Consider the following 144179-nt stretch of genomic DNA (forward strand, 5'->3'; position numbering starts at 1 on the left):
GGGGCAAAGGAGCTCTCTGGGATCTCTTTTATAAGAACACAAATCCCATTCATGAGGGTTCCACATCCATGACCTAACATTACCCCGAAGACCCCATCTTCTAACACCATCACCTTGGGCATGAGGATTTCAACATATGAATCTGGTGGGGACAGAGATATTCAGAACATAGCATTGCTTAAACATCGTACTCTAACATAAAGCACATTAATGTGCATGCATCTGAGCAATATTTAGACAGAAGCCTCCAAGGCCTTTAAGAATGGGTCTGTTGATGGAATTCTGCATTCTCTTTTTTCCATAAACCATAGCCCTAAGACATCTAACATTTACACTTCAGGCATCTTCAAAGTAGAGCAAGAAAACGCAGCCCGAGTGCAGAATCCTTCTGGATTTTTATGCTCATTTTCCTAATACTTTAGAGGTCTTTCATCCACACATAATTGGACAGAATTTTTTTTTAACACTGACCTTTATGGTGTGTCTTCAAAGTATTCAACTCAGTTCGCATAGAAATAGAACTTTCTTTCCTGCATTTCACTTGTATTGAACTCATTATTATAATTACGTTATTTAGTTAAATATGATGAGAACTGATGAAACATGAGCATAAAAAAGAGAAGGTGGTTGTTCTGCTGAAAGCTCAGCTGAGTGCTTTGGAAATACCCCATACAAATGAGATCCTGCAAGATAACAAATATAACTGATGACTGTTCCCCGCAGCACAGGTGACAGGGCGTAAACACTGTGTCACCTCGACCGGGGAGTAACCTGCCGGCCTTGTCTTCCTCTGGCTACTGGCAGCAGGGAACGAGGAAAGGAGTCATTTACCAGGACAGGCAGGTAAGTGGAGGCCACACAGAGACAATTTTATATTTCTGAGCGCCCTCCCACAGTGTCCATGAGGGGTGGGGACCTGTCCATGTTCTAGCCCCTTCTCGTTCTCCCAAAAGGAAGGAAGGAACTAACTAGCAAGATCCTAGGACTCCGAACAGACTGTTTTTACTAGTGGGCAGGGTCGCTGTGCCAGAAAGGGACAGCTCATTGTCACAGCCCGTGGCTCTCTTCTCTCACGTCCAGTGGCTCTCAGCTCGTCTCGTGTCTCGTACCGGTGGCAGGAAGTTGTAAGAACATTCGCTGTGTGGGGATGGCAAGAGAGGAGGGTCCCGTAGACCACATGGCTGTGCAGGGGGCAGGCGTCAGTGTGTGAAGATCCTGGACTCTGGGCTGAGGCATTCAGACTTTATCCTACAGGCAAGGAGGAGTGGTTGAGGTTGAATCTGTGCTCCGGAAAACTCACTCGGGCAGTCCACAGAGAACGGATGCAGGGAGACCATGGAGGAGGCTGCTGCAGTCACCTGGGCACCAAGGTGGGGAGTGGGCGGGAACCCAGACCTCACAGTGGAGTAGACATGAGGAGTGAGGAAGAAGGGGTCTCTGATGATGCTTAGCTTTGTGTCCTGGCCCCACACTGTGAGCCAGGGAAGACAGGAGTGCGAGCAGGCTGGGGGCCAGGAAGCTGAAGTCCTTGGTGTTGGTCATTTGAGTTTGTGTCTCCAGAAGAATTCCAGGAGCCCAGAGACATTCAGACCAACTGAGGGGATGGCATCTTGGAAACGGAGCTGCTCTTGCTGTTTGAATCAGGTGAAGAGCACCCTCTGCCCCGAGGATGTCTGATGGTTCTCGCTCGAATCAATAATTGGCAGCCGAACAGGTCAGGTGGAAAAACCCAGGGCTTTGAGATCATCCCGATCTGGGCAGAAATTCCTAACTCTGCTGGGATGCATTCTGTGTGGCTCTGGATGTGTGGTTTAATGTCTAAGAGCCTCTGTTTCTTTACCTGTGAAGTGGAAATACATAAAAACACGTTCTCCGTGCACTATACTGAGAATCGAACGAGACAGGGGAGGGAAGCGGGAAGGTAGCGCCTGACACATAGTAGGTGCTCAGTAAATGACGCGGACTAGCACTAGCCAGGGTATCGGATGTGTAATTTATACAATACCAGCTAGTATTTTATTAATCCTACAGAAACCAAAGACTTATAATTCTAGAGTGGAAGGTCTCGTGACTCCAGGGGATTTGAGAGACAGATATTTCTTAATCTCACTTCAACAAGAATTTCCTGGGCTCTCCTGGGTGCTCAGGCCTGTGATAAGTGCTGGGAATTTAGGAGGCGCTTCCAGAGTTTGCCATGCTTCTCCCCCTCCTCCACCCCAAGCAGACAGTCACGATCACCAAGCGGGGGGGTGGGTCCCCCAATTGCATAGGAGCTCTGAAGAGCTGACTTAAACAGACATTCCATGCTGGGCACTGGGCACATAGAGAAAAGTTGCGCCAACCCTGTGCCCTGGGGACCTAGAGCCCAGTGCTGGGCATCAGTGAGTCTTGAATGAGCTTTTTCTCCAGGAACCAGTGTCCACCCCCGCCCCAGGCTCCCTGCCCAAGCCCAAGGCTGCCAGCCCATCTGTGTCCTTGAGAACATGCTGGGCTCCTGACCCAGGCAGCAGCTGGTCCACTACCCACTGCCCCCAACCCGGCACCTGTCCAACTGCGAGGCAGGGAGGACAGAGAGAATCTGAGAGCTGGGAAGGAATGTGGCCCTCATCCAGGGCAGGGAATGTGCAACTCACTGAACCTGGAACCAGAGCAAGGCTTGATTTTCCGTGAGCTTGGCCCTCTGCTACCTGTGCGGGTTGCTGCCACTTTTCACTCTGAACCTCAGTTTCCTGATCTGTACAAGAGCGATAACAAATGTCTACCTCAAGGGTTTATTGTAAGGATTGTGTAGGAGATACACGATTAGGACGCTTTTGATTGAAAATGACAGACATTCACTGAACACCAGCTTAAGGGGAAAAGAATAAGGGGGCATTTATTGGTTCGAGGTGTGACTGAGAATTTGTGAGTGGATCTAACTTCAGAAACCAGGGGCTCAAACATCATCAGAAATCTGCCCCCCTTCCCTCTCCCTCTCCCGCTGTCCCACTCTCTTCCGCTGTCCTCCAGAATTGCTTTATTTTCAGGTAAACCTTCCTTTGAAGCAGCCTTCGGCTTATATTCTACTTCAGCAGAAAGAGAGGGCTTCTTTACCAATGGTCTACCGATAAGACTGCCTGGAAATGGGCTTTGCTTGGCCCCCTTTAGGTTACACGTCCACTCCTCAGCCAATCACTGTGGTCAGGGAGATACCCTATTCCACTGGCCAAGTTGGACCACGCATCCATGTTTAGAATCCTGGATTCCAGTTTGGCTCACCCTCACCCAGATAACAAGGACTGATTGTGGAGAAAGAAGTATCCAAAGGAAAATTCAGATGCTATTACAGATAAAAAGGGGAATGGATACTGGGCATGTCAAAACAACATCCTAAGCATTATCAACACGCCTGTGATCACCGTCATCCTCACAGGCGAGGAATAATGCTATTACAGATAAAAAGGGGAATGGATACTGGGCATGTCAAAACAACATCCTAAGCATTATCAACACCGCTGTGATCACCGTCATCCTCACAGGCGAGGAATAAATCTCACCTGTGTGTTCCTGTGAGCCACTGCTCCCTGTGGGGACCCCTTCCACAGCCATTCTGTGCCTATAGGCGAGGACTCTTGGCACTCAGTTGGGGTCTCTGAGAGCCCGAGGCTCCCCTGCTTGCCTGCTCCCCGAAATTATCCAGCCCCTGCCTTCATCCTCTCTCTGCGTCCTGAGATGGACCTGCCCCGGTCATGGTCTCTGCTCTCACCCAGCATCAGACCCCCAGCCTTTACACTCTTCATCCTTTATAGCTAAGGCCTCCTGACCACCACTCTTTGGACCCAGCTCTGCTCCAATTCTGGACAAAATCAGGAAGTCTGAAAGAACTCCAGCCCTATTCTTTAAAACCCATCACGCAGAGTACCACACTTCTGCCCCTGACCTTAGGACCTGTTTTCATCTCTGGAATTTATCCTTGGCCCAATATCCTGAGTTCCTATCTGGCTATCTGCATTGGATGAGTATATCAGCAAACTTTTGGTTGCAAATAACAGAGAACCTCACTCAAATTGACTTTTAAAAACAAAAGAAATGTATTGGCTGATGGGCACAGAAAAAAAATCCAGAAGTAGTTCAGGCTTCAGGCAAAGCTAGATTTAGCAACTCAATGACATCTCCAAGGATCTGGTTTCTTCCCCCTGTTAACTCTGTCTTCTCAGTGTTGACCTCATCCCAAGGCTGTTTCCCTAGTGTTCCCAAGAGAGATCCAAGTAGCTCCCAGGCTATACGTTTCCACTTTTATAGCCAGCAGGAAAGAATAGCTCTTTGTCCCAGAATTCCTAGCATAATTCTAACAGATTAATTCTGATTGAACCAGCTTAAGTTTTGGAGTGGTCTATTATGTAGCAAAAGTAACTGGAACACCATGCAAATGGATGCAAAGGCACTTCAAAAGAGAATAATTTTGATATCAAGTATTAAGAGACACTCTTGGGGAAAATTTTTTAATCCATGAATATTTTTTCAAAAGAAGCCTCTTGATAAATGTATTGCAAAAGTCAAATGAAAAATAACAAATGTTGTAATGAGCTGTCCAATTTTACTGGGAAAAAAATACACTCTTAAGAAATTAAATACTTCATTCAATTCCTGTTTGTCCTTAAAATCAGTACATAGTTTCAATTATGACCCATGTTTTGTTAAATATAGGTTAATCATCAATTTTATTTCATTTTAAAACTCTTGACAAAGTCCAAATCAAAGTTACTAACTTGCATTTATGACAAAATTATAGTCCCTCCTTAAAGTGGTTCATACTGAGTGGGACTTTTTTCCTGATCCCCAATTAGTGTTAGGAAACTAAGATTCCCTTCTGTATGTCTGGACCATAACACGTCAATGTTGTATCCTTTGGCTGCTGGTCTTGCATTTTCCTTAGCACCAGAAGAAAGGAATGTTCCCCAACCTTGGAGAATCTCCTCCCACCCCATCCTGCCCCTCCTGCGGTAAATTCTCAGCTTCTCCTTGCACCCACTGAGAAAGGGCATCAAGGGTTACTGCCTCTTTCCACCGCCCCAGCAGGCCTAGACTACCTCGTTCTCCCTCCCACTGTGCTTTTCCAGGCTCTCCACCTCCTTGCTTTTCATCTTCATCTGCTTCCCTTTGCTGTCCTCAGCTCTCCTCTTCATTCCAGATGAATACTTGGATTTTCTCAGCCTCTTCCGGGAAATAACCCAGACCAATTCTATTCAGTCCCTGACACTAGCTCATGATGCTGGTGTTTCTGCCAGACTGGCCTCATTTGTCACCAAGAGAAAAAAGCAGCTGTTAACCATCCATTCTCAAAGAAAACTGAGATTGACAAACGTCACACTGCTTTGGGGCTGGGTCTTGGGGCAGGAAGCTTGGGGATGGGACTACACATCAGGAAATTTCAAATCCAACCTTTTCTTCATCGAACTTTGGGGCTCAGAAACCACTATATAGTGGTTAGAATTCCTTATGTCCAAAGTATCAGAACATCCAACTCAAACCAGTTGAAGCACTAAAGGGAATTTGTTACCTCATATAACTGCAAAGGGCAGAGGCAGGCCTAGCTTCAGGTAAGGTTTGCTCCAGACACTCATCTGATGCCACCAAGAATCCAATTTCATTCCATCCCTCCTCTCTGCCTACCTCTCCTCATTCTAAAGCTGGCTCCTCTCTTGGTCTCAGGACATCTGTCAGACTCTCCAAAGGTTACTGAAGTCCACTCACCAAGAGCTCAATACAAGTCTCGGCAATGAGTCGTTATCATTATATTAATTCAGTCTTATCAGAGGGGCCATGATCCTTCCCCCAATACTCTCTGCCCCCCCTGTCCTGGCCCCCAGCATATGTGCACACATTCCCTGAAAAGCAAAATATAAACATCTGTCCCACCCTTCAGACAATCCTGATATATTAGTGTGTTTTTTCAGCCTTTTAAAAAGTATCTATATGTTTATATCTGTATGTGCTAGATATGGAGAAAGATTGATTATATGTATATATGTTTATACATAAAAATGTCATAGGTAGTTTATACTTCTCTAATTGAAGTATGGTTGACACACAATGTTACATTAGTTTCAAGTGTATACATAGTTTACACTTGAAAAAATGTTGACCACACACACTCCCTTCGAACTTCTCTCCATGTGAATTAATACTCTTTTACAATATAATTTCTAATGGTAGCATCTAAGAACAACCTAAGGCTACATCAGCATTTCTTTCAGGCTTCCCAACTGCCAGTGATTTTTATTTGGAATTCCGAGCCAATGCTTCAGTCTGCTACTGTCAAAAAAAAAAGAAAAAAGAAAAACCTTTATAAAATTATTGTTAATTTAATCAGTTGTAATAATGACATTATGGTTTATTTAAAAGGAAGAAAAAGTCCTTATTGGTTAAGAAGTACTTACTGACAAGTCAAATGTGAAGATATTTGGGACTTGCTTTAAAATATTCCAGGAATAGGGGCGCCTGGGTGGCTCAGTCATTAAGCGTCTGCTTTTGGTTCGGCTCATGGTCCCAGGGTCCTGGGATCGAGCCCCACATCGGGCTCCCTGCTCCACGGGAAGCCTGCTTCTCCCTCTCCCACTCCCCCTGCTTGTGTTCCATCTCTCGCTGTGTCTCTCTCTGTCAAATAAATTAATAAGATCTTTAAAAAAAAAAACTTTATAAAATTATTGTTAATCAGTTGTAATAATGACATTATGGTTTATTTAAAAGGAAGAAAAAGTCCTTATTGGTTAAGATGTACCCACTGACAAGTCAAATGTGAAGATATTTGGGACTTGCTTTAAAATATTCCAGGAATAGGGCCGCCTGGGTGGCTCAGTCAATTAAGTGTCTGCCTTGGGCTCAGGTCATGATCCTGGGGTCCTGGGATCGAGCCCCTCATCAGGCTCTCTGCTCAGTGGGGAGCCTGCTTCTTCCTTTCCCTCTGCCCTTCCTCCCCACTTGTTTTCATGCTCTCTCTCTCTCTGTCTCTCTCTCAAATAAATAAATATTTTTAAAAATAAATAAAATAAAATAGGGGTGCCTGGGTGGCTCAGTCGGTTAAGCATCTGCCTTTGGCTCAGGTCATGATCCTGGGGTCCTGGGATCGAACCCCTCGTTGGGCTCCCTGCTCAGCGGAAAGCCTGCTTCTTCCGCTCCCTCTACCCCTCCCCCCTGCTTGTGCTCTCTCTCTCTCTCTCTGTCAAATAAATAAATAAAAATAAATAAAAAATCTTTAAAATAAAATAAAATACTCCAGGAATAAATAAAAGTGGGGAGCAGGGGGTGTGATTGCTGAACAAGAAAGACAAAAAAAAACTGAGTCTAGGGGTGGCACTTGGCTGGCTCAGTCGGTGAAGTGTGCAACTCCTGATCTCGGGGTTGTGAATTCAAGCCCCATGTCAGGTGTGGAGATTACTTAAAAATAAAATCTTAAAAAAAAACAAACAAACTGAGTCTAATTGGCCCTGATTAGCTGGCTTGGATTATGTCGTTGGCTGATCCTCATGCAATCTCTGTGACGGGAGAGATGAGAGACACTATCTGGTTCAAGCTAGTTGGGCTCACTCTTTGGGGTTGGAGTCGATGCCAACTAAGCCACATGGATGAGAAATGCAAGCTACTCTTAGGAAGGCAGACATGGTTGTTGGAAGGCTAAAAATTAACTCTAGACCACAAGTCCCACATCCTTCTTGGATGGAGGGCAAGTTAACGTACCTAACTGTCCCCAAACCGGCAATAACAATATATGTCTGCACACCTTTCCACAATTTGCCAAGTTCCTTTCCATCCATTACCTCCTTCAAGCCTCATATTTTCTCTGAAAGGTAAATACTAGTAACCCTGATGTCCAGATAAGCAAACTGAGAGTCAGGCCAAGAACACATAACTGGTCAGTGGCAGAGACGTGACTTGAACTCCTAAATTCTGTATTTCTTCATGATAATGCCACTGACTTCTTAGGAGATGAGTTTCTAGAAAACCACATTCAAAGCTGCCCCCAAATAGCAAAACATGGTCTGAGCCCCAGTTCTTGATCCCTTACCCAGTACACAAATAGGCCCACCAGGATAGCCTTTTTTATGATGTTCTTGGTTCTGGAAATCCTGAATTCTACCATCTGTAAGCCTAAGGGATGACATTGCCCACCCTCAGGCCCTGTGACAGCACTATTGTTTCCCATCGGGCAGAGTCCCGGGTTGTATCCAAGGCAGCTCCATGGGACTCGAAGTCCTTTCCTCTTGGACTCTCTTCATCCAATGTGTGTCAAATAACTACTAAAGCTCAAAGTCCTCGCCATAGCTGTCAAGCTCCCCTACCTGTTTCTCTGACCTCCCCTCCAACCATTCTCCCCTCACTCACTCCACTTCCTTCAAGTTTCTGCTTAAATATCACCTTATCGTGGGGTCTTTGCTAACCTTCAAAAAAAATATCAATGTCCCCAGCACTTGTCAGTTCCATCTCTGTTTCAACTGTTTCCATAATAATTATACAACAAATGTCTTACACATTTACATCTGTATTGTGTGTCTCCCTTTCCACGAGAAGGTGAGCACCTCAGTCTTATCTGGTTTTGTTCATTGATGAATTCTGAGAATCTGGTACTGTTCTTGGCACGTAGCAGGTGTTCAATAAATATTTGTGAAATAATGAATGCTAGCAACACAGCCAACTAGCCATACTCTCTTGCCTTTAGAGTTTTCCAGACATGGGTGACACCAGCCAAAGTGCCCTCCAATGTCAGAAGACTCAGATGAGGTTTCCCAGGGGAATGTCCTCAGAGTCCTTCTCATTCTTAAGGTGTTCCTCTCCCCCTGACCCTCCATGACCGTGGGAGGCTGGGGTGAAAACCAGAACACCAGTAACTTCAAAGAAACCCTTTCTCCTTCTCTTTAACTTCAACCTCTTAGGCCCTCAGGGCTGGTCAAGCTAACTTCAAAATTGATAAGTAAATCCTTCATGGGTGGAATGGAGCCTCACTTTACCTAAGGGTACTTGGCACCTCTACTTTCTTTCTGGCTTCTGTGGCCTTAGCCGACACCGAGATAGAAACAATCCATTGAACACCCTGCTGCACATATGTCATATCACTGAATGTTCGCGGTGCCCTGATGTGTTTATCTCTGTTGTGCAGGTAGGGAAACGAAGTCTCAGAGAATCCTTCTTCCCTGGCCTCTGAGGCTGGAGAAATGCTCACAAAGTACTTGTCTCTCGGGTGCCCCAGAGAGCTACGGGTATTGTTGTTCTCCGCCCCTGGATGCCACCCCCAGATAGTGAGTCAGGGTCTGGTCATCTGCTATTTGCTCTGTAGGACTCTGCTTCCCACCCAACTGTTAGAACATGCTCTACCCCCAACCAGCCAGCACCCACAGAAGCTGCTGACCCTGATCAGCTGGACCTCTGGTCCACTGCTGCGATAAGCAGCTTGGTGGGGAGATAAATGGATGTGATGATTAGCCTCAAATGAGGTCTAGGGATTATCCGTGGATTTTCTCTATCCTTGTGGCAGACACAATGAAGAGGGGAGGGGTTATGATTTCAGAACCCAGAGAAAGGAACCAAGCGTATTCATGAGCTGAATCGAATCGTACCAAATCTTAAGAATCAAATGGGTTCTGGTTTTGATCTATGTTCCATGACCTTGGACAAGTCACTTCACCTCTCTGAACCTGTTACCTCTCTCTGTACAAGAAATTAGAGACATGCTAAGAATGTTCTTCCACATCAGAAGAGGATCACTCTCCAAAGTTCTGGTTTGAAGGATCCTACATGCAGCCGCAAAGCTCTATGTCAATTTCCTCTAAGCACCTTATCTCCTATCGCATCTCCTCAGCAACATCTTGAAGGAGCAAACTGAATTGCCAGCTAAAACAACAACACTGATTCTAGCAGCCAACATTTGCCCAGCTTCTTCTATGCAAGCACTTCACTAGCATGTGACTATTTAATCCTCTCAAGAATCCTAAAAAATAGATTCTACTTCCTTCTCACTTTCCAGATGAGTAAATTGGGCCTCATGTGGCCTGCCCCATGTCACAAAGTTGGTGAGGGGTAAGACCTGGCCTAGAACCCAAGTTCTATTCCCCAAAGCCAATATTTAAATATCTCAATATACTAAAACACTCTGCTAAATGCCTCGATTGCACATACCATGATTTCTGTACACTGTTCTGCTAGAGGCTCGAACTGGCTTCATGAGAGTGATCTTTATGCATCTGATTGAACTACGTGGATGAGCACATACCGTACTTGCCTCCTGCATCCCTGTTTTTTCATCTGTAAACTGGGGATGATAACACTTCCCTTTGAATGGCTGTTTTAAGGATTGAATGAAATATCATAAAAGTTCAAGAACTATCAGTTTTCCTTCTTTTCCCCTCAAAAATTAATATAAATTGACTTGCTGATATAATGACAGCTGGGATTTTTAAGAACATCAATAAAAACAGGAAAATAAGTCGGGTATGAAATTGATAATGTTGGAATTGTCTACCTACCTATCCAGCATGTGACATAATGCTCCAACTCTGGAGACGCTGTGCGTGCTGACGCTGAGAGCCAGATGACGCAGAAAACAGGGTGGAGAGGCTCTCATTCTCACTGATTCACTTTCTTTTCCCAGCCCTGCGGTTTCAGAGAAAAACACAATCGACATAGTCCTTGCTTTCATGGAGATTACATTCTGGTGAGAGAAGCAGAGAATAACAAATAAATAAGATGTTTCGAAGAGCAGCAAGTCTTATCAAAACTAAAGCAAGGTAATCATCTAGAGTGTAACTTGGGAAGAGAAGGGGCTATTTTAGGGAATGTGGGCAGATCAGCCTTCTGTGAGAACACATTTGTACAAAAGCCCGAAAGCACAGAGCTGAGGCCTCTGGCTGGGAATGAGAAGTGCATACTTAAGGAATGAAAAGAAACTTTGTGGCTGGTGTGGAATGAGCAAAGGCTAAGTGGTGGAATAATACCATCCGATAGATAGGTGGGGCCAGACCAGGCAAAAGCCTTAAGGAAGTTTGAGTTTTATTCTGAGTTCAACAGGAAAGATGCCATGAGAGGTTTAGCAGACCAATAACTTGATCGGTTTTATACTTTGAAAAGTCACATTGGACCCAAACACATATGGGCACTTGGTATATAACAATGATAGCGTGCAGAACAATGCAGGGGGGGGAAATGGCTTTTTTTTTCATTAAATGGTGCTGTGTCAATAGAGTAGCCATATGGTCAAAAAATATTTAATCTTAACCCCTATTCCACACCATACACTAAAATCAATTCTTTGTGGATTGTATATCTAAATATAAAAGGTAAAACAATAAGGATTCTGAAAGATACCAAGAAGGATGTTTTCTTGAGCTTGAATGAACAAAAATCTCTTAAACAGAACACAAAAAGCACTAACTATAAAGGGAAAAAATGATAAATTGAACTATGATAAAATCAGCAACTTTTGTTCATCAAATGACACTAACAACAAAGGAAAAGGGCAAGCTACAGCCTGGGGGAAGATATTTACAATATATGTGCTTTCACGGCGCCTGGGTGTCTCGGTCGGCTGAGTGTCAGGTTTCCATTCAGGTCATAATCTCAGGGTCGTGGAATCGAGCCCCACACGTTGGGCTCCCCACTCAGCAAAGAGTCTGCTTGAGATTCTCTCCCTCTGCCCCTCCCCATGCTCACCCACCTGTGCACTCTCTCTCAAATAAATAAATAAATCTTTAAAATATATATATATTATATGTACATATTATATGTGTGTGTGTGTTTATATATATATATGTATGTATATGTATGTGTGTATGTGTATATATATATGGTGGTTTGTGGCCCAAGTGTCTGGGCAGATGTGGAACCACTGGTTCAGATGAGGAAGACCAGGAAAGGAAGCAGCAACAGTTAGATGCCTTCATATGTGACCTCATCTATTTCCCCCAGCAAACTTTTTTGGTAGCTATTTTTATCCCCATTTTACAGCAAAAGAAACTGAGGCTCTTAGAGATTAAATTAGTTATCCAGGCTTACACGGGTCGGGGAGGAACCAGAATGGGAAGATTTTATCCAGGAGGCAGCCAGGGATAGTGTTGGAACCCGCAGCCTCAAGTCAGGCAGCCAAGGTTTAAACCTGCATCTGTCAGCATGCAGCTTTGGGCAAGTCTCTTCTTGTCTTTATCTGTAAAGCAGGGATAAGAGTTATACCCTCTTCATAGGGTTAATATATGTCAAGAGATTTAAAGGAGCCTGATGCAAGTCAGCCGTCTCTAAGTTAGCCATATCAGGGTCCATGTGGACTTCCCAGAGGGGTGGAGAAACAGAAGGTGGATTTTAGTTCTTGAGCCAAGACTGAGTTTCATTAGCATGGTGATGGCCCCTAAAAACACTGAAACAAATGATGGCATATAATGTTATTGCTACATAATAGAGACCATCGGGACAAAAATCCAGGAGCCAAAAGACATAAAGTGCATACAAAGGAGGGAATCCTGGCTTGGCTGGGTGTTGGCCACGTGGGTGCCAAAATGTTTTTCTGTATGTTGGAGAGGAAAACTGTTGCAATTACTCAGAACCATCTTGGAGGGCTAAATTCCAGCTTCCCCAAGGTGCTCCAAGGTAGAGGGCCATAGGTGTTTACTTTCCAGAGTCAGGAGTCAAAGAATTCTGCACTCTTGGTTTAAGTGATGCTTCTCATCACTTCTCTCTTATTTCAATTATTGCAGCAGCCTCTAAACTAGACTCCTCCGATTTCTTCCCCAACAACAAATACTTCCTGAGCACCCACATTGTTCCAGGAGTCATTGCGAGGTGCTAGGGAACAATACCAACGAACCCACAGGTATGATGCCCTCATGGAGCTTTGGGTCCACATCACTCCAGAGTGATATTTCTGTGAGTAGAAAGCACCTTACACATTGTAAAGGACTGATCCAGTGTTGCTACTGTAGGATGATCAGGGTAATGATGGCAAGTGTTAAAGCAGAGCTCTTGCTTTTCAATGTGGCTCTCCACTGCCTTCAGGATAAAAGGCATAAGCCAAGTCCAACCTGGATTCCAGCCTCACTTCCCAGCCCCTATCCCTTCCATCAGCCTAACACTCCAACCACACCAAAACACTAGCAGTCCCTTTATTTCCACACCCCAAGGCCCTTGAATATTCCTCTGTCTAAAATACTCTTCACCTACTGTCTGCCTGGAAACTCCCACTTACTCCTTCAAGAGCCAATCCCAACCTCCTGTAACTCTGCCCCACAGGTAGGTTCATCCCTCCCTCGTCTCCTTTTGCAGCATTCTCTATATGGTTGTTTCTCAGTAGGCGTTAAGATATAACAGAACAGCCTGAGAATCAGCTTCAAATCTTGGGCCAACCCTGCTCACCAGTCATTGGGATTCAGCATATCTGGGGCGCATAATGGCTAAGAACCCAGGGCTCAGGTCAAACAAATTCAGGTTAAGCCCAAGCTTCGCTCTTTACAAGCCTCATGACCTTGGCCGGGTTACTTAACCTCCTTAAGGTTCTGTTAACTCCATAAATCGGGAATAGAAATAGGCAGGAATGATTCATTGCAACAAAGTACGTAAAACACTTAACACAGTAGCTGACACCTAGGAAATGCTGAACAAATTGTAATGGTTACTGAAAGAATTTTGGTTTATTCTGCCCCAGGCAGCCTATCCATTTCTTCCCCACCCCACCCATCTCCGGGTTTGAGAATCAAATTGTATTATGATCCATTGTTTATGTGCCTGTGTCTCTTACTAATGTGAAACCCTGGAGGGCAGGAGACATGTTTTAGTTCTAGGTGCCCCGCACATAGCACAGTTCTGGGAAGAGCATCACCATTGGCAAGCTGTGTAATCTTGGTCAAGTCCGTCTGCCTCTTGTGGCCTCAGAGATTTTCAATGTTGGGGAGAATAATGCTTACCTGAATAAGGCTGTTATGAGTACCAAATGAGATTATGGATGGGAAAGTGTTTTGTGTGTTGTGAGGTGAGTTGTCATTACCGTTATGCCATCCAGGGCGAGAAGGGGCTGTGATTTCACAGCCACGTGTCTGTGGCCCTCCATTTCCTCTTCTTTCTCATCCCATGGAACATCAGTGTGACCCTTTCTCCTCAAACATTCTCACTCACATTATACCAAACAGAAGATCCCACAATGACCTGCACAGTAGGTCCAGCCTTCCCAGGGAGAGAGAGACTACAGATGCCCTGGTATGAGGTAAGTTCCTGCGGCAAGCCGGACAGATGTGATCCCTGCCCCAGGAGAGTTGTAATGCTAGTTGAAGGAAAGCCGATGATAAACAAGTAAATCTATAAATAAAATCATTTCAGAGAGTAATAATTACTAAGAAAAATGAAGTAGAAAATGTTACAGAGTAATTGGGGGAGCGGACATTATACAGAGTGGCTAAAGGTCTTTTGAGGAGGTGACATTTGAGCACAAATTCAAAAGACAGGAAGGATTCAGCCATGTGAAGATCAAGGTTAAAAGGGCTCCAAGCAGAGAAACAGGAAAAAAAAAATAATGTTTAAAGCAACTTGGTACAAAATGGAGGTTACTGTAGGTGGAATTACTGAGTCAGGAGAGAGTTGGTGGTGATGAGGCAGGAGGGGTAGACAGGGAGGCCACCACGTGTGGCTTTACAGGCTGTGATTAAAAGAGAGACGGAGAGACAGAGAGATTGACAGAAATCAAATGAACAATCAAGGGAAAGGAAGTTACTTTGATCTCTGCTTCTCCTATGTGCATACAATTCCACATCTCTTGTGTGGGGGCGCCTGGGTGGCTCAGTCAGTTAAGCATCTGTCTGCCTTCGGCTCAGGTCATGATCCCGGCATCCCGGGATCGAGTCCCACATCGGGCTCCCGGCTCAGTGGGGAGCCTGCTTCTCCCTCTGCCCGCTGTTCTCCCTGCTTGTGCTCTCTCTCTCGCTCGCTCTCTCTGACAAATAAATAAATAAAAGCTTTAAAAAGAAACATCTCTTGTGTGTCAGTCCTCGTGTTAGGAGATGGAGATACAAAGAAAAATAAAATATGGAACCCGTTTTTAGGAGCCTGGTAACTGAGAATATAGATGCGTAAGTAACTATAATACAATATGAGAAGTCTCCTAGAGGGATGTAAACGCTGAAGGAGCTTAAGGAGGGAGTGATTGACTGTGCCTTAGGGATCAGGAAGTTCTCATTGAGAATGAGGACACTTGCAAATAAAGTGTAAATAGTAAGGGGAAAGAATGTTCCAGCCAAAGGGAGCAGCACATGCTAAGGCACTGGGGTGAACTTGCTCAGAATGAGTGGTTATCTGTTCCGATGGGAACACACCTGGAAAGGAGACCCTGGATCTTGCTGGTGAAGGACCTTCAGTGCCACACCAAAGAGTTTGCATTTTATTATGGATGCACTGTATATATAGAAGGTTTGGAAAGCTCTCTCTAGGACTGGAATGAGATATTAGAGGCACTCACCAGAGGTACTGCAACAGAGCAAGTACAAGACCTGCATGTGGTTGTTGGTCACGGAAATGGGGGGGTGGTGGCGGGGGGAGTAGACTTCCAAGGCAGGCTGCCCTTTGTCCTCTAAGTAACAGGACCCTGTGTTCTCAAACTTCAAGGCAGAACTGACTCTATGGGGAACTCCCCCCATGTCTCTTCTTGGTTTCACTGCTGGCGCCCTCTCTCGTCCCCGTCGCCAGCCCCCGCCTCCTATCTCAGGAAGCTTGGGTCTCCCTGGGAGCGGGTCTGCCCTTGGGGGAGGCCTCTCGGCTTTGTGCCCTGCAGCTTGGCTGACACTCGGGGCGGACCGAAGAGGGGCTGGGCGCCCCCCGCGTGCACATGTGCTAGCCCAGGCAGGAGGGAGCGCCTCAGCAGAGGAGTGCAGAAAGGGGGAAGGAGACGCGCGCCAGAATCTCGGTCCCGGGCGCCCTGGTCGGCCGCGGAGGAGCTGCAGCCTCCAACAGGTTCGTAGAACGCACGCTCGCTCTCTGTTGCTGAGCCGCCACCTCCTCGGCTGGAGCAGGTTCGCCGGAGAGACCCTAGCCATAGGCCCCGCGCCGCCGAGCTCCCTGAGGGTGGCTTCCTCCGGCCCTCCTTCCTTCTCCCGGTAGCTCTCAGCCGCCACCGGCTCTTCCGGGGAGAGGCGGAGGGCGCCACGGGCTCCTTCTCGCTTCAGCACCACCTCGGGGACAGCTCCCGCGCCCGGCCGGGTCCTCTCGCCGGGTCAGCACTGCACCGGCAGACGACGGCCATCCGCCGGCTCCTCTCCTCCTTGGGTCCGGGTTCAGTGCCACGGCCTCCGAGGACAGTCCCTCGTCCCCGCGGACTCCGCTCCCCGCGTCAACACCGCGGCGGCAGGCAGCTCTTGCCTGCTGCCTGCTTCCTGGCGAGCCGCGAACAAAGCCGATGGGCTGGGGCCTCCCGCGTTCCTCGCGGGTGGGTGGTTGCATCCATCGGGGATTTCGGCTTCCCCCAGAGCAGTGTCTGGGGCTAGCTGGGGAGGGGAGCCCAGTCACAATCGCGCGTCTCTGGCTTGGGTCTGCAGTTCGCCAAGGCCTGGCTGTGCAATGGCGGGTCCCAGCTGGAAGTCGGAAAGAGGGTGGAAGGGCGGACGGGCACAGAAGGGTCTGGAGTCCAGTGGGGCGGGCTGGGCCTAGGCTAGAAGGGAGGAGTGCTCTGCCCCCTCCTCCCTCCAGACCCCCACATCCACCCTAGCTCAGGACAACGGACTTCCTTCGGAGAGCCTAACACAGATGCCCGAGGCTGACAGCTGCAATCACTGACTCAGGCTGTCCCTGGAACATCCCTAGAAAGTGTGAGGCTGAGTTTCCGTGGGGGGAGGGGGCCGAGAAACTGCGGGGAAGTCTCAGGAACCCGGCAGATACTTGCTTTCCCCTCCCTCCTGACCAGGGTTCCGCCCCCACCTCCGGAGCGTTGCCCGAGAGGAAGGAAGGGGGAAGGGAGGGACCCGGGCAGCAGGTTGTGAACGCCGGCTTGGCTCGCGGAAGCGGCAATTAGTAAGAAAAGAGGTTGAAGGAGCTTGAGAAGCTGGGAGGTTCCCAAACTGGGAAGCCAGCTCCGCGGCAGAAAACCAAATGTGTAAGAGGAAAACCTTTCTCTGGGAGCTGAAGCTGGGAGGGCCCTTGCCTCACGTGACCCTCTCAATTACTGATAGTCTCTCCTGAGGAGTCGGCATAGGGGGCAGAGGTGATTTGCCCAAGGTCACTCAGCAATTTAGTAGCAGAAATGGGCCTAAAGCTCGGGGTCCCCCAAATCCTGGGCCTGTTGTGTAGCATTCACGGAGAAGTGTTTTAAAACCCCAGATGCAGGGAGAAGAGCAGAGTTGTTTCCATTCTGAGTCCAGATCTCAGCTCTGTCACTTACTAGCATGTGACCTTGGGACAGTGATGAGAAGACAGGTTAATAGTACCCACTTGTGGTGAGGATTTAATAAAATACCTATATAATGAGCTTAGGGCAGTGTCTGGCACATAATAAGTACTCAGAATATGAGCTATCCTTTCTGCTATTATTCCCTCTGCAAACATGCACTGAAGATCTCTTATGTGCACTGGCTGTGCACTGGGGAGACAGAGAAGTGTCCCGGGGAGGGCACAGGCCAGCAGAGGAAGCAGAAAAGAAATCAGTTGCAATATGATGTGATAAGTGCTGTAATCAAGGTGAGTACACAGGGCGAAGAGATCTCAGAGGCAGGAGTGATGAGCCCAGCCATGGGGATAGAAGGGGAAAGGTACCTCAAACACATGGAACTGTGTGGAAAGACCAAAAGGAGTGAGATCAGAGCCACCAGGGTGATGTCACTGTGCTGGAGGGTCCTCGAGATGGGGACTGTGAAATGAGAGTAGAGAGAAAAGCTGGAGCCAGTCTCCAAAGGGTCTTCTGTGATGAAATATTTCAAACCTATTTAAAAAAAAATAGAAAGAATAGTATAATAAACCCCCACGTACCCATCATCAAGCTTCAACAGTTGGCCAATTTTGTTTCATCTATACCCACACCCACTCTCATCACACTCACTCACACACACACACACACACACACAGATTTATTTTGAAGCAAACCCAAGACATCATATCATCTAGTGCAGAAGGATTTTAACATCAACAACAACACCCTGCCATTCAAATGTTCTTCTACCTTGGAAGTCTCTAACTCAAACTATGACTTTCCTTCGACAATCTGTTCTGAACATTCCTGTCCTTAGCAGAAAGTTTTGAGACAGGTTCATCCTATGGTCATGAGCCATGTGCATTATTAGAGAAACTATTTCAGAACAAATGGAGGGTACATCAGCTTCAGCAGATTTCACCAAGCCAGAATTGTTTATCTCCACTACCTACACTGTGGCCAGAGGCCAGTAACTATTTGCAAGGCTGATCCAAAGACAAATTGAGCTCCATCAAGAAAAAGACAAAAGTAAGAGCTTCCCTTTCAAACTAATCTGAACCATAAGCTTATGAGGACAGAAGGCTCGAAGTCATGAAATCCTTGACTTGGAAATCGTCAAACCCAGCAGCCTTTTTACAGATAAGGAAGACAAGGGTCAGACATAGAGAGGAATTTACCCATAGTTCCACAGTGCTGAGACCAGAGCCAAGACCTTTGAACTCATAATCAAGAGTTCTTGTCAGTTCACCATTCTGCCTGAAAGATTAGGTCTTAGAGTTTCTCAGCCCATAAACCTGGGATGCCATTTCCTTCCCAAGCTCAAAGTGCTGGAAGGAGGAGGGGGAAATGGGGCAAGAAATGTCCTTTCTGGTTCTCAAGAGGAAGAGGATGACTATATATAGCAGTTGGTCTGTGAGACACGTTGACACGTGTTCCTTCCGTATCCTCCTGAAGAAAGTCTATGACTGTGGTGCCTGTATTCTGGCTACCGTGTGCATCTCCTGCCTCGTGCCCTGGTTCTCATTGACAAATATCTGTGGTCAGACACCCAGACCTCATTTCTGCACGTTTTTGCCCACCCCGTTTGTCTCAACCAGATGCATGTGAAGCCTCGCTTTTTCCATTTGCCCCAAACTGGGCTGCACATCCCTCTCAGCTACAGACCGCCATTCCTCTGATGTACGAGTAGTGTTTGGCCCAGGTCCTGGCAGGACTCAGAGCTCTTGTGCCTTTCTAGAGCATGAAGTCTCCCCTGTTACTGATGAAATGCAATGACTGTGACAGGTATGTGTGCTCCCATCAGGCTCTAGGCACTTCACAAGTCAGCATTTTGCTTTTCAGGGGTGTCCCTGCCTGCAAAATGGGGAAGGCAGTATCTCATAAGTTTCCCTGAGTCTTAGGTGGACAAACTAAAGCACATGTAAGGAGTTCTAAGCATCCCTGGTGAAGAGAAGTCAGCAGAGAATGGTCAATAAAATTACCTCACTTCTGGGAGTATGACTACAGGTGAGACGTAGGAAGGTGATAAAGATAGTGAATTTCAACTTGTGAAATTATCCCAGCTTTTAGCCTCAGATGAGACCAATTCAAATATATTATAATACATATATTACATTATTAGATTAGATTTTATTATGATGATATAGATTTTCCCCACTATCTGAAAGTTCACTTTATGTCACATCACTTTTACAGAAGACCTACATTAGTAGGTCACTTCACTAACCAAAAGAAATTTGAAGAGGATTTCACTTTTACAAAATGGTAATTGCTTCTTTGCTTTGCACCATTTTGGTTTACAAAAGGTTTCATAAGAACGCTCTACTTTCAGATAGAAGGGGAAAGCTGTATTATATTATACTGTCTGGGCCTAGTTGAATTGCAATAGGTAGGATCAATTCCAAAGGGACCTTGATGAACATTTATTCTTCCTCCAACATTTACTCACTGAGTGGCTATTCGGCGTCAGGCATGGTTCCAGGTATGGAACAAGACACCTCAGATCCCTGCTCCCATGGGGCTTACAGACTTGCAGTAGACACAGTCATTAATAACAATTAAAAAGTAAATATGAAAACATTTAAGTAGACAGACAGACAGATAAGGAGTTTCTGTCTGAAATGGCGACATGAAACTCAGGCCCCAATAACAAGAAGTCAGTCAGGGGAGGATGTGGGGCCACACATTCCAGCCAAAGGAAATAGCTCAGGAAGAGGCCCCAAATGTGAGCCTGGTCTCTTTGGGGGACAGGCAGAAGGCCAATGTGGCTGGAGCAGGGAGCGAGGGGAAAAGTGGCAGCGGAGGAGAACGGAGAGGGGGCAGGTACCAGTCCCTCGTGCAGAGCCTTCTAAGCCATGGTCAAGATTTGGGATTTTATTCTAAATGCCAAATGTAAATCACTGGATGATTTTAAGCAGGAGAGTGATATAAACTGATTTTGCTTTAAAAAGATGCCTCTGGTTACTGCATGGAGAATGGATAATATGAACACGCTGGGCTGGGCACAGAGCAGGCAGAGAAGGTGACACACAGCTTCAGCCCTTGAGGTGTTCAGCATCCAGCAGAGGAGACAGGACACAAACCAGAATAGCAGAACCCTGTGGGAAGGGCTGCCGTGGGGAGGGATGTGCAAGGCATTAACACAGAGCTAAGAAGAACCCATTCAGCCTGGGAGGCATCAGGGAGGGCTTCATGGACGTGGGCAATGGCTGTTGGAGTGCACCTGGGAAAGGAGAGAGTAGAGCTGGTGCCAAGGACAGAGAAAGGTAATTTAGCAGCAGTGGACTGCACGAGCTGGGAGCCAGGCTGCCCGGGTTCGGATCCCAGCCACACCATTTAGTACTGTGTGGACGCACACAAGTTGCTTACTTTTCTGTGTCCCAGTGTCCTCATCTCGAAAATGGAGATGATGAGAATCACAAAACTTATTTCAAGGGAGTTCTGTGAGGATCAAGCAAGTTAAATGTTGTGAAGCATTTAGACAGTGCCTGGAAAGTACCTAGAAAGTGATGTATGAGTGTTGGTTAAATAAAAACGGAGCAAATGGGAGTGGGGGAGCAGAAGCCTGTGCTGGAAGAGGTCAAGTAGAGCCCAGCTCTGAGGGACCTTGAAGGCCAGGCCAGAGATGCCCATCTTTCTGTAAGCAACAGGGGGCTATCAAAGGCCTTTAAGCAGGGGGACCAGGGAGGAGAGTAAGCTAAACCCCAACAGCCTCGAGAGGGAAAGGAACCTACCCACAGTCATGCAGCCAGTTACGGGCGGGACACTGTCATCCGTTTCCCCTACTGGTCCAGTATTGTAGGAAGGTAAGGGCCGGATATATTTTGTTCTCCCATTGCATGCTCAGGGTGAGAAGGATGCCTAGGAAACTCTCAGTAAGTATTTGTGAAACACACTGCTAAATCAACAGCCAAATCACGCAGGGAGTGTCAGAAACTTTGAATCCTCAAGAAGGTCAGTGCGTTTCCGACAGCGGAGAAACTGCTCTCAGGAAAATCAACCAAACTCCTAGAGATGTTGACTTGGGGGCCTCAAGCCCTCTAAACCCCAGCTCCTCTTGTGACAGAAGACTCTGCCACCCACGCTGCCTCAGACACCCACTCAAGCTGCAACGAGCATCGCTGCATAGGTTCAGAAGTTAATCTTGGTGAAGTGCCTGGAAGATGAAAAACGTTCCCCAGACATCCAGCGGAGTAATTGCCAATGCGGAGAAAATGTATCTCTACATTTGCAAGAGGCAGGCCTTTGTATTCCACAAGAAAACAGCCATTAGATATCCTGTCTCTGACTCGTCAGGAAGCTGTGACAGCCTGGCGGGCAAGGAGGGTCTTGCAGTTCAAGCCGCAGATGGCAAGAGACTCAGAGGAACTCGGATCCAGCCATCCCATTCCTGAACAGCCGCTCCGGGCAGGGCGTGGGGCCGGGCGCTTCTCTGAACTGGAGAGAGCCCCAGCCCACGTATTTCCTGGCGTGACTTGAGGGAAGTCCCATCTTTCTCTGAGCTTCACGTTCAGCAGCTAAACAACGGGGATAATACCACTGGCCCCCAAACTGGGTCATTTTCCTTTTGATCCTGACCAGGTGGGGTTCAGGCTGCAATCCCATTTCGCAAATGTGGAAACTCAGGCTCACTGATGCCTCAACACTCACTGAACACCCACGGTGGGCCAATAACTGTTTGAGAGCTGGAAAGCCAATGAAGAGTAAGACAGACAAGATGAGGTCCATGCTCTCCCTGAGCTCACGTTCTAGTGGGGAGACAGAAAACAAGCAAGTAAACAATAAAATAATTTCACCAAGTTATGTAAGTGCTAGGAAGGAAATAAAAGAGGGGTGTGTCAAGGAGGCGGGGGTGGTTTGTGTAAGGCAGGTAGGGCTTGAAGAACCCGGCACTGAAGCTGACATCTGGACAGGGAGAAGCAGCTAGCCATGAGACAAGTGTCCGGGGAGAAAGTGCAAAGGTCCTGAGGTAGGAAGAAGCCTGACAAAGTTGCATGACAGGAGCTGAGGGAGGGAGGGAGGGAGGGAGGGAGGGGGGTGGTAGAGATAAGGACAGATGGGTTAACAGGAGCCAGAGCAGGCAGGGCCTTGAAGACTGGCTGAAGCAGAGGGGGGGCAATCGAAATTGTAGTGAAGTCCCTTTTTTCCCTCTCCTCACTGGTAAAGGGCCTGCTGGGGCAAAGCCCACATCAGAGTGATCACCCAGACCCCCGTCAGGCTCACAGTTCCTGCTGCCTTCGCTAGAGCAGGGCGGCCAAAAGGCAAGCCAAGTGATGGATCCCCCTGCTGGGAAATAAATGTATCGGCCGGCCAGCGGCTGGGTGGGCACCGTGGCACTTGGCAGGCAGCGTCAATGAGGCAGGAGGGGGCCAGAGAAGACATAGGGCTGGCGGGGACTGGGCTGAGGCAAGGGCCAGAGGCACCTGCCTCAGGTGCAAAATGTAAAGGGGTGCTAAAAAGCTCAGTCATCAAAATCAAGAACATTTTGTGCAATATTTTTTAAAAACAAAATTAGTGACCCCAAAACCCATGGTGAATGAAACATTAAAATTTTCAAATAAGGACAGGATTCCAAAAGAGCCAGGCTGGGGGTAGGACATACAGGGTGAGTCATACATGTGCAGGATCCCATACTGATCCTAAGATGTCCACTCAACGGCAGGGACACTTCCTGGGCCAGTGCCCTGTTCCCACTGGAAGCCAGCACCCAAAACTGGCCTGCTTGTGACAAACTGAAAGTAAGAAACAGGTCCTAGTAGGCGTCTCAGAGACCACTCTCTGCCTTGGCTGTGGAGACAGAAGCCCAAGCAGGGACCACACAGCCAGGAGGTAAGGCTTGGCACATAACCCCTGGACTGCATACTCCCAGGTGGACAGAAGTTCAAACTCACCCCTTGTATGCTGTGGGACCCTGAGTCAGGTACATTGCCTCTCAAGCCTCAGTTGCCCCCATCTGTGACCCCCAAGCTAAAAAGACTTAGTCCCCAGGATTCAAGAAGATAATACTTGAAATCCTTTAGCACTTGGCTACTCAAAGTGTGGTCCCCGGGCCATCAACATCAGCATCTCCTAGGAACGCATTAGAAATGCAGAATCTCAACTGCATCTCAGACCCACTACATCAGAATCTGCATTTTAATGAGACCCCCAAGGGATTGGCATGCAGGGAAAAGCCTGAGAAGCTGGTCAATTCTTGGCACTTTGAAGAGATGCTCAGTAAATGAGAGTGCTGCCCCTTTGCCCACCAAACTCTGAGTGAGGTCCTGACTTAGGGCAAGAGGAAAAACCCGAAATAGGGAGAAGAGATCTGAGGGGGCCACCCCATTACATTTTAAACGGTCAAGTTTTAAAGCCAGGGAATCTGGCTGAGCTCCTTCTATACAAAATCATATCGGCCCTCCTTTGTTCATCTGGAAAATGGGAATAATAATAGCAAATCCCTTACGTGGTTGTGGCGAAGACAAAATAACATGAGTAAAACCTCGGCACAATGCTTGGCACATAGTAAGTGTTCAATAAATGCTTGCTGTTGTTGCTGGTGGTGGGAGGGCCGGGGTGCGTTCAATAAATGGTTACTGAGCACAGCCCATGTGATGAAATAGATCACGCTTGCATAGCTTTTTGCCACTTATAAAGCACTTTCATTTACACCATCTCAACTGACTGTTCTCATAACCCCCTGGGTAAGATAGCATGAAATTCATTTTAAGGAGGGAAAAAACCTAGGCTCAGAGAGGTAGAATGATTTGGCCAAGCAAACCAGGATTTTTTTAAAGTAATTTATCTATTTGAGAGAGAGAGAGAAAATGCGAGTGGTGGGGGGAGGAGCAGAAGGAGATGGAGGGAGAGGGAGAGAAGCAGACTCCCCGTTGAGCACAGAGCCCCATGCAGGGCTTCATCTCATGACCCTGAAATCATGACCTGAGCAAAAACCAAGAGACGGAGGCTTAACTGACTGAGCCACCCAGGCGCCCTGCAAACTAGGATTTAAACCCCTAGAGTCTGACACTAAAATCTGTGCCAGCAACAGAGCATCCAACCAATAACCATAGGAAAAGGTCAAAAACGGAATAAGATAATATTAGACTCTAGAGATGGCGTTGTTCAACCTCCTTATTTTACGACAGGGAAAACTGAGGCCCAGGGAGGGGAAGAGACTTGTTCAAGGTCACTCAGACAGAGCGTCAGCCCTGGGGTCAGAACCCAGCTCACAAGGCTGCGAGTCCAGACTCCTGTCCTGAGTCCAGACCCACATCCTGCATCTGATTGGCCAGCCTCCACCTGATGAACCCAGGGCTGCGGGCTGTGGGTGGCCCAGGCTGGTTCCCTGAGCAGGTCTAGTGGACAGGAGGCATTCTAGCTAGGCATTCAAATGCACTTCCTTTCCAGCCCAATCAGGAAGAGCATGCAGAAGCTGGCGTTGCCAAGGTGAGGGCTGTGAGGTTGCTAGGACACAGTTTGGGAGCAGCCAGGTGGCAGAGGAGGGCTTCACTGGGGCCGGGGCTGGGGCAGAGACTAGGATCTGCCACAGAGATCTTCTTGGCTGGGGGAGGACCTCCAACTCCACACAGTGGCTCAGCCAATGGGAGAGAGTTGACTCTCATAGACCCTCCATCTCTATGCACCACCCAAGCTAGGAGGCAGAGTCCGATTCTCCCTCCACCCCAGACCTCATCAAGCACAAGTCCTCCTATCTAGCCTCCCATCCCCCCCACTCCTGCCCCTGCCCCTGGAAGGAGCCCTCTAGAGCATGAAGCTGTGCCTTGCAGTGGCTCTCCATCGTCCTCCAGCCTCTATAAAGCTCCTTATAAGGGGCCCCGACAACCTCCCAGCTTCATCTTTCTCCCCAAAGATCTGGCCAAACCACATTCCTCCAAGTGGAACCATGCTCCCCCCACACCTTTGCAGATGCTGCTCCCTCTGCCTGGAAAGCCCTTCCTGCTCCTCTGTCCTCTAAGCCTCAGCTCAAGACTCACCTTCTCAGGGAAGCCCTCCCTGATGCCTCCCAGCAGTGAGGCATCTACGACAAATGCACTTCTGGGGATGTCACACTGGATTTTAACTATCCTCTTTCCTGTTTGGGTCCCCATTAGACTGTGGGCTTTTTACATCTCACTCCTAGAGTGAGACCCAGGTTCCAACTGTGCAAGATCAAGCCTCCTCTGAGCCTCTGTGCCCTCCTCTGTGTGATGGGGATGGTGACCTTGGCCTTGCCAGGTGGATGGGGGTAGTAGAGAAGGTGGATGTGAAGGGCCTGACACATCACAGATACACTGAAAACACGGAGCATGCCCGCCCTGTTGTTTGCCCTGCTGTTGCCCTGTTGTTTGTGTGAATACCACTAGCGTCCAGCGCAGCGTGCTCGCTCATACATGTGTGTTCCGTGTCCTCCTCCCCTGCACGGGGAGAACAGTAACTGCCGTGTGAATGGGCTCTGAGAACAGCGAAGCCCCGTCAAGTGGACGTCGTAATAATTCTGAGAGTTAGCACTCTTGATTCCCACCAGCCCCTAGACCTGAGTCATCCTGACACACTCCGCCCACCCAGTGAACAAATGGCTTCATTCACTGAACAAAAGTTTAAGATCTACTCTGTGCCAGGCAGCGTGCTAGCGGTCGGGGACTCGGCAGGTAGACGTTAAATACATAATTGCACCACCTTTCTTTCCTGGCCTTCTTAAAGGTCAGCCTCCCCACTCGGGGCACAGATGGCCCTGCCTGAGGCCAGGGAGGCCGCCTCTGGCTCCAGGGTGCTCCCCAGGGCAGTCAGCAGGCTCGCAAACATCCCCTCCCCACTTCCCCACCTGGCCAGTCGGGGAACAGTAACATCTGCCCTCTTTCCAATCCAGTTGCTAGTTTTAAATTAACATACTGTCAGCTCCCAGAGAGCCAGAGCATGCTTGCCCTTTTCCCTGCGGTGTCCCCAGGATTTAGAACACGGCCTGACACAGTCATTCAGCCACTATTTACTCGTTCATTCACTCACCCAACAGATATTTATCGAGTCCTGCTAAGTGCCGGGCTTTGGGGAATGGGCCCTGCCGAGCTCAGCTCTGAGTCTAGTGGTGGGACTGGGGCGGGAGGAGATTGCAGGAGGAGGTAAGAGTGCCTTGGAGCAGTGGAGACCGAGGGGTTAGGTGCTGTGCTCCCAGGGTAGTCCCAGAACACCACCCGTCCCGGGAAGGGGCTTGAGTCGGCTGATCGATTGGAATCCTTGCTTCCCCCAAACCGTGTCTATCATCCAGAGCACCTCCTCGGTCCCCAGCTCTGGAAAGGACCAGGATGTCCCCTTTCTTGAGTCACAGCAGGACTGTGGTTACCGGATGAAGGGAAACAGTGGGGGAGGCGGCACCAGGTTGGACGCAGGTGGCTACGGTTGCTGGGGCTTTGGGGTCCAGCCAGGAGAGGCCCTGACTGCAGGGCTGGGGGGGTGGGGGCGGGGAGGCAGAGCGGGGACTGTGGGTTCTCATCCAGTCCATACTCGCCCCTGTGGGAAGCAGAGCAGATGACCTCCCCTCTCTGCAACCTGTGCTCTCCTCGGTAAAATGGGAGAACATCAACCTCACTAACCCTAACTTTGTGAAGGCAAACCCAGCAAACCTGCGGATCATTGTTCAGTCAACACATATTCACTGGGCGCCCACCTTCGGTCAGGACCCGTGCAAAGCTCCGGAGACAGAGTCATGGAACGTGCCCTTGCCTTTTCAGGTGTGCCTGGTGCCTCCTAGGAGAAAGCAGGGGAAGGTAACTACAATTTGAGGGGCTATAAGTTAATAGACATCCTCACAGATATTCTTAGTCAACACAGACGACAATGATTACAACAAGCACTTATATGGCACTTAATGTATGAGATCGGGGCTGTTAGCAGCCCCATTTTACACACAAGGAAACTGAGGCTTGAGGAGATGTCATGGATTTTCCCAAAGCCAGAATTCAAATCCAGACATGACTGACAGTAAGCCCCACCCATTGACATGGGTCAGAAATCACATTTTAGTCAGGAAGCAGTGTGGTCAGCGGTACCATAAAAGCGTTGCCCGAGCCAGTGGCCAAGAACGGCAACTGGTATCAGGGGAGTAGGTGAGGTGGGGCCAGGGGTTGGGTCTGATGCCAGGTAGGGTCCCATCCTGCCCAGTCCCTTGCTGGAACCCCAGGGATCTGTTGTGGCCTCAGGAGAAGCAAGGAAATGTCCTCCTTGGAGTCTGGGATTCAGTGCCCTTTCAGGGCACCCCAGTGAACTGCCCCAGAAGTTCTCTCCCCTCACCCCTGAACACCCTCTCTCCTCCTCCAGGAAGCTGTACATCTCTGGCATGCGACCTGCTCTGCTCGTTGACTGAAGGTCCCTACGTCTCAGCTCAGCCAAGAAGCAAAGGTAAGGGTACTGCCCAGGGTCATTCCCATGGGTAGTGTTCAGGGCCCCCACTCCCGGGGCCCTGGTGAAGGGGGTCAGGATGACATTTCCCCTCCGTGATCCCCAAGAACACTCCTAAGTGGAAAGGAGATGGATCAACTGGGTAATGTGGTGGAATGGTGCTAGCCATTTACAACAGAGAAGCACTTTCTTGTGCATTAAACCTTAGGGGGTATTATCCCCAGTTTACAGATAAGGAAGCTGAAGCACAGAGATGGGAAAGCACTTATAGCTGGCAGGTGGCTACGCCTGAATTCCAACCTACATTTTCTTGTCTGTATCCCCATGTGGCCTGTGCATATTGTCTGTGCTTGGTACATACTTGATGAATGAATGAGTGAATTAATGAACTGTTCAAGATCAATGGCAGGGCAGAGCAGGGCTGGAACCTGGCTCTCCCCCCAGTTCCTATATTCTTTCTGCTAACTGTGGCTTCCTGCACTGATGAGCTCAACAGTACCCCCTCCCTGTACCTCGACCCCAGGATCTCAAGCATCTCATGTGCGGTATCCGTTACCCCTCCTGCCGCAGACAGAAGGATGAAGGTGGAGGGGTCAGCCTCAGCCCCTCTGTCAGGTGGCCCCCAAGCTTGGATCACACCCAGCATCCCTTCATCCACATCGCCTCTTCCCCACCACCCACTACCAGTAATCCAATGTGCATAGTTGTAAACTTGTTTCTTTAAATAAACAGTCTTGAGTTTCATACCAAATAGTCTTTTAAGAGGAGGAACGTCTCCAGGCCACCTCGTATTTAGCATACAGTGAGCCACATATTTGCACAGAGAGAGTGTGTGTGGATATAGAGATCGCTTGATCGCTATAGATATCATTGCTCATCCAGATGGGAGCTATTTATGATGCTGAGTCACCCGCAATGAATGCCACTGAGGGATTCCAGGCTGGGCTCTGAGCCCCAGCATCACAGACCTCATGGCTCTCTGCCTCATCCTCACTGTTCACAAATGAGAGAGACAGAGGCAGAGTGGTCCCCCATCTCGGTGCAGGCACAGAAGGAGACATTTTGGCTACGGGAAATAGAGACTTTCTCATAATCAGGTTCTATTTCAGATCCTTGTCCTCCATCCAGAACACCACACCCTTACAGAGCATCTAGTCCAATTCTTTCCTTGTACAGGAGAGGAAAGTGGGACCCAGAGAGGGAAGGACCTTGCCCAGTGTCCCACAGCTAGTCAGTAACAGACTGGTCCTAGAGCTCAGATCTTCAGATTGCTGCAAGGGGCTCTTTCCTCTTTCCTGGCCACCATCTTCTGTTTTATGTCCAATGTCTTGGCATTTCAGCCCCTCCAGAGCTGTCTGTCTGTCCTCTGAACACTTGGAGATGTCACTGAGCACTTCTTTCTCTGGGCTTCTCCAGGAGGGGAGCTAAGTTTGGTTTTGGGGTATATCCCCCCTACTTACTGCAGGAAATGCATACACTGGGCACTCAATGCATGTGCCTTGGGTGTTATATAAGACCAAACTCAGCACCAATTCCTGGGGAACCCTAGTTCTTCATTTGAAAAAGCACCTATTTATCCTCACCCTCTTTCTTTTCTCTAAGCCAGTTCTCTATCCATGCAAAAATAGACTCCCTCCCACTCACCACCCACCTCTGCCCAATTCTATAATGAATCAATTTTATTAATAGGCTTTGGGATGGAAATTTGACAAAGGCTTTTTGTGAAAGTCACCCTTTATCTCCCTATATAGTTTGCTTCTCAAAGAAGTCTAATAAACTGGTCAGGTGAGATTTTGCTTTACATAAAATATTCATTAATCCACTCTTTCCCTCCATATGGAATGTGTTTGTTTAAACATCCTTTATTATGGATTCTATCCAATTGTTCTGAGAGACAGTGGGATGAGATGGAAAGAACATGGGCTTTGGAATTAGGGCTGGGTTAAATTTTAATTGGCCATGTACTGGTTCTGTATCCGCACTGCTGGTGTGAGAATTAAATGAGATAATGTCTGTAAAGTGTCTAGCATATAGTAAGTGCTCAATGCAAGTTTGTGAATAAATGAATGACTCGGGACCCATATGAACCACATCCTAAAGGGTAAGGGACCAACTGACTCTGCAATCTGAAGTCTTGAAGTCATACAATCTCAGGAGGGTAGTTTGCGAAGTCTGGGGGAGCAGAACCCAGGAATTATGCTGCTGGTTGGGATGTCTCCAGGCCAGAAAAGAGCCACCTCTTTCTCTTGGAGAAGAGAAAACTCCTTGAGAGTAAACATTGTGTCTTATTAACTGTTGGATTCTACCTCTCCCAAAACTAGAGCCTAGCTCAGGGTAGGCAAAAAGATACACAGTAAGTATGGATTGAGTTGAAATGAGTTGAGTTGAGTTAAGCTAAGTAGAGCTGAACTGAGTTGACCTGGCTTGAATTGACTTGTTTTGAGTTTGCTAATAGACCCAATTCTAGGACCTACCAAGGGAGAAGCTTCTTAGAACTCAAGCTTAGCTTAGACCAGGTCCCATAGCATGGGGGAAACCCCAAGGGTGATGTTCTGGGGACATTCGGCACCTTCCAAAGATGGAGGCACCTTGGAGAGAACCAGGGCCGTAGCCAGGGCTGAGGAAAAAGGGTAGAAATCTTGGCTTGGTCAGGGGGCACCACAGGCTGAATGTCTTTAAAACTTATTGGAACAGTGACAGGATCTTCCCATAATTTTAGAGTGACAGATTTCTTCTCTTCATGGCAGAGAGGGCCCTTTAAGGGTACCCACTTCAGTGGGAGATCTCTAGGTTGGGGCAGGGGGCAGGCATGAGGGGAGAAAGCAGGCTGAGGCCAGGAGCCAGTCAAAGCTCCATACTGCAGATGCTGGCACGATTGTAAATTGGTCTTCCTTTTGGAGTGAGGCTTTGGGGGTCTGAGTAAGGTATGATTCTAAGTCCAGACTTAAATCAGGCATTGGTTGCTAAAGGGAACAGTGACCCAGGAACCATAGTGGGGAATCAGACAAGACCTCTGGCACCACTGGGGTCCCTTCACTGGCTCCATCTCAGGCACTTCTCCAAACTGAATGCAACCAGCCACCTAAAGGAGGCAGGAACTGAGACAACAATGAGACTCAGGTGAACAGGGGCTGCTCCAACCCTTTCTGTATTTGGCTGTGTCTATCTGTCTCCCACATGGGCTTGGGAACCCATCAGAGACACTACATCTATTCCTCTTGTGTCATCTAAAAATCTGGGTACAGGTTAGACATCCATGTTTGATGAATGAATAATTAGGTCAGAGGAAGGCTTACAATGCCAGTGGAAAATTTCAAGATTTCAAAATGGCAAAGGTCCAAGGTAGAGATGCCCAGCCAGGAAAGATAACATAGACCCAGAAGTTGCTCCTCAGGAGTTTGGCTCATGGGGAAAATGGGACTAAATGAAGTCAAGAGATAGGGTGGTGCCGCATGGGTTCAAAATAACATCCCTCAGAGTCCCGGGCTTCTGAGACAGGTTCTCAGGGGCCATTGTAGGATGGGTTAGGGCAAGAGAAGTTTCAAAAAAAGAATCTCTGCACCCAACAATCCCATTTAAATAATTTTTAAAAGCTCCAACTTTATCTGCTTTCTATGTTGGATTTCCAAACACATTTTCATTTTTAACAGATTCTTTGGATTTTAAAAAAAATGCATTTGGAAAGCACTAGTGTTGAAAGAGCCTTGGCATTTGGAGTTAGACTGTCTGGATTCAAATCTCAGCCCCAAGCCTTTCTGCCTGTGGGACTTCAGGAAGGGAATCCTTTGAGCCTCCACCTTCTTACCTATAAACCACCCTTCCAGAAACATGTGAGAATTAACTAAGGAGTTACAGTATTTCCCAAGGGCTGGTACATGGGTGATTGATGGTGTGTGATGATTTTAGGTGGTAGATGGATGAACATTTATTACTTTAATAGCTCACAAATGATGCATGTTAGAAAAATATAACTGGCACACCAAACTCTCTGATTTATGGGGAAAATATAGCATTTCCTTTTAAAATGAAATTCTGAGCTTTTTAAAAGACAAATCAATTTAAAGAAAACTACAAGGTAAATGAATAGCACTGATATGGCAGAAATCATGAAGGTGGTAGATGAATGACTAAAATGTGGGGAAAACTGAGATAATCTGAGTAAAATACCTATCGGTGTCTGTCACTTAGGATGGGCTCTAAAGACTTCATTCTTGTATTCTTCTCTCAATTCCCTGAGATGGCTGGACCTAGAACCAAGCTCATCCACTGGGGCAAGGTAGACACCCAGGCCTGGTCAGCCTGGAATCCAGTGAGGTCGGTACGAGTGGGGAGCCGTGGTCAAGGGCAGGTGGGCAGCTGGGGTCAAGTAGGGAAAGGCACCTAGCCACAGGATCTTGAAACAGGTAGACGCTACGGAAGCAATGCTTTCCACAGAGCGGGCACCAACCATCACTGGTCCATGAGGCCATTTTAAGAATTATCCAGGCACAAGTTAAGTAGCACTGGGAGAGAGTTACCTCCTTTTCGGTTGATTACATCAAGGAGGAATTCGCAATTGGAGGTCAGCATCTACTTAACGCCTCTGTAACACTTACTGATCTTCCTTTTGGACCAAGAGGCCCAGCTTTCCAGCAACAGTATCTAGCTGAAATTAAATAGCAGTGTTGTATTTTCCGCATCCTTATTTTTACCATTACCTGCCATTTATAGAATATGATGCAGGTTTCGTGTTTATGAGAATGATCTCATGTTCCCTTTAGAAATATATGTATTAAAGGTTAAAAAATGAGCGGATTATTTTTGCTTGGTGTAAAGTATTGGGTAATAGTACGGGAGGATATATGCATGGAAACAAGATAAAGGTGGTCTTGACCGAGAGAAAAGCCAGTCTGGCAGAAGCACCACAAGGACTCGCACAGCTCCAGAGCCCGTGCTGGGCCCACAGGCAAGATGGCTCCAGACTCATCCACAGGCTTAAGTCAAGCCTTGTCCTGGGGAGGCCAAGGAGGCCCCATCCTAATGAGCCAGATTGCTTGGACAGGTGACCCTGAGCCTCCAGGCTAAGCGGGGAGTCCAGGGATCACGACTGGCCCAGCAGCAGTCAGGATGGTCAGGGCTACCCCCAGAGGGTGTGTCTGGAAGAAATTCCAGCCCTCTGGTTTCTGGCGAGGCTGGGACTGCAAGAGATGACCCAATGGCTCCAGAAGGGAGTGGGGGGGGGGGGGGGGGGGGGGGGGGGGAAGGAGCTGAGGGTAAGGAAAAGGCAAAGCCTGCCTCTGCAGCCTGTGTAAGCTTGGCTTGGCATTCAGAGAAATCCAGTGTGAACCCCAACAGTTCACACCTACCTTTGAGAGGGGCTGTGTATAGGTGTAGGTAGCAAACAACAGAAACCAAATCTGCCCCAATCAAACAGAAGCAGGGGTTATTGAGAGGTTATCAGCACCTAGAAGCCAAAGGAAAGCAACAATCAGGCCCAGGAAAGGGCAGGAACCAGAGCAGACCAGGGGCCTGGGAGCAGGAACGGAGGCCAGTTTTTCCGAGATCCCCCTGTGGGATGTATCAGCCCCAACGTCTGTTCCTCCTTGCCTCACTCTGCTCGGGACCCCCAGCCCCAAGAAGGGCACCAGCTGGCCTGGCTTGGGGCCTGTGCCCTCCTCTTGGCCAGCAGAGAGCAGGAAGCTTGAGCAGACTCCCTCCAAGATTTGAGCGCTGAGGAAGGGGTGATCCTCAAAAAGAAAATCAAGGGACTGTTGCTCAAAGGAGGAGAAATGGATTCTGGGCAGCCAAAAGCAGCAGATGTCTACCACGAGGAGCCAAGGGAGGATCAGGCAACGTGGGCCCCTGGGCCTGGCTCTTCGGAGCCATCCCTGGAGCTTCCTTTCTCCCACACTGGCTACACCAGGGTCACTGTCCTCATCTGGGGCCAGTAGTCAGTCATAGTCAAGACAGGAGCCCCTCAGACTTCCAGCGAGGGGCTCCTGGATCCTCTAATGAGCTGAGGGAGGGAGAAAGCTGGATAAGGCTCTTCCTTGGCCCCAGAGCTGAAAAGGCTCTCTGGGTTGAGGAAGTCTAATTAGGATTACTCACTCAAGGGCTGCAGCCCCAGCCGTCTGCAGGGCTGGCGGGAAGCAAGCACATGAAAGGAACTACGGTGATCTGGAACATGCATGCCTGTCGAAGGGGGCAGCTCTGCTAGCTCCAGACAATTGTTGCTACACAGACTCATGGCCTCAGTGTTGATCAATACCCTGATTTTTTTAAGTAAATCCTCACATCCAGATTTTTTGTGAGACTCCTCCATTTTAAGTATTGTTAACTACCAGAAAAAGTTTAAATACTGTGCTGAGCAAACAATACAAACCACCAGTTTGTGACCACTGAACTAACTTCTCTTCATCCACTACAACCCAGCTAAGAAGTCACTTCCTCCGGGAAGCCTTCTGTGACTTGCCCCTCCGTCGGCCTTGCCACCCTTTCTTTGGATTCCCGCAGACCCTCTATTTCCTCCCATCACAGCACTGACACGCTGCATTATAAAAACTCAGCTGTTCCCATCTGCTGCTCTTTAACGGTGCTTCCTAGAGGGTGAGGGTGACCACCACGCCTTCCATCGATGCCCCGCCGAGTGCCTGACACATTCGAGCCACTGCGGCATCGATGGAAGGGGAGCTGAAGGGACTGCCGTGGTCAAGATGGCCACGAATTAATCCAGGAACCTCTGTGACTTAATACAGCAAGGACGTGTGTCTCCCTCACGTGACATCCGCTGTGGAGCCCAGCAGTTCTCCAGGTAGCTTCCTTCCAAGCGGTGACTCAGAGACCCAGGCTGGCTGCACTGTTAGGTGGCCGGGGAGGAGAGCAAGCGGAGACCCCCACCCACGCCAATACCTCAGCCTGCAAGGGGCATTTGTCGGCTCCCTTCAGGGCGCCTTGGCCAGAACTGGTCCCGTGAGCTGTGTCATTACAAGGGGCTGGGAACATGGGTGGAGCCCATGGGTTGACTGAGTCCATGTCTCCGCAGCACAGAGCCTGGGCTGCAGCTGGCCGTGCGCAGGAGCCCCGGGTCCGACAGGTAGGCTCAGCTGCTGGCGGGCAGAGGCCCCAGGGCCCATCGCGCACGGGAAGCCACGGGGCTCTTCACCCTCTTCACCGTCAGCGCGTGGAAGCGCCTTTTAATTTGTCCGTTTAACACAAGACATCTGGAAAAATGGGAAGAGAGTGAGGAGAGAATTCCATTCACTTTGAGCTTTCCACCTCTCCTTATTTTTCCAATCAGTAAACATTAGGAAATGAAAATCAAGTTGATGGAAAATGGAGGTCAAAGGCCAATGAGCAAACCATTTAGAGTGAAATCGCCACCTGGCCCCTTAGCATCTCATGTGAGGTCCATGATGACTTGGGAGTGACTGCAGCTGTTCACAGGGCCTCTCTCCTCTGTGATCAAATGCCAGTGCACTCAGGGATCCTGACCCCTGCCATCAGCCTTGCCCAGAGCCTCGGCCAATGGCCGGGGGGATGGGGGGACTCCGGGGCATTTGCCAGGCCTTCATCACGTGGGGCGCAATACAATAGCAGATGTTGCCTTGGAATAGAATCACAGACTCTTAGAGATGCTCTAGAAACAGGGCCAGCTGGGGAGCCAGGAAGACCTGGATTCAAATTTCAACTCTTTCCTGCTAACTCAAATTCCTAGCAAGACCCTGCACTTCTCTGAGCCCCAGTTTCATCATCTTTAAAAAAGGCACAGTGATAACACCTTCCTCCCAGACTAACTGTGCAGAGTCTAAGAGATTACGTATGTAAAGGGCCTGCTGCACAGAACCTCAGTTGATGTCCTTTCCCTTCCTTTTCCCCATTGGGCTGGAGGGACTAAGTCTAACCTCCCACCAATAGCACCCCCAACTTCAGTCAGCCAGTTTCCATTTGCATGCTTCTGGTGACAAGAAGCTCACCACCGCATGCTCACCCCCCAAGTGTCCCACTCCACTTCCAGACCACTCCCATGGTGTTTGTGGTGAGAGGATCTGATGTTCCTAGGGTCTAGGGTTTGAGGGAAAGCTGCCTGGCCCAATTCTTCCCTTTGGCTGACCAATCACTGCCTTGGCCCCCAGGAGTTGTCTGGGGAGCTGCGTGTGGTAAGAATGAAGGAGGTGAGGCATTCAGGGTAGGGGAATATGTGTCCATTTCTGGTTCCCAGAGAGAAGACAGAGAAATCCATCACAAGAGAGACAGGATCACAACTGGAGACATTTATCCTGGAGAATAGAAATCTCTGAGAGACTGTCACAAGACAATGATGGAGGTCCAGCCTGATTAAATGAGGGGAGCACCAGAGGGGCACATAAGATCCCTTCTGTTCCTTCATTCATTCTGCAAGCATTCAGTTTGTCTACATACCAGGCCCCATGCTGAGCACTGGGGACAGAGGGACTAATGAGCCATAGGCCCTCATCTTGCTGGAGTGGTCAGGCATGTAATAATAATATGAAAACCATATGGGGATTGCTGAGATAAAAGGAAGTGTGGGATGAGGACCATGGGAGATCAGAGGAGGGGTACCTGGCCCACCCGGGGATGGGGTGTTCAGGAAAGGATGAGGAGGCAGACAAAATGGGGAGAAAGGGAGGCCTGGCCAAGGGGCAACATGGGCAAAGGCCCAGAGGTGAGAAATAGCCTGGCATGTGGAAGACCTACCCACTGTCCCATTACTTAAGGTAGGAAGTGATGACAAGAGGGCCGGAGCAGGCAGCAGAGGGCCTTGATGACACCGTGGAGCTGGGACCCAGTCTGAGGCTAGGAGGGAGCCATGGCAGGGTGGAGGTTTTGCAGGAAACTGTTCATAGTCTACATTCATAAAAGTGCTCATATCATACATCTACAGCTCAATGAATTTTCACAAAGTGAACATGCCCATGTCACCAGCCCCAGAGCTAGAAACAAACTTAGCAGCTTCCCTGAAAGCCCTTTGTGCTCCTTTTTCATTACCGCCCCCCAGAAAAGGACCCACCATTCTGACTTCTAACCTCATTGATTAGTTGGCTTATTTTTGAATGTCACATAAATGAAATCATGCATTCTTTAGTATTTGACTTCTTTCACTCATTATGTTTGCGATTCTTTCATAATGTTGCATTATGTTGTGGCACTCTCTCATGTTATTCGTTCTCATTGCTAAATTATATTCCCAATATAATTATATTTGGAATTACATATAGTATATTATAATGTTAATACACAATATATTTGACTATACCAAAATGTATTCATCCATTCTAGTGGTGATGGACATTTGAATTGTGTCCAGCTTAGGACTCATGAAAAATGCTATTATTAAGATTCTTGTACGTGCCATTGGATGAACATAAATACAAATTTCTGTTGGGTTTATGCAAAGGAGTAGAATCAGTGCCTTATAGGGGATGTGGGTTCATCTTTAGGAGATACTGTCAAATGTTTTGTTTCCAAAATGGGAGTCCTGATTTATACTCTCTCTGGTACTGTATGAAAGTTCTAGTATTTCCACGGCCTCACCAATATTTGGCATTTTCTGTCCTTTCCATTTTAGCCATTCTGGTGAGTACATAGTGGTTACAGTTATAATTTGCATCTCCCTGATGACTAGTGAAGTTGACCACATTTTCAAATGCTTCCTGGCCATTTGGACATCCTCTTTCCTGAAGTGCTTGTTCATGTCCCTGAAATTTGAGGAACAAGGTCTACATTTCATTTTAGAAAGTCATCTCAGGCAGCCAAGTAGGGTGACTGGGAGTATAGAAGCAGATTCTCTGGAACCTCTGGCTAACTCCCATGGCATCTCACTTAGGCACAGAGCTTCAGCTACTCCCTCTTTAAATTCTTACAGCCTCCTTGAGAGGTCAAAATTGTTATCAACATCTCAAAGATGAGTGAGGGAAATGACTTGCCCAAGGTCTCATAGTTGGAGCTAAGTGTAGAGCTCCAGCATGGAGCTAGGTTCATTTCCTCATCAATCTCGGGCAGAAGCAGGAAGCCTGGGAAGGAATAGAAAAGAAAGGAACAGAAAGAAAAGTAGAGGGGTGCCTGCGTGGCTCAGTCAGTTAAGCGTCTGACTTGATTTTCGCTCGGGTCACCATCTCAGGGTCGTGAGACTGAGCCCCACATCAGGCCCCACACTCAGTGCAGAGTCTGCTCGAGGTTCTCTCTCCCCCTTCCTCTCCCTCTACCCCTCCCCCTGCTCACACACTCTCTCTCTCAAATAAAATAAATCTTAAAAAAAAAAAAGAAAGAAAGAAGGTAAAGAAACAGTTCTAAGAACATCTATCTCACTATTTTATACAAGAGGAAATTTTCCCTCCCTTTCCTCCCTTCCCTCCCCTCTCCCTGCATCTCACCAAAAGCCCCAGCCGAGGTGAGCAGCCACCAGAAGCCTAGTGACTGACCCCCAACCCCATTATCGTGTTGGATGTCCGGTGACGTGAAGGGAGGAATTGGGCCAACCTGAGTTGCCTGGCCTTGCCACCACTCACTCTGTGGCCCAGAACCAATCACTTTACCTACCTGGGCCTCAAACTCTTCATCTGCCTCAACAGCCCCCTCCTCAGAGCCTTATGGAGAGAAGCCCATGAGCCAGCATGGCACCTGGCACAAAGCAGCCCCTGGTTCGGCGGGCACATGCTCCTTCCTTCCCTGGCCACTTCCAGGACTGGTGTGGCTCCATGTCCTGCCTCCAGCCCGGTCCTTCCGCTGTCTCCTCCCCGAGTCGCAGGGGCAGCATCCTCTTGTCTCACGCAGCTACAGGGCAGGCCCCTCGCGGCTTCCTCCCCGCCGGACAGCAGGTGCGTGGCAGGGGCAGGAAGAGCGCCCCTCCCCCAGGACCTCCCCGCAGCTGCCTGCACGCTGGCTGCCAGCCAGGCAATTAGCCCAGAAGGGCCTTTCTCTTCTCAAGGGCTCTCATCTCAGAGCCCAGACGCCTTTATTTTGGGAGCCTTGCCTGGTAAAGTGCTTCGTCAAGGCTACCGCCAAGCAACAGCCCCACCCCCACCGCACACACCCCACGCACGGCCATCCTGTCTGCTCTTCCATGCACGAGCCCACGCAGCCTTTGGGGAGCCTTCCAGGCACCCTGCTAGGCGCTAGGAGACCCACAAGGTCCCTGTCCTCTTGGCGATCCCCCCGCAGGGGGAGAGATGGATGTGAAACCAGCAGATGGATACAATAGATCGGATCACTTCTGGATGGTGCTCGGGGCCATGGATGGTGAAGGCCAGAGCTGTGAGGGAGAGAGGGGCAGCTGGGGGACCACCCAGGCCCAGAACAGAGTGGAGCAACTCACAGGCCTGCTCCCTGCAGGGCTTGGTCCTTCTCTGGTTTGGGGTCCAAAGGCAGCTCCTGGAGGGAAGGGTCACAGCATCGCCACCACTGGTGGGGAGGTCCCAGGAGGCTGCACGAGAAGGTTCTAGGTGCCACTGACCCCCAGCTATCTTGTTCCCCCTTTCCCTCACAGTGAAGCCCTACCAGCTCCTTCAGGTGGAGTAGCTCACAACTGGCTCGGCTCTCCCGGCCCCTGTGGCAGTGGGAGGGGGTCACAGGGACTCTTCCTTAAGTCAGCAGCGACTCTCCATCCATCCCATAGGGTTTATCTCTCCAACCCTCCGGGGTTCTGGGCCAACCAAGTCCTTTCCAGATGGTTCCCTTACAACACACCAGGAGTAAGGTCATATGCACCCCAGTCAAGGCTAGCAGGCCCTCCCAGATCTCCACACCTGGAACATTCTCTCCAATTCTCCTTCTCAGGCCTGCCCCGTCCCTCTGTCTTTCACTTCCTCACTGACTCATTCTCCTTTTCTCTGGGTGTCTCTCTCTGTCTCTGGGTCTCAGCTCAACTTTCCTCTCTCTGGCTCCCTGTCACTCTGATTCACATCCCAAATGTACTTCTTATCTGGACATTAATTTACTTCAAATACTTATTTTAAAAAAAATACATTGAACCCCTACTGGGTGCCAGGCATGGGGCAAGGAGCTTGGGTCTAATCAAAGATGAGTAAAGCACAGACCTCCCTGAAAGGGAGATGAGTCATGCACTGACATAAGTGAAATGGGGAGGCTGAAAGTGACCGACGCTATAAAAGAGACGTCAACCGCAGCTGAAGAGCATCAAGAAGGGGCGTTCCTGGGGGCTTCATGGAGGAGGTGACGTTTCAGTCAGACCTTGAAACATGGTCATGTAATGGAACGTGGGCTGACTGTGAGGAGGAAGGTCTTCTCCTGTGGACCAGTTCTTCAGTGCCCAATCCGCTCAAAGCTAAATCCTATTCTCTAGCATCCTTCTTGTTTAATCTCCAAAGTATCCTTAATAAAACATGGGCTTTAGTGTCTGACAGACCTGGGCTGCGTCCCACTGACTCAACTCTCTGAGCTTTCATGTCACCATCTGTAAACAGATTTCTAGGGCTGTTGTGAAAATCAAATAAGACAAAGGATGTGAAAATGCTTTCCTACTGTTAATGAGACTCTTTACTGTTAATGAGAGCTCTTTCAACTGCAAGTGACAGAAACCTAACACAAAAATGACTTAAAATAAAAAGAAAAGTCTGATGTTGCTGGCATCGGGCACACCTGGATCCAGGGGTTCCAATGATGGCCTCAAGACTCCCTACGTCTCTCGACTCTGCTCTCCTCGACATTGGCATTGCTCTCCGGCAGGATCTCCCCCTCAGGAGGGCAACACAGCAACTACCCTTCCACAAGCTGGGCAAGTCCAGGGGAAATAGGATGCCCCAAACCCAAGGGTTCCAGCAAAGTTCTGGGGTTGAATTTCAGTGGACAGATCCCTAATCCATCCCTATAGCCAGGCCTGGGTCACACACCCACCCCTGGAGCTGGTAATAACATGACCCTCCCACCCAATCCATAAGGACCATGAGTAGGAAAGGGGTAGGTGCTCCCGGAGAGGTGCTGTTCCACTGTTACAAGAAGAAGGAATGGGTGCTGGGTGTCAATCCCCTTGGGTAATGAAGACAGGAACACAGAGGAAAAGAAGGTTCACTCTTTTTTACCTTTTAGGTCCAAAAACATCTCCAACTTCTCGTCCAAAAAGTCTCTATTCCCCCAAGGCTATGTTGGGTACCCCCTTCTGTGCTCCTGCAGGACCTTACACTTCCCTTATCATCATCTATCATCATCCTCATCACCTTTATTATCCTCTTCTGTTTACCTGTCTGTCTCCTTCACAACAAAGTATTGGGAGGGCAAACACAGTGCCTGTCTTGTGTGTTGCTGTGCTCCCAATGTTGACAAATGCTAGACACTTAGGAAATGGTGGATGGATGGATGGATGGATGAGTGGTTGAATGGATGGATGAGTGGTTGAATGGATGGATGATGGATGGATGATTAGATAGATGGCTAAACGGATGGATGGATGAATGAGTGGATAAATGGATGGATGAATAGATAATGGATGGATGGGTGGATGGATGGACGGGTTGGGAGAAAACTGGTGAGATCAGTTTGAGACAAGCTAAGCCTAGGCTGTCTGTGAACACACAAACAGAGCTAAGCCGTTGACAAGTGGACCTGGAGTTCAGGAGCGAGGTCTGGGCTGGAAACAGAGGTTTGGGAGCTATTAGTATAGAGACTGTAATGGAGGGCAGGGGAGTGGATCAAGATCACCTGGGAGGGGGCAAAGTTGTGTACTCAAGGTCACACATCATGAAAGTGACCCTTGAACCCAGGGCTGAGCAGTGTCCAAGTCTGATCTCATTCTTCATTCCAAGGCAAGCTGGCCACTACCTGAGTTGGCAGTACACGGTTAATGTCTCTCCCTTCTCCCCACCCTCCCCCTCCTCAAACCACTCAGCCAGAAGGGAGCAGCTGCCTGGGACGACAGAGAGACAGATTATGTAAACTGTGATTGCCACCCACAGGAGGAGGAGGAGAGTGAATAGGTATTGAAATGCGCTTTCAATAATGCATGTCCTCCCCCGCAGAGGCCTGGGGCTTGGTTGCAGGGAGAAGAGCCTTAAAGGGACCGAGCCTCCCATCCCTAGTGGCAACATCCACAGGCCCCTGGCCACACAGGTCTTTTGTCCACAATTGGAGGGCTCCAAGGACATTCACCACAGGGGTCTCCAACCTCTCTCCATCAAGGACATCTTTTTTTTCCCTTCCTGGCCCCAGTGGATTTGAGTTTTTAAAGATTCTGTTTCCCAAACACACTGCATTTAAGTCATGATTAATTCATTTTCCCCATTTTTTATTAATCAAAGACACTTAACTGCCAGTCAGAGCTTTGATCAGCAAGAGGTAAGCCATGAGGTAATACCACTCCAACCCAAAGCTGAGAAATACGACAACACCGTTAGCCAGGCCCATCTTGCTCCTGGAAAACGCCCTCTCTCCCTATCACCCACCCATTACTGTCTTTGGAAGACCCCAGGTTGGGGAAGAGTGATCCTGCCCAGCACTCTCATTTCACAGAGAAGAAAACTGAGCCCCAGAAAGGTGAATGGACTTGCCTGGAGTCACAGGATCAGCGGGATCTGAAGGCTGAGATCTGACCTCTCCGGTTTCAACTGACTTAAAACTTGACAATGTGATAGGTCATCCAAGGGATCTGAAAGTCCAGAGCAGGGCAGGGAAAAAGTCATCGTGGCCAGTACCTTCCCTGCACCCCGACTATGAGCCAGACGCAGTAGACATGTTCTCCCACTTTGTTGTCACACAAGGGCCATGGACTGTCATTCCCACAGAGCATATGAGGAAACTGAGCATCAGAGAGGCTTCGTGGTTTACATAATCCACTGGGCCAAAAAGTGGAGGATCAGGATTCCAGCGGGTTCTCATAGGCTGACTGTTTCCCTGCACTGGTCTGGCTGGAATGAAGGGGAGGTGGCCATTTAGACCAGATTCGAAGTTCTGCTCACCTCTTACCAGCTGTGTGAATTTGGCTAATGATCTCACCTCTCAGAGCCTCCACACCCTCAGCTGGGGAATGGGGATAGCACCTCGTTCCTTGAGTGGTTGTGGAGTGTAAGAAGAGATGATGGGGTTGAAGCCCCCAGCCCAGAGCATGGCAATGGCATCCTCTCCCTCCCTTTGCCCCCTTCCTTGTTAAAAAGCTGACAGAAGCCAGGGTAAGAGATTTGATTGCTTATGTCTTTGGGGATGTCCTGGGCTGGGGATTAGGAAAACATTGCCCTGTTCTCCCTCTGTTATTAATTAAAGGGACTGTCCTCTTCTGGTCTGGTAATTCTAAGACAAGAGCCAAGAGTGGGATGAGGCTCTCTCCCTCCGCCAGGAAAGCGCTCTTGGTCATCACCATCTGCTTCCACATCTGTTTTTGTTGGCATTGGGACCAGGATACCGTGAAAATTCTCACCACCCTCCTGGAAACCCCACTGATTTCCTCAAGGCAGCCTATGAAGGTGGAGTAGAAATCTCAGCTCCCAGTAGCTAGAGAGGGTGACCGCCTGGACTTGCCACAAGGTGGAGGTTGAATAACTAACTGACTCTCTGGGCCCCTGGACACGATGCATGATGTATCAGAGGTCTGTGAGGCACCTCCCTGTGCCAGGCGCCGGGGACTCAGAATGAATGGGCCCTGGCTCTGCCCTCAAGAGCTCCCAGCACCGATGGGTAGAAATGGACACAAAGACAGCCTAGGACCACTGGGCAAGGTGGAGGCTGTGACGGAGGGATGTGCAGGGTGCTGCGGGGCCGCAGGGGCGGGTGGGACTGATTGAGTAGGGAGAGAAGCATGAGGTAGCTTCAGAGCTGAACCTGGTGAGAAAAGATCATTTCTGACAGTGGGACAGATGGAAAGATGGGCCCTTGTGATAGCGTTTTCAGGAAGGTGAATGGATTGAATTTGGTGGCTGATCGGATGTGTGGATGCAAGACAGGAAGGACTCTCCCAGGATGGCACCATGCTTTTTGCGCCCTACCGGCCCTCTACTCTGCGTGCGTGGGAAGAGAGAAGGCGCTGGTGTGCAACCCCACCCAGGTTCCAGGGAAGCTCGGAGAGGAAGGGCTTCCTATTAGCTCTCGCTCTCAAAACTGAAAAGGAACTTTGCCTCTTGTACGCTCCTACCGGTCAACATATTTTCAGTTAAAGTGAAAGAAACTCTACTCAAAGTGTCCAGAGCAAAAGGGGCAATTTATTGGCATACGTGATGAGCGCGACTGAAGCATGACTGGTGTCCACCACAGCTCAAGTGATGAGAGCAGATCTCAGTTTCTCTCCGTGTCCTAGCTTTGCTTTCCCGTGTTGGTTTCACGTTCAGGCAAGTTCTCTTCTCACGGCTGGCCCCGAGGTGTCAGACTTAGATCCCACTCGCTTAGCAACCCGCCACGAAAGGAGGCCTCCCCACAGCTCCCGCACAAGTTCTCATTGGCCTCTCTTGGGTCACATGCCCATCCCTGAGCCAATCACTGTAGCCAGAGGGATGGACTGCACTGATTGGTAAAAACCCTGGTCACGTGCCCTCTGTTGGGGGCCCCGGGCTGGGGGTTCAGTACCACCTAAACCCCATGGAAGGAGGCAGGGGGAGGAGCGGTTCTCCTAAAGGAAATTGGGTGCCATTGTTAAAAGAAAGGAAAATGGATGCTGGGAATGCAAACCCACCAGCTATCCTCTCAACCTCCTTTCCACGGTAGCCTGGGGCTGTCCAGAGTGGCTGCCATTCCTTCCAGCGTTAGGCATCCCTGTCATGGTCTTAAACCCAGGACTGCTCAATGCACCTCTAAGATCCAGAAGATGAATGAGCTGGGAGAAGCACTTGACCTTTTGCACATTAAAAATAACAACCGACTGAACCAATTCATTTCTGCACTCATTCGCCTCCTCTGTGTCCTGGCCAGCTCTGGCTGCTGTGGGTGATAGAAAGACCCAGACTCTGACCCAAGGGGTTCACAGTCAGTAGAATCTATTTTCGGTATAATTCTCTGATAATTTAGTAGAGTCAGACTTACTCTCCAAAAAAAAGAAAAAAAATACATTTCACTGCATCTTTTTTTCTGGCACTCAGACACTTTTATTTGCTTTTAGATTAACTGCCTCACATGAAAATCACAAATTGAAAAGGCCTTTAAAATTCCCCTTTTACCTCTGAGTCAATTTTGTCTTCACTAATAAAAATTCCTAATTGTTATTGCAGTTATTGAACATCCTCAATGAGGCAGCCTCTGGTATTTTCATGGTTTATTCTTTGGAAATCTGGATCCGAGTCCTGAGAAGGTATGGCAGTCCCTTCACCAACCAAGAGGGTGAGGGTCTGGAACCTTTACTGTTAGCACAGGGAGCTGCAAAATTGCGAGTCCTGACAAAGGAAGACTCAGGGCACATGATCTCTATTGATGACTAGCTACCTGGGGAAGAAATGCATATTGATCCTGAGGGCCGAGGTTGGAGTGATTGGGAACAGACGTGCAGTTCAAGGTGAAAAAGAAATATCCAAGGACCAGAGCTATTACAAATGAATAAGCTGCCACATTAGGTGGTGAGCTCCTTGTCCCTGCAGATGTGTAAGCAGGCGCTCTTGGGTGGGAGGTTGGGCCAAATGATTTCAGCCTCTTCTATCCAAGAGATACCTGAACTATGGGTTGTAGTTTTGGCTCAGTCGCTATCTTGCTGTGTGAACAAGTCATTGTCTTGCTTGGGTAAGCCCTGTCCCTCTCTGAGCCTCAGGGACCTAGATAACCCCAGAGCTCCCACCTTTTCTAAATGCCTCTCCTCAGGCATTCATGCCCGCCTCTGCATACTCAGACGATTTCTGTCCCGTGCGCATTTCGAGGCTCCCATGCCTGAGTATAGCAGCCCAGCAAACCCTGAGGTGTGAGGCACCTTCTGTTCCTAGAGACACTGTGATTCACAGCCGTGGGGATGCCTCCCCCATCTGACAGGTGGAGACAGTGAGTTCTAGGGAAAGAAACCAGCCACGAAGACAAGATGCACCCACACGCACCTGATGGGGCCTCTCGAACTGCATCATCTCCCAGCCCTGGGATTGGCCCTTGGTTCACAGATGATCTTGGGAACTGCCTCGCCTCACTGGGTCAGGCGAAGTGCAGCAAAGGCAGATGGAGATACCAACATCAAGGAGGTGGAAAGTTCGCTTCCCACAGGTCTTTTCAGGAGTGGCCTTAAGACTTCACTCATTTGATTTCTACAACAGCCCTGCAAGGGAGGCATTACCATCCCCAGCTTGTCAGAGATCTGAAGCTCAGAGAGGCAGGTGATGGCCTGAGGCCAGCCAGCAAACAAACAGCGGAGAGGGCATTGGACCAGGCCCATCTGCCCACACCGTGGTCCCTTCCCACGATGCTCAGAAGCCGACCTTCTGCAAAGAGGCATCAACTCCTTCCAGGAAGTTGCCCTATTGCCAGGACAGTTGGCCAGAGCCAAAACAGACCCTCAAGTCCCTCTGTCAGTGTTTGCCAAAGGACAAAGAGGATGAGGTGGGCCTAGAGCTCCACCTGCCCTCTGAACCCTGCTGGGGCTTTTGGAGAGACCACGGGCACCTCCAGGTTTCATCTGGGTGGGGATGATGCCTTCGGGCCATACACAGGCTGACAAAGCATCTCCCACCATATGTCCCCCCCTGAGACATGAACAACAGAGGTCCAACTCTACAGTTGAAGAACAAGAGGCTACATCTTGTGCCCAAAGGTACCCCGTCAGAAAGTCACAGAGCCAGGGATGAGGCCCAGACCCTTAACATCCTGAGGGGGACTGCCCAGAACTCCCGGAGACTTAGCCCAGGGCCTGCGGCCACAGGCTGCATAGATGTAAGGTTTAGCCGGTGATGTGCTTATCAGCGCGGGACCCCACCAGCTACCAGCTCCCCCATCCCAGAGCTGTCCTGAAGCCTGGTTTCTGCACCGTCAAAGCTGCTATGCTAGTCCCATGTCACTGCCTGGTGGTCCCTATGACCTCCCTTCTGCCACGCACACGCACACGCACACGCACACGCACACGCACACAGCTGCATCCTGCACTGTGCTCTCTGGGGTTCCGAATGCAGAAACACACTGTTCCTGGTTATCCAGAAGAGAGGCAACTTGGGCAGAGGAGGCCAGGAAAGAAGGACAATGAGGCAGAGCCGGCCTGGAGATGCCTCCATGAACCAGGCCCCTCCTTACTTAGGGGGCGGGTGGAGGCCCACAGCCGAGCAGGAGAGAGATGTCTGCACCTACCTTCTGTGGCTTAATTTTCACAACTCAAGAGAGAGAGGTGATTAGCCCCATTCTTCAACTGAAAACACTGATGCTCAGAGACATTAAGCAACTTGTCCCAGGTTCCAAAGCCAGGGAGTGGCACAGCGCATGTATAAACCACTAAGTAGGTCGTGCTGCCTCCAGGAGGTGCGTGAGGCCCCCACCCAGGATGGCCAAGCCAGCAGCCTTCCTCTGGGATGGGAAGGGTCAGCCATGAAGCAACACCTGCCCGCCACCACCTCCACCACCCAGCCACCTTAGGTACTGTCCCCCTAGCCGCAGGTGACATTGCACAACCAGGGAGTCAGGGCGGCTCCGGTGGTCTCTTGGGGGGACCCATGCACACAGCTCCACGGGCAGGCAAGGAACAAGTAAAACCCAGTCTCTGGAGTCCTCATTCCCCAGAGCTTTCCTGGAAGCAGCAGGAAGCTATTTTTAAAAAGCAGCATCTGTGGGCAGTAAGCTGGAAGATGAGTCCCCAGCCCCATCCTCGCCCCTGCAGACCCAGGGTGGGCTTCACCCTGCTCACCTGTCAGCCAAGGGGCCAAGCAGCTACTCTGCCCAGCCCCAGCCTGGGAGAGAGGCCAGGGAGACAGGTCAGCTGCCAGAGCAGAGATCTAGGTCTGCTTCACATCCTCCCCCCGACGGCGGCAGCTCCGATGCCCAAAGGGAATGTGTGTGCTTGTGCTCACATGCCTGCAAGCACCCGTGAACTGTGGATCCACGCAAGTACTGAGAAGTCTGGTCTTGTGTATCTGCGGGCATGTGTGTACGCAGGAGCCTGAGGGTCTCAGATCCCGGGCAGGTGCAACATGTAGGCACATGTGGGTCTCTGTGTCTCGGAAAGTCCGTATGTTGATGTGAATCTGTGTGTATGTATGTGTGTGTGTGTGTTGGTAGGCTGTGTCTCTTCCTGTGTGTGCGTGTGTGTACACATCGAGTTTATGTGTGTCTATCAGTCTCTAAGAAACCCGGGAAATAAATGAATAGAACTTTAGAAGTAGCAGGAGCACCAGCTCTCTCTAGAGGACAGTCTCTTCTGAGAAATCAAAGCTCAGAGAGGGGAAGGGACTTCCCCAAGATCAGGCAGCGGCAGAGGGAACTGGAAGCTAGTGTGCGTCTTGGCTGTTAGAGTCCCCGTCTACCCAGTCACCCCACACCCCACACTTCCAAGGTCAGCAGCTACGGCCCCCCTGCACGCCGCAAGGAAGGCCAACTGGACCCGTCATCTCTGGTGGGCTTTGAATTGGCTGCTGAGAAGGAGGAAGTATCCAGACATAAGTGCATCTGTTCTGGGCTCTGAGCAGAACATTCACTAGTTCGACAAACCTTTGCTGTGGCGAAGAGCAGGAGCCGGGCCTACTAGTTGCAGAGTCCCAGAGCCATGGAGATCTCAAGAGAGGCCAGACATGGTCCCTGCCCCCAGGGAACCCACAGTCTGGCAGGAGGTCAGTCAGGTAAACCAAAAATTGTGACATGGGTTAAAGGTGCACAACGGAGGCATGAACAGAATCCTGAAGGGCACCCGCTTCTGCCCAGAGGGTCGAACAAAGCTAGTGAGAAGGTGACATTTGAATTGAGATTTAAGAGACAAGTATGTCAGATATCGAAGAGAAAGGGAATTCCAAGCTGGGGACATGGCTTAATCATAAGGCATCTTATCCACTTCCTGATACTTTGTTCTAGAGAAATTCAGCTCCTCCCTGGTCTTCCCGTAACACTCTGCTTAGTCTGCCTTTCGTACCTGTTGTCTGTGCTCCTATTCTTGCCACCGTCTGAAATTTACTCATTCCTTCAGCAAATGTGTCCTGCAGGCCGAAATGGTACCCGGCCCCAAAAGTAGTTCAGGGGGTACAGATGGCAATCAGGCACAGGCTCCATCTGAGGGCAGGGGAGGGTAGTGGGTAGTAGCCAGCCACCCACAGCTCCTGATGTTCTGTGGGCCCGGCCCTGTGCTCTGTGCAGTGAGGGACGACAAGACTGTGGGGAAGAGGAGGGAGCTCTTCAGCGCCTTGCTGTGCAGGCACAGGTCCTCACGATACAGAAAGGTAGGTCCTGATGGCCCCATTTCCAGAAAAGAAAGTTGAGGCTCAGACAGATGAACTAACTTATTCCGAGTTGAGCCAGGTGTGTAGGACTCCAGAGTCTGGGTTCTTACTGCTGGGCCCGGCTGCCGACCTGCACGATCAGAAACATGGGCTTTGGAAACTGCCATTTTTGCTGTTCTTTTGCCCGTAGCTGTGTATTTACTGGGGTCCCAAGCTTTCGGTTATGCTCCTTCTGGAAATGTCAGCTAAGCTGGGGGGGCCCTAAGCAGCAGAAAGGCTCAAAGAAAGCAGGTCCAACCTCCCCTCTCTGAGGAGCCAGTGTGGACCCAGCAGGTTTGAGTCTGAGTGTGGGGGGATTATGGGGACATGGCTGGACCCCTCAGTCTTCCACACCTCCCAGGTAAGCCTCTCTGCCCAGAACTCCTCACCGCTCAGACCAACAGAAGGAAGTGTGTACTGAGAGGATCCAACGAGGTCACACACAGGAAACCTTTAGCACTCCTTAACGTTAGCTACAAGAAAAAAATGACTAGGCTACATTACACGTCAGCTGTAACATTTTAGAGGTTTTTGAAATCTCACTCACGATTGAATCTTCACAATCCACCCCGTGATTAGAATTGCCACATCCAGTTTACAGATGAGAAGCATTGCCTACTACAGATGTGGAGATGAGTAAAACGGTCCTAGCTCTCAGAGTCAGAGTCAAGAAATATGAACACACAGTCAGCCTCTAGGGCATTCCAGTCTGCGCTAAAAGGAAGCATGGACGGGAAGGTGGGACTCCTTTTCCGACAGAATCAGGGAAGGCTTCCTGGAGGAGGGGACATCTAAGCTGAGACCTGAGAATGAGTCAAAGTTAGGCAGGCAAATGGACAGAGGAAGGAATGGAAAGCAACAGAACAAAGCTTTGAGCCCAAAGCCCAAATCGCATTCAGTGGGTTCTTAGAAGCCTTGGTTTAACACATGCATTAGATCGGTGTGGTCGGGAAAGGTTTGGCAACAAGGATTTGGGGTGGAGATGGGAGGGCTGGAGAGGGAAGAGCTGAACCCACATCCAAAGTCAGTTGGTTCCCAGACTGGAGGGGCCTCCGTCGACCCCTGCCTGCCATAGTCAGCTCCTGCTTTGGAAACCCCACCCAGACCTCAGGCGGGGCTCTTGTCTGCCTTCTGCTGCCTTCTGCTGTCCAGTCCAGTTCCCCTGCCTCCCGTCTCCTTTCCTGGTAAGCTGTGGACCCATCTAAACTGGAAGCCCCGGCTTCTGCAGGGCACTTGGCTCCAGCCCCCATGGCTGGCCAACACTCCTCCTTGGAGCACAATTTCGGCACCAGATTTCACTGAGGGGTAAATCCTAAAACATTTTTCAGATAGCATCCTGCCATGTAACTGGGCGGGAGGGGGTCGCTGGATTGGGAGTCAGGAAGACCCGCCTCTGCGTGTCAGCTCTGCCGTTTACATAGCTTGGCAAGTCACTATGCTCCTCTGGGCCTCAGTGTCCATGAAAATAGATAATCAGGTGGTGACACCAACTACACAGAATTGTTATGAAGGCTCAGATGAGACGAAGCATGTGACAATGCTTGTAAACTGTTCAGAGGTGTGTGTGTACACATAGGTGGTTATTGTTGCTATGGTTGTGGGCATGAACAGCAATAGATGTTCATTCACTCAACGAGGGTTTGTCAAGAGCCCACGTGCCAGGCTCTGTGCTCAGAGCTGGGAATCTAACAATGAATGGAGTAGATGCGGGGTCCGCCCTCAAGAACTCCACAGTCTGGGACAGAAGCAAACACAGACAAGTTCACTATAAGATGATTCGAGGGGGAAGCCCAGGGAGTGGGCAGAGCCAGGGAAGTCACCTAGGCCAGCCTGGGAAGCCAGGGAAGTTTAGTAGAAGTGGTATCCCAATGGAGTAAGCCAGGGCAGGGCCAGGGAAGAGAGTTCTGGGTAGAGCAAAAGCATGGACAAGCCTGGGAGGCGGGATCGAGGGGTAAATTTGAGAGAGGAAGCTGAAAATTAAACAGGGCACATCAACTTGAAGATTAGATAAATATTAACTGTATTGTGTCCATTTTTTAAAAAGATTGCAAATAATTTGTTGATTTTTTTAGTAAGTAAAAACCACAAAACCATGACACATAAGTTTAGATCAGATGACAGTTATCAGAGACTGGAGCAGCTCAAAACAAGAATTCAGGTCACAAAATGTTGGGAAATAGTCCAATCAACACATAAGACAGAAATCGTGAACAAAACAAATCCTTGGTTTTTTAAGGTAATTTATGGCAGCACAAATCTGTGTCATGCTTCCCTGGTGAATGCCACCAAACATTTAAGGAAGAAATAACACAAACTCTGTACAAAATCTTTCCAAAAACAGGAAGGAACCTTCCCAAGTCATTTTACAAGGCCAGCATTAGCTTGATCCCAAAACCAGAAAAGGCATCACAAGACCAATATGCCTCATGAAAACACAGAACTTTTCACAAAATATTAGCAAATTAAATCTAAATAAACATCTTCACCTTATTCCCAGATGCTCAAGTCTATGATATCCCCATTGTCAAAATCAAAGGTTCTGTTAGAATCAAATCATTTATTGTAGGTGAGTCAGTAAAAAAACAAAAAAGAAAGAAAAAAAAAGCCTGTCAGTGGTTTCTGAACTGACCTTAGGTAAAAAGAAAAAGGTACAGTAGTGGTTCACGCCACCGAAAGCGCATGCGCCACTGGGTCCAGGTTCTTCATAACATCATCAGGAAGCTAGTTCTCTCCCCCTCTCTCAGCCCTGCCCTCCTCTGGGTCGTCCCATTCTCAGGCTGGCTCTCCCCACGGGGTGGCAAGATGTTGCCATTAACACCACTTGTTCGTCCAACTGCTCCAAGTCACCTGGAAAGGCAGGACCTCTCTCCTGGGAGCACCGCAAAGGTCCTACGTTTCTCTCTGATTGGTTTGGTTTAGGTCACGTGGCCTCCCTAAACTAGAGGAGGGCAGTGATCCGGCCCCCCTCCCCCCCCCCCCCCCCCCGGGAAGCAGAGTGACAGTAGTTCCCCAAACAATAGAATGAGGGGCTGTTACCAAGAGACAGGAAACAGAAAATGGGAGGTAAAGATAATGAGAGGTCTAGATGATCCACCAAATGGGTAGTCCTTTCCCTTTCTACTCTCCTTTGAGAAAGTTCAAAGTCATCTCAGGAGGCCTAGGCGCCTTATGGCATTGAGTTCAATCTTTTCTCTCATTTAATTTGATCCTTGCTATGGCCCTTCTAGAAGAGTATTATCATTCCCATTTTACAGATGAAAAAACTGAGGCTTAGAGAGGTAAAGCCCTGTGCCCAGGGTCCCAGAGATAAAAAGGGGCAGATTCCAGATCTGAGCCCAGGTCAGCCTGACTCCAAAGCGCATTCCCTGCACGTCACCCTCCTGTCCCATTGGTCCCTCTGCTCCCCCGGTATTTCGGGCATATGAGCCTTTTCCCAGCCCCGGGGGGAGTTTGAGTGGTACAGCCTTGTTGGCTGCACTGCTCTTTCCTGCTCAGGGTAGCTCCTCTGTTTCTTAGAATCCAGAGCCCACTTGTGAATGTTTGTGTTCTGGGTTCTGGTCCCCTAACTGAATGGGGGCAGGAGGAGAGGCATGGATGGAGCCCAGAACTGGGGTACAGCCAGACTGGGTTACACGTGGGTTTTGTCCCAGCATCCTCCCTTCTCCATACAACCCCCCGTCCACAGCCCGAAAGACAGACCATGGGGGCAGAAAAAGGAAAGAATCAGAAGCAGTCATTCCCATGTGTACCGCCCTCTACAGTTTCCAAAGCCATCACCTCAGCTGATCCCCACCCCGCAAGGCGGACTGAGCAGGCGCCACTGTCGTGCCCATTTTGCAGATAAGGAACATGAGGAATGAAGGAGATCACGCAAGTGGTGGAGCCATGGCTAGTGTTCGGATCTGCAAAAGTCCACCTCCCAGGGTGTTTTCAATTCTCAGAAGCCCTCTCCAGGGGAAGCCAGCCCTAAGCTTGGGTGTCCGAAAGGAGTCCGGGAGAAGGAGTCACGTTCATTGAGCACTGACCATGGCCAAGGCACCGGGGTTGGTGCTTTCTCGGTTGGGTCTCGTGTCCTCCCCACTCCAACCCTGCAGGGCAGATATCCTTGATCTGAGACTGAGAGGAGCCATGACCTGCTCAAGGTCACGCAGCTAGGAAGGGGAATTCAGCCCCCAAGCTGTGCTTTCCTCTGACCTTCACTTGGCTTTTAGGAGAAAGACCTCTCTCCACAGCCCCACAGCGCCTGGCGCTGGGCTCCCGCATCAGGCAGGGGCTAACTGGAAGCCCGAGCGCTGAAAACTTCCTGCTGGTGCTGAGGGGCCCCGCCCTCCCCTTCTCCACCTGGAGCTAGGGCCATCTGTTCCCTTTTGTTGGGATGCAGGGGAAGATGAAACTAAATTTAAATACTAATAATACTTAACATTTGTCTGGAAAGTGTTTTGCACACTAATTGCTGATTAATCCTCCCCAGGCCCCAGAGAGATCCTGTCTTTGTGTCCCCATTCTGCAGACAGACGGATGGGACCTGGATGGGGAGGCTGGAGAGTGGATTCGGGGCTTCCTGGGCAAGAGTCTGGTCCATCTCCATCTCTACTCAGCAGGATAGGGGTGGGTGAATAAAATGCATCCAATTCATTGCTGCTCCACAGCTAACAATAAAGCCAGAAGCTGGATCTGATTTGTGGCTTGGCTGTCTACCAGCCACTTAATAGTGCTCAGCCTCATGTCTGTGAGCCTTGGTTTCCTGATCTGTAAAATGGGAATGATGTTCCCTTTTGTTCTGGTCAGTCATTCACCAGTGCATACTGCGCGCCCACCTTGTGCCTGCCGCTGGGCCAAGCCTTGGGAGCCCACGCTGAATATGACAGTCAAGATTCCTGCTCCCTCATGGCCCACAGTCTAGTTGGGGAGACAGATCAGACAAGATAATTGTCGCTGGTGATCGTGAGGTTGTTGGCAAACAATTTGTAAACAAAATATTAAAATATTTTTTTAAGATTTTATTTATTTATTTGAGAGAGAGAGAGAGAGCAAGAGAGGGGAGAGGGTCAGAGGGAGAAGCAGACTCCCCGCTGAGCAGGAAGCCCTATGCAGGGCTCGATCCTGGGACTCCGGGGATCATGACCTGAGCCAAAGGCAGGCAGTCGCTCAACCCACTGAGTCACCCCAGCGCCCTAAACATATTTTTTTAAACCACAATACCCCTGAAAAATACTTCTGGGTAATAGAGTGACTCTTAACTTTCTCGCAATGTTCATCTAGAAATCAGAGATATGTTCCCAAAGTGGAGGGAATGGCTGCAGCCCACAGAATCCCAGGCCCAGGAATTTTGTTGGGGAGGGGGCAGCCTCCCACTCCCACGCAGGAGTGAGCTATTTCTCGCTCCTTTCACATCCCCCTCTTGTCAGTCACCTGGCCTCTTCTGTGCGGTCGGAGGCTGGGGCCGCGGGGTTTTCCAGCCGTGCACCGCGAAGCCCCGAGATGCCACAACAGGACCCCAGGACCACCTCAGGGGTGAGAGGGGCCCCAATCAGGGGTCTCCAGGCCCAGCACCCTTACCCCAGCCAGGACAGCTTCATTCCAACCTTCTTAGATTCCATTTCTTTAAAAGGTGGAAAACTAGCTGTCTTGGTGGAGGTGACCTGAGGTTAGAAGGCCAAGACTCAAATCCGCCTCTCTTGCTTAATAGCGAGTGGTCCTGAGTGGGCTGGACGCCTAGCCTGTAATGTGGGGCTGCCGTCTGACCAGAGGAAGTGAGTCCACACGGGGACAAACCCAGTGCCACTCTTGACTGGCTGGAGGCACCGGGGCATTTTGTAATCTGAATCTTCTCCTGGGTATTCAACAAAATAGAGCTGGGTTGCAATGTCCGACTTCACCACCAGGTGGACCCTGCCGAGGAAGACCGTAAGATCTGCAAAACACACTCAACATCTTCCTTTATAAAGCCTACAGCTTCAAAAATTCTGTGCCTTCCATTCATTTTAAAATAGGAGATGCCTCCCTTTTTAGTTTAAGAGCTTAATGTCTAGCTTTCCACAGAGGGTGAAAAATCAGCACAATTCATCTCAAGGCAAAGTCTAGAAAGCCCACACAAGCCATGCTGTCCCGATGCCAAGGTGTGCAGTTATTCTGAGTCATGCAGCAGGTCTAAGAGGATCTCGCCTCTTCTGCATTAGTTGGTGCCAGAGAAGAGGATACACATGGCCAGGAAGGAAGGAGACAGCCTTGCAATGATGTCAAGGAGATATCCCCTGCTTACATCCATGGGTTGACAAGACGTCGTTCTGCAGCAAGCTCAGCTCAAAGAACCAACCTCCCGTGCGCTGGGCACACAGGTGTCATCTCCGGCCATTACAACAGTCTGACAGAGGAACCCTGGGCCCGGGAAAGTGGGTAACTCACCAGCCTCCCGCACAGCAGATGGTGGAGCTAGGATTTGAGCTGAGAACTCTCTAACTACAAAGTCTGTGCCAGAAATGTTTTAAGGTAGAGGCAAGGAAAGCATTGAATTTCATTACATGAATGATTCTGGAAGCAGAGATCTCGAGGGGGACGGTGAGGCTCAGTGGCTGCTGGAGGCCCCTGTCCCCATATGTCCCCTCTGACAGCTTCTCACCTTACACCCCAGCCCCCCCCACACACACAGCTACACACATTCCCCCCAAACTGCAAACTTGTACCTGGATACAAACATTCAGATGCACAGCCAGGACTCATGGCTGCACAGGTGTGCGCTATGTGAAACTCCCAGCAGGTGCACACGTAGGCTTACACACGTGCCTAAGTGGGTACACACACAGTGACGCACAGAGGCCCCCCCAGGGAGCAGTTACACGTAGGGCACCTGCACACTCCCGATGCAGCAGGAGCACACAAGCTGAGCCTACTATGGTCCTGCTCCGTGCTCCAGGCTCCTCAGGCCCAGGCTCCCACTGCTGACAAAAATCCCACTTCTGATCCCTAGATTCCAGGGATCCAGATTCCCCCAAGCCTCCTCCACCCTACAAGCTCTGGAGGATCAAGGTCCCACCCCGTAGGGACACATGGGCACCTCTATGCAGAGGTGTCCTGTGAAGTGGCTCTCAGACTCGTGGGAGCACCTTGGTGCCCCCACTGGGGGGGAAGGGGGCGGGGGGCGGTCACCCTTCTTTGCCTCAAACCAGAATGGAACAGTGACTAGAAACACAGCCTGGGTGGGACTCCTGCCCAGCTGTGAGTGAGCGCGAACTAGTCCCTCTTCTCTCTGAGCCTCAATTTTCTCATCAGCAAAACGGGGGTATGATGCCTACCTTGCAAGGTTTTAGTGAGACCTGAGATAAAGTATGTAGAACATCTTGTAAGAGCTGAATAAATGTTATGTATCTTCCCTTAACCTTGCCCTTCCAGTGCTCACAGCTCAGTGCAGCAGACAGACAGACCAATACCATTCAATCAGCCACGAGCATTCCTCCCCAGGTCCCTCCCCTCCAGGAACTCTGAGAATCACGGAGAAGACAGAAGTAGGGACAGATAATGATTGTCCAGCAGACTGCACTGTGAAAGAGGGGGCATGGACACCGTGGGAGCCCAGGGGAGGAAGTGGCAGGGCGGGCTGCTCGAGCAGGGGGGGTGGAGCTGGCCTTGAAGGATGGGGCCCCAAGGCCAGATTTCCATCAAGAACAGTGGTCTTGTCGTGCCCTTAGTAATCACTTCCTCAACCACTCCCGATGTTGACGCTTACTGAACACCCACTATGTGCCAGACACTTCACATACACGTCCCTGTCTGATGAATCACTGCTCCCAACAACACAGCCAAGAAGTTAGTACTAGCTCATCTTACAGGAAAGGAAGCTCAGAGAAGGGGCGTGACCTACTCAAGGTCACGGAGATCGGAGTCAAGCCAGATTCCAAACTCCATGCTCTTCCCCCATGTTCCCCTCTCTCGGCCGCGGCAACAAAGGGCCCCCCACGACCTGACTGTGCTTCCTCCCCCAGTTCACCGAAAGCCACACTGTATCCCCCCAACGGACAGCTCTTCAGACGCTTAATGCCTCGGGAAGGGGGCCTGGGGTCAGTGTTCCCCAGCTCCCCAGCCCTCCTCCTCTGGCCCTGCCTGGCCTCAGGGGCCCGGCTTGCACCCCTACAACTGCAAGATGGCTCTGTGGCGGCCACAGGCTTGCGTCTCTGGGTGCGGAAGCAGCCCTTCCAGAGCCCGAGCATCTGCTGGCCCTGCCCTTCTTAAACTCGCACTACGCATCCACCCCATGACAACCATTTCATGGAGGGACTGAGAAAGTAAGACCAGAGGCCCCAGAGAGGGGGGCCAGAGGCTCTGAGGAAGCAGTGAGTCTGAAGGCCTAAAGATCCTTCTCACTGCATCCAAGGAATCAGGAGTCATGGCTCCAAGCAGCTAGTAGCCCCCAGGCTGAGCTAGGATTTAGGCAGGCTTTCCAGAGAACGGGTTGCCGAGAGAGAGATGAGTCACCCAGCCTCGCGGGGTCCGCCGGCCAGGGGCGGGGAGGGTCAGCCAGCCGGGCAGACCTCATCAGCCACCCAGCGTCCAGCGGGCAGCCTGAGTCAGCCACGCAGGGTCAGTTGGTCAGACTACAGCAAGCTGGCCCTGCTCACACCCTCCTCCAGGCCTCTCTCTCCCCCCATCCCCATCTCTGCCTCCCTGGGAGCCTTGGGGGAACACACCTAGCTCAGAGGCATCACTGCGATGGCCTGAGCTTCCTCAACACAGAAGCAGCCAGAAAGCCCCAAGATGTAAACAGTGAAACAGTAGCCCCTGGGAGCACGCATAGCGTTTTCCCTCTCTCTCTTTAAAGCTCTCTCTCACATGCACACACATACACAAACACATGTGTGCTTATTGTGTAATGTTGCACGTAGGCACATACTCAGACTCGTGCACACCCACACATGCACACACCCATCACATACACACGTGCATGTATTGTATGCACGTACTCAGGGTGGTGCACGTCCACACATGCACACAGGCAGATACATACACACACATATATGCACACACTTACTGCCTCCTTCCTGCTCACATTTTGTAATGAAGGCACTCAGGTTTTCCCCTGGGTGGGGGAGGATGGCTCCTGAGCAACGGATCACCCCAATCCCTGCCTAATCTGTCACCTAAAGGGCTGAGGAAGGCTTCAGCGGACAGAAGGTGATTCCTCACCAGCAAGGGGATAACGAGGGAGTAGGTGGCTGGCTCTTTGAGGCCCAGGGTCACACTCTATGTGAGCTAAGCAGTGACCCTTCAAAATCAGGCATATTGCTCCTCTCGTGTGGGCCTGGCAGACCAGCGATGAGGAGGGCTTTCTGGAAGCAGAGCTGTGGGGATCCTCCCCACCCTCGGAGACCTCTTCTACCTCTGAGGCCTCCTCTCACCATTCCCGGCACAGGAGTCCCCATTCTACTGTGTCTCTTTTACTCTGAGGCCTTCCCTGTGTGGCACAGATTTGAGGGCAGAGGACCTGTGTGGCTACCCTAGAAACGACCCTCACCAGCCTCCTGAGCTCAGGCACACTCAGCATCTCTCTTGACCTTGGTTTCCTCGTCTACGGGACAAGGTTATTGAGTCTTGTTAAAAGGAGGTGTGGGGTTATATGCAAAGCTGTCTGGGGAGCAGTTTGCAGGTTTCTCATGAAGTCACCAGCCAGGTAAAGAAAAAGAACAGCCCAGGCATAGCAAATGCAAAGGCCCTGATGCAGGAATGAACTTGTCATCCCCAGAAGAACAGAACGAAACCCCTCAGAGCTGAAAGAACATGAACGAATTAAAAAGAAGGGGGAAGTAGAAAAGTACCTTTGCAGAGGGAAAAAGGAACCAGATTATGTAGGACATTTAAAGAGGACCGAGTGGGATGTCTGTCAACCACAGGCGCTGGGAAGATGAGCCTCTGTTTGGGGGCTGGATTGTTCTTTAGGAAAGCACGTTTCAATCAGGAGCCCCTAGGAGAGAAAGAAGAAACAGAACCCCAGGGACACATGTTGGTGGGCTTCCAGCCACTCCTCTGCCCAGAGCATCCCCTGACGAGGATCAGCTCTTAGAGAGGGATGCCCCGGGCAGACCCGAACAGCACCTCCAGGGTATGTGTGCATACCCAGCGCCCCTGACAGGGCATGTCTGCAGTTCCACAGCCAGCAGCCCACTCTCCTGTAGGTTTGCTCACTTGATCCTCACAACCATCCTGTGTGAGAGTCCACGGCGGACCCCTTTTCCAGAACACAGAGCTTAAGCTCCAAGATGTTAAGAGGCCGAACACTTCTTGACGTCGCTACTGTCTGGTCCATACCATCACCTCTCATGGGGGAGCAGCTACAGCCTTCTAGCCCATTCCTGGCTTTCAGCCCTCTCCCCTAATCTGTCCTCCACACAGCAGCCGGGGGGGGGGGGGTCTTCTTAAAAGGCAATCGAACTTGCTCCTCAGCTGCTTACAGAGATCTACTATTCTCACACTAAAATCCACAGTCCACTCTAGGAACCTCAAGGCCCTGGGTGACCTGGCCCCTGCTAGCCTCTACCAGCTCATTTCCCCAACTCTCCCCCTGCTTCCCTGGCTCCAGCCATGTAGGCCTTCTCTCTACTGCTCCAACGCACCAAGCTCATTCCTGCCCCAGGGCCTTTGCACCTGCCTCTCCCTCTCCTCGGCAGATTATACCAACATGCAAACCCCACCTCCCCGTGGGGGCTGCTCCCTCTAAGTAATCCCTCCCCTCACCTTGTGTTATTTTCTTCAGCATATTTACTGACATCTGAAATTATTTTGTCTTCTGTTTGCTTAAGTATTGTCTGTAGCCCATTCTAGACTGTAAGCCTCCTAAGGGCAGGGATCTCATTAACACTGGTCCCTAGGGCCCAGCACACGGCCTGGCACAGAGTAAGAGCCCAGGGGATATTTGTGGAATGAAAGGATGGGTGATGTGCCCAAGGTCACATGACTGTTAGATAGCAGAGGCACGATTTCCACCCAGGCCTTTGGCCTCCTAGAGCTGGAGACCTCAGGACTCCAGTCCTGCAAGGGAACCCAGGGTAGTCCTGGTATCAGGAGAAGGGAGTCACTTGTGAGCTCATCCTCAGCCATCGGACTGGTGGGATGGCCTGTCTCCTCACCCACTCCTCCCTCTCTTGAAATCAGGGGGCCAGACCTGAGACAATCACTCCTGCCACGTGGCCCTCATGGCTCTTTCCTTCCCTCATCCTGAGGCTCGCCTTGTAGCCGTTTGCTACTGACCATGCACACACACACACACACACACACACACACACACACACACACACCTGGACTGGTGTCTGGCCAGTCCTCCTTGGGGGTAGGCACAGGGCCACTGGAGTCCCAACCCGTGACTCTTCAGGACAAGCACGACACACCAGTTGGCCATGCCTGTTGGTTCCTAGGAGCTCAAGGGCACACACGCGTGGTCAGTGGGCCTGCAGCAGGGTTAAGACCCCGAGGGAGGATGAGGAAGCTGGAGACACAGGCCCCAGGCCTCTCCACCTGCCTCTAGCTGTGTGACCTTGGGCACAGCACTCCCCCTCTAAGGCTTGGTTCCCTCATCTGCAAAAGGAAAGCAGGGTGGATTTAATGATCTCTGAGGACTCTTCCAGCTCTGAAGAGAAAGAAAAAGACTTTTTAGATGCTAGGCATTTATTAAACACCTGCTATATATCACCATCATGTTTTATTCTCACACAAACTGACGGCTACACTCGGGGACGCAGGGGGCCAGAGGCCTGCCCTCACAGCCCGTGGGTGGCGCAGCTGGGACTTTGGGCCCACATTCCCCTTCACCAGCTGCTCTAAGAGCCTTCGCGGCCTCGGGTCCCCCTCAGTGCCTGTAAGCTGGGCCTTCTGCCTTCTCCTGGTTCGCTTCTGAGCTTTATTCCTCCAGGGCTGCCGGGGGTCCTCAGAGCAGCAAGACTAGCTCCACCCTGCAGGCCTAGCTGAGCTCAGAGCCCCCAAAGTTCAGGGGTCTCTGGGTGCAGTTAGACCCCACCTGGGTGACCTTGGGCAAGTCGGTCAACCTCTCTGAGCCTCGTCTTCATCATATATAACACACGAAGCCTACTTCTTATCTTTGGGTGACACTCAGATGACTCAGTGAGGTGCTGGCGCCAACAAGACAAAAGGGACGCTCTGGACTGGACCCTGAGCACGTAAACAGACAGATGTGGGGCTGAGGCAGGGGGCTTGGGCTGCCAGCGAAGGAGCCAGGCTCATCCCAGGCAATGTGAGGTCACTGCAGGAAGTTTCTGAGCAGGGGAGTGATATGATGTGGGGAGTATTTTAGGAAGATTCTTCTGGCAATGCAGTACAGGTTGGCTGGGAGGAGCTGTGTGGAGGAGTGTGGGCAGCATTTATGCCTGGAAAACACTTGCAAATGAGGCCCCCTCTCCCAGCCCTCCAGCATCTGAGGCACTCTGAGAAGTGGGAGCTGCGTCGGGAGGTCCGTCTCACCCCACCCACATCGCATCCACGACCCCAGGGCCATCAGCACGCTCCAGAGCAACACAAGCTTGCTTCCTCCCCCGAGCTGCAGAGCACCTTTGCCACTAGAAAGTGCTCGCTTGCATGTCCCATTTTGTCACACCCGTCCAGCTCAGCGTGGCAGCGAGAACAGGAAGCTGGGACTTGAACCAGGTCTGCAGGGACGCCAAGTCCAGTGCCCCTCCACTCGGAGTCAGAGATACTCTGGGAGGAAACAGGCTGTCCCCGGGAACCCTGTCTGAGCCTCAGACGGGCACCCTCTCCCCCACCTCGGTCCAGGGCAGGATCAGAGAGAGGCTCAGCCTTGCTCTGCCTGAGCCCTCTACCCCGGGAGGGGCCTGAGAGGCAGCTGCATCACTTCCCAGACACAGACAGGGCCCGGTACCTGGTACCAGTCACAGAGGAGGCAACCCCAGCTTCACCAGGCCCCACGAGACAGCAGAGGGAAGAGAAGGCCACAGGCAACCACCCTGGAGGAGAGGATGCCCCCCGGGCCCACCTGGTCCCTGCTCCCTGTGGTTGCCCTGCGAGGCTCACTGGCAGAGGGCTTTCTGGCCATGGGTACAGGCAGCATCACCCTAGTCCCCACCTGGCGGTTGCCTCGCAGGCCTGATCATCACTTCCCCTTCCTTCAACAAATCCTCTTCCATACTTGCTTTTTGCCAGGCCCTGGACATTCAGACATGGCCCTGTCCTCAAACAGCCCACAGGCTGGTGGTGGCGGCCAGGAGCGTGCAGGGCTTGCATGGGATGCAAGCAAACACAGCCAGATGCAGGAGACGGAGGGGGTGGGGGTGCTCAGCCAGGTACAGCGGCAGGCAGGGGCGAGACAATACCAGCTGGACAGATTGTCACCAACGGGGCCAGCATACCTGCTGGGGTCAGGACAGGCATGAACCAAGTGGCGCTGAACTGAGTCTTGCCGGGGATGTAAGAGTTAGCCAGGTGACAAGAGGAAGTCAAGGTGCTCTAGGCCAAGGGAGGGGCAGGCACACAGGCACAGAGGCAGGAAATAAGGAGCTACTTCCGGAAAATTGCAGGTAGTTCAGTATGCCTGAAGGAGAGGGCTGGAAGGCGGCTTGGAGGCGGTAACAGAGATCCTTGTCCACTGTGTTGAGGAGGTAGGGTTTGTGAGTGCTTTGTGTGCCCTTGGGTGACCTTGCGCAGGTTACTAAACCTCCTGGTGCCTCAGTTTCCTCCTCTGTAAAGTGGGGATGTCATCCACCAATAAGTGGAAGGGCTGGGATCTGAACCCCGGCCATCAGCCCGAGTCTGCATTCTAAAGCACCTCCTTGTCTTCCTACTCAGAGAGCAAGTCTCCTGATTGTCCTCTCTGTGCCACAGTGGGTGTTACAGCAAGCAGGACACGGCAGTAAATAGGGGAGATGAGGTTCTTCTCCTCATGGAGATTTTCTTCTAGTCGGAAAGACAAGCAATAAACACATAAGCAAATATATTTAAACAAATAAGATAATTTCAGACAGTGCAAGTGTTATGAAGGCCATTAAACAGAGTAATGAGATAGGCGGTGACATCCTCATTTAAATAGAATTTGGATAAAAGAGGGACAATCTCTTCAAGGAGGGGACATTCAAGCCCACAAGTAAACACCAAGAAGGAACGACCCAAGTAAGGATGTGGGGGGGGGGGGGGTTCTAGATGGAGGCAACAGCAAGTGCAAAAGTCCTGAGGCAGGAAGAAGGTTGGCAGCTTGAGAAAGACCAAGAGTCCTTGTGGCTGGAGTGGAGCAAGGAAGGGGAGAAAGGAGGGCAAAGGAAAAAGAGGGTTCAGCTCATGTGGAGCCTTGGAGACCCAGGAAATGACTTTGGATTTCATTCTAAGTGTGGTGGTTTTATTCTAAGCTAATAGAGGGTTTTGAACAGAGGTGTGACATGATCTACTTTGCATTTTTTCAGGATTCCTCTGCATACTGCAGGGAGACTGTGTTGGTGTGTGTTTTAACGCCAACTAGTATTGCCGTGCAGCTGTAATGATGCACACATTTCAACATTTAGTCAGCTGGCTGGTTTGGGTAGTGCTGGCCCGTCCATTGTCACCAGCCACCTCCTGTTGGGTGTTTGTGGCTCAAAATGATGCTTAGTCATCTAACAGGCCATTCACCCTTGAACGAGAAGAGAAGAAGAGGACTTACTGATTCCATAGGAATGCATGATGGTGGGTTTCAAAGTACTGGATCGCAGTCCGTATCTTCCTAGGGCTGTTCCCACAAAGACCTAGAATCTTCCTCATGCCAAGAAACATCTATGCCTCACTTCATACACACAACCTCATGCATGCAGCCAAACTCCATACTAGATATTGGAGGTGCAAAGACAAGTAAGACTTGACCTTGAGGGGCTCCCAGCCTGATGGGGATGATAACTGACAAGCAGAGGCTCTGCCCCAGCATGGGAGTGCCTCGCTGGGTGGGGGCAACGCCCCGGCATGGGTAGCCCTGTGCAGAGGTGAGGGAGACTCCCGGAGGAGAGGTCCTCTGACCTGAGTCCTGACTGGGGTCCAATAGGAGAGGCAGGTTTTGGCACCGCACTCAGCTGAGTTCCTGTCTTGGTGTTACCACTTTCCCGCTATGTGAGTTCAAGCGGGTCCCTCAAGCCCTCCAAGACTCCAGCTCCTCCCAGGGGCTCCCATCTGGCAGGGCTCTGGCCATCAGGTGACATGAGACGTGTAAAGCATCAGATACAGTGCCCTGCACTTAGCGGGTGCTCAGGAAACATGAGTCCCCTCCTGCAAATGAATGGAGTTGTCCCTTTGCGGGCAACAAACATGTGACTGAACATGTTCATCTATTTCAGCTTCGGGTGCTGTCCATTTGCCACTGACTGGGGGGCCCCTTGGGGGATACGCAGTCCACGTAGCAGGCCACAACTATTGCGTCAAGGTATGTCAGTGCTAAGACGCCTCATGAAGGAGGGCCGTGCACTGATGCTGATTAAGATACTCAAGTTTACAAATGACTTTTTTTTTTTAGCGAATTAGAGTGGATCCAAAGATTTCTCTATAATAATGTCACATTCAGAATGACCTAACATTGGCCAGACTGGGACTCAAGGGGCAAGAGGAAGGCAAGAGGTCTCCCATGCTGCTATCACTTGGGGAGGCTTGAGGAGGGGTTACATTTGAGCTGGGCCTGGAAGGAAAAGGTGGCTTTGGATGGAGGGAAAGAGTGAGTCTGGCAGGAGGACGAGTGGGTGGCAGACAGAGGCAGGAAACCCACAGCAGGCACAGGGAGCATCCAGAGGTTCTTTTTGGCTGGAACTTTCTGGATATTAGTGGACTGGCCAGAGCAGCCATTGGAAAGGTAGGCTGGGCCATGCTGTAGAGGACCTTGTCCACCAAGGTAAGGACTTTAGGCTCTGGCCACATGCCAGCATTTCCCAAAGTGCATTCTTCAGAACACCCCTTTCCTTGATTGAAAGGTTCCCTGATCAGATAAGTTCTAGAAACGCCACACGCTGTGTCACCTCTCTGAGAATCATCATCCACAATAGCACATTAAAGGCCCTGAAAATTCCTGAAGAGAAAAATCCGTTTGACCTCATTTAGCCCAGCAATCCCCACTCACCTGACAAAGGGCCCCCTATTCACAGAGCCCCCGTTCTAGCTACGGAATCCACTTCGAACAATGCCAGCAGAGAAAGGGGTGAGCTGCCCACTGTTTCGAGCAGGGTCAGAGCCGCGTGGTCAGAGCTGAGCTCACAAAAGATCTATGAGTCAGCCCCATACGAGGCATGTGAATGGAGATGGGGCCCAGGGCGCCAGGTGGAGGCTGGGCCATGGTAGGGGGAGCTGGGAAGGCCTGAGGAACCCACAGGCAGCAGGGAAGGAGGCAGGAGATGGCTCGGGGCAAGCAGTCTGAACTCGGACCTGCACATCCACACTGACCAGGGCTTTGGACCTGAGGAACCAGGGAGATGGCAGAGCCCACCTGTGACAGCTCTGGTGGGAGATGAATGAGTCGGCTTCAGGGCATCTTGTATGAAAGAAGCCTGGGAGCAGGTGGCCGTACCACTCTAGAGCCACGAGCCTGTTTTCGGGTCTCCCTGGAGCTGCCCTCCAGTCAGGGAGCCTGAAAGAGGTCCTATATCCTCTCTTCCCTGACTGAGCGCTGAATCAATCCCTGTGGTTTGAGCTGGGGAGTCCCTCCACGAAACACTCCAATGCCATTCACTCCTTCAGTAAACACTTGTCAGGTCCGCGCCGGGCAGGCCCGCACTTGACCCTGCACCAAGAGATGACTCTGCCCTCTCTGACCAGCAGCTGTGCCAAGTTACTGGGCAGGCAAATAAGGGCCATCACAAAGCCCGCACAAAGTCCTGATGAGGCAGGGACCGACTCTGCTGAGAGGAAGAAACGTGTGTCTGGGGTTGGGAATGACTATAAGAGGGAGGAAGAGCATCCTAGGCAGAGGCCACAGCAGCTCAAAGATGCAGAAGAGGGCTCCGAGAAGAGGACCATGTGGCTGGGATGAGATCTCATCACCAGAAGTCACTTCATGGACTAGGCCTCAGCTTTCCCACCTGTGAAATGGGTATAATAACCCCCACTGCAGCCTCCTCTGCAAGTTCCACAGAGGAAGGGCTGTGGACACTCCCCCTTCCACTTGCCAGACCCTGCCAGGCCCTGGGCCAGCCATGGGGACCACCGGGACGAATAAGCCTGGAGACCAAGCGGGGCTCCTTCGTGCCACTGACATAGGACATCTAGTTTTCGCCCTCTAGTGCTTGGAAGGTGGTTATTGTTGGAATCCAAGCCAGGGCTGTCCTCAGCTCCCAGGGGCCGGGCTCCAGATGTGCACGTCTGGCAGCCGTCCTCTGGTCCTGGCAGGAGTCTGAGGATCGTGGGCCGCTCAAGAAGAGGCAGATGTATTCTGACAAGGCCGCCACAGCTTCTGCAGCATCCTGAGTCAAAATAAGCCGTTCTCTTGGGCAGCCCCTGGGACGGGCTATTTCTGCACCACGTTCCTTTTTTCCACATGGGGGGCTGAGCCGCAATGATTCCAGCTAAAAACAGAAGCTGCCTCAGCTGGAGCCCACGACATTCCCCTCAACGACAGATACATCAGCACACAACCGGTCGCGAACTCAGGAAGGCTTTCTCGGGGACTCAAACTCAGATAATTTCCCCTGAGGGCGTAGGCAGTCCAACCCGAGGAACACTTCCATAACCCTCCCATCCCAGAGGATTACAAATCATAAAAATACGTCCTTACGTGTGTACCAAACTTTACCAATAACAAAGTATTTCCTTGTCCATATAGGAACTTGAGGAGGTGGCTGCTATTGTTCCCATTTTTTTTTTTTTAGGATTTATTTATTTATTTATTTGACAGAGAGAAAGCACAAGCAGGGGGAGTGGGAGAGGGAGAAGCAGGCCTCCCCGCCGAGGAGGGAGCCCAATGTGGGACTCGATCCCAGGACTCTGGGATCATGACCCGAGCCGAAGGCAGACGCTTAATCATCTGAGCCACCCAGGTGCCCTGCTCCAATTTTTTAAATGAGCAAACTGAGGCTCAGAGACGTGATCTGACCCTGGAGGAGATGGAGGAGAGAAGATTTGAGTCCAAGGCTGTCAGAATCTCTAGGTGAAAAGAAAGAGCCTGCAAGAGAGGACCTGAGGTGAATGTGGCTGCGAGCAGAATTTCTAAATTTGAGCAGATCAGGATCAAAGGGCAGGAAGGCTCACTGCCCGAGTCCCTGCTCCCTGTACCAGACACCACACAAAGTCCCTTTGACACATAGCATCTCATTCTAATCTTCCAAACAGCCCTGGCAAGAGGACTCATTATCCCTGTTTTCTAGATGGGGAAACTGAGGATCAGAGAGATGAAGGCCTTGTTTCCTTGGTGCTGGGGGAGCTGAGGCCAAGGAGAGCTCAGGTGGGAGGGGAAGTGAGGCTGGCCCCATAGACGGGTGGGGTGGGGTTGGGGGGCAGGCCAGGTGTCTGCCGGCATTTTCCAGAGCATGGAAGCCTCGGTACCTCAGCTGCTTTCGACGGCAAGTCAAACACTGACACACGTAGATCTCTTTCCCAGTCCTTTTCCAGCGCTTCAGGGGCTGGTGCCAGGGGGCCCTTCCCCCTTCTCTAATAGTAGCCCCCTCCCTTTCAACGACCAGAGGGCTAGCCTTGGACTCAGGGTGGGAGCCAGGACCCCAGAGCACTGAGCTGCACATCATCACGCGTTTCCTTTTCACCGCGTTTATGTGCATTATCACCCTCCATTCTAGCAAGTGACACTGGTTTTCCGGTATGAAGTGGCAGGATGAGGTTTCCTTTTTAAGTAAACGCAATGAAGGGTTTTATTTTTGCAAGTGAGTGAAATTAGAGGGCAATGTTAAGTAAATAGCAGAGGTGGTGTGTAGATGTGGCGAAAACCGCAGAGGAGCGACTTCTGTGTGCGAGGCGGAAGTGCGGGCTCCTCCCCTCTGGCCCAGGCCTGGCGCTGGCCCCGCACCGCACCCCCACCACAGTGAAACCTGGTGCCCACACCCCTGCTCCCGTCTCCTGCAAGGCAGGCTGTGCCCCACTGCCAGCCCGGGGCCACCACAGGCTTGCTGACAAATGTCTGTCCACTGCCCTCTGAGATATGCTGGGGCAAAGGGGAATTGTCCCTCGAAGGTAAAACCATGAGTACAGAGACTTGCCAAAAGAGGCAAGAGCACAAAGTGAGCAACTGCCTCCCCCAGCCCCTTCTCTCACTGAGATCCAAGTTCAAACCTTGAGAAGACCCAAATGATAAGGCGGAAGTTCTGGAACCACACAGCCAGAACTCAGATCCAGCTGCCTTGCACGTGCTGAGTGACCCTGAGCAAATGGCTGCCCTGCCCTACCCAGTCTCCTCCTCTGCAGAAGGGGATCATCAAGGGGCCCTCATCCTCAGGTAGTCAAGAGGATGAGCCAAGTTCATGCAGATGAAGCATGGCAGCAGCTTCCACCACATACACAGGACCTGTTACTCTTTGTCAGACACTGGCTAGGCAGTTGCCAGGTGCTATGTCACGGCTGGCCTCAGTACCGCAGTGGGCTCAGAGAGGTACAGTGCCTTGCCGCAGGTCACACAGCCAGGAAGTACTAAAGCCAGGGTAGGAGCCCGGACTCTCCAGCTTCATGCCTGGTGCCCTTTGTCCAACACCCCTGAGCTCTCCTTTCCCCACACCCCTGCTCCCTCACTCTGAGGGTTACCCTCTCTCCTGAATGCTTGTCCCTCCTTTGACCCTCACAACAAAGACTCTCTTCCTTTCAGCAGGGCACAGCCAGGCCTCCACCAGCTGGGTCAACCTTTTGGCTCACCTTCAGCCTTTATGCTATTCTTACTGGCCGTCCTCCATTAAAGTCACTGGAAAAACAAGTTCTCTTTTGATTGCATGAGGCAGCCCCCCTTTTGAAGCAAAAGAAGCCACATAACCTCTCTGAGCCTTAGTTTGCCCGTAAGTGTAATGGGGTCATAACAGTACATTCGCATACAGTTGAGATCAAGATTCACTAAGGTAATGCGTGTAAAGCCCTCAGGGCTGTGCCTGGCAGATGGTAAGTGCTCCTAATTAGTATTATTCCTTGTATCATTGTTTGTATTATTACTACTATCAAGGGATGATGGTCGGAGACCCTGCTTCAGTCTTCAAAGAACTCACTGCCTAGTCGGCAAAACCATCTGTCCGTATTTCCACAAAGATAAGGAAGCATCCAAGATCACAGGGACCCTACAATACAGCAGGGCACAAGCGAATTCTGCAGTGTCAGAATGATACAACACTGCAGTCAAACAGGTGTACAATGATGCAGGGCCACAGTGGGAGTGAGAAAAACTGCACACTTCATTTATTCAGCAAACATTTCCCAGGTGCCCACCACGGTCCAGGCACTACGCCAGGCTTCAACACTGCAACACTGGGCAAACAGACGTCATCTTTGCCCCTGTGGGACTCCCACCCAGTGGAAGAGATAAACCTGGAACAAATCATTATTGAAGTTCAGTCGAGCTAAGATGAAAAGTACCTTGTGCCATAAAAATGTCTACCAGGAAACAGAGCTTAGTCTGAGGGTGTAGCCAGGGAAGGCTTCTGAGGAAGGGGGGATTAAAGGGGATGAGAGTAGAAGCAGGGGGAGCAGTCGGATGTGACCTGGAGAGGAGACATTACAAGAGGTACTCGAGGGGTGGGGAGTGGTAAAACCAACCTCCTACCATACAGCAGAGTGATCCAGCTGCAGTCTAGAGTCAAAATGCCTGGGGTCTAATCCTTGCTCTGTCAGGTACTAGCTGTGACACCTTAACCAATATAAGTCTCTCTGAACCTCAGTTCCCTCATCTGCCTAATGGGCACCATATCAACTACCTCGTTGGATTAAATGTAATAACATAGATGGAGTAGTTAGCACGATGCCAGCCAACCCAATCTTAGGATTGATAGAGGTGATAGAAAAAGGCAATCAAAATGCCTTAAGGGCAAAAAAAGGGTTGTATTAGTTAGTGTAACTAAAAAAGTCAAGGGCAGATTCTGGATTTCAGGAAGAGCTTGATCCAGGAGTCATGCAATATCCTCAGGGCTCAGTCTCTCTCTATCAGTTCTGTTTCAATCTGGATTGGCTTCCCCCTTACACAGGCTCCTTTCACACCATGACCTTGCAGCTCCAAGCTCACACTTTCTTAGCTCAGAATTTTTCTAACATTTCCAGAACAATTTCCATGACTGAGTCTTACAGGACCATCTCAAGCCATATGTCCATACCTTCATCCTAGGCCTGGATTATGCACCAGTTCCAAGAGCTTGAATGAAAGAGGATTGGGGGACTCCATCCAAACCACATGGCCAGAGAATAAGGGAAGGGTAGATCGCCAAAGGAATATTAAGCTGCTGTACAGAAGAGAGGCTATAGGGCAACCTAAGACAACCTATGTCCACCACAGCAAGTACACAGAGACACAGGGTGCCATGCGCAGCAGTCAGTGACACACTGAGATTGCTGAATGACCACTTAGGGTCTCCTCACTCTACACCCAGCCGAGGAGCGAGCCCCATCTCCCATTCTGACCTTCTGGTCCCAGAAGAGCAGAGAGGTGAGTGCAGACCCAGGGCCAGACAGCCTGGATGCAAATCCTCAATGGCACCTTCTAGCTGTGTGATCTTGACAAGGTTCCTTGTCCTCTCTCTGCCTCTTTCCTCATCTGTGAAATGGGCATAATACTAATTCTTCACCTCATAAGGTTGTTGGGCAGCTTAAACAAGGTAGGATATAGAGAGCACATAGCACAAAGTAGCTCGATGAAGGGAGCTCCTGTTATTATCATCATTCCACAGGTTCTGGACATCAAGGGTCACGTTGATTCACCCCACCCCACAGGTAAAGCCCCTTCCCATTCCTTCCAGAAGATCTACCAAAAGCCAGGGAAAGGCCACATTTGACTTCTCCCTTTCACTTGGTGAAATGAAATGTAAATATGAAAGTCTGGTTCTTGAAATCTAAGTAAATGAATCCTGCAATCTGGGGGAGCTCTAGGAGGAGGCATCAGAGACCCCTGGACAACCCAGGCCACATCATCCCTGGGACTGGCCTCCCCCAGGTCACAGGCTCTGTGCAGGTCTGCTCCGGAAGCTGGCTTCTTCCCATGCCCTTACCAAGGAGTCCAGCAGGGACCCCTCTCTGTCACCTGCCTGACCCTGCAGGCATCCCAGTGTATGGACCCGGACCTCCCCCCAAAACATCTAGGAGGCAGAACGGATTAGGGAAGGAAAAAAAGGAAAGGAGAACGAGAGAAGGATGAAAAGAGGAAACATTTTCATTAGGCACCCGCGTGTGTTCCACACTCAGCCAGGAACCTGTGTACAAGTCCTCATCTAATCTCCATCACGGAAGTGAGCCACTATCCCCCCCGCACTTCCGGTGAGGAAACTGAGGCTCAGAGAGGTGAAGTGACCTACCTAAGGTCACCCAGCTAGTGAACAAAGGCGCCTGCCCGCCCAGGTCTTCAGATGCACGTTGCCGCCAGGCTCCGCACTGAGCCAAGCGGGGAATCTCACAGCCCTGCAGCCGGAGTCCAAAGAGAAAGCAGGTTTCCAAGGAGAAGGAGGAGAGGTGTTGGGAACATGCAGTTATTTACAGGGTGCCGTGTGGGCTGCTGCGGGAGGAGGGAGCCACGTCCTGAGGTGAGCAGGGAGTGGGAGATGCTGGGTCCTCAGTTTCCTCATCTACAGAACCGAAGAGATGGTAACAGCAGCCTACGGGGAGATGGGGCCAGGAAAGGAGATAGCGCATGCGCAGGGCCCGTGACGCCTGAAACACAACAGGCTCTCAGGGTTGGGGGGAGGGTGGCTGTGGTCACCCTCAGGTGGATCAGGGCGGGACCCCTGGGGTGGTGGGCCCCGGTTTCCCTAGAATTGAGGAAGGGACCTGCTTGGATCTTTGACAGAGGCTCTTAACTCTCTAAAAATGGCAATTTGTTAAAGAAATTGTTGGGGCGCCTGGGTGGCTCAGTAGGTTAAGTGCCCGACTCTTGATCTCAGCTCTGGTCATGATCTCAGGATGGTGAGTTCAGGCCCCATGTTGGGCTCCAGCGTGGAGCCTACTTAAAAGAAAAAAAAGAAAGAGAAAGAGGAAAGGAAAGGAGAGGAAAGGAAAGGAAAGGAGAGGAAAGGAAAGAAAAAACTGTCTAGGCAAACGAGGTCAGAGGAAGAGGACTTGGGACTGGAGACAGGAGAATTCAACCAGAGACTCGCTGCAGGTTGCACCCGCTCCTTAAAACTCCTGATGGAAGGCTCCGTTCCAGTTCGATAACATCCAGGCCCCTCCCCCTGTCTGACAAGGACCCACGGGACCTGGACAGCCCACCTCTCTGTTCTCGGGTACTACCACTACGACTCTCCCCCTCATTCCCCACACTCCCCCTTCCTGGGCTCCATTCTGTCCCAGGAATGGGCCAAGTTCTCACCCAGCTTGGGGGAGCCTCCTTGAGGCCAAACCTTCTGCCCCAGATCTTCACACAGGCCTCTTCTACTCTTTCATATCAAGCTCAAATGTCATCTCCAGGAAGCTTTCCCAGACACCCTGCTCCATCTTTCTTTCTCACATCACCCAGTTTTATTTCTTCAGAGCACTCACCACTCTCTGAATTATCTATTTATTTGTTCATTGCCTGTCCACTCCCACCAGAAACACTGTGCAAGGCAGGACCTCCTCTGCCTTGTTCACTCTGTCTTCCAGCACGGAGACATGCCCAGCCCAGAGCAGGTGCTCAGAGAACAGTGTTAAATGAGTGTATAGACGCTGATCTGTCCAAGGCATGGATGTGATGGTTAATTCTAGCTGCCATTTCCTGCAAGCCTCATGTGCCAGGGCCTGTGTCTGCACTGTCTAAGCCCTGCAGGGTGCCTGCCACAGAAGTACAATATCCTTTTGCAGATGAGTGAAACGTAGGCCTAGAGAGGGAGGCTGGCTTGCCCAAAGTCACACGGTGAAAACCCAGCCAAGTCGGTGCAGGAGCTCCTTGCATTCTGCCATGCCCCGGAAGAGAAGCTCTGAAGAGCAGTATGCCATAGGAGGTGCGGGAACTCAGCAGACCCCCAGAGTGCTCCAAGCTGATGACTGGGAGCTGTCTGCCTGTGGTGGAGATGGCCGGGGCATGCCCACACCTGTCCTAACTCTCTCCCTGAGCACAAGCAGCTCCGCACTCCCCAGCCCCTTGCAATCGGCTGGCCCAAGGCACTAGATCTGGCCAGTGAATGGTGAGCAGAAGTGTCAAGACCAGTGAGAATCCTGGCAGGAAACATGGAACGTTCCATGTGGGCCATTTGAGCAGAGCTTCATGAAGGGGTGGGCAGAACAGACAGATTTCACAAGGGATAGTACAGTTTCCCAGGGCCAGGCTTAGTGCAGAGCCATTACCACCTCTAAGCCTGAAGGACAAGGAGGGAGTGGTTGCCAAGCCTGCAGAGGGGACCTGTGTAGGAAGGACCGCTGCCAGGAGCAGTGGCCTTCAGCTGAGGGACACTCTGATCTTGTTGTCCTCCTGCCTCCAAACCCTGCCAGGACCTCCCGTTGATAGAACCCAACCAGAAGCCAACGAGAGGACAAAGGGAACCTGTTGACTGGTCCACACAGGCCAGCCTCCGGGGCACAGATATGGTAGGGGGAGTGGATCTGGAGGAGCAAACAGAAGCAAGCCTGCAAGATCACCTCCCAGCTGGGGCTGCAGGGAACTCTGTGACACTCCAGCTATCCCTTCCTACAACAGTGGCCGTAGAATCTCCATGTTGAGATGGTGGCATCCCAAGATAGCACATAACCTCCTCCCTCCAACCTCCGCCCAGCAGAGTCTGACCATAACAGTGAGAAACAAAACAAAACAACAAGCTAAGGAGAGGCTGTTGCAAAGAGAGAGGAATCTTTTGGGAAATGTTTAAAAACTGATGACTTAGAATCAGAAAGCCTACCTGGAGCCATGGGGCCTTGAAAGGATGCATTCCAAAGACACCCCAAAAGTCACCTTGAGATGGACCATAGGGCCCAGGATCAGAGGTCTTTCAAATCCATCAGATGGAAAGCAGGTCAGATAAAGGACCAGTGAGATGTTTGATGATCGTAGCTCTGGGAGAGAGCTCTGAGATGAAAAAAAGATATCCGGAACATCTGAGAGCCTCAGCCTCAGCCGTGACTGAGGAGGACCTCAGGGCAATTCCTGCTCCCAAACTGTCTTTTGGAAGTAGGGGCGCCAAAAGCACTGCTCTGGCAGTCAAATGTTCCAACTCCAATTGACAAACAAGATGCAGACAAATTGCCAGGAATGGATGGCACCCGCCCAAGAACGCTGATGCCACTCAAGGGTGAAATTGCAGAGCTGTTGGCAAAAAAAAAAAAAAAGTGTGCATTTTTGAGGGGCTATGGATACATCAACTGGGATCTGTGGATATGAAATTTGAACTTGGGCAAAGCTTTGAGTAGGGACCCACAGTGTGAGCCCCTTCTCTCCCTTAAATCAGCACGACGTGGGACTGTTCTGTGCAAATGAGGAGGCGGCTTCAAGACAGAGAACTGGGACCAGGATGATCAGCTCCTTCTTGGAACATGAGAATGTTAAATGAAGGGTCCTTCCGGAGTCAGGTCCTGCTTGATCAGAAGTTTTCTGCAGGAAGGGACACACAGTCCCAAGTTACAGATTCCAGCAGGTTTCTCCTAGGTGGCAGAGACAGAAACCTCATTCAAAACAACTCAAATAGAAAGGCAAGCTTTATTGATCACACAACGGAAAAGTACAGGAGAAGATGAGGCTTAAAGCCACATGAGGAACTGGGCACTCACACGCTGTCATCAGAAATTTGTCTCCTCTCCTCCCCTTGGCTCTGTTCTTCTCTGTGTTGGCATCACCCTCTGGCATGCTGTCCCTGGGTGATGGCAACACAGCCCAGCTGCTCAGGCCCACATTCTGCCAGCTCTGCAAATCCTATAGAGATAGAAAGTGTCTTTCCCACTGGTTCTAGCTAAAGTCCCAGGGCTGGCTCTCATTGGCTTAGATGTATCACTTGCCATCCATGAGTCAAGCACTGTGGCCATAGCTAATACCATTCTAATTGGCTGCTATGGGTCTAATGCTCACCCTTGGAAGTGGGGCATGGAGTTAGCTCCACCCAGACCATAAAGCCTAAGAGTAGGGAAGGACAGGACTCCAAAGAGATAGCAAACAGGCCAAAAATGTATGTCAACACAGCAAATGACACCAAAAACATCCCAGTGACAAAATGCCACAGTGATGAGGCCAAAGCACAGAAGGAAATCATGGGGCTATGTGTATGGATTAAGAATGCAAAAAAAAGGAGTGGGGGACAAGTACAAGATTTAAACAAGGATGCCAGAATTACTATTGTGGTCTCTAGCCCAATAAGGAGACTAAGTCTGCCCCTGAGAGGGGGACCTCAAGACTCATGGGCCAGGACAAGCCATTTCAACTGCCAGCAGGTAGGGCCATGCCATGTACAGATTTCACCTCTGGCAAGATTGGTGGAGCGTTCATAATGGAGAAGGCTTTGGGTTTGATGTTGGTGACTCGGGGATGAGCAAGACATGATCTTTGCCCTCAAACAGTTTACGATCCAGTGCAAGGAGACAACCAAGGATGTGTAAATTGATAGAGGAATAAAATGAACATCAGAGGTGCCGAGTGCTCTGTAGCAATGAGCACTATGTAGGAGAGCAGTGGTGGTAAACAGGTTGCCAAGGAGGCGGAAGTCAGATCAAGGGAAGCCCTCATGGGTCTGGACTTGATGCCGTAGGTAATAGTGAGTCATCGAAAGCTTTTGAGCATGGGAGCGACACAAGCAGGATGAAGCTTCATCGTCTTAATGGAGCCAGATAAAGCCCAGAAGAGAGTCACAGAGATGATCAAAGGGCTGGCAACAGGCCTGTGGAGGAGACAGACAAGGAGCCTTGATCAAAGTCAGGCAGAGGAGCATACAGCTTTCCGATGCTGGACCAAGGCAGGGATGGAGCCGCACCATAAAGTCAAAGAGAACGTGGCTCTTGTTCAACTCCCATCAGGAAAGGTGAGTGTCGTACACATTTAAAAAATGTCATTTATATAACTATACCCCAAGAGGGGGTGTAGGCTGCAAACAGGCAATAAATGACTATCAAAGAGGTTCTGATAGAGTCCGGAGTTACTGGTAGAGTCATAAAGAAAGGCTGAGGGGTACCAGGGGTGTCTGGGGATGTTCCTTATTCATTCATTAAATGGTCATTTCCTGAGGGCCTGTTTTGAGCCTGGCCCTCCTCGAGGCTCCAGGCCCAGAGACAGGAAGCAGGCATCCCCTTGTCTAATTATGTCATAGGCCTACCACTCTCTGAAATGACCCGGACCCCATGTGGGTTCCTCAATCAGCCTCTGCTTCCCCTGCCAGACAAGAGATGGAAATTTGTATATTTTTTTCACTGTTGTTTCCCCAGCACCTAGAGGGGTCTCTGGCATGTAGTAGATGCTCACTACGTATTTGCTGAGTGAATGCATCCCTCATCCTCAAGGAGTCTCCATCCTCAAAGAGACCATAATCTAGGGAGGAAGTCAGACAAGGAAACCAACCTTAAGTGCCAAGTTGAGTTTCGTTGGTGCTACAAGGTAAAGGTCCACGTGGGAGCACGCAGGAAGCCTCTGTTTCAATCCTGTGTCCCAGGAGGGATTTCTTTATGCATTAGCTGAGCCATGATAGGCAACATAGAGGCTTACCAAGTGAACACAGCAGACAAGGCTATTCCTCCAGGAGCAAACAGCATGCGCAAATGCTCAGAAACACCAGGTGACAGCATGCCCAGGAGCAACATGGAACACAGGTGGCTGGAGACAGAGGTCAGGGTCGGATCATGGAGGACCCTAAAAGCCAATCTATTTAAGCATCTACTTAAAAGCCAATTTAAAGGATTTGAACTTTCTCCTGAAGGCAACAAGAAGACATCAAAGGATTTTTGCATCAAAAGTAATTAAGATCCTTTTGGTTGCTTTAACAAGAACAAAGGGGAAGGGGTAGTTATTGGCTTATAAAAATGACCAGACCTAGGAGAGCTGCAGGCACAGCTTGATCCAAGGTGTAAACGATGCCACCAGGCTAAGATTCCCCGCTCTCTTTTTCTGGACCCTGCTGGCTCTAAGCTGGTCCCCATTCTGAGGCTCCATGCAGTAGCTCCTAAGAACCTCAGTTCACATCACAGTGGACCTCAAAGGAGAGTCCATTTCCCTTAGCTCAAGCAAAGTCCCAGAATCGAGTGTCTCTGGCCGGGACTGATCTGACTTTGGCCCTGTGCCTATTGCCGAACTGATCTGCTGATTGGCTCAGTCCAGGTCATGTGATCAGCCCCTAGGTTCAAATGAAATACACACCTTGGCTCTTCCAAAGCTGGTGCCACATGAGGGAGGAGTGGGTGCTAGGTGGCAAAATAAGCTGTGACCATCACGTGTTTTAAGCATGGGAGTGATATAGTCAGACCCAGGTTTTAGACAGCTATGATTCTCCTTCAGATCTGGAATTCCAATTAGAAAGTCAGTCTGAAGGCAGGAGCAGTGGTTACACAGCTGGTGTTAAGAGCTAGACTGCACCAAACTGAGCAGAGTGAGCAAAGGGCTGCCACAGAAGGAGACTTCTTGAACCATGAGAGACGATGGACTCTGAAAAACAAACTGAGGGTTCTAGAGGGGAGGGGGGTGGGAGGATGGGTTAGCCTGGTGATGGGTATTGAGGAGGGCACGTTCTGCATGGAGCACTGGGTGTTATGCACAAACAATGAATCATGGAACACTATATCTAAAACTAATGATGTAATGTATGGGGATTAACATAACAATAAAAAAATTTTAAAAAAAAGAATACAGTTTTCAAAGAAAGAAAAAAAAAAGAAGGAGACTTCTTATATAAATCCACAGGGCATAATTTAGGGGCCCTGAGCTACAGCCTCAGTCCAATTAAGGACCAGCCTGTGGCAAGGTCCTCATACAGGTGTCCTAGCAGGGTCACCCAAACTCTGGGACCAGTTGCCCGGAAGCTACACACCCAGGCTCAGCTCCCAGAAACCCATTTAATCTCCCTCTGGAAATGTGGCCAGCTGCAGAGACACACCACGCTCAAATGCTGATGCCATTACTTCTGGGCTGTGTTACCTCGAACAAAGTGCTTAACCTCTCTGAGTCTGAATATCCCTATGTGAATACGAAGTGGAGGTGATGACATTTAAGGTAATGGAGGCGCTGGTGTGGGGATTAAATCAGATAAAGATTATGAATCACCTACTTCGGTGAGAGGCGTGGTGAATGACAATGTCTTCCTTTTCAGCCCTTTCCACTTTTCCCTGGCTTCATCTGCCCAAGACGTCTCCAACCCTTTGTTTGTTTGCCAAATAAAAAGGTGGTTTCGTTTTATTTTGTTTTCCTGCCAGAAAGAAACAACTGGAGGTTGAGTGGCACAGAGCGGCTGTTTTTAGATTTGTGGGTGGAAAATTCCTCCCGTTCTTAGGCCTGAAGCCTAAGCCCCCTCTGGACTTCCCTCAGGCGGTTCCCATTTGGGAACACCATATCCCGGTCCCTGGTGTGCCGCACAGGAGGGGAAGAAGCCCAGAGAAGGGGTGAAGAGGTAGAAGAAACAGCTCCCCTATTTCCCTCTAAGCTTCAAATTCTGTTCTTTCTCATTCCAACTTAAACAAACTCAAGGAAATCGTGAAGCAGAGTTCTCTGACCAAGATCAGGAAAGGGAGGTCTTGTCTAATGGTCCCATTGCCCCAAACGCCAGATGAAACTCCCACATTACTAGGGTGCTGGAGAGAAAGAGAATCAATGATACCTGAGGCTCGGCAGCTGTTTCCTAATCGGTGTCTTTATGTGAGCCTCACAATCGCCCTGGGAGGACGGGATCATCCCCCCACTTTCACTGAGGAGGAAACTGAGTCTCAAAGAAAAGTCACACCGCCTGGCTTGGGGGGTGGGGGCAGGACAGAGGGCTGCTGAGCTTGAACCCCATCTCTAGGTGGCTGGAGCCCGAGATGACGTGGCCCCCCCAGGAGGCAGCCACCCTGTCCTTTCCCTGCTTTGGGCTTCCAGTCCCATCTGGCTTGCAAGCTGTGTGTATTTCATTCTGCTCCCCAGAGCTGCCTCTTCACTTAGACAGCACTTAGCATGTTGTATTATCGTCAACTGTTTGCGGCCATGTCTCCCCCCCCTGCTTCTGAGCGCTTCACATCGGAGGCTCCAATCTGAAAGGATCTTGAGTGCGTGAACCGGTCCACGCGCTATCCCTCTATGGAGCATATGCATCTCTCACTGTGGACTAATGAGGGGAAGAGAAACTCTGAAACTTCCTATACATCTTTGTCTGCCTAGGAGAGTGCCTGGCGTGGCGTGGGCTCTCCACACATGTTTGATGAATGAATGACTGAGTGAAAAATACCTGCCACACAGGGCTGTCGCGCAGCTGAGAGGGCTGACGTCCGTAACATCCCTACAACAATGCTTGGCATGCCGCACATGTTTTAAGAAGTGTGGAGCTATATGCTGAGTTGTGACTAAGAAGGAATTCTTACCCCGGAGTTAGGAGTTTCCTTAACCAGCTGCGTGGTATTAAAAAAAGGCCCCTCCCTTTTCTGGGCCTCTGTTTCCCCACTTGTAAATTGGGAACGCTGCGTTAGATGACCAGAAAGTTACATTTCATTGCTGATTTCTTATGCATGTTTCATCTCCTCCCTTCACCCCACTTGCCTCCAAACACACACACACACACACACACACACACACACACACACACGCCCATCAATCTCCAAAATAGCATTCTGCTATTCCTCGGCGGGCGTTCTCTCGCTCTTTCATTTCCTTGACCAGAAGCTCCAGGAGCTTATTAATCTCTGTTGTCTTGTCCACGTTCCTCAAATATTCCCTCAGATTCATTTTATCAAAGAGCAAGATCTGTTCTGTGGGCCAGGGTGTGCTGGTCCTAAATGGAAAGCAGAAGTCATTTCCAACTCATTCGCCCCAAAAATGCAGGGGTTCTACCAGCTGCCTTTGCACCAAGACGGAAAGAACATTTATCTTCACAAATGTAGGCGACACCGTGGAGGCAGTCCTGCAAGGGACAGGGGAAAAAGCCTTCCATTCCAAAAGGAGTGATGAGGCTGAAAAGGAAAAGTTCCTCCTAGAACAGGAACAAAATCGCACTCCAGGGTCACTTCCAACTCCCTAATCCTAGGTGTTAAGATTCATGGAATTTAAGATCCTAGAGTTGTGAGCGAATGTGTGTAATTAGTTGAATCTAAGCTTCTGTGAATCCTAAAATATTCTATGATTTCATGATTCAGTACTTTTTTTCTATAAGAACACAGCCCAGAATCACATGAGTGTCAGATTTCAGTGGCCCAAGGCAAGGGTTTTTCAACTAGTGGGTGTATCCAAACCACCTGGGGGCTTGATACTGATGCAAATTCCTGGGATCCCATCTCAAAGATTTTGGTTTGGTCCACATGGGAAGAGGCCCCAAAATCTTTTTTAACAAGTCTCCCACCCTGGAGGTTCTGAGGAAGAGTGGGCCACTCTTGGACATACAACGTTTAGAGAGCCTGTCATTCTAGATTCTGTGATTCTAAATGTTATCCTAAAAAGGTCTTTGCTTATGATTCTAGTATTCTGGAACTCTGTTATTCTGTTTCCATGTGCCTAAGGAGAGGATTCTAAGATGTAAAAACTGTCTTTCTGAGCATGAGCTTCACATGGGGGAGGGGAAAGGGGACCAAGTGTGACGAGGATGGAGGGACATTCTGGAAGGGGGACCTCTTGAGGACACGGGGCAAACTCTGATGCTCCACCCATTGTGTCTGAGCAAGTCCAGGGCTAGGACTCAGATGAGGAGGCTTGCTGGGATGCAGTGTCTGGCTCTGGGCTGACATGAGCATCTAGGGTCATCGGAAGAATTCCTGATGGAAAGGGTGGTCCAACCACATCCTGGAGAGTCGGAAGGGCTTACATTGGAGAAGAGGAGGCAGAAGCCCCAGCAGAGAGCTCGAAAAAGAACCAGGCAAGGGAGGAAGGATTTATCACCAAAACATCCTCCCTATGCCGGATGGTAGGGGAACTACAGACTGGCGTGGCAGACATGAAAATGTAAGGTTTCAGGAAAGCTCAAGACGAGAGGGAGCTAACAGTGTGGGGATATCCCAGGGTACACCGCGTGGGCTGCAAGAGGACTGCTTTGACATGCTAATGAGTGCCTGGATCTGGGAGGGTGGGGATGGGATGAAGGGTAGCAGAGGACCTCTGAGGAGCTGGTAGGAGGATGCTGGGCTGGGGAGGGGCTCTGAGTTGGGGGCAGGGCTCTGGGATAGAGAGGGGCTCCTCAGGGGATTCCCACACACACACTCTGTGCCACACCAATGAGTCAGGGTTCAGATGCGGAGCCTGGAACCCTCTTTCTGGGAAACAAAAGTGGATAACGGAGAATCCAAAGGTTTATACAGCTTCCCAGGTGGGGCAGAAGCTAGTAGGTTGGGCTGCCAAGGGCCGCCGTGGTGGGGGGAAAAAATAGAAAAGGAGGAATCAGTCACACTCAGTGACACATTTATGCCTGCACAGTGGTGATGACACACTCCTGGCTGCACATACACACCCCTTCTGTCCCACAATGACAGTGACACGTGTGCCAGTCCGCTGTGACACACTTACACCTTCACCCTTGCCACCGATGATGGCCCCGTGTCATACCGATGGTAGCACCCTATCCCCTGTGTCATCTCTCGTTGACAGTGACACTTAGACATACACCATTACACAGAAATGGTGACATGTCCAGAGCCTTTGCAGCTGCCACAGTGAGTGGCACCCTCTGTGCTTGTACCCTGCACAACCTGCCCAGCTGCCCGTGGTAACTTTGCCTTACACCCAACCCATCGCACAATGCCATTAACATACTCCACTGTAACAACAGCCCACTTGCCTTTACACCTGGTGATGCACTCACAGCGGAGACCCTCCCCAACAGGAGGGAGACACCACCACACGCTGTGAATCACACGGCGACAGACCTACACCTGTGTCCCTCCACGTGGATGCCGCCCACTGCCCCCGGCATGGCCCCACACCGGCGGGCACACACACGTATGCACCACTACACACCAATGGGTTTACCTTCACACTGCCATTCCATGTTGAAGGAGACAGGCCAGGCCCTTGGCCTCACATCCTGACCGTGGCACCCTAGCCATTATCAGTGACAAGGAGGGAGGCGCTCATCAGATGAGCAAGGTGGCCTGGAGCCCTTCCCTGTGCACCACCCCCACAGTTCTGTTTCTGCATCTGACACACGGGCAACCCCCTCAAACCAAGACCAACGCTGCCCCTCCAGGCTCAAGTTAGAATGGCAGGTTGTGGAGTCAGCATCTGGAGCATTCAGATGCCTCCCTGCACCCACCAGCTCAACTCCCAGCTGAGGCCAGCCCGGCCAGCAGGCTCTTCTTCACATCCCGCATTGCATCCAGAGTGCCCTCTGGACTGAGACAACTGCAGTAAAGAAATGGGCTGACCTTTGGACAAACACCATTCTCACTGATCACTGCATTTATGGGCTCTGACCGTTGTCATTCTTCACACACTGTTCCTCAATCCGCACACAAAGTACTGACATTAGCTCTCTTGATTGCTTTCCTAGTGAACATTCAAGGCATGTATGTATAATTTTAAAAATCTGTTCAAATCTGGCCTCCTGCCCCAGACCACAGGGCTTATAAATAGAAGTGGAGATTCAGTATGAGCCAGGGTAAGACACCTTTAGCAGAGCCACATCCATATTTTACCAGGTGACTCTTAGAAGCTGTCTACAGAGCAGGCTCGGCAAGGACCTGAGGCTGGCTGGGGGAGGGGGGACTCACAGCGGGCTGGATTAGAGATGCAGGAGATAAAGGAGATGCTGACAACCCACATGACATGAGGACCCCAATCTGGGTGTGAATTCAAGACAGGCTTGGGTTTTTTTGTTTTTTGGGGGGTTTTTTTGGTGAGAAACTGGAGAACAGGGAAGATGATAAATGTCAACGTAAAAAAAAATCTGCAGAGCAAAAGTTAAATTTCCATAGGCTGTGGGATGTGTCAGAAGAGAAACAGCCCAGGGGGGTGAAAGGACCCCGGAGCTCAGCGTCAAGCAGGCCTGGGCTGGAATTCTGGCTATGCCAAATACTCACTGTATCTCCCAGGGGATCGACTTCCCCGTCTTGGAAATAGAGATTTGTGTGAACTAAAGGAGAGAATGTAATTTATGCAAAGCACCAAACTAAGCACCTGAGACATAATGGGGGCCTGATGGTTGCTATGATTAGTAGGATTATAATCATTAGGAAATGGCTAAAATATTTAGTGACTTTTCTACATGGACAGTATTTAGGAACTATGTCTAGGCTGGCAAGAGTGAACAGGGAGCAAGTACTCAGGTCTCCATCATCTTTCTTCAATGGAAAGCATCAGTGGCTACAGTGCCCTGATTTACCCCTAATCATTCAACAGGATGAAGCCAACAAGGCTTGACTGAGCCAGTAAGATTTTCTGCAGCTAGACATGATTCATGTCAGCTCATACGATTTTTTATAGGCTCACAGAAGCTTGAGTTCAAAGGGGGCATTAGCTGTCACCTGCCACCCAACTGTCATTTTCCAGGGAATGGGGAACTCACTCTCGAATATGAGGCAGTCCATGCTATGGCTGGACAGCTCCAACTGACAGAAGATTCTTTCTCGTAGAGCTTCTGACTGCCTCCCTTTACCTTTCCGCCTTTGCTCTAATTCTGTCTTCAGGACTGGTAAAAACAATAGTACCCCTCTTTCCCTGCAGTGGTCATTCATTCATACAACAAGCATTTCCTTAGCACCAACTCTGCCAGGCACCATGCTAAGTATTGGAATTACAAACTGAGCAAGACTTGCCCTTTAGCATCTTCTCCTCCAGGTGAAACATCTTCAAATCCTTCAACTCTCCCTCATTTGATCTGATTTCCAGACCCCCACCACCAAACTACCCTTTCTCTCCTAAACATACACAAGTTTATTAAGTCCATCTTAAAGTACAGTGTCCAGAAATGAGCTCAGTTTTTTTTCTGAAGGAGAGTTGGATTTTTAGCCCAGCTTGGTTGATGTCTACGTTAAAGATAAAGCCCATTGTGGAAAAACCCCAATTGTAACTAGAGTGCTGCCAGCCAGGTCCCATTCACTGAGCTTCTGTTCTAGAAGAACAGGGAGAAAGGAGGGAGAAGGAGAGAGAGGAGGAGGACTGTGAGTCTTGAAATGGCATGATGTCAGATCTCCCTGTCCAGAACTCCCCTCAGGCATTAGTGGCAAGTCTAAGTCACTCTAATCAAACAGCCTCCCCTCTGCCCCTCCTCCATTAGTGTCTGCCTCAGGAAAGGAAAGAAAAATAAAAAATAAGCATGCTGATGGACCAACACAGTGTTAAACAGAACTCAGCCATAAATGAAGGGCCTTCCCTATACCAAACCCCATAGCCTGTAAGGGGAGAACAGAGATGAGCCGCAGAAGAGGACTCTACAGGCGAGGAGGGTGGTTCTACCAATGGCCTCTGACCTGTGGAGGTCCCTCGCTTTAAGGTTTCTGCTGTGAATTTGTGCAAAGGAACAGTCCCCTCCTTTTGGAACAAAATCATACCTCCTTCCTCCCCGAAATCCTGTACCTCTGCAGTTCTTGCTGCCCCCTCCTTGGAAGGAAGCCATCCCCTTACAGAGGCAGAAGTCATCTCCACTCTGACATAACCCTGATTGATGCATGAACTCCTGCAAATCTTTCAAAGGCCTGATGCAAGGCCCCTCCTCTCCTAAGCCATTTTCTTACACATTGGTCTGGATTAAAGGAAGCATTTTAGAGCCAAAAGATGGCAGGCAGAATGGAGAGGCTCATTAGGAGCCAGTAATAAAATGAGAAATGAGTGTGAGAGGAGGAGGAAAGTCCTGGGGGATGGGGGCAGATGTTGCCCTGCCTCTTGGAGGGCCCTCTTCTTCCCTGGGCATACAAGAGAAAGAAATAGGCTTCTAGAATAAAGTTTGCCAAAGGATTCCTTATTCTTCACAGGATATCAGCTCTACAAGGCATTGGCAAGTGAATTTTACACTGAATTTTGCAGCAGTTTCCTTCCTCAGGGTCCACATGAAGGATTCCTTACCCCCTGCTGGGGCCTTACCCACATGATCCATCAGTGTTTCTTGAGTAATCCTGTGCCAGGACATGATGCTGAGGGGCTGTAAAGATGATCTGATGGTGGCCTGTCCTATAGGAGCTCACAGGCAAGAGACAAGCAAATAAAGGAACCAGAGCCTCTGAAACGGGTGTGTCTAGGGGTGGCAGAAATCCCGAGAAGAGTGTGACCAATTCTTCCTGGAGGAAGCAGGAGGGCTTTCCTGAACGGGTGATCTTTGAGTTTTGCTTTAAAGAGCCCTCCATCCTCCCCTCAGTGCAGTGAGGCAACAAGCTTGTGGTCTTAAGAGCTCTGGCCAGGACAGGCGGCTGCAGGGGGGGATTGGCGGGGGGGGGGGGGGGGGGGGGGGGGGGGGGGATGTCTTGTGGGGAGAGGACAGCAAAAGGTGGAGGAGGAAGGGGACTGGAGAGAGAAAAGAGAGGGGATTAGGAGGAAGAATGGGAAAGGGAGAGGAAGGGGGAGGAGGAAGAGAGAGGAGAGAGGGAGGAGATGGGGGGAGAGGAAAAGAAGAGGGAGAAGGAGAGGGAGAGGCACAGGGGGAGAGAGAGAGAGAGAGGGAGGGAGAGGGAGAGAGGGAGAGAGGGAGAGGGGGAGAGAGGGAGAGAGAGAGAGAGAGAGAGAGAGAGAGATTTGAATTTCCCATCTGGAAGGGGAGCGGTAGCACGTCAGGGCCTGGCTGAGGGGCGTGATTGGAGGGCGCCTCCGGCAGCCGCCCGCGGCAGCAGCCACGGCCCCAGCTCGCCTGGTGGAGTTGCACGAGGCGGCGGCGGAAGCTGGAATAGCAGAAGGAACCGCCTCGCTGAGTACGCCCGGAGCCCTGCAGTGGCTCAGACGGTTTCGTGGACCGCCAGGTCGGTGCTGACCACGGGCCGGGAGGGCGGAGTCGGGCTGTGGACAACAGGGTCCCGGCTCTCGCTGTGAGGCTGCAGGGCAGCCTGGGAGGCTGGGGAGTACGGCTTTCGAGGGGACAGCTCCCCAAGACTGGCCGGGAGCCGGAAAGGGCGGCTGCGCGGCAGCATCTGGGACTTTCCTGGGCGCGCTCGCCGTGGTGCTGAAAGGACAGCTCCCCGCGAGGGTGAAAACGAGCGGGCGGAGGGAAGGGAGTGAAGCCGGAGCAAACTGGAAAGGGGGCGTGGGACCCCCTGACCCGGAGACCTCCGGGCAGAAGCCCGAAACAGCCCGGCTCCCGGGGAGCCAGGACCGCCTCGAGGGCGGCAGGAGACTCAAGTCTGAACCTAGAGAACAACTTCGAGCTCAGGGGTTGGGGATGGGGGGGGACGTCGATCTAAGCTACTTCAGGCTGTGGTTAACCTGGAACCCTCCAGAGCCCTCTTCGCGCGGGAGGAGGGAGCCGCCCCCGAAGGGGTTCCGGCTCCCGGAGTGAGTCAGAGGGCGCCGGGAGGGGGGAGGACCGGCCGAAGGTGGAGGGGAGGAAAGCCTAAAACGTCGATTGGAGGTGAGGGACCAAGGGGACTATTTGTCCTCGGAGGAGGAGCAGCCAAGGTTTGGTCAGCGCACGTTCTCTGCCTAGGGTCATTAGTTACCGTCCCATCTAAGGCCCTCGCGGGCCCCACTCTGCCCCCTCCCCCATCAAAGTTTGATACCTGGCTGTGTCTTGGGGTTGGAGCTTTGTGTGTTGGGGGAGGGGCGCTCTCAGTGGCCAACCGGGAGCTCCGGGGCAGAGCTGCTGGCTGTGCTGGTCTCCGAAGGGGACCGGGAGAGGGTCCCCAGGATTCTTATCCTCTACTGCGGGGGAACCGCGAAGCCCCCGCCACTTTCGCTTTTCGGAGGGAGCCCGTTCCCTACCCCCTCCCATCTTCCACTGCCCCTTCCCCTCCCCCAGTGCTTCTCCTTTCCAGGGGCGTAGAGTGGGGGTGGGGCGGGGGATAAAGGGACATCCCCTGTCTCTGCCACCGCCATTAGCCTTAGGGTCCCCTGTGAAAAGCAGATGAGTGTTGGATTGAGTTGCGGTGAATATAGCCTGGACTTGAGCCATAAGAACAGAAAAACAGCCACAAGGACAAACACTGCAGGTGCCCGAATCTGCTTGTCGGATGGCGGGGCCCAGTCCCGAAACCGCTTGGGGCTCAGAAGGCCAAGCCTGAAGAGGTACCTCCGCTGCCTTCGGGCTGGGACAGGCTGGAGGAAGTCCGGAAGGGAAAGCTGAAGATGTGTCCTAGGTCCTGGATGCTCTAAAGGCACGGAAACGTGCTGCAGCAGCACCCCTCCCTCTCCCCCTTTTTGTCTCCCCTCCCCCAGGCCAGCATCACAACCACCACCACCACCACCACCACCACCACCACCCCACAACCACCACCACCACCACCACCCTTCCCGCGCAGGGATAAACCAAGGTTTCCCGCAGAACCGCTGAGGAGCGCCTCCTGGCGGTCTGTCCAAAATTCTCAACTGCATGCAACCTGCCCGACCTCAGCATTCCTACAGGCATATGGCAAAATATCTACACACACGCCTGCACACACGCTCACGCAGACTCACACGATGCCTAAGTTCAGAGTTAGACACGCAGGATCATACTCTGAATGCGTATACTCACATACTTGCTGATACACATTAAATTCAACCCAACAAATATGTCATAAGGCTCTACCATGAACCAGGAGATGTTATAGGCTCTGGGATAAGGGAAATGAACAAGATATAGGCCCTCCCCTGAAAGGAGCTCAGAGTGATCAGGAAGGGAAAGACACATAGCTGGACAGAGCACCTGAGCTGGAGGCAGGCAAGGCTGCCCTAGAAAGTACCGTGGGTCTCAGAAGAGGAAGACATCATCACATCTCACCCAGGAGATCCGGGATATTTCATAGAGGGAGTGATGTTTGAGAGGGAGCTTTGAAAATTAATATTGCTGCTGCTGCTGCTGACAGTGATGATGACGACAGCTAATATGTACTGAGCACCTACTACGTGCCAAACACTAGGCTGAGCACTTTATTTGTATTATCTCATTTAATGCTCACCTCATGCCTCGGACATAGGTATTATTGTCTCCATTTTACAGATGAGAAAAGATTAAACCACTTGGTCAAGGTCACTTGGTAAGTAGTGAAGCTAGGATCTGAACTGGCAGAGAGGAGGTGAAGAGGCTCTCAGCCTGTAAAAACAGCATGAACAAATGCCCAGTGGTTTTTGAATAGAATGTGTTGGGGGATAGCTGAAGCAGAGCCACATGCGAGGGATGGGGAAGGAATGGCAAGGCAGGCAGGTGCTAGACTGTGCAGGACTTGAAGGTCAGCACAAGGACTGTGGTCAGTTTAACAAGGCCATGGGGAGCCATTGCAGGGTGTGTGTGATGAGCAGATCTGCCCGTTAGGAAGATTAATTGGACAGCCACGTGGAGGATGGATGAGAGCTGAGGGAAGGACAGAGGTAGAGGTTATGCACAAATCCAGAACCTCGAGGCCCTGAACCAGAACATTAGCAGCCATAGGAGAAGAGGGTGTGGATGTAGGATGCACCATAAAGCTACAGCCTCCGGACTTCTCTCTCAGCACCCCACCTCAGTTTTAACTCACCAATTCCTTGTGTGGTCTTTTGTCCAATGTCTATCTTCCCAGCTAATTGAATGCTGTGAGAGCAAATGTGACTCCCTTGTTCCCTGCCACAGCCCAGCATCCAGAACAGTACCTGGCAGAGTAGATGCTCAAAGAATATTGGTAGTGTGAGTGAGTGAGTGAGTGAGTAAATAAAGAAATCACTGACTCCAGAGTTTTCAGCTGAGGTGATTGGAACAAGGCACACTAGAAGAAAAGACCAACGGTTGGGTGAGGGAAACAAGGGTGAGACTGATCGTTGGGCAGATTGAATCTGAGATTATCCATGTGACAATATCCAGCAGAGAGTTAAATGTGCAAGTTGGGGGGGGGGGGTGTCTGTGAATTAAAAAGGGCATAAATCAATAGGATTAGGTGATATTCCCAAGCGAGAGAGTGGGGGAAGGAGGGACAGCAGGAGGGGCAAGAGGGAGAGAGATTGCTTGGGGAACATCTACATTTTAAAGGAAAGAAGTCAGCAAAGGAGAGACAGAAGACTTGTCTGAGAAGGAATCTGAAGACCACAGGAGTACTCTCTCACAGGATTCAGAAAATCCAGGAAGAGGGATGAAAAATAGAGGGATGGGAAGAGAATAGGGCCATCATCAACATCTGAGGCTACAGAAGGATGGGAGAGCTGGAGAGCTGTGAAAACACTCCAGGGTCTGGCATCTGGGAGGCCTCTGGTGACTCTGATGAGGGCAATTTTGGTGGCAGTGCAGAGGCAGCAGATCTCTGCCTCACAGAGCCGCAGGGCTGACCCAGTGGTGAAGGAGTGGAGACACCAACTGGAGACCCCTTCATCACAAAGGTAGAGGGCAGAGATGAAGGGAAAGGTGGTTCAGAGCAGGAGCTAGAGAAGAAAGGGGATAAAGAGACCTATAGAGAAGAGACTGAGGATGTGAGGAAGAGGGAGCATGAAAGGCTCTAGGAGGAGGTGTAAAGAGAGAAGATCTGCAGCACAGGCAGATAGATTAACTTCAGGAGGAAGGAGGGGGACCTCGTCTTCAGACGCTAGGAAGGAAAGTTGCAGGAGCTCATACCAGCTGGCATCAATCATTTTGATAATGATAATAGTCACCATTTACTGAGCCCCCCCATGTGCCAAACACATTGCATACAGTATTCCTAACCTTTCAAAGTGGTATTGTAATCCTCACTGTATAAGGGAGAGAGGTTAAGTCAATTACTCACCATCACAGAGCTAAAAAGTAGCAGATTCAGGATCAGAGTCAGGTATGCCTGACTCAGAGCCCACAAGCCTTCCAATGCACCACATTAACTGGGAGGAAAGTCACCTGTTGAAGGGGATAGGGTAGGATGACACTGGGCCTTGAGAAATTGGTTAGGGAAGCCTCAACAGGATGAACAAGAAATTACTGGAGAGCTGAGAGAGCCACACTGGGAGTGGGCAGTAGGACTCTGGGGGTGGACCCAAGAAGCTGCTAAATAATCCCAGCAGGCTTCAACAAGGGGGGCACCTAGAGCAACAAGGATATAAGTATCCAGAAGACTCAGCCCTCAACTGAGTAGATGTACTTTGCAGATTGGGGGGTGGGGAGGGGTAGTAATCAGTGTTTGCTGAATGAATGCTTAGAAGCAGAAGAGTTCAGAGAAGGAGATGGTGTGGTGATAGAGAGATGGCATGTTGATTTTGAATGGTGCCATGGGATACCCAGAGGGAGGTGTTCAAGAGGAAGGCAAGCGTATTTCTTGACTCATTTATTGCCTATTTCCCTACACACACACACACACACACACACACACTCACTCACTCACACCACACACACTCCAGAATATAATCTGCATGAGGGCAGGATTTTGTCTGTCTTGTTCACTGTTATACCCCAGTGCCTAACACATTGCCTGGTACATAGTAGGTGCTCAATTGAAACTTGTTGGGTAAATGAATATAGGGGTCTGAGAGCCCACAGAAGATGTCTAGGTATCATTAAAGCCCAAGAAAGGATGAGTTCCCCCAGGGAAACATTAGAGAGGAAAAAGAGGCACAGGCTAAAGTCAGAGTCCTAGGGAACACACTTACTGAAGAAAGGAAAGGAACAAGAGGAGGCAGCAAAACTGGGGTGGGGAGGGGAGAGGGAGCAGTAGGAGAGGAGAGAGTACGGTAGGAGATGGGGGAGAGGAAAGAACTGAGTCACAGAACCAAGACAGGAGAAGGATTTGAGGATACAAGGGGCTGGCCGGCAGTTCAAATGCTGCAGAACTGCTCCAACAGAACCACTGGGAAGAGGACCCAGAAGATCATCTGGTCCAGGAGAGAGACTTGCCAGAGCAGCAAGTTAGGGATGAGGCTGGACCTAAAGCCCAGGTGCCCTGTGGACCAATTTGAGACATCTCAAATTAGAGTCCTGTGTCCTCCAGCACCACCTGCCAATTCCTTGAGCTGCATGGAAACACAGAGGAGGAACCCAATAGTTCCTGAAATCATTTGATTATTAAATTGTTCATTTCCTGTTCTTAGAAATGTAGTCTCTTCGCAATGTTTTTGAGTCAAGTGAAAACATCTTAATTGACTGAGCTGAGCTGCCTTCAAACTCAGAATTCTGGGTCAGGGTGGGTTCTCTTGCATTTCCTGGAAATCCTGCTCCTTTTTTGCATGTCCTTACAAATATGCAGTCAGCAATGGCCAACATTAACGAGCAGCTGCTACACACCAGGCACTTGACCAGTACCTCCTCTTCTTCGAGCATCAGTACAAGGGTAGGCTTAATACTCCTCTCACTGGCAAGGAGCACACTGCTTTCCCAGGGGGCCACAGGCAGGGAGTATTGGAGCCTGGACTTCTAACCACGTGTGTCTGATGCTAAAGCCCCTGGCGATGTTTTTCTACTCCATTATGATTTGCCCTCCTCCAAACAACCTGTCAGGTGGTATGATCACGTAGAAGTCCTCAAATAAACTCTTGGGCCCCATTTGATAGAAAGATCTCAGTCTGCTGATATGTTTTCTCATTTTGAAAGAAATGAGGAAAATCCATCATCAACCAACAGCCAGTGACCTTGAACTCAACCTGGTTGTGATATCCAGCCTGCTTCTCTGCCGCCATTTCCCTTTTTCCTCCTAGCAAATCATAAAAACCCCAAGGCTGTGTGGGCTGACGGGCCCGGTGGGGGGAGGGGGGCGGGGGGAGGCCTGGCCCCAGGTGACTACATCACATTTTGGATAGCTCATGCATGTTCCCATCCATACCCAAAAGGGGATTTGTAATGGATTTGTCTATGAGAAAAACCAGTGAAACTGAATGGTGAAAGCAGAAAGGAAATCTAAGAGTTATATCAGGGTTCAAATTCTCAGGGATGTGGGGGGAACAAGGTAGAAGGAGGTCAACAGTGGATGGAAGCTCCAAGCTCTCTACCCCTCCCCACTAACACTGGAATACTTCCACTTCTACGTATTTTGCATATTGAGATTCCCATTAAGATTTTATTTGGAGAGGGCACCTGGGTGGCTCAGTTGGTTAAGCGACTGCCTTCGGCTCAGGTCATGATCCTGGAGTCCTGGGATCGAGTCCCACATCAGGCTCCCTGCTCAGCAAGGAGTCTGCTTCTCCCTCTGACCCTCTTCCCTCTCATGCTCTCTGTCTCTCATTCTCTCTCTCGCAAATAAATAAAATCTTAAAAAAAAAAAACAAAACAGATTTTATTTGGAGAAAACCTTCTGAGGCCAAAAAAAGAAAACAATAAAAAAATATAATAAAAACTGAAGGTAACTGAGAGAGAAGGGGAGGACTAACATAAGCTGAGTGCTTACAAGGCCCATGCTTGGTACTTTAAAGGCCCTAAGCCCCAAGAAGATTATCATGTCTCCAAGCCCCCCATGTGTAATTCAAAATAAAAACCAATATGAAGCTATAAAACACAAAAACTTACATGTTTGTTGCAATAAAAATAACTTATTTCTACATTTGTCTAATTTCAGAAGTCTGGATATGTTCATCCAAGCTGACTGTTTTTTTTTTTTTTAATGGGCCTCTGATTGGCTGGGGCCCTAAGTGTGCTCATCCCATCTCGGGGTTGACCCAGTGGGGCCCAGGCTGAAATTGTCCCCAGTGTCCACAGTAGCCTTGGGAAAAGAGGCACTGCCACTCTTTCATATAGTCGAGGAAACTGGGGCTCAAAGGGGGTTCAGTAACGGGCCGAATGTCACATGGCAAATAAGGAATGAGGGAGGCATGAGAACCCAGGTCTGTCTGCCTGACTCCAAATTCCAGGTTCTTTCTAGCATGCCTGAGTTCTTTCTAGCACTCTTGGCTTCAACCAAATTAAAGCAATATGGTCAAGATGAACGTTTTACAATCGGAATCTGGAGATATATGACCACACATATGTGCCTGGCCTACAACAAGCCCTCAGGAAATTACCCCTTTCCACCTCCTTTCCATGGGCGCCAGGGCATTGGGTCTTGGCTTTAGCTGACGGGGCCTGGGGCCTGAACCAGGGCGAGGCTGCCATCTATCTGTGCAGAGGCCTCTCACGTCTGATCCCCGACTCCATTTTGCAGGTTGACACATCTCTCTGAGCCAGGCCTTGCCAGGAGCCCTGCATGCAAACTCGGCTGCGGGCTAGGGCACGCTAACTGGAGCTGGCATCATGGACTTCGTCATGAAGCAGGCCCTTGGAGGTGAGGCCCGAGCCCAGCACCCCTCACTCCCCAACCTGGGTCCCAACCCAGGTGGGAGGGGTCCGCAGAGCACCAGGCCCCTGTATCCCTAGCCCTGTCCCCCCCTGACCCCCCCTCCCCAACCCATCCACTGTAGGGGCCACCAAGGATATGGGGAAGATGCTGGGGGGAGAGGAGGAGAAGGACCCAGACGCGCAGAAGAAGGAGGAGGAGCGACAGGAGGCTCTGCGGCAGCAGGAGGAGGAGCGTAAGGCCAAGCATGCGCGCATGGAGGCTGAGCGCGAGAAGGTCCGGCAGCAGATCCGAGACAAGGTCAGCACCTCCCAACTGCCCAGAGAGTAGAAGGCACCGAGGTCAAGCCGGTACCCCCCAAAACCCGGCCTCGGGCTCCCCTGAATCCCTCCTCTCGCTTTAGACCTAGCTCTCTCTGAGCACCACTCTCCTCATAGGGTACAGCGAGTGTCACTGGAACAGCTCCCTCAAAAGAGCGTTATGGGGATTAAATAAGATAATGCACATGAGAAGTGCTCCCTAAGGTTTGCTGCTATGGTCCACAATCTTGTACCTAAGACAGTGGAGACCAAATGTTTGCAATCCAGAATTTGGGAATTTTAGGAAAGTACCGTAGTGCCCTGAGCACCTGTTATGGTTACATGTCACTCTCAATGGGTCTGAAGCTGCCACCCTAGGCCAAACAGTTCAGTACATGTCTAGTCTCGCCACTGCAAAAAATCAAGGCTATTAAGTAGCCTCCCATTAACTCAAATCAAGTTTTGTCATCCCAACATAGGGGAGGACTTTCAGATGTCAAATCTTGGGGGATTTCAGAAGAGCAGAGAAGTTATTACGGGCAGGTATTAATTTTAAAAGAAACCCCATGCACAGACTCTTATGGGGCACCTGTTAAGGACAGGCACAATCCCATAAGGAAGGCATCCTTATCCCTATTTTATAGATGAGAGGACTGAGGCTTGGGGAGTTTCCATGAGTGCCCCAGCTGAGCCTGCATGACCTTGAGACCCACCCAGCTCTCTCCTTGCCCCATTCGTGCTCATTTCTGCTCTCCTCCTCCCCAGTACGGGCTGAAGAAGAAGGAAGAGAAGGAGGCAGAGGAGAAGGCAGCCCTGGAGCAGCCGTGCGAGGGGAGCCTGACCCGGCCCAAGAAGGCCATCCCTGCAGGCTGCGGGGACGAGGAGGAGGAAGAGGAGGAGAGCATCCTGGACACGGTGCTCAAATACCTCCCGGGGCCACTGCAGGACATGTTCAAGAAGTAACCGGCCCTCCTGCCCTGTTCCCACTCCACTTGTTCCTTTTTTTTTTTTTTTGGTTCTTTTCCTTTTATTCAGTTAAGTCTCAGTTCTGAAGGGGAAAACCTCAGTTGACCTCTACCCCCCTTTCCCTGGCCAGGGACTCCTCCCTCTCAGCACTCCCTCACACCCCCTTCTTCCCAGGGTATCCAGCCCCCACCTCACTTCAAGTTGCTTGAAAAAGGGAAGGCAGCTTCCCCCCAGAAGGGGGCATTGAACCCAGTGCCAGGGGCACTGAGGGCCCCCTCCAGAAGCCTAAGTTCTATGCTAGTGTGGTAACCCCCATACATTCCTTCATGCACCCCACTGCCAGGAGGACCATTGTCCCCAGCCAGCCAAAGTAATGACACATTCCAGCCCTGCCCAGCATGTCGACCTTTGGCCTCTGACCCACAGTGGGCCTCCAGGTCAGGGCAGGGGCATTGAGTGGCCTGGCTCTGAGGAAGGGAGTCAGGGTAAGCCTGCCCTGTGAGGGCCCCGCCTGAGAGGCCCCTGCTGTATTCTGGCCAGGCCTAGGTCTGGGCAGGAGGCTGGGGCTCTCCTTCTTCCCTCCCCCTGAGATGGCACCCAGCCCAGGAGCACTCCTCTCCCAACGCCCACCTGAAGAGGCATAGGCCCTGCCAAGCCAGTCCCTCCAAATGGATCCACTTTGGACTTTAATCTGTGGAGAGGCCCCAGGGTAGAGCAGCCCCTTATTTCCCCCTCCTCCACTTGGGTCCTGGGGCCCCACTGCCAGGCCGGGCCCAGTGTGCCCAGCCAAGGGGCTCCCCAGGCCTCCCCAGAAAACACTTGGAGCCATTGGGCAGTGATGGCCTGTGCCACGGGACCACCATTGGTACAGCCAAGCTGCCCCCATTCTATCCACCCCTCTTTCCTACCCCATCATGACCATGTGCTTCCAGGGCCCCATGGTCCCCAGGAGGACCCTTCCTGGCCAAAGCCCCAAGGCTTTGGGAAGAAGCCAGTTCCCACTTGACAGAAGGCATCTGTCCATTCATCTCATTGGCCAAGAACAAACTCTCCTCTGGGATGTGTGAAAATGACATTTGCTCCCCCCCAACCCCAAACTGTCAAGGCCTCCTGCTCAGTCAGTTGTGTAGAACTGGGGGGCCATGGAGCAAATGAGAGAGGAAAGTGTGTGTCCATGCACGCACGAGTGTGTGTGGCAAGGACGGCATCAGCAGTGGTGTGTCCAAAGACCACCTATAGGTGTGTCGTTAGAGTGCAAGTATGTCTTGAGATTGTGTGTGTATGTTCATCACACCCCCGTGTTAGATAGAGATCGGGTATGGTAGGCAGCCTTGTGTATGTGCACTTGTTTGAGGGGGTGCGTATGAATTGAGATCGTGTCGTATCTGTTTTCTAGCCATCTTGTACGTGTGGTAGAGTTTGCACACACAGCTTGTGTCTGCCTGTGTTTTCAAAATGGCATGTGTGTCTGGAGAGAAGGCTGTGTTAGATGTGGTGGAAGTGTGTGTGTGAGAGAGCGTCAGAGGTGCTGAGACTGTTGTGCGCATGTGCGTGGCTCTGAATAGGCAGCTGTGTGCAGGATGTGTGCTTGGGGAGAACAAACTAGGTGAGATGCCCCCGTCGGCCCCAAAGCCATTGGTCCCGGGTGGCCACATCCAACAGGAGACCTTGTCCTTGGCCTAGAGTCCTCCCGCCCTTAGGGGGTTCCTGCCTGAGGTCCTCAGAAGCCCACTGTGACTGACCCTGGCAGTGCCCCGAGAAGCCATGTTGGGCCCCCACCAGGGCCTACCCCAAAAGCAGGGCCCAGGGAGGGGGCGACTTGCCTGCTCCCGAAGCTCCTGCCCCATTGACCCCAGTTTGCATTCTGCAGGTTTTCCATTTTAGTGGATTTATGCTTTTATTTCAGAGAGAGACATGTGTCTTCTCTGTCCGTTTCCAATAGTTAAAGCCATATCAGTTAGACTGCAATACTTTAAAGACGAGACAAAACAATCCATATGTTTAGGGAACCAGAAAAATCCCCTGGTCTGTCCCTTCTCTAGGGAGCAGGGCTTCAGCAGCTCCAGCTCCCTGGATTTGCCCTTCTCCCCCGCCCCCGCCCCCTCCCCTATGCCCCTGTGTCCTGCCCCCCACCCAGGGGGCCTGTGTCTGTGCCTGTGTCTGTGATGGGGAGCCACCTCGCACCCCTATTGTCTGCTTGTCTGTGTCTCTTTTCCTGGGCAGGATGGTCATTCTCTAAAGCCCTGGGGTCCTGGGATAGAGACAGGCAGGGCCCAGGCCAGGGGCCCCAGGCCTCCCCAGACCCTGTGTGTGAGCCCCACCCAGACACAGATGTGGATCCCAAGTGTTCAAAAAGGTCTCCCCCTTGACAGGGGCCCACAGATCTCAAAGGTAGTGCCAGGGCACAGAGAGTGCCAGATGGGCAGGAGAGACCAAGGCTCAGGAAGCTTCAGATGAGCAGAGGAACCCAGCCATGCAAGATATCCCGGGGCCCTCAGAGGATGTCCCTGGTGGTCTCCACAGCCCCTCTGCACCCCCAGAGCAGGCTCAGGGTTTTCCCCATATGAGAGTACCCTCCAGGCTGGCTGGATTAGTCTGGTGCATGGCCTAGACTCCTCCAGACTCTTCAGGCCTACTCCTGAGAAGCAGGACTAGAGGTATTCCTGGAGGTGGGAGCAAGGGAGAATTTCAGCATGGGGCATACCTGCCTCCAACCGCTGCCAGGTGATCACTGTCAGGTCCAGGGGGACATGATGACTGTCATTCCTGATACAGACCTGACTGTGGAAAGCAGCTAACCTGTGACCCAGGGAAGATGCTGTGTGCAACATACTCATGTGGAGGGAGAGGGGCAACAAAATATGTGTGCGGTGTGCTCTAGCAGGGAAGGGATGCTCACATGAGGTACCTGGGGTGGGAGGTGTGTGTGGCCCACTGGATGGGAGGGGGATGGGTGTGCCACACATAAATGGGGCAGTGTGCGTGTGATACACTTAGGAGGCTGGGACGGGGAAGGAGCAGTCCCAGAATTCAGCACACACTTACAACGTATCAGGGAGACACTCTCCAGCTAGGGAAATAAGAAGGAGCAATCATTTGTACATGGTGAGAACAATGAGATGCAAGGGAGTGGGCACCACCTGACGTGGGCATGCGTGGTTGCCAGGGAAGGCCACGGCCAGACTTGCATGTCTGGGAGCTCACCAGCAGAGAAGAGGGAGAAGGCTTCTCTGGATCACCCATGCTGGGTGCTGGCAGTGAGCCAGGACTTGCACACATGGACAGCCTCAGCTCCTGGAAGGTGTCCTTACTGGCAAAACTGTGTGGGGTCTCCTCCAAAGGCAAGCAGGAAGTCAAGAGACCCTCTTAAGTAGGGGTTTGTGTGTATGTGAGAGACAGAGAGGGAGAGAGATTGGGAGGGAAGTAGCAGGGAGAGAGAGAACAGATGTATTTTAGCAGCCCAGGCCCCTCTCAGGTGGGACAGCTGGTGGGCAAAGAAGCTGCCCTATAGGATCTGGCTAGAGTAGAATGGGCAGAACCCCAGCCATGAGAGCCCCCAGCACCTGGCTGGCAGAGCTGCTCCATCCTAGGGTCCTGCAGGCCCCCTTGACTGGACAGGCAGCTAGGGATCAGATGGCTCAGGTGACATATGTCTCCCAGGCCTGAGGACATGCCTCCCCCCACATATCCCCTATTCCCCTCCCTGCTCCTGCTGCCCCCCTTCTTCCCTGGGCAGAGATTGGGAGGTGCTTGTGCTGGCCCTGGGGTGGGGGTCCTAGTGAGACCCAGGTGAGGATGACCATCCTGCTCTCGCGGGGGAATCCCTTTCCCACAACTGTGCTGTGTCCTTGTTGCTCTGCTTTCTTTAAATGTGTCAGTGCCTGGGGGGAGGAGAGGGGCACCCCCTCATGCCCCCTGAACCTGACCAAAAGCCATGGCTGTCGCTCCCCCCTTTGTATGACGCAGATGCTAAGATGTACCAAACCAACCATGACAACAAAGAAAAGACCTTGTACAGCCAACTCTTGGTCTGTCTGTCCTCTTCTGTCTGTTGGCATCACCAGGGCGACATGGGGTACCAGCTGAGGTGAGAGGGAGCTGAGCTGCAATGCTCAAGAGGCCCCAGAAAGTCTTCCATTTTACCCTCACTGCTGGCCGGGACACTGGAAATGACCCCAGAAATCAACTGAGGCCGGAGTCAGGGCTGGCCCCAGAGATTCAGGGCCACTCCCCTCCTGCCCTTCAAAGTCAGCTGTGCAAAAAACCCCTGGAGCTGGTGTCCCAGCCTGGTCGCAGTACCCCACACCCCTGGCCATCCTTCTCCAAAAGCTCCTCGGGATGTGGCATACCAACAGGGAGCCAACTCCCATGGGTGGGCCAAGGTCTGCCACTGGCCATCCCACCAACACTGAGGGAGTTCCTAATGTCTGCCAAGCCATGTGTGGGACAGGATGCCACTCAGCATTGCTCCTGGACACAGACACTTCCCAGGCCTTGTTGAGTCAAGACAAAACCAGAACCCCCCTTTCACCCTTGGCTGCCTCCACCATTGTCCTGCCTTAAGCTGGGCCTCATTTTTTCTCTACTTGGCTAGGCAACTCCCATTCCTCACACACTGGTCTCCCAGCTTCCACATCTTCCCTCTCTCCATCCTCTCCCCACTCCACCCAGAAGACTCATCAAAACACAAACTTAACCATGTCACTCCCTTGCCCAACACCCTTCAATGGTCTGTAGGAAAGCACCTGCCTATAGGACAACATCAAAATCATCAAAATGTATGATATGACCCTGTATGATATGACCCCAACCTGCCAGGTCAGACCCACACCCAACTCTGAGCCAAGCACCCCCACCCTCACACATACCATGCTGTGTCGTGTTTATAGATTCTTCCCCTCTGCCTGAAATGGATTGTACCCTCCCCCTCCCTGGTATACTTCTTGAACTTCTCAAGATCCAGCTAAGATGTCACCTCCTGTGTGAAGCCCACCCTGACACAGCCCCCACCCCCCTGCCCATAGCAGAGTTTGTTGCTGTGCTCACAACACGGAGCATCACAACTGCGTGCTCAGACAGCACTGGGTTTGCTGGTGGGTTCTATCACCCAGCAGAGTGATCTTGAACAAGCCACTTAACCCCTCTGAGTGTTTGCTCGCAAGTAAAATGGAATAATAATTGTTCTGACCTCCACAGTTGTGAGGAGTAAATGGGGTCACGCACTCACACTCTTAGCACTGCGTGCCAAGCATTCAATGAATGTAAATTCTACTGTAATTTATGTCGCTGCAATGTCTCCCTCTAACTTGGGAGCTCTATAGGTGCCGTGCTGGCTGGTGCCCCAACACCTCCCAGCACCCACTGCAGAGTCTAGCCTGCAGTGGGTCCTCAGGAACCCCAATGCTGACTCAGGGGCCAAGTGATCAATCTCTCTCTTCTACTTGGTGGCCAGAGTCACTTTTCCTTTAGCTCTCTGCACCTACCGGATAGTAGGGGAAGAGGAGGCAGAACCTGACCCCTCTCTCTCCTATTCCCTAACATCACCCATCCTGCCTTTCTCCCACATCTGCCCATCACTCTGGGCTAGTGCACTAAGGGTAGTCTCCTAGACTCTTAGAGTGAGGGGAGTTCAGTGTGCAATGGGAGGCTGCATTAGTTATCCACTGCTGCATAACAAATTACCACAAACTTGGTGGCTTAAAGCAACACATGTTTATTATTTCACAGTTTCTCATGGGAGGCCATGCACAGCTGAGCTGGCCCCTCTGCTTCAGGGTCTCTCGCCAAGCTGCAGTCAAGGTGCAGGCCAGGGTTGGGGTCTCAACTGACAGTAAGGACCACTTCCAAGGTCATGGGATTATTGCCAAGATTTAGTTCCTGTTGAATTGAGGGTCTCAGTCCCTGGCTGTCTATTGGCCAGAGGCTGTCCTTTGTTTCTCACCATGTGGGACCCTCCATTAGGGCAGCCCACAACATGGCAGCTTTCTTCATCAAAGTGTGCAAGCCACGAAGGCAACAGAGAGCTCCAGCTGGTAAGACGGAAGCCTCAATGTTATGTAACCTGATTGGGGAAGTGACATCCCATCATTTTTGCCATATTCTATTGGTTAGAAGTCCTAGGCCCTGCCCACGCCTATAGGGAGAGGGTTACACATGGATGTGAACAGCAGGGCAGGGATCACTGGGGGACATCTTAGGGTCTGCCCCCATAGAGGCTGAGGCAACTCCCCGCCTTCCCTACAAAGAAGCAGGAGTTGAGCAGAGGAGCCAGAACAAAACCTCATCTACCACAGTGTCCCAAGTGGTGGAGGAAGTGTGTCGGAGCAGAATTAGAGCCAACAGTGGGCTCCCCTCGGGCTTCTGCAAGACAGAGGCTATTCCCAGAGCCAGGAGTTGGGCTCGTGGGCCTTCCAAGGCTGGAGATTGGAGAGAAATGGAACATGAGGGATTTGGGCTTCCCTGGAAGTCCATGTGTGTTCTTTCAGCAGGCCAGGAACTGTCTTCCCAAGACCCAGGTCCCTCCCTCAGTAAATAATCCAGTCCCAGACACTCAGATGCTTCTCTTCTGTCTGCCTTGCCTCTCCTTTCCACTCAGTGGCACCCCCACAGGGCCCTGTGCCCTAGTCGGGAAATGCCAGCATCTTCTCACTTTCAATCCTGAAGGTCTTCTCCTCAGAGTCCTAACCCTCTCTTAAATAACACTTACTGAGCTCCCACCACTTGCTAGGCACTGTACTAGGCACCAAGAACACCAATCACACAGCCCCTTCCACCAGGAATCTACCTGCTAATGGAAGAAATACGCAGATACATAGTTCAGTTAGCTGCCATAATATGTGCAGTGATACAGGCAAATCGGGGTGCTTGGGGAATGCTCCCTGGAGGAGGCAACATTTGAAATGAGTCTTAAATGAGAAATCAACCTGGTGGGAAAGGAGGGTACTCTAGGCAGAGGGGCTGGCATGAGCAAAGGCATGGAGGAGACAAAAGTAGTCCAACATGGGTGGTGGGTGTCAGGGAGGGAGAAGCAGGGGACGTCTGCAGGAGCTTATTACATTCTTGGTGAAAAGTTGAAAGCCTGAGAACATCAACCAGGGTGCCAGGAGATGGAGCTTGGGCTCTCCCTGCAGGCCATGGGGAGCCACTGAAGGGTCTTGAGCAGAGGTGTGATTTGATCAGATGTGCAGATTGAGGAAGATCATTAGGGCCATGAGAAGGAGGAACTGGGCTCCAGGAAGGAGCTGGTAAAATGTCAAGGTTGGAGATGGTGAGGCCTGGCCTTAGGCAATGGCAAAGGGCCTGGGAAAAGCAGACAAACTGGGGGCTACACAGGATGACAATTTGGCAGGACTTGAGGACTGGATGTGTGAGGCATGGAGGAGGAAGGGGTCGAGGTCAAAGCCTGTGTCTCCATCTTGGGAGGCTCCATTCTCCAAGATCTAGAAAGCTGGTGGAGACCAGTTTGGGGGAAGATAATGAGTTTGCTTTGGAGCTTCTGGATTTGAGGCACCTGGGGACAGTCTAGCGGCTAGTCTGTGTCCACGCCAGAGAAAGACAGGAAAAGCATAAACTGTACTTTGCACGGGCTGGCCCCCAAATGGAGCAATGTCTTGATCATTTACTTTCTTTACCACAAGGATCAAAGCAGAGAAAGTCAAGAATCCATCCTGCTACGCAACCCAGGAGTCCCTCTTGTGCCATCTTTGGTAGAGGGCACTCTCTGCTTGCATTCCCCCACAGTGTGGGAGAGCTCATTACAGTCGGACATGGGCCTTCTTTCTCCTAAACCAAAAGTTGCCAGGAGGCAGGGGTTAATGAAGCTTCCTCTAGCATCCCTTTAATTGACTGCAAAACTCTGCTTCCAGACCACTCACTTAGCACTTGTAATTAATTGGGACTTCTTGCCTGATCTAAGAGATGTTTCGATACCCCTCACCACCCCCAGACAATGTTTTCTCAGCTGGGATTCTCCAGCTGGAGCCATCTCTGCACAACGGCCTCTTCACAGGCACTGACCTGGGTTTGAATGCAGGTTCCAGCCCTTCATCTCTGTGTGAGCTGGAGCAAGCACTTCTCTGCCCCAGGCACAGGGCTAGCACAAGGTAAGGCTCAGTGGGTAGGGCCAGAGCTGCTGGTGCTACCATCTCCTTGGACTCCAAGTGCTGGCATCCACCCCATCCTGGGTGGGGCAGGCCCACTGGTCTCATCAACTCCCTGCTGTTCTTACAGTGACAGACAATGACTAGGACCCTGTCTACACGAAGGTTGAAGGTAGCCCATCTTAAAATACATAAGGGGGGAGGGAAGAAAAGGGAAGAAGAGCAAGGAAGCCTCCACTTACTAAGCCCCGTGCCATGCCGTAACAGGGTTGTTGCTCTACAAGTATCATATCTGCTCATCCTGACAGGAATCTGTGAGGTCAGGATTATGCCCATTTTACATAAGACAACACTGGGGCTCAGAAGTAGAGGCATATAATGGACATGAGTATAGGCTTCGGTTTTCAGACAAATCTGGCTTGGAATCTTGATTCCTTCTGTCTGGTCTTGGACGTATGACTCTCTGGACCTTGGTTTCCTTATCTATTTAAAACAAATGAGTATATACTGTATGTTATCTATACTGGAATTAAAATAAAAATAAAATAAAAGATTATAATAATACCTAACTCCCCCCACCACCATCATCACCAGAAGCATTAAGGGAACCAAGTAAAATAATGTCTGTAGATCTCCTAGCACAGTGCCTGGCACATAACAGGTACTTAAACAATGATAGCCATTGCTACAAAATGCTACTATTACTATGGCAAGACTGATGAAGACAAATAAGAAGAGGAGAATAGGAAAGGAGAGAGAAGGACTGAAAAGGATAAGGAGAAGAATTAATTTCAATAAAAATCCTCAAGTCATCCAGGGCGACGGGGTGGCTCGGTCCATTGAGCGTCCAACTCTTGATTTCAGCTCAGGTCATGATCTCAGGGTCATAAGATCCAGTCCCCTGTTGGGCTCCATGCTCCATGTGGGGAGTCCACTTGAGATTCGAGAGAATCTCCCTCTCCCTCTGCCCCACCCCTGCTCTCTCTCTCTCTAAAATAAGTCTTTTTTAAAAAGTCTTCAAGTCATTCAAATAGTAAACTGGTAACCTGGATTTCAAAACAAATCTCATGTCTTTTCACATAATACATACAAAACAAGCTGAGAGGCAGTGGTCGCAAGTGAGAAGCTGGGGCAGGAGGGAGCAACTGTCTCTTCTAAGAAGCTCTCATCAGCTCAAAAGAGACTTAGCAATGTGTATTAGTTATCTGTTGCTGCATAACAAATTATCCCAAAACTCAGTGGCTCGGAACAATAAACATTTATTTTTCTTTCCCAGTTTCTGAGAGTCAAAAATTCTGAGTGACTTCACTGGGTAGTTCTGGATTGGGGTCTCTCATGAAGTTGCAATTAAGATGTCAGCCAGGGTGGTCTCATCTGAAGGCTTAACTGGGGCTGGAAGATCCACCCCCAAGATGGCTCAGTCACATTGCTGGCAAACTGGTACCAGCTGTTTGGCAGAAGTCTCCCTCCCCAAAGAGCTTCTTAAGTGTCCTCACAATACAGCAGCTAGTCTTCTCCCAGAGTGAGTAATCCAAGAGAACAAAGTGGAAGATGCAATGTCTTTTATGACCTAGCCCTAAAAGTCACATCACTTTTTTTTGTTTGTTTTATTTATTTATTCATGAGAGTCAGAGAGAGAGATAGAGAGAGGCAGCGGCAGAGGGAGAAGCAGGCTCCCCTCCTAGCAGGGAGCCCGATGAGGGACTCGATCCCAGGACGCTGGGATCGTGACCTGAGCCGAAGGCAGACGCTTAACCATCTGAGCCACCCAGGCGCCCCAAAGTCACATCACTTTTGCAGTAATCTGTTGGTCATACAGACCAGCTCTGATTCAGTGTGGGAGGATACTACACAGGGCATGAAGAGCAGGAGGGAAGATCACTGGGGGCTGGGGACCATCTTGGAGGCTGCCTGCCTCACAATGCATACCTCAGCCCACCTTCAGCCCCTAGTCAGCAAATACTCCTTCATTCATCCATCCACTCGGCAAACATGTCCTCATTCCTTTCTGCCTTCACCAAACTCTTCCCAGGGGACTCCCCACAGCCAAACACTGGGCTAGGTGCTGCCTTGTAAACCTGAAATCTGATATCGTCATGGGAACTCAGAGTCCAGACACATACACCAATACACAACAGAGCATCATGGGAAAACATTGGGGTTTTTCCCAAACAGACCTGGCTACAAGCCTGACTTGTTATGTTGAAGCCATTTGATCTTGAGCACATTATTTTACCCCTCAGGGCCTCCATACAAAGGGATAATAATACTTGCACTTCCCAGCTTTGCAACAAATGCATTAAAGCACCCGGCACATAACAAATTCTCAATAAATGATGACTAATACTATTACATTAATATTGCTGCCCTAATAAATAGAGATTGTGCTTCCAAACTGGACAGCAGCCCCATCTAGGTTTCCTGTGCCCCCCAAGAGAAGGCTGGGCTCTTGGACCCCAAGGCTGGCCCCCAGCTCCTGCCTGTCAAGTCCTCTCAAAGGCCTGGCTGAGTCTTGCTGTGGCTCTGACAGCCAGAGGGCTCTCTGGCTGCCAGCCCTAATCAGCAGCTCCAGCCCAGACCTCAAATTGATTTGCCATCGTTGAGCTGGGAAGCGAGAGCTCTTCTTGACTCGTGGCCAAAATCCATTTTGAGAGCAAAGTAATCACCTCCGTGGCGGGTGTCCGGAGAATGTGATAGAGATCTAGGACAAAAAGTCTCCATCCTACCACCCAGAACCACTGTGTGTGTCCTCACAAGGCAGCATGCCTCCTGCACCCCATGCTCCACGCGGTCTAATACAATGAGTGCCTCTCAAACTTTGCAGCAAGTAGGACAATCTGGAGATTTTTTAGGAATACCGGTGCCTGGCTTGGGCCCCCAGACATTCTGACTCAATTGGTAAGGGCTGTACCCTGGGCATCAGGATTCTTACAAGCTCTCCAAGGTGGTTTGAATGGGAAGCAAGGTTGGCAAACTGGTAATCCAATCCACACACCATCGGCCTCACCTGCATGCACATATCTCTGCATCAGTCAGACCATTGTTTATTGAGCACCTACGATGTGCCAGGCACTGTTCTAGGAACTAGAGATAACACAGAGGACAAAGCGGTTGTCCTCATGGAATTGACATTCTAGTCAAAGGAAGCAGACAAGGAACAAAAGAATATGTGAAATACATAATATGTTAGACGAGAATAATTGAGAAGTCATGTGCAGCCAGTCCCCCGTACACCAGCTGACAGCATCTGCCCCGTCTACTGCTGACCAGCTTCTGATCCCCAGCCTCGACCCAGACTGAGTCTTCACCAGAGCCACCTCACACAACCACCCCAACTGTGGCCACACGCTAAGCCCGACACAAGCAGAGTGAGGCTTGACCCTGGTGAGAGACAAGCCCTAAATCTCGATAGTCCCTGGCATTTGCTCAGGCCCCCAATTCTCCCATGAAGCCAACACTTCATGTGCTCTCACCCACCTCCCTGGCCCTGCCTCAGATCCCAAACTTGGCTTTACTCTGTGCAACTTCCCCTACAGAAAAACCACCGGGTTTTTAAGGATCTTTACTACTAGTATCGAGACGCACAAGAAAACAGATGGGCTAAACAAATGGGAAAGACCTCTGAGTGGTAAGGACCCTTGGAGGGCATCCCACTTCACCCCCTCATTCCCCAGTCAGGCCCAGAGAGGTCAGTAAGTAACTCGCCTCAAAGTCACACAGCAGCACGTTAGCAGTGGAACAGAATCGGGACCCAGGTCTCTCCTTAACTCAGCGCTCTCTCCGCTACCCCATCCTGCCTCCTTCGGAGAACATAGGGAGCATCACCCATCTGGGAAAACAGCCCCCATAATTTCCTCTAGGAACCCACTCTTCCTCTGTTCTCTACCCATGATGTGGGTGAAATCCGATCCCCTGGCCCCACGACTGGTTGGGGGCTAGACACAAAGCAAGGCAAGACGGGGCAGGGAGGCCTGCTGAGATGTGGCAGGTGCTCTGGTTCACTTAACCTGGGGACCGGGGCTGGCAGTCGCTGTTGCCATGTTGCCTTCTCATGTGGGCTGAGGATGAAGTCAAGCCAGGATGGAGAGGAGATTTGAGAGGTGGAGGGAAATGGAGCTGACCCTCAACCCAGCCGTACCTGGAGGCATTCTCACCTGTGACATTTTAGTCTCATGGGTCAGTAAATCACCTGGTGCTCAAAGCCAGTTTTGTTGGGTTTCTGCCACTTGCAGGCCTGACCGTTACAGATAGGAATCCCTTTCTGGCTCTCCCCGAAACTCTCTTACCTGCATCAAATCATCCTCCTCTCTGACCCCGACTGTCCTTTTGCCCTTGGTCCTCCTCCATTCTTAGAGTCTCACAGAGGGGTGCCGCTCCCCACATGGCACTGGCTTCTCCAGCTTCTTCCTTATTGTGCTGGGCAGGACAGTGGCCATCCAAAGGTGTCCATGTCCTAATCCCTGGAACCATGAATGTGTCGTTACCTTACACAGCAATGGGGAATTAAGACTGCAGATGAAATTAAGGTTGCTAATCAGCTGACCTTAAAATAGGGAAATTATTCTGGATTTTCCAGGTGGGCTCAATGTAATCACCAGGGTCCTTAAAAGTGCAAGAGGGAGGCAGAAGAGAGAACCAGAATGATGGCAGCATGAGAAGGACTCAGCCCAACACTACTGGCTTCAAAGATGGAGAAAGTGCCCAAAGCCAAAGGAAGTAAAAAGGCCCCAGGAACTGGAAAAGGCAAGGAACAGATTTTCCCCTAGAGCCTCCAGAAGAAATTCAGACCTGACCACACTTTGATGATAGCCCAGTGAGACAGCCCCATCAGATTCTGATCTTTAGAAGTATAGGAAACTAAATTTGCATTGTTACTGAGTTTGTAGCAATTTGTTACAGCACAGATAGGAAATTAATACACACATCAAAAGACCCTGATGTAGGCATTTGAGAGACTGGCTGACATTTCATTTCTTCTGCAGCCCTGCTTAAGCATTTACCATATGCCTGACTCTGGCCTGGATGCCAGAAAGAGCAAAACCAACAAGATACCCATCCCTGGCCCTCCAGGCTCCCACAGCTAGCTGAGGGCAGGAAACAGATCTGCAGTCAACTCTGACGGAGAGTGCTAAGCACTATGATGCAGAAGCATGTGGGATGCTATAAGAGCCCACGGTAGAGATACCTAGACCTGCTGAAGGCAGGAAATGGGCACGTGTTCAGAAAGCATCTCCTGGAGGAATCAAAAGCTGAGCTTACAACCAAAAGTGGGGAGAGGCATTCCTGGGAGAGGGAACAGCATGAGCAAAGGCTCAAAGAGGGAGGAAACATGACACATTGTGGGAACTGGAGCATGCAAAGGGTTGGAGGGGGTGTGGAAGCAGAGGCTGCAGTAGGGGCCAGGTCACATGGAGCCCAGAATGCCAAGACAAGGAACACAGACTTCATCCACAGGTGCTGGGGAGCTACTGAGAATTTTAAGCTGAAAGAGATATGAACAGGCAGCATGGAGGGTCAACCAAGGGCTCAGAGACCCACGAGGAGACTCCAGGAAAGAAGGAAAGCTGCGTGAGCCAGAGCAAAGCCATGAGAAGGGCATGGAAGGAAACAGTGGGAAGCTAGCAAAGGTCTGGCTTGCCTGTGGTAAGTTAGGGGAGGAGTGCGGTTGGGAATGACTCTGTGCTCTGCTCTGCACCAGTGGACAGACAGTGGAGCCCTTCTCCAAGATGGGATGCCACAGAGGCAGGACAGGGCAGGGAGATGAGAAGAGGTGGAGTCCGTGGAGCCTGGGAGCCCCCCTGGGAGCTGTCCAGGAGGCAGCTGCTCAGCAGGGAGTCTGAGTCAGAGGTAGGGTTTGGGTCATCCCTGCTGACCTTCAAGGCCCTACAAGCTGATGGCCCAAGGGGCTGGTGGGAAAGGAGAAGAGAAGTCTGGGGGAAACTTAACAGATTTCTCTCTACACGACAAAAGGGAAAATAATATGGGAGATGGGTCTACAGTATGGGAATAGCAGTATGCATCCTCAAGACTACAAGTAGAACTGGTGGGACTCTCAGAAACAGGACAGGGAGTGAGGGTCCCATAGACACCACAGCCCCAGCCCAGCCACCATAGTAGCCAAGAAGCCCCCAGGGTGGGGGTGCACCTTTGAGGGCCCTAGAGACCAGCGCTGGGGTCAATCCAGCTCCCTGCCTGCATCCAAGGATGCCCATGACACTATCCTTGCTGCCAAGGAGGGGCTTGCACAATGGTGACAGGTTTAGGCCCTGGAGAACCCCCAACTTCAGCCCTCCCCTCGTACGATGAAAGGAAGGGGTCCCCTGGTCCAGAAGAGGCAGAACCAACCCCAGCCCACCCCCCACAACTCCCACGGTTGTTTTCTTCCCTCACCCGCCAAACTCACCATCCTAGGGACCGCCTAATAACTGGCTGCCAAGTCCCCTGGGGACAGACTAATGAAGCTGCCTCCCTGCCTCCCGCCTCCTCTGAGGCCTTGGCTCTGAGCCCCACCCCTCTCCACCTACTCCCGCCCCTCCTGTCCTTCTCTGAAACCTCCCATCCTCCCCACTGAAGCACTCAGGCCTAAGGGTCTCCATCTGGGCCCCAAATTGCCTGGCTTTAAGTGAGAAAGGGAGCTCTGGGCTCTGGGAGAGGCCACAAGGGAACTGTCTAGGGCAGGAGACTCTGGGGCCAGAAAGAGAAGCCCCTTCCTGTGCCTCATTTTTGAGCATCCTCAGAACACCTGCTGCATGGCTGTGGGAGACAAGCAGCTCAGCCCACCCGCCATGTTTCTGGGGGTGTCAGGCTGCAACTGGGTCTCTGGCCCCCAGCATCAAAGGAGCCCCAGCTCAGAAGAACCAGGGCTTGGATGCCAAATGGGTATCACCCCCTCCTAGTATGTGACCTTGGGAGAAGTTTCCTAACTTCCTGGAGCCTTGGTTCCTTTGTCTGTAAAATGGGGACAATGATACTACCATATCACGCAGGGAAGATGAAAGGAGATCATATATGTAAAGCACTTGACCCAGGGCCTGGGCCACAGAATGTTTGCAATAAATTATATGCCAGAATGTTTCAAATTGCCCTCCTTGGCAAGGTGAGGTGTCCAACCAGGATGTGGTGGTTGCCCTGGAAACAGAGGCTTCTCTGTACAAAGGGTCAGTGGCTGTTGTGGGGACTGGACTCCCTTCTCTGGGTTCCTCTGGGCTGGTTCTGTCCCTCCAGGAGTTGGTTGGTACTAATTTGTAAAACTCTTTCCCTCCTCTTGTTTAACCACTGAGAATCCCTGGAGGGCCCTGTCAGGCAGAGTTGATGGCTGCCCCCTGAATCATGGAGGCTCAGATGCTTCCATCACAACTCCTTACCCCAAACAGCAATCAGGACAGGGTGAGGAGGCCATAGGACGCTGCCCACCCCACCCAAGGAGGGTGACCATGAGCAAACGAGTTCACTGGCATAGCTCCTCCACTGTCAGAGACTATCCTACTGCCACGCATGCTGATGCCTGGGGCCAGATGCCTTTCCCTAAAAGGCTCCAGAAAGGCTTTCCTGACCCTCGGCTCAGGTGCCCCAGGCTTCCCTTAGCCCCAGGTCATAAGAGACAAAGGGACGGGTCTGTCTCCACACCCCAGGCTGTGGGGATCCTCTCAGACTCTGTGAGGAACACCCACGGAGTTTGCCAGTCAGCCATCTCCCCTTTTTCTGGGTGCAACCCCTATATCACTTTGGGGGACCATCCTTCCTCCACTCTAGGCCCCTGTAGCTCTGGCTCCCCTCGCTGCAGTTGTGGTCATGTGAGATGCCTGATCTGCGAGAGGACCACATTCCCCTAGCCACTCAATTGTGCATGGATGGTCATGTGACCCAGGTGTGACCAAGGAGAGGGCCACATCCTCCTAGCCACTTGATTGGTTCAGAGATGGTCACGTAACACAGGTGAGATTAGTGAGAAGACCACGTTCTCCTAACCATCGATTGGCTTGGTGATGGCCTTGTGACCCAAGCCTGACCAGTGAGAACCCTCCCAAGACTTTAGCTGGAACCACTGGGAAAGAGACTCCCTTTCTCCTTTGCAATGGCTCTCCTGGCCCAGCGAGGGTGTGGAGCTGCCGGCAGCTATCTTGCCACCTCACTGGGAAAACCCACCTGGGAGGGGAGCTCACAGAGGAAAGCAGAGCTGAGCGAATGTACCCGTTTGTGCCCCTGAGTACCAAGCAATTTTTTTTCCTTCAGATGCCAACGCTGCCCCACATGCCACAGCAACCCAGCTTATCAGCCCTGAGCTGCAACACAAATGGGTCTTGAGAGGGCTAGCACTCACATCCTGAGTGAGCATTAACCACAGGGCTCAGAGTCAGACAGAACTGGGTATGGAGCTCTGCAGTCCTACATGCTTGATTTTGGGCAGGCCACATCTTCTGTGTGAGATTCGGTTACATCCTCCTTGAAATGGAGTTCACACTTGAAGGCAAGCTGGGGGACTCCATGCCATTTCCTGTGTTAGAATGTACTACTCTCACTTTCTATCTTGGGAACTCCTACTTATTAGCCTTCAACGCCCCACTCACCATCTCCTCCAAGCAGTCTTATTCCTTCCACTATGCCTCCACAGAGATAATACATATTGGGTGTTTACTATATGCCAGGCATGGCATATAATCCTAAAAGACAGGAACTAAAATATACTTTTTTTGCATATGAGGTATCAGAAACCCAAAAAGTTTAATCTACCCAACAACCAAGATCATACCCTCCACTCTGGTCTTATAATTATCCATTTGCTTCATTTTGATCTCCTGCTGCCACCAATAAGACTCTGAACTCCTGGACCTTGTTCATCCCTGCATCCCTATTCACTCACCCGAGAGCTTTTAAGCCAGACCAAAGCATCCATGCACATGCTGACCACCAAACCCACAAGTACTACCTCCTACTCATCTCACTGCAACCTGCTTGCCCCTCATCTTAGGCCTTGACATTTGCTGAGTGTCTGCAGAATAGACAAGGAAGACTGAAGTCTAATGCCTCCAGGGGCCCACTAGGTATGCAAGTAAGAAAGCTGGTATAGGGAGACTTCAGTTAATGGGGAACCTGTCCCCTCTGGAGCACCAACATCTCTCTGAAGATTTGGAAATATCTGCTAGGCACATCGTTAAGTGATCAAAACAAAGGCAGAACCTATTATAAATGAAAGAGAGTTGAAGGTATATCTATTCATATTTGTTTGCATCTGCATTTTTAAAAAATGGAAGGGGACAGAAGAATCTAATGCATGGCTTTATTTGTGGTGAGGGCCTGAGAACAGAGTGGATGATGACAGGCGTGGGAGTCGGACTTTTTGTTCTATACTGTCTTGTATTGTTTTGATTTTTGAACCCTAAGAATGTATTGTTATCTATTTAAAACAGATAAAAAATGTAAATCACAAAAGGGGAAAGTCCCACTCATCTCCAGCTGACTATTGCTATGCAAAGGTGCAGGTCCTAGGTTGTGGGAATTTGCAATTATTCAGAAGAAACCAGAATATAGGAGTCTAATGTGAAACAGCCCCATTTTTAATGTTGGCAATTACCATATTTCATCATCACTCAGCACATTTTTTTCATATGTTAACATCATTAAAGTTTTGGGGTTCATCTTACAATCATTGGCATGTCAGAGTTTGTGAACATTTTTCCCTTAATGGTACATAAAATGGAGGCATACTTTGCAATAAGTCTCATAGTAGAACTGATGAGACAATACAGTAATGGTAATATAAATAAATGTTTTAAAACATTTGTCAGCCAAAGAAAACATAGTTGAGGGTCTGATAGGTTCAGGGGTTGCTGGGCCTGGCCCCCCTCAGCCATCTAGCTCCCTGCTGCCGTGTCCCATGGCACACACTGTGGCCGGGTCCTCAGCTACCCCAGGCCCTCACTGGGAAGAGGCTGTCAGACCCTACCACCAGGGCCCAGGCCTGGGGCTAGCCAAAGTAAATGCTAACAAATGTGTATTGAGTGGATGCAAGACTGGCAGAGAGAATGATCTAGAAGACAAACTGGAGTTGGAAGTTGCCTCTCAATCCACCTGGACTCAATCTCAGTCCCTGGACCCAGCAGGTGCTCCTCAAAATCATGGCTAGTGGGCCATGCAGCATTTCCAGGCAGCTACATGTAGAAATGTGAGACATATTCTTGAACTTGGCACATGCCCCCATATAGGCAAGATCAGTCTGATGCCCTTACATCCTCTAGATGGAATAAAAGAAGTCTTCCAAGGTGGAGAGGGTGTGGATATCTCTTTTTTTCCCAGCATCTGCTGCTTTTTATTTTGCTCACAGCATCTCAGTTTTCCTTTGAGACACCTCCTATCCCCAACTTTCCATCAAGAGGGGCTGACTTCATCCTCCCAGTTCTCAAGATGGCCATATGACCCAGGCCTGGCCAGTAAGTGTCAGCCCTGGAATTTATCCTAACTAGTCATCATTGCAGGGGTTTGGCCCCCTCTTTCTGCCAGTGTTCCTGAGCTGGCAGGATGCAGGCCTGGAGCTGTTGGGCACCATCTTTAGCTCCACAAGGGCAGACTGCCTGAGAATGAAGCCAACACAGAGTAATCGAGGACTTAGAGATGGAAAGATAGATGTGTGTGTGTGTGTGTAAAGAGAGACTGAGACCCATCCTGATGAAATCCTTTGAGCCCCTGCATCCATCCATTCCTGAAGTCAATTGCATGTTGCCGATTATGTGAACATGTAAATTCCTTTCATTACTTGAATTATTTTGAGTTGAAGTTTTATCACTTATAAATATCCTCAAATAACTACCTATAAAGTATGCAAGAGCTACCATTTATGGAGTCCTTATCAATTAGCCAGGCAGTAGCTAGGACTTTTTTATCCCTGTCTTACAGACAAGTGAACTCACAGGTTTTGGGGTAGATATTATGATAGGAATAAAGACCCTATCACCCCCACGGCAGAAAGTACAGATATCAGCCAGCCAGCCCTCAGCCATCAGTACCTTCAGGGACTACCTCAGCAGCAGACCTCACCCGAGGTGACACCCTGTTCACAGGGCTTCCAGGGCCTTCTGCCCCAACCCAGAACAGCTCTAAAAGATCACACCCACCTTCAGGACTCACTGCAGGGTGGAAGCTGAGGCTTCAATTGGCAGGATGTGGCAACATGACTTCTCTCTCTCTGCTCAATCCTGTTTCTGTCTCTTCCCCTCCACAGGTGTTGATCCTAAGAATAATTCTTAATAAATACCCCACACGCTGAATTCTGTCACAGAGTCTGCTTTCTGAGAACCCAACCTGTTACATACAGTTGGTACCAAAAGTGGGTCAGGAAAGCAGATACCAGGATGGGAGTTTGGAGCTGAATCACCTGGCGCCCAGCTGGTTGAGTGATGAACTAGGATGGAAGACTGGAGACAGGGAATCCATCAACTGGTATGATGTACTTAAGAAATATGAAGGAATCAATAACTATAAGGACAACCGAATTGGGTAGCTATTGCTAAACCTCACTGAACCAGAAAAAGATAACAAAGAGCTGAGTGTGGTTAATCAGTGTGGTACTGAAAGCTAAATGCGAAAGCCCTTCTGCTGGTGTTTAGAGAGGTTGTCATCTCCGGAAGGGCAGAAAACATGAAAACTTGTCCCAGGCTCACCTCCAGCCAAGACATGTCTGCTATGCCAAGGGGGCTAGCACTGTCTCCTCACCTGAGGACTACACAGGCCTCCCCCTGCCAAGACATGTCCATGCTCAGGAACTGTCCCCACTTCTCCTGATGCCATCGGGCCAATAACTAGGCTGAAGTCACAACATAAACTAGCTGTGGGCATGTTGGGCCCAATGTAGAAAGATGGGGGTGATACCCCCAAGGGGCTGCAGCACCTAGTCAACACGGGACTGGATTGGGACAAAGGGTGAGCGATCAACAGGGCCAGAGCATAAAGCCGGATAAAGGGAGTGTTTATCAGTATGGGAGCACCCACTCACGACACAGAATTTAATACCCTCCCAAGTACCCCAGGAGATAGTGCAAATTCACTTCTGCAATGACCCTCAGAAGCATGGAGAAAGAAGTGGCCCACATGGAGTGAAAAGTGCCCCAGCAAATGTTGGAAGAAGGGACTGAAAGGCTTGGAGAAGCGGGCCCAGCAGAGGAGATGTCCTATACTATGTAAGGCCCGAACCCCTCCAGAGGCCTATGTTGCACGCAGGGCCCAGAGGACATACCACTTACAGGGCTGTCAGGAGCGTACTGGTGAATGGTCCCAGCATCACTTGGGGGTTCAAGGATGGCTCTTCTCTCTAGGATGGGGCTGGCGGTAGGAGATGCCATTGCAAACCAGCTCACTCATAGCAGTGGGGATGATAGGGCCCTGAAAACATGGGAGCCACCTGAAGGCAGGAAGATGCAATTTCGTGATGAGCGGTCAGGTGGAGGGACAGTCAGGAGAGCCTGACCTGCAGAAGGTGATGGAGTTACTAGAACATGGCATCCCTAGGAGCAACACAGATGGGCAGCCAACCAGGGTGCTGAAAAACAGGTTGTGGCATGCTCCTGGCTCTGGAAGAGACAGAGTGCCCAATCATGAGACACCAAGTGATCATGTGCCCAGAACTGCCCATCATGAGTTGGGTCTGGCAGACCCACGAAGTCAGAAAGTGGGTACATCCTGAACTGAACATGAGGAGGACTTAAGTTCACCAGCAAGCTGTAGAGCAGAGAGAAAGACCCCTGTCATCCACCACTGTTGTACTGGCCCCCTCAGCTCACACAAATGGCCCCACCAGGGATCCTGTGCCACCAGCTGCAGAGGGAGACAAAACCTTAGACTGGTTTGGGTTATTATGTGGCAGATGACTACCTTGGACCCTTCCACCCTGGAAAGACCAGGAATAGAGACATGTTCCAGACAGAGATTGCGCTTCCTTGCCCACAGCTTTCAACTCAAGGGCATACAAAGAGTTGGATCCACAAGCACTTGATCCCATATAACATCACATCAGACCAAACAACCCATCTTAAGGCAATAACCCAGGAGGTGGGGGAGTGGGCTGGCTGCCATCGTGCACCCCATTACCCAAAAGCTGCTGGCTGGATGGAGCAGGGTAACAGCCGACTTAGACACAGCTGAAAAGCCACCACAGAAACAATATGTCATGAGGTTTGCCTATCATCCTCCAAGATGCAGTATCACTTTAAATCAAATACCTTATATGGCACCGTGTCCCCAGTAGGTGGGATACATGGGCCTAAGAGACAAGGGGAGGAAGCTGATGTGGTCCAGCTTACCATCACTCCCAGTGACCCACGTAGGAATTTGTGCTCTCCATCCCTCAACTCTGGGTTCTGTGTGTGCCTTGTTCCCAAAGGGAGGGTACTTTTGCCAGTGGACAAAGGAAAAGTCCCTTAAACTCTAGGCTACAGCTGCTTCCTCGGCACTTGGGGATCCTTGTGTCAGGGAACCAGTGAACAAGAGGAGTTGCCATCTTGGTCAGAGCAATTAACCCTGGTCATCAGGAGGAAGTCACACTTGGGGACAGGGAAGACTACGGTGACACATAGGTGATTCCCTTGGGTGCCTCTTGGTGTTCCCCTGCTCATTTTGATGATAAATTGACAAGTGCAGAAACCGGGCCTGAAATGGGCACAGTGACCAGAGTCTCTCAGTCCCCACAGAAAGTGATAGGGCTCTCTTATGGCTAATAGAGGAGGAAGCTGAAGAATGTTGGTCGTAGCCCTGATACCACAAAATCTTCAGCGGGAAGGGTGAGGGGTGCTATAGTTCACTCACTAGCCTTCTTTTTCAAGATCCCCCCAAGAGGAGCCTCTCCCAGAAGCAGCCCAAGGAGTAGCCCGTGGTGGGCTCTGTGAGGCACCCCTCAGGTCCCCCTGCAGAATAAAGGACTTATTCCCCCCACTGCTGGGTGTGCTGCTGGCAGATGGTTGCTAGCCCCTCACACTCCATTCCCAGAGTGGCCTACATACAATGACGGATCAACACGGGGTGCAAAGGTCCAGCCCTTTTGCTTCAACTCAAAACAACCCTGAAGCGCCATCCCATCCTCAGAACTCCGTGCAGGGCCAGCTGAGCTTCCATGAAGACAGCATTGTAGGTCGGCTTCCTCCTCTGCCCAATCCTGTATCTGTCCCCTCCGTTCCAAAGATATTGATCTTAAGATCATTCCCTAATAAACTCCCTACATGTAGTATCGCAGAGACCAGCCCAAGATCATACATTGCCCTTGAGTGGCAAAGACAAGCTGAAAACCCACTGCTGTCCTCATCCAAAGCCCAGCCATGCTCTTTCCTCTAGAGCTTCTCTGGCCCCTTTACCGAGAGGTCCCAAAAGTCAGCACCCAGAAGGGGAGACACAGAGCAAGCCTCCTGATGGAATTCCCAGCACTAGTCCAATTACCTAAGCTGTTCCAGAGTGACTGGTGGCATTGCCGAGTCCCCACTCCCAGGATGGGGGAGGGCAGATGTTCAGCCTCAGTTTCCCCAACTCTGAAATGGGACCAATAAATGTGCACCTGTGCCAGTACAACAGTGGTGGATGACAGGGGTTTTTCTACCTGCCATGCAGCTTCAAAGTGTGCACTGTTTGCAAGGCTCCTGGCACGCAGACACCCCTCCGTGAATGCGGCCATTATTATTCAGGAGCAGCAGAGCTAATTAGCCTCGCTGCTGATGCAACAGGAATTCACAGCCGGCAACTGGCCTGTGAGGGGAGGATGAGGCTAGAACATCTCATTTTGACAAATGGCTTTTGTTTACCCACGACTGGCAAACAAACGCTCCTCGACGTGCGGCTAATCACCTAAAAATAACAGCACATATGTTCCCTCTAAGGAGTGTTCCTTGCTAACAAGCACAGCGGCCGTGGGGTGCTGGGGGGTGGGGGGAGCAGGCTCTGCACTCCTTTCCCTGCCCCCACAGCCCTGTGAGAGCCCAAAGGCTCTGGACATACATCTTCTGACTCCCCATATCCAGCCTGTCACCCAGCCCCATCAGTCCCACACAAGCCCGCCCTCTCTTCTGGGGCCCTGGCTCCGGCCCCCAGCTGCCGTTCTGGGGTCAGGCCTCCCTACTTCTTGCCAAGACTGGCACCCCAGTGTCCTCACTGCCCTCCCAGCTCCGCCCTGCCCCAGATTTAACTCACAGACCTGGCACAGAACTCCCCTGCTTAGAACCCTCCGTGGCCTCCGGTCCTCAAGGCTGGGCCAACCTCACTTTCCACACTAACTTGGCTTAGCCATCGGCACTCAACCATCCTGGCACCCTGAGCATACCCTGAACTCTCAAGCCTCAGGCCTTTGCAGATGCCTGGATTAGGGCCGTTTCCATCTATACTCCACCTCGGTACTCTCAGCCAGGCGCACAGCTTTCAATGACATCTAGACTAGCGACAAACCAGGGTCTTCTCCCAGAAGCCCAGGCCCATGTGTCCAACCACGTACTGGATGTCTCCTCCTGGTTGCAGAGTAGGTGTCTTAACAATGTGTCCAAACACACACACACACACACATACGCATGGACACACACATGCATACACACACATGCACGCACATACAACATGCATGGACACACGCGCTCACACACGCACATGCATGGACACACACACACATGCATACACACATACACATGCATGCACACACATCTCCTGCCATTGTCTCAGTATTTCCAGTTGCTCAGGTCAAAAGCCATTGAGTCTTCTTTGACTCCTCTCTTTCTCTGCCACCCCGCAACCAACCTATTAGCAAATGGGGTCCGCTCCATCTTCCAAACATGTCTGGTGCACACTCAGCACTTCCACACTGGCCCCCATCTCTCACCTCCCATGGTTCCCCCAGCTTCTGCCCCTGCCTACTGCAGACTGATCACAACACAGCACCCAGAGGATCCCTTTAAAACTGGTCACATCCTGTTCCTCCTCTGCTCCAAATCCCCCAGTGGTTTCTATCTCAGAGTCAAGCCAAAGTCTTACAGAGAGAGCCCAACACTAGGGTGGCTAAATTTAGCAAATGAAAATACAGGACACCCAGTTAAATTTGAATTTCAGAGGAAGGCAGTTTTGCATGGTTTATACTTCTACTAAAAAAATTATTTGTTTATATGAAATTCAAATTTAACTGGGCGTTCTGCATTTGTCCAGCAGCCAAACCCACAGGCCCGCCCCTGCTCCCCCCTACCTGCACTCCCACCACCCTCCCAGCAGCTCTGGTCTCCTGGCTTCTCCCGGGGCCCGGCAAGGTTCTTCCATCTCAGGGACTGTGCGCTGTGTTCCCTCTGCCTACAGTTTCTCCCAAACCTCCATCTGCTCACTCCCTTGCCTCCTCCAGGCTTCTACTCAAGTGGCACCCATCACAATCCCTAGCCTGAGCACCCGATACAAAACAGCAAGCCCCGTCCTTGCTCTGCTTTGCCTTTCCCAACAGCACTGTCACCCCCCACCAAAAAGTCCTTTCCTTGAAAGCAGAGATGTGTCTGTTTTGTTCACAACTGTATCCCCACACTTAGAACACTGCCTGGCACTTAGTAGGTGTCAATAAATATTTTTTTAATTAATGACATCCCCGCTGTCCCGCCCCCAGGCTACCTGGCAACTTCTCCTCTAACTGCAGGGACAGCTCCATGTCCCCTCCTCTGAAAGGCTCTCCTTGATGACACACATGTGGCCCAGGCAGAGGATGTCACCCCTCACTGCAGCGCCCAGGGGTTGGGTTGCCTATCGCCACAGGATAACCTAGACTGTCCCAGCTGATACCACTCCCACAGCACCGAAGAACTGAAGGTGTATTGCCACATTTCCTAAATAAAAAGAATATTTTTAATTAAAAAAAAAAAACAGTGATGGAGATTAGCGATGTGTTAATGAGGACCGTGAGACAGTAGATTTGCAATCAGAATGTCTGGACAAAATCCAGGCTGCAGAGTCCCTGAAATCAACAGCCCTCCTTACCCAAATTCATGGCAATGGTCTCTCCCTTTACTGGCATCCACACTCAGCCGGGAACCCCCCCTTCCCCCAAGGTGGGAATCATGTCCCATTCACCCTTTTATTCCCAGTGCCTAGTCAATAGCGGCCCATGGGAAATGCTCGGTAAATGTGTGAGTGGGTGAATGAATGGAGTGAATATTTGAGTGAAGAAATGAATAACTTAGGAAACACAGTTCTATTTCTAAGGCTCCTTGTAGAGGCTGGTTTGACTTCCATTGTCCCCACAGGGCACAGGGTATTGCTGTTTAGCATTGCTAAAGAACAATCTCAAAAGAGAAGCAAAAGGAGAAGATGAATATGCCATCCCTTCCCTCTGGTTCACACTCCACAAAGCACATCCACATCCACGAGCCTCTAACCAGACCTGAAGGACTGTTATTACTACCCCCTGGTCCAGATGAGGAGACAGGCCCAAAAAGATGGAGCAATTTACAGAAGGCCACACCATGAGAGGTGAGAGATGCATCTGGGACCCAGCCACCACACAGAGCTGCCTCTCCAACTGGCCTTCGGTTATGATGGCCCAACGGGGAAGAGGCATTATATTCCCTGGATTCTTTGTTGGACAGTCCAGGGAGGAAGGAGTCAGACTGCACCAGAGGACAGACCGGGCATCTTGGGGACCTGGCCTGGCTCTCCTCCTGCCACATGGACACTGTTCCCTCTCTGCCTCTGACCACGGTTCCCTTGCCCACACCAACTTCTGAGCCATCCTTACACAGGCGCCTGCCCTGAATCATTGCATTTGTCTCAAAATTTTTTTGATATTAATGTCATTCTGCGCTAATGAGTGCAGCCCACTTGGTCCCAGCTGGAGCCTCGGATGTCTGCTGATTAATTGGTACAGAGCTCTTGGAGGGAGGGGAGGGGAGTGGGGGGGGAAGGGAGAGAAGAGTGGTTTCCAGTGTAGAAACAAGTTTCCTCGGCTTACCAGTGATTCCTCCGCTCACCTTCACCCCATCCTTAAGTTTTCAGCTGGTTATGGGACAGAAATACTCCTTCATCAGTCACTTGGTCCCCAGTTCAGGAAGAATGAGACACATGGACACTGCCCCAGGGTACATAGGGGTGGGCTGGAGAACACAGGTCAGGAATTGGAAGACCTGGCTTCTATCTCACCCCAGCTCTGCCCAGGGCTGCCCAGGGCAAGTTGCTGACCTCCCTGAGCGTCACTTTCCTCGTCTGTAAAATGGGGACAAAAACCCCACTAGAACATGAGAGTTTAAAGTTCTCAATTGGCTTCCAATTCCGACTCCACTTAGAGGCTATGTGGCCTTGGGCAAGCCACTTAACCTCATCTGCAAAACAGGAGAGTGAACACACCTACCTGCAGCAGTAAGGATTGAATGAGCTAATGAAGATGCACTGCTTGGCCTGGCACCCAGCAGGATGAAGCACTCAATAAATGGTAGATACTATCACCATGTCCAGCAACAGTCAACTGGTTAAGCCTGTGGACTACCACACAGCCTCCAAAAAGGATGCCCGTAAGACGGTGTGGCCCAGGAAATGCCTGTGTTAAAAAGCCTCTGCACCATACCTCGTTGAGGGAATCTTATCTCCAATTTAGAGAAGGGGTGGCCAAGCCTCAGAGAAGGGGCTGGATTTGTCCCAGGTCACAGAGGAAGTAAATAGCCATGCTGGGAACTGAATACAAGGAAGACCTGCCTCAGAATGCAGACTCTTTCCTCTTTGCTACAATTCCTGCACATCGAATTTAAAAAATTGATTTATTCAAGTCTTGAGCCTGCAGGCATTTCACTCTGATTTCTGTCCATGTGATCATGATGTTCTTCTGCCATAGATAATCACTTTTTAAGGCAGATATAATGCCTGTCCTGTGCTCCCCACGTGCTGATGGGCAGATCAAAGGAACTAATAGCTGCATGAGGGTTTGGGGAACAGGAAAGGGCTGGCCCATGGGAGCATTAAGGGACTTGGGTGGCTTGGCTTAACATTAAACAGTCATTCATTCATTCATTCATTCACTCACTCAGCATTCCTAGAGCCCAAAGGTACAAGTTCTAGGCTTAGAAGACACAGAGGTGAACAAAAGAGATAATACCCTGCCTTCCTGCTGCTGACATCACCATGGAGGAAACAGACAGTAGGCAAACAGAAACAAGCCTTGCGGGCCATTGTAAGAACCTCAGAATTTATACTGTTTAACCAGAAGAGTCTAGCATATCACTTTCTCACTTGTATTATTTGCATGTCCTTTACCTTCCAACAATTTCCCATTTCTGACTAGATAAGACCAAACTCCTTGGCATGGCATTCAAGGCCTTTCAGAGTCCCAGCCCCCACATAACTTTCCAGCCTCCAGTCTCTTCATTCCCTGCCCCACCTCTCCACCCTCTCTCACACCTCTGTGCCTTTTCCCATGGAGTTCCCCCCAGCCCCGGCTTCACTCAGGCCAACACTTAAATACTCGATAAGCACCTACCAGGTGCCGGGCACTATGGAGGTGCTGGGAAAACCGTGGGGATCAAAACTGTCTCTGTCCCTGCTCTTCCAGCAACTAGCAGAGAAGACAAACGCTAACCAGGAAAGTGTGGGGACATGAGTAGGTGATTTCCATGAGCTGTGGGGCCATGGCTATAGCTAACAGGGCACCTACCCAGCCTGGAGGAGGAGGTGGTCAGGGAGACCCAAGAATGACCAGGAGCCAGCCCAGGGCAGAGGTGTGGAAAAGAAAGATCCACCCCCCGGTCCCCCAGTGAGCAGCACATGGGAAGTCTGCAAGAGGACAGAGGAAGAAGCAGGTCTCACACGACCCTGGGGGCCCAGTTAGGACTTTATACTGAGGCCTGTGCAGGGCTTGGCTTCCAAGGAGGCACTCCCGACTCCCCACCTACCACGTTGTCTGCTGCCCCAGCTTCCTCTGGGGCACCTGAGCCAGGCCAGGAATAGAGCTCAGCAAACAGGCAGTGTCTGCCTGGCTCAGTGCTGGGTAAACAGGACTCTGCCCAGCACCGGCGGCCTCCACTCAGCCCGCAGCTGCACAGGGATAAATATTTGCCAACAGCCCCATCTCGCCTAATGAGTGTTTGGACATACACTAGGCAGGCCTGGCCCAAGGGGACCTGGCAGGGAGGGGGCCAGCCCTGGGGGACCCCAGCACCTCCCTCCCTCGGGCCCTGCAGGGCAGGACCCAGACCTGGAAGGCCCACAGCCAAGGCATCCCTAAAGGTCTTCACCAGCTTGTCAGTGGGATTTCCAGGGGGCCTGATGCCTGGAAGCCAAAGAAAGTGAGTGACCGTGAGAAAGGCAGCCCTAGACCTGGCCACAGGGTAGCAGCCAATGCCCTCCACCCTTCTTACTCATCCCCTTCCCCCTCCTCCGTCCAAATATAATAAATACATGCTAAGAATACATTACTTCTCTATCAGGTAGCTGGAGAGGGTAACTGTATACCTCCCCTTGTGCCTTTTGAATGTTTTTACCTCGTGCATTTTTTTTAAAAGATTTTTATTTATTTATTTATTTAACAGAGATAGCAAGAGAGCACAGGTAGGCAGAGCAGCAGGCAGAGGGAGAGGGAGAAGCAGACTCTCCGCTGAGCAGGGAGCCCAATGTGGGGCTCGATCCCAGGGCCCTGGGATCATGACCTGAGCTGAAGGCAGCTGCTTAACCGACTGAGCCACCCAGGTGCCCCACCTCGTGCATTATTATTAATGGTAGTCAAATTAAAGGTAGCCAAATAAGTAAACAAAATTGTAAAGTAATATATGTTCATAATTTTTAAAAATCTAATTGTAAAGAAGAGTTAATACATTGAAAATAAAAGTCCCCTGATCCTTTATTCCTACTTTCCAACTGAACTTCATCTTAATTTTGGTAAGATTTCATTTTTGTTTCAACACAAACAGCATCGTGCCACACATCCTGTTCTCCCCTACCAATATGGTCTACCCCAGACACCTTTCCACACCCACACACCCAGGGCCACTCATTTCTTCTTAGCAGCAGCTGAAATTTATTCCATAGTTTGGATGTACTGTGATTCATTTAGACAGTCCCCCTTTTTTTAAGATTTTATTTATTTATGTAGAGAAAGAGAGAGAGTGCATGCTAGCAGGGAAGGGGCAGAAGGAGAGGGAGACAGAGAATCTCAAGCACACTCTGTGCTGAGCACAGAGCCTGATGTGGGGCTCAATCCCACAACACTGAGAACATGACCTGAGTGGAAACCAAGAGTCAGACGCTTAACCGACTGAGCCACTCAGGTGCCCCTAGACAGTCCTCTTTTTAATGGGTATTTGATTTCAGTTTTTGCTGTTAGAATACTGTACTGAACAGTTTTTTATTTGCATCTTTGCATATTTGTTGATGTTTACCTGTAGAATAAATTTCAAGCAGGAAGCATGTGCATTTTCACATTCAACAGACATTGCCAAATGACCCTCCGAAGAGGCATGTGCCAGCTCATGAAACTGTCTGTTTCCCAATCCCCAGGTGTTAGGCAACATTTAGCTCTTCGACAAACTCATGAGTGTAAAACAGATCTCATTTTTATTTGTGTTTCTTAATTATTAGTGAGGCTGGACATCTTTCAGGTGTGCATTTGTTGTCTGGATTTCTTTTTCTGTGAACTGCCTCTTCATACACTTTGTACCCTTTTTTGTAGGGGTGTTCTTTCTTTGCTTCATTTCAACAATGTTTGAGCACCTACTCTGTGGTGGATACTGTGTTCAACAACCCTTTGTGAAACTTAGGATAAAGTCTGTCCACACTCAAGTGGGCACTGGAGGCAATGAAGAGTTCCCATACGGGTCATTCCCAAGACAAAAGACAGTCTTGGTGACTACCAAGCCTTGAATATTCCTTACCAGTAAAATAGAAAGATACAGTAATTCCTGTCTGTTAATGAAAAAAAGCACAAAATAGTTTGTATAAGTCAGAGTAAGTTCAGGTGCAAGTGACAGAAAATCAATCAAAAGTGGCATAAACAGAAAAAAGGAAATGTATTGATTCATGTGACTAAAAGCTCAGGCTTCAGGTATGGCTGGATCCAGGTGCTCAAACAACATTATCAAATATCATCTGTCTCTCTCCATCTTTTAACTCTGCTTTCCCCTGTGTTAGGTTCATTCTCAGCCTAGATGTACTAAGATGTTCCTCAGCAACCTGAGACATAACCTATTGGTTCAACAACCCATGAAGAATGACTATTTTCCAGTAGCTCCAGCAAAAATCCAGGGATTAGTTTTGATTGATCCCAACTGGGCCATATGTCCATCATCAAGCTAATCAATGAGGCCTGAGTAGATTACATAGATTAGCCCTGATGAGAGATGAGGATGAGTCCCACATGAAGCGTATGGCCTGAGTATGATGGGGAAATTCAACAGCCATTACTAAAAGGGCAGGCTAAAATTACAGATATCCCTACACTGGATTCTAGCCCTACCTCATCTATGTGATGTTGGACAAGTCACTGTGCCTTTCTGACTCATCTGTAAGATTCAGACATCAAACTCAATCACCGACTTTTATATCTATTATAGCAGCAGAATTTTTACTTTTCAATTGATAATATATGGAACACAATATAGAAGAGATAAGAGCTATGTTTTCTTAGAAACTTTATTTGTTTAATCCTGTATTAGGGCAGACCAGGATTTGTTGTAATAACAACCCCCAACATCTCAGTGGCTTAACACACAAAGGCTTGCTTCTTACTCATGTCACAGTTCCATGAAGTTCAGGAAGCTCTTTGTGGCAGATCCCCAGCTCCCCCAGTCAGTGACCCACCATCCCACTATCTTGTGATTCTGCAGTGATAAAGCCCTCACCTCTATAGAAGGAAAAAAGAGCATACACCACTTCTGCCCACATCCTGGTGGCCCTCAGCACCCAGTCACGTGCCTCCATTCAAATGCAAGGGAATCTGGGAAATGCAATCTTCCTCTGCCAGTAAAAGACGCCAAGCTTTGGTATCTCTGCCACAAACTCTATAACATTTACTTATTAGAAGGTCAGTCACTGAGAACAGTAAGATTTTTTTAATGGATCAAAAAGAAAAGGAAGTTTAAAAAAAAAAAAAGTAGGAAATTAGGTATTATGCTGACAGATGCAGTCATGTTTCAACCTCAGCAATGACTTTTCAGAGCTCTACTCTTTTTAAAATGGTGAATATGAAGATAATCCCTGGTTGCAATGCAAAGGAGTTGGACATGTTAGTGGTATTTAAAAGTTTGCTTTGCAATTTCAGTATTCTTTTCAATTACACAAATAGAAATAAAAGGAGAAACTTGAGGGTCAAGCCTACACATACCTGAGTTAACAGATAGCTTAAGAAACTGTGCTGGTCATCTCCAAAATGTTAATATTTAGCATGCCAAATATCTGAGGTTCTTGTTGTATTTATTACAATGTTTAAACAGTTAAACATATTTAAAATGTGAAGTTCAAGTGTATTTGTAGGGGGCCTCTGCTTTGGAGAGCACAGTGATGGGTGACCTCGGAGCTTTTCAGTCAGTCTGCCTGAGTGGTGCACTGCTGGGTGTCCTCAGACAAGATGCTTTACTTCATTAGGTGTTGGTTTTCTCATCTGTCATAGGGATGGCTTAGCAAACTCAAGGGACCTGACCAGAGAAATAAAAATTTTTAAAAAGGACAGGGGCGCCTGGGTGGCTCAGTCGGTTAAGTGTCTGCCTTCGGCACAGGTCACGATCTCAGGGTCCTGGGATCAAGTCCCACATCGGGCTCCCCGCTCAGTGGGGAGTCTGCTTCTCCCTGTCCCTCTGCCTCTCTCCTCAGCTTGTGCTCTCTCTCTCACTCACTCTCTCTCTCTCAAATAAACAAAATCTTTAAAAAAAAAAAGGACAGACCAAGGTGTGCCACTGTACCACAAAGACATCTGGGACTCAGTTGGTTGCCTATAATTTAGCAATGTGCAAAGAGCATTCAGTTGAAACATATGAAATTGCTGTTTTAACAGATCAAAAACAGCCAAATATAAGTATCTATTTGCAATATAATTTTGCATATAATATAAACTAATGTATGAACACTGGTAGCCTGTGGTCCTTTTCTAGCCCATAGACATGTTTTATTTTACAAACACAAACTGAGATTTTTCACATGAAAAACAGAGTTCTGGTCTCTCTTTAGAAAAAAAATATCTCTATGAGCAAACAGGAGAAAATCTCTACGATCATGGGTTAGGCAAAGATTTCTTAGATATAACACTAAAACAATGAGTTGAGTAAAGTTGATAAATTAGACATCATGAAAATTAAGAATTTCTGCTCTTCAAAAGACATTGCTAAGAGAATATAAAGATCACATACTTGGGAGAGTATGTTTGCAAATTATGTATCTGACTTAGAACAATTTGTATCCAGACCATATAGAGAACCCTCAAGTCTTTAAGGCCACATATTATATGATTCCATTTATAGGAAATGTCCAGAATAGGCAAATCCATAGAGTCAGAAAGTAAATTAGTGGTTGCTTAGGCCAGGGAGAAGGGGGACGTTATGGGGAGTTGTGAGGTGAAAGCTAAAGAGTATATAGAGTTTGAGGTGATGAAAATGTTTTAAAATTGACTGTGGACATGGTTGTATAACTCTTTGGATATACTAAAAATCACTGAATGGTGTACTTTAAATGAGTGAATTTATGGCATACACTTTTTCTCCCTTCTCCTGGAAGGCTCTCCCTCCTGATGGCCATGTGATGCTCCCCTCCATTCAGGTCAGGGCTTAATGGTCATCAGAGGAGCTTCCCTGAACCTCCTATATAAAACAGTAGCTCCACCCCGCCCCCCAGCACATTACCCCGTACCCCACTTCATTTTTCTCCATAGCACTTACCACCTCCTCCCAATTTATTTGTTCACTACAATAGATCAGTGACAGCAGGGACATTGTATCTTATTCACTATTGTGTCCCTGATGCCCATAACAGTATCTGAATCAAAGCAAGGGCTTGATAAAATATTTGTTGAATAAATGAATCCCAGTTTTACAAACAAGGAAATGAAGTCCCACAAGTAGCAGGTGGCAGATCCAGGATGTAGTCCCAAAACTCATCAGTTTGACTTTAAAGGATCTACTTTTCACCAGGATCAAGTGGAGGGGGCCTCAGAGCACAGGTTTTGGAATCAGAAAGACCTCAGGTTAAGTTAGTGTTTCTTTACCATTTTGGAATCACTGACCTTTGAGAATCTGTTGAAAGTTTTAGGCCGTTCACTCTGAAAAAGGGACAGAAGTGCAAATGTAAACCATTTTGCAGAGGACCACAGGAGCTCTTGGGTACTCTTTGGTAGCTTTCCTGAGCTTCCTGGCTTGTGTCTCTGGACAAGTCCTCTCAGCCCTCTGAGCCTCAGTCACTGTACTCAGGTGGGGATAGTGAGACTGACCTCACGGGGTTGATGGCAGGCCCGAGGACATCAGCATGATCATCTGGTGATCAAGTACTCTCCGTGTGCACTGCTCCTAACCTACCTGAGCCACTGTGTGACAAGCAGGGGAAACGGACTAGACTCAAGAGACCTTGTCCCAGCCTGTGTAACTCTGAGATCCTTATTTTCTATGAGCCTTGGTTGCGCCCACCAGGAGAATGAGATTGTTGCTCATTTAACAGAGTGGATCAAATGAAATAGGGAAAGCCCTCAGGAAACGCTAAAGTCCTGGAAACATTTCCCAAGACATCCCCACCAAGTGCCACAAATTGTTTTACTGTTTCAATTTCAGCTACAAAAACCATTCTACAGACCCAGGCCTGAGGAGTTCAAGGATAATTCGGGTCAAATCCCATTATGCCAAATCCTCTCATAGTGCCACTTTCCTGTGTAGAAAACTCCTCTCGCCATGGGATTACAGCCAGGCGGACCCACTGGCCTAGCACAGAGCCAGGCACACTGTAGGCACTCCATTACCAAAAACTTTCATCCACAATCCCAAGAGAAAGATTTGGAGAAAGAGGCATCCACAAGGGAAGTCCTGAGTTGGTATCAGCCTGCACGTGCGGAGGGGTGGCCCGTAGGCCAGACGCCTGCACACGGCCGTGTGAGGACTAGGACGCTCCGGAAGTGCTATAGCTGTTGTAATGTGCTTGTCCGAGGGGCGGCGCAGAGCACACGGTGACAAAGAGGGGGACACATGGCTGCTGCGGCGGGCTGGCCTCTGCTGCGGGCAGTTAGGCCGGCCGCTGATCCCCAGCTAGAGGCTGAAGCTCCAGTTAGAAAGTGGGCAGAAGAGCTGGATTCGAGAAAGGCACGCAGTGTCCACTACTCCACTAGCTGCAGGGCACGGAAGTACTTGGTGCCTTTAATCCCAGAGCCTCTCTGGAGATGTATGGTGCTAACTGGCCAGCTTCTGGGTTTCCCCCACAGATGGCCTAGCTTTCTGTTCCTTCTGGTCTGCTAAGACAGTTATTATCCAACAGTTTCTTTCCGGCACCCATAATTTTGTTGCTGTTATATCCTCTCCCATTCTCTTAGTCATTGTGAGTGAATACCCCTTAAAGCTCTCTTTGTCACTACAGGGGCCCTTGGTGAGGGAGCACAGGAATGTGCACCTGCTCAACCCACCATGTCGGACCAGAAGTTCATCTTTGCTCAAGCTTGGTAGTTCAGGATTTTGTCACTTGTAACTAGAGTTGTGACCAATACAATTACTATTTCCCTTTGTAAAAGATGAAGAATCTGAGACCCAGAGAGGGCAATTTATAGGCCCAAAGTCACACACTTGGACTAGCATTGGGAGTGATGTCAAGACTGGATCTCTGCCTGACTCCACAGCCAGTGTTCTTCCCCAAGACCTTCTCATTCCCTTCACCCACTCCTACTGTGTCTAGCAATAAGACCTTCTAGTAGATCAAAAGTTAATGAAATTTGGAGGAAGTGAATCCTGGTGGCCAAACATTTACACAGAAGTCTGACAAAAATCAGAAGTCAATACATTTTGTCCAACAGGGGTGGAAAGTAGTAGCCCTCTACACTGACTGGAAGGCTGACGTCTGAATCTGAGGCCTCCCCTTTCCTAGAATTACACAGTAAATAAGCCATGGAGAATCATTGTGAAGTGTTTTAGAGAGTACTGAAAAATTCCATCGGGGAGGTTGCTTCGTGGTGAATGTGACCTCCCAAAATTCATATGTTGAAGCCTTAACCCTCAGGACCTCGAAATGGGAGACAGGGCCTTTAAAGAGGTGATTAAGGTAAAATGACTGGACAAGCTTTGGTACTGCCCATCTCTGGCAATTTCTGTGGTTGGGGAGGGGAATGTGCTGCGCAGCCTTGCCCAGGGCAAGTGGCCCTTCTGGAGTCAGAGGGCTGAGTGGAGTCAATGTGTTCAGAGCCACATCCCCCTCTAGGCAAAAATCAGGCTTTCAGAAGGGGGAAAGACAAATGTCATTAGAACTTCCTATCTCCCTTTGCTTCTATCTACATGTCTGCTTAATTCTTTCAAGTCAGTGTCTCCACAGGGTAAAGAACGTGTCTGTCAAATGATAGCTGTGCTGTGCTGTGCTAAGGGGGTAAACAACAGGGTTGTCAGCGCTACTCAAAAAAAAAAAAAAACACCCTACGAAAGGATGTGATTGGCCTGGTTTAGGTCACATGCTCCCCCATGGCCCAGTCACTGTGGCCAGGGAGATGGAATACCTGCTTGCCACAGTGAGGGCCAAACAGGTACCCCCCACCCCACCCCGGCTAGCGGCAGGTGCTGGGGTGTGTAGACAAAATAAAAGGAATCCTCTCGATCATATCTATAAGGCAGGGTTGGTGCAAGAATGTATCTGAAGTTTCCTTCTTTCTTTGGCAGCCAATATGTCTTCAGTTCCTTTTTTTCCCCCCAACCCATTCCCACCCTCACCCAGCCTTCCAGCTCCAAATTTGCCAAGCTGAAGAGCAGGTCCTGGGAAAACAAAACAACAAAAAACCCACAGGTGAGTTCTGTCTAAGCAGGCCCTGGCTCCCCTGTGCACAGCTCTCTCATTTAAAATAAGTAAACCAAAGCAGGAGGTGCTTGAGTGAGCCACCATGTCCCTAAGACTCAGATTCTTCAGCTGTCAGGTGGAGTTAGTAACAGTCCCCACCTCAGAAAGTCCTTGTGCTATGAACTGAATTAACACATGTGAAATGGGCTCTGAACATACAGTAGCTACATAGTGAATGGTAACTATTATGTTCCATTCCATTCTATACTTTTAAAAGCCCAGTCAAAAGGCAATCGCACTAAAAATAATTGTCCAAGAACATTTCCAAGCCTCCCCAACGGCCGAGAAAAGACCCCATCACCTTCTTCCCAGGGAGCACCTGTCCCTTGGTATCACCCTCCAGGACCCCCACCTGCAATTCTGCACGCCCAGGCTGAGTCCCCTCCAGCCCAGTTTCTGAGAGTTCAGATCTGCACATTCCCCTCCCACACCTCCCTCCCCACCCTCCAGTCATCTGTGCTGCCCAACCCGGCAAGCTGTCTGTCTCTCTAACACCTCACCTACCTCATTATTTTATTTCCCCACTTTTCACACTCAGAGAAAGGTGGGAGCAGGGAGAATCACACAAGGCAGGAGACCCTGACAGCCAGGTGGACGCAGCCCCTGCCCCCTGGTGCCATGCCCCCACCCACAGCTCCCACAAGCCCACTTCTGGCCTTCTGGTGCCCCCCTTTGTCTCCCCACCCCTCTCCCATCACTCCCACACTGAGCAACCAGTGCTTCCTAGTCCCCACCTCTTTCCCCTCCCCCTCTGCCCAAGATGGTTCACAAAACCAGGCCAAGTTCCAGAGCCCCAGGTCCACAGCTCTGGCAAAAAGCCCCACTTTCCTGTCTGGCAGGAGTCGTTAGCTAGAAGACACTCTGAAGTGGGTTGGGCGAGGTGTAGTAGGAAGACCACCCACTGAGATTCCTGACCCTCTGCAAGCTCCAGGCTCACTAGCCCTGTGACCTTGGAAATATTACTCTCTGAGCCCACCTATTTAGCCTCCCCCAGTAAATACTTCTAAAAATACAATAATGCCAACTCTTACTTCATGTGACTCTGTTCCCCTCCTGGGAAATACGAGGGCAGCACAGTGAGTGGGGACGAGACTTAATCCTTCTAGACTGTGTGATGTTGGACAAGTCCCTTTGCCTCTCTGTGGCTAGATGCCTTCATCTGTAAAATGGAATGATCTGACACCTGCCTCACAGGCTTGCTTTGAGAAGCAAAAAATCACAGGAAGATAGGAACACACTTTGTCAAGCTGTCAGTTGTCACAGAGGAAGGTTTCTTCTAAGATGGATTTTGAAAACAAAATAATGGAATAAAAAGGTAATGAACACCTCTGCTTCCAGCAAGTTGGAATAATGGAACAGATTTAACCTCCCATCTGACAACAACAACAAAACAGTGAAAATATGAAACAACCATTTTCAAGACAGTGGACATAAGGCAACAAAGGATAATGACCCCTGTGAGCAAGAAAACCAATGAAGTGAGCCCTACAGTTGCCTCACCTCACTGCCTGAAGAGAGGGTCCAGGCTGTGGTTCAGGGAGCAGGGAGACATAGGCCGGCAGACAACTTGAGTCGAGGAGACAAAGCTGAGAGCTGGGAGACACTAGGTGTCCACAGGAGGAAGCGCAGAATGCCAGGGAGGAGTGAGCACGCGGGGAAAACCCTGGGGGCCCTGGAGCCTTTAGCAGAGCACTGAGCAGTGCATGGGAGTGTGTGAGGAACCTAGCTGAGGCCGGGAAAGACCGGTCCTTTGACAGCGTTAGAGGGACAGCTGTGGGTCCCGGCACAGGCTGGGAACAGTGGCTGTTCCTACCATCCAGTCCGTAAAGCCTCAAGCTTCACAGAGTTTGGGTAGAACACTCACAGTCCTGCCTTCATAACGAGGCACGATTAGCCCTGCACTAATATGTGCTCTGGTCCCATGTCGTAATCTTGAAAGCAAGATGCAAAAAATAAACTGTTTTCAAGTAATTAAACTGCTTTCCAAAGTAAAGCTCAAGAGTTTCTGTAGAAACCAGCAAACAACAAAGTAAAATTCATAATGTTTGGCATCCCATAAAAGATTTATAGGCATGGAAAGAAGCAGGAAAATATGACCCACAACGAGGAGAAAAATCAATCAAAGTCAACCTAGAACTGACACAAATGTCAGAGTAAGCAAAGAAGGACATTAAAACAATTATTATATTTTAATTTATCATAACACTATGTATATTATATTAATGCTTTATAATATTCAATAATTATGTTAAAATATAATATGTTAAAATATATTATCCTTATAATTTATACTTATATATTTATATGTAATATAATAATTGTAAAATATATATAACATATTATAATGTATTTGATATAATATATAATAATATTTTTAATATTCCATATTTTCAAAAAGTTAACTAGAGACATGGAAAATATATTTTTAAAAGACCCTAATTTTTAAAAATGGAAATTACAATATCTAATGAAAAATATAGTGAATGGGATTAACAGCAAATCAGTCATTACAGAAGCAAATATTAGTGAACTTAAGGACATAGCAATAGAAACTATCCAAAATAAAATAATACAAAGAAAAAATTTTCTTAAGGATTTTGTTTTTAAGTAATCTCTACACCCAACATGGCACTCGAACTCACAACATCAAGATCAGGAGTCGCATGCTCCTCTGACTGAGCCAGCCAGGCACCCCAAAGAACCAATTTTAAATAATGAAAAGAGTGTCAGTAAACTATGGAACAACTTCAAATGACTATATATTTATATACATGTGTATATTTATGTGTGTATATATATATATACATATTTATATTTATATGTGCAACTGGAATTCCTGAAGAAGACAGGGATGAACAGAAAACTATTTGAAGAAATGACAACCAAAATATTCTAAATTTGATGAAAACACACAGATTCAAGAAGCTCAACAAACTCCAACTACAAGAAACATCAAAAAAACTATACCAGGACATCATAATAAAGTTGTTCAAAACCAGTAAGTGAGGGGTGCCTGGGTGGCTCAGTGGGTTAAGTGTCTGCCTTCGACTTGACTAAGTAATAATCCCAAGGTCCTGGGATCGAGCCTCACACAGGGAGCCCACTTCTCCCTCTCCCCCTGATTGTGCTCTCTCTCTCTCTCTCTCTCTCACTATCTCTCTCTCTCTGTGTCAAATAAATAAATAAAATCTTTAAAAAAAAAAAACAGTAAGTGAGAAAATCTGAAAACAAAGAAAAAAGCACATCACATAGAGGAAAACAAAGATAAGAAGAACACAGACTTTATCAGAGACAATGCAATCAAGAAGACAGACAATGGATAACATATTTAAAGTACTAAAGGAAAAAAATGTAAACCTAGGTATATACCACCTTGTTACTGAGTTGAAATACTCAATATTATTAACTGTCAATTCTCCCCAAATGGATGTATATAGTCAACACAATCCAAATCAAAATATCAAGACTTTTTTTTATAAATTGACAAGGTAATTCCAAAATTCATCTGGAATTGCAAAGGAGCTAGAATACACACACACACACACACACACACACACACACACGCATGCACACACACAACTCTGAAAAAGAAGAAAGTTGAAGGGCTAAGACCACCTGATTTCAAGAATTATTACATTAATCAAGATAGCATGGTATTGGCATCAAAGTAGCCACATAGATGAATGGAACAGAAAAGAGTCAAGAAATAGACCCACACATATATGGGTTTTTGACAAAGGTACAAAGGGAATGCAGTAAAGAAAAGATAGCCTTCTCAACAAATGATACTGGAACAACTGAATATCCATACACAAAAACACAATTGTCGATCCATACCTGTTACCATCTACAAAAATACCTCATAAATGGATCACACAGAGAAAAACAAACACTGTATGATCTCGCTTGTATGTGGAATCTCAAAACAAAACAAAGAAACAGGGGCACCTGGTTGGCTCAGTCGGTTAAGTGCCTGCCTTTGGCTCAGGTCATGATCCCAGGGTCCTGGGATCTAGTCCCGCGTCAGGCTCCCTGCTCAGTGGGGAGCCTGCTTCTCCCTCTCCATCTACCCCTCCCCCCTGCTTGTGCTCTCTCTCTCTCCCTAATAAATAAATAAAAATCTTTTTTAAAAAATTAAACACACACACACAAGCTCATAGATACAGAGAACAGATTGGTGGTTGCCAGAAACAGGGTGGGGTGGGCAAAATGGGCAAAGGGAGTCAAAAGACACAAACTTCCAGTTATAAGATACATAAGTCATGTGAATGTAATGTAGAGCATGGTGACCATAGTTAATAATTTTGTATTGCATATGTGAAAGTTGCTAAGAGAGTAAATCTTAAAAGTTTTCATCGCAAGAAAAAAATTTTGTAACTATGTCTGGTGAGGGATGTTAACTAGACTTATTGTGGTGAACATTTCACAATGCATACAGATATCAAGTCATTATGTTGTACACATGGGGTTAATGTAATGTTGTATGTCAGTTATATCTCAATTTTTAAAAAATGGATCATTTTTTAATCTAAATGTGAAACCTAAAACTACACAGCATCTAGAAGAAAACATAGAAAAACATAGGAAAAAATCTTCGTGGCCTTGGGTAACATAGCATATCAAAGAGTTCTTACATCTAACACCAGAAGCATGATCATTAAGATCAAAGAGATAAATTGGACTCCATCAAAATTAAACACTTCTGTTCTTTGAAAGACACTTTTAAGAAAATAAGCCACACACCGGGAGAAAATACTTGTGAAGCATATGTCTGTTATCCAGAATAAATAAAGAACTCTCAAAACTCAACAGTAAGAAAACAAACAACTCAATCTTTAAAAATATGAGCAAAACATTTGAACAGACTCTTAACTAAAGAAGATATACAGATGGCAAATAAGCACTTGAAGAGATGCTCTACATCATTAGTCATTAGAGAAATGCTAATTAAAATCACAATGAGATATCATTACATGCCCATTAGAATGGCTTAAATTAAAAAGACTGACCATGGCAACTGTTGGTGGCGAGGTGGAAGAACCGGAACTCTCGTGGTGGTGAAGTTAAACATATACTGACCATATAATCCAGTTGCTCTACTCTTAAGTGTTTACCTGAGAGAAAAGGAAATATATATCCATACAAAGAGTTATACACATATGTTCATAGCAGCTTTGCTTGTAATAGCCAAAAACTGGAAACAAAGCAAATGGCCATCAATAAGTGAATGGATAAGCAAAGTGTGCTACATGTATCCAATGGAATACTATTTAGCAACAAAAAGGAATGTTGTTTATACAAAGAACACCATGGCTAAATCTCAAAGTAACTATGCTGCTTGAATGAAGCAAAACAAAAGAGCTATATAATGCTACTTACATACAAATTTAGAAAATGCAAACTATGGGGCACCTGGGTGGCTCAGTCAGTGTCTGACTTCAGCTCAGGTCATGATCCCAGGTTCCTGGGACTGAGCCCTGTGTTGGGCTCCCGGGAGTTGGCGTCTCACTCTCCTCTGCCCCTCCCCCCTGCTCATGCACTCTCTCTCTCTCTCTCTCAAATAAATAAATATCTTCAAAAAAAAAAAAAAAGAAAAAGAAAATGCAAATTAATCTCTAATGCCACAAAGTTGATCAGTGGTTACTTGGTAGGGAGTTGGAGAAAAGAGATAGTCACGAAGAACTGTTTGTGGGTGAGGAGTATGTTCACTACTTCGATTGTGGTGATGGGTTTCATGAGAGAATGCATAGGCCAAAATTTAGCAAACTACAGACTTCAAATATGTGTAGCTTATTGTATGGTAATATGTACATCAAAAAAGCTGTAAAAATAAGATAATGCATATATAAAGGATCACCGCTACACCCAGTACAATTCACTTCAGGTCTTTTTTATTTTAATTTTAATTTTTAAATAATTTTACACTTACATAAGGGTTGCAAAGATGGCACAGATAGTTTCCAAATATCATTCACCCAGCCCCCCTGATGTTAACAACTTACATAAGCATGGTACAGTTATCAAAATGCACACAATTTCACCACTCCCTCTTCCTCTCTGGGCAGCATGCTGCAGTCCAACAGACGAGTCTTCCCCGGTAAGAAGGTCTAGGCCCTGGCCTCCAGCTTTATCCTGTTCTGTATGCAATCAACACTCCACATTCCGGACAGCTCACCATGTCCACCCACAGCCCCATCTCTCATTAGCTCCGGATCCTACAGCTAACTGCATCCGACATGTCTACCCAGCTATCTCACAGATGCCTCGAAAGCAGCATGACTAAAAATGAATGCATAATTGTCCATGGACCCCCCAAAAAATCCTCTTCTTCCTGTGGTCTTGAACTTAGCAAATGGCATTGTCATCCATCACGCATCAGACATCTCAGAGTCTTCTCTGACTCCTCTCTCTCTTAGGGTCCACAAACAGTAAGAGACCATTCAAGTTCTGCTAACTCTTCCTCCTTGTGTCATTCAAACCCCACCCCTCAGGCTCCATCTCCACTGTCCACATCTTTATTCAGGCCCTGATGTCAACTCTCCTAGGGCTGTCAGAACAGACCTTAAACACTCCTGTACTTCCAGTCTCTCCCCCTGACCCTACTGCCTAGGATGATCTTTCTAAACTGCCCAGTGCCCTAAGTTACTTCCTCCTTCCTAAAAACTACAGTGGTTCCCAAATGCCCACAGGCTATTAGCCAGCCGGTTCACTCCTTGAAGGAGCCATCAAATGAAATGGAAGTCCTCCCCGTCCAAAACCCACCAGGCATCCCTCATGCTTTTGCCCCTGTTGTTCCCTCAGCCTAGAAGGTTTTTTCCCATCTTCCCCACTAGGAAACTCCTACCCAAGGTGCAGCCCCATTTTTAGCCTCAGAATGAGCCTTCTCGGAAGTAACAGGAAGAACTGCAAATCCCCTTTTGTATATAACCAGAGCCCATCACACATACTTTAGAGGCAGCTTTCTGTGTCCTCCTCCACAATATGTGAAAGCCCACAGATTTTTACTTATCTGATTTCTACTTATCTCAATCCCTAGCAAAGCACAGGACTGGGGATTTTGTACAGACACACTGATGGCCACACGAATGGATAAAGAGATAAGCAGATGTATTATTCATGGATGGGCTGAGAGAAAAGGAGACTGACAGAAAGATGAACAGATAATGGATGGCTGGATAGATGAAGAGATCATAACATTTCAAGGGTAGAGATTGTTTCTTATTCAACTCATTTGCACAGTGCCTAGAATAGGGCCAGATGTTCAACTCATGTTGCTGAAGGAGTGGGTGAATGATTGAAGCACCAGGTTATTGTGGTAAAGTTTTGGACTAAGAGTCAGAAGACCTGATCTCTAGGTCTATCTGTATCAAGCTATCTGTATGAACATGAGCGACTTAACTAAACACCTTCAATCTACACTTCTGTAAAATGGGTAGACTGGATTAAATGATTTCCAAGGTCTTTTCCAATCACTCTGTGTTCCCTGATTTGAAGCTGCCCAAATCGAAGACAAGACTATGGGATAGGAGGAGGAGTCACAGTGAAGCAAATGTGTGTTTATTTACAACTCGTCCTAATGCAGAGCCGATTCCAGATCCCTGCCAACGATGGGGGAGAAAAGTTAACACACTCCAGATTAGATTCTGTGCAAACTGTCTGGCTGGGAGCCTTGTGGTGGAAATGAAAGACAGGCTGATAGTAGAGCCTGAGGGGTAATTAAGAGGGTTATTGTGAGGGTGTACCCTCCCCAAGTTGAAAGGAAGGAGGGAAGGGCCAGACCTCACACTGCCTCCCAGGGACCTTGGCTGACGGCCAAATGCACTCTATCCAGAAGGATGGTTGTTTGTTCACAGAGCACATGGCCTGTCCTGCCAGAGTCACACCTGGACTCCTAGCATGCTCTGGAGTACTAATTGTGCCGAGAGCACATCCATCATTAGTTACAGACTGGTATGTGCCAGGCACTGTCTATGTATCACCTCATCACTTCTCCCAACAACCCGGGGAGGCAAGAGCGATGATCCTCACCTCATGGAGGAGGACAGCGTGGCCAGTAAGTGGCAGGTGGAGAACCTGAACCCAGAGGACGTTGGCTGCCTGTCTGTGGACAGCCGCCCTGAACTGGTCAGGTAACAATGCAGAGACTTCAGACTTCATGCCACACCCACTGCAGTGACACCTGCTGGAGTTTGCCTGATGCCTCTGCAGTGTGCTTTCACACTCATTCAAGCCTACAGTGTGATCCATCACTCCCATTGTGTAGGTGGGGACCCTGAGACTCAGACTGACAGGTGAGTGAGCCAGCCATAGTCACACAACTTGTAAAGGGTGAATCTGGGATTCCCTCTCGGAGAACTGGAGTCGAGGGCCAGGGCTCCTAACTAGTGGATTAATCTATTCCCATGTGGTAGCTGGAATGGACATCTGTGGATTTTGCCTAAACATCCATTCTACCTACCTCTGGTAACAACATCTGAATTTCTTTGGGGATTCACACCCACACCCCACCAGCTACCAACTCAATCCATGTCATTTGGGCAGAACTATATGCCCTGTACTTTCCCAACCCCATGCAGGGTAGGCAGATGATCCCCTTGGTCCCAATGAATGCATGTGACCAAAGATGTCCAATGAGACTAAGTCCCATGACATTAGAGCAAACCATTGAGAAAGTGGCACCCTCTTTCTACTGGAATTTCTGAGTTGGTAAAAGGGAAGCCAGAAGCTGCCAAGGGCCACCTGAGACATTGCAAAGGGACAGCCCACCAGAGAGTGAAGCCAACACAGACAAAAACAGGGACAAGAGATGGGGAGACACAATTTTCTAAGGACCTATTTTGAGACCTGGATCCAGTCACACCTTGATATATCCCAGCTACATGAGCCAATGAATCGCCTTTCTACTTAAACCAGTTGGAGTCAAGTATCTCTCACACACACCTAAGAGGCCCTGAGTCAATACAGCCCCTTCATCACACTGAATTATCATCACTTGTGTCCTTGGCTGTTGACCAGTTAGACCCAGGTCACTTGAGGGCAGAGACTGGGTCAAGGCCACCACTGTGTCTCAGTGCCTGACTCCAAGCATGCCTGATGAATATTTGCTGAATGAATAAAAACCCAGCTTGACCTGATGATCCTTTGTGAAGCTGGAGGCATTCTGGGCCCAAGAAGACTGACTTCTCTGGCCTGGCCCAATCTTCCCTCCTCCTCCACCCATCTTTTAAGGCCTAATTCAAAGCCTGTCTCCTCTGAAACTGGCCCACAGCCCTATCCCACTCCAAAAGTACTCTTACCCACATCAGGAACTCCATGGAATGTTTCTGCCTTATGCAGTAATGAGTGCCCATGACTCACCTCTCCACCCAACTGAGAAGTCCTGAGTACAGAGTCTAAAATGGAATCATTTATATATCAAGCTAGTACTTGGCACCCTCCACAGCTCAGAAAATATTTCCTGAATCCAAGGGCTCAACTCATTCAATAAGCATATACCAACCTCTAGTGTATGCCAGGCACTGAGAATACAGAGGTGAATACAGAATGATGGTTAAAAATAATGACAATAATAAGAGCTAACATTTACTGAGTTATTTATTACTTTGTGCCAGGCACTGGTCTAAGCATTTTGCATGTATTAACTCATTTAACCCTCAGAGCACACTAGCAAGTTAGCTACTATTATTATTCCCCATTTTACAAGTGGGAAATGTAAGGCTCAGATGTCAAAGAATTTGCCCAAGGTCACAGAGATAGTAAGTGGCAGAGCCAGGATTTGAACCCAGGTAATTTGGTTCCAAATCCCTACTTTTGCTGGTCCACTATGCTGTGGGATCATGAGTACTTAGTAGGCTGTTTTGTCATAAGCCTGGCCTTCCCCTTCCTAATGCCTATATACCCCACTTCTGGAAAGAGCTAAAAGTAGAACTGACCATACCCAACAATGCTGACAGAAAGACGTGGATTCTGGAGTGAGACAGTCTGAATTTCTAATAGCACCATTCTTTGGCCCAGTGTATCCCACTGTAACGTCTCTAAGTCTCAGTTTCTTCAGGATTAACAATACCTCATGGGCTGTTCTGAGGGTTAAGAGAGCAAATATGTGAATATCACTTAGCACAATCAGTAAGAGCAGATTGCTGTCACTGGTACCTTTTATTATTCTTGTAGAATAAAGCAACTCATCAATATACAGGGCTTGGCACAAGGTATACCATCAAATATTATAAATGTGCTTCTAATTTTTTTTCCTTCCCTCACCACACACTATGACCTTGAAAGAGCACCCACACTTCTCTGAAATGATTCAACCAGTGCTGTTTACCAGGGCGCTAGAAAGCCCTGCTTCCAGCCAGCCTTCAAAATGGATTAAGGATTTGGAATTCCCTTTATTTCTCCACCCACAGGATCAAAGGGTGCAGGCAAGGGCTGGGGGGCGGGGGAGGAATGCAAAATGGAATAGTCCCCCTATTTTGAACTGGCAGAAGAACAACTGTGGTTCACCCTAGGCTCTCCTGAGCTGCAGGGACCAGGCCCCCATGTTCTGCTCTGCCTGTGCCCTTGAGAAATAAACACAGCTGCCAGAAAACAGGACGCTTCAGCTATGGCTAATCCTCAGGCACAAGACAAGCAGGAACTCAGAGGTGCCCTGCGATGCGAAGTGTTTTCCAAAAACGTCAGCAAATACACAGAGCAAGGAGGGAGGGGAGAGCACAATGCAAATACACAATCAGGCTTCAGAGCACGAATAAAGGCTGAACACACAGACCAGCGCCAACCTTCTGGACGCCCACCTCCCCCTTCCCTGCGGCCTTGCCTCCACTGCCCTCTAGTGGCCAGACAGGGACACGCCCGCGGGTTTAAACCGAGTTCCCAGGGCGGGAAGGAGGTAAAGGGGGGCTCCAGTGAGGGAGGATCACAGGGCTTGGAGCCTCTCAAAGAAACCAGATCCCCTCCTCTCCATCCCTCAGCCACTGGCCTCGTTCAGCCTCTCCTTCACCTCTCCCTGGCACCCAACAACCTCTCCTCACTGGTTTTAATAAAAATAATCAACAGCCTAGTGAATGCTGTGCTGAGCGCTTACACACATTATCTCCCTGAATTCTTACAACAGCCTCTGGAGGTGGGCAGCGTCCCGCCTAGAGATGAGCAAACACACAGAGGCTCCCACGAGTTTGAGGACTTGGCCCAGGCCATATGGCTAACTACAAAGGGGAAGATCTGGGCTTCAAACCCAGCAGCACCCTGGGTTGGGCCCAGCTAACTTACGTTTCACCAGCAGTAGCAGCAGGCCCCAGGAATCTTAGAGCTTCAAGTTCTCATGCCCCCAACCCCACTGCAGGGAACTAAAACTCTGGAGGTGGGGCCTAGCAACATTTGCTTTAACAGGCCCTTCAGGGGACTCCTCTGCATTACACCATGCTGCTTTAAGGAACTCTCCCTGAATCAAGTCTCCACGTCACCCCAGGAGGTCTTCCTAAAACACAACTCTCAGCTGCTTGAAGCCCTTAAAGCCACGCCTCCGGCAGGCCTTAGGTCTCTCCTTACACAGTAGTTAGGCCCCTTCACAGCTGGCCCCAATCTACCTCTCTAACCCCATTCTTGTCACCCTTTCCTTAAATACAGAGAAGGGGAGCGGGGTAGAGGGCCTAACTCTGATCAAGCACCCTCTGCGTTGTGTGCAAGCTATCCCCTAGTACTGAGCATACAGGATGATACTTACTCTTCACCTGCAGGAAAATCAAAGTGCCCAAAACGGGGAAGCTGAAGCTCAGAGAAGTGTCAAGACGTGCCTTTGTTCATGCAGCCAGCAAGTGGCAAGGCCCAGATAAGAGCCTGAGACTCTGACACCACAGACCCAGCACTTCCAAGCCAGATGGGACCAAAGTGGTTAGGAAACTGGGCTGCGGCCCCATGCTGGAGGCTCTGACGTCTGAATGGGTATAGGCTTCTCATACACGTTCTGGTCTTTATTTAATGGAGCTACCAGGCCAAAGTCCACTCATTCTACCCAAAAACCCTTCATGGGCAAATCCCAGTCTTGACCTCCTTCTCTGTGACTCTAGTAATAGTGGGACAGGAGCTTGGAAAGGCCAAAGCCCTGATAGGACCCTCACGTAACCAGACCCAGAGGAGATGAGTTAGATCATGACGAAGCACAACAGTCCGAAGGTTATGTGAACCCTTTCTCCTCGGCACAAGCACTGTTAAAGGAAAGCCCGGCCCACCACGGTCCCCCACTGCTGCCCAGGCTCCTTGTCAGCCACACCAGGCCAGAATGGTCCACGTCTCCATGCCTTTGCCTACACAGGCCCGCTGCCTCAAACCTTGTCCAAGGGCTGCCTGGCCAGTGCCACCCACTCCTCTAGGACCAAACTCAAGTACCTTTTTCAGGAAGCCTTCCTCCACACTTCCAGGCACTCCTGTGCCATTCCTGTGACACCACCTACCTTTCTATAGTCCCAAAAACCTGCAGGGCCTAGGGCATTGTGGTTCTCAACCAAGCAGGATGTTAAGAGTTCCCTGGGGAGTCTGGTTGGGGGTGTGGCCTGAACATCAGGTGGTTCTAGAGGACAGCCAGGGACCAGAAAAACTGACCTACTGGGAAGGACCCGAGCTTTGGAGTTTCACACAGAGGTTTTAATCCTGCTCCTCCACCTGAGAGCTATACCATTTGAGCAAGGAAACCAACTCTTCCAAACCTGTTTCATATGCTGTGAATTGGGGATCATACCACCCACCTCTCTGGGTCACTGTGAGGGTTAAATGAGGACTTAACTTTCTTAGCTCCCCATGAGCCTGGTCCTTTCCCTCCTCTGCTTTCCCCACAGGCCCCACCCTTCACAAAAGCAAGTATTAACAGCCTGGTTGTCATTCTGCCCAAACTACTTTCATATTAGTTGTTTATTTAATAAAAATTTACTGAGCACCTGCTTGGTAGTAGCGGCACCATGCCAGAGATTGAGGATACAGCACCTGTGAATGTGTCCGAAAAGGTCCCGAGACACTAACAGTTTAGCTGAGGAGACAGTCACAAAACAAGCAAATGAATGACTTCTGATGATAAGGAGTACTCTGAATGAATGTATAACAAGTGAGAAGAGATTGAGCAATGGGACAAAGCAAGGCTACCTTAAAGAAGAGGTAAATTAAGACCTAGATACAGAAGGGAACACAGCCTGAAATGATTGGATCTGGGTAAAGTTCAAAGGGAAGCCACTGCAGCATTTTCAGCAAGGGAGAGACAAGATCTGACTTACTCTTCTACAAAACCACTGTCACACTGAATTGTCACCATCACCACACCAGGCTGTGGGTTCCCGGGGGCAGACACTGGCTGATCTTCACATCTGCACCCTCAGCACTCAGCCCAGGCCTGCCAGAGGTTTAGGTGCTGAGTGGCTGGTTGAATGAA

The 144179-nt window shown here is 49.8% G+C and overlaps 1 protein-coding gene across 2 annotated transcripts; it reads left to right on the forward strand.

Annotated features, from left to right (window-relative positions):
- Positions 1-15602: 15602 nt before the first annotated feature.
- Positions 15603-98888, forward strand: CPLX2 (complexin 2). 2 transcript variants are annotated; one of them, XM_032403754.1, is made up of 4 exons: positions 85834-86094; positions 93319-93438; positions 93575-93750; positions 94515-98888. In XM_032403754.1, the coding sequence occupies exons 2-4, from the start codon at positions 93408-93410 to the stop codon at positions 94710-94712; spliced, it is 405 nt and encodes a 134-aa protein (XP_032259645.1). In that variant the 5' UTR covers positions 85834-86094; positions 93319-93407; the 3' UTR covers positions 94713-98888. The 2 variants fall into 2 exon arrangements, with proteins under 2 accessions (XP_032259644.1, XP_032259645.1); XM_032403753.1 differs by lacking the exons at positions 85834-86094; positions 93575-93750; positions 94515-98888 and adding exons at positions 15603-15948; positions 27686-27766 and having other exon boundaries at positions 93319-93412.
- The last annotated feature ends 45291 nt before the right edge of the window (positions 98889-144179 follow it).

The sequence above is a fragment of the Phoca vitulina genome, unplaced genomic scaffold (genome assembly GCF_004348235.1).
Source record: "Phoca vitulina isolate PV1807 unplaced genomic scaffold, GSC_HSeal_1.0 scaffold6, whole genome shotgun sequence".
Classification (NCBI taxonomy): Eukaryota; Metazoa; Chordata; class Mammalia; order Carnivora; family Phocidae; genus Phoca; species Phoca vitulina.

Coding starts and splice junctions, on each gene's coding strand:
- CPLX2 (XM_032403753.1), top strand. CDS start 15,618: ATGGGGAACTCCCCCCATGTCTCTTCTTGGTTTCACTGCTGGCGCCCT. Junction 15,949..27,685: donor GGAGCTGCAGCCTCCAACAG/GTTCGTAGAACG, acceptor CTCCTCCTCCAG/GAAGCTGTACATCTCTGGCA.